Genomic DNA, 138,392 nt, shown 5'->3' with positions numbered 1-138,392 from the left:
ATTTTAAGATTTTGTGTTCTAGTTCTGTGAAAAATACCATTGGTAATTTGATAGGAATTGCATTGAATCTGCAGATTGCTTTGGGTAGTATAGTCATTTTCACAATGTTGATTCTTCCAATCCAAGAACATAGTATATCTCTCCATCTGTTTGTGTCATCTTTGATTTCTTTCATCAGTGTCTTATAGTTTTCTGAGTACAGGTCTTTTACTTCCTTAGGTAAGTTTATTCCTAGGTACTTTATTCTTTATGTTGCAATGGTGAATGGGATTTTTTCCTTAATTTCTCCTTCTGATCTTTCATTATTAGTGTATAGAAGTGCAACAGATTTCTGTGTATTAATTTTGTATCTTGCAACTTTACTGAATTCATTGATGAGCTCTAGTGGTTTTCTGGTAGCATCTTTAGGATTTTCTATGTATAGTATCATGTCATCTGCAAACAGTGACAGTCTTACTTCTTCTTTTCCAATTTGGATTCCTTTTATTTCTTTTTCTTCTCTGATTGCTGTGGCTAGGACTTCCAAAACTATGTTGAATAAAAGTGGTGAGAGTGGGCAACCTTGTCTTTTTCCTGATCTTAACGGAAATGCTTTCACCTTTTCACCATTGAGTATGATGTTAGCTGTAGTGTCATATATGGCCTTTATTATGATGAGGTATGTTCCCTCTGTGCCCACTTTCTGGAGAGTTTTTATCATAAATGGGTGTTATATTTTGTCAAAAGCTTTTTCTGCATCTATTGAGATGATCATAGGGTTTTTAGTCTTCAACTTGTTAATGTGGTGTACTACACTAATTGATTTGCAGATATTGAAATCCTTGCATCCCTGGGATAAATCCCACTTGATCATGGTGTATGATCCTTTTAATGTATTGTTGGATTTGGATTGCTAGTATTTTGTTGAGGATTTTTGTGTCTATGTTCATCAGTGATATTGTCCTGTAATTTTCTCTTCTTGGGGTACCTTTGTCTGGTTTTGGTATAAGGGTAAAGTTGGCCTCATAGAATGAGTTCAGAAGCGTTCCTTCCTCTGCAATTTTTTGGATTAGTTTCAGAAGGACAGGTGTTAACTCTTCTCTAAATGTTTGATAGAATTCGCCTGTGAAGCCATCTGGTCCCAGACTTTTGTTTGTTGGGAGTTTTTAATCACAGTTTCAATTTCAGTACTTGTGATTGGTATGTTTATATTTTCTATTTCTTCCTGGCTCAGTATTGGCAGACTGTACCTTTCTAAGAATTTGTCCATTTCTCCCAGGTTGTCCATGTTATTGGTGTATAGTTGCTCATAGTAGTCTCTTATGATCCTTTGTATTTCTGTGGTGTCCGTTGTAACTTCTCCTTTTTCATTTCTAATTTTATTGGTTTGAGCCCTCTCCCCTTTTTTCTTGATGAGTCCGGCTAAAGGTTTATCAATTTCATTTAGCTTTTCAAAGAACCAGGTTTTAGTTTCATTGATCATTTCTATTGTTTTCTTTGTTTATATTTCATTTAGCTCTGCTCTGATCTTTATGATTTCTTTCCTTCTACTAACTTTGGGTTTTGTGTATTCTTTCTCTAGTTGCTTTAGGTGTAAGTTTAGGTTGTTCATTTGAGATTTTTCTCGTTTCCTGAGGTAAGATTGTATTGCTATAAAATTCCCTCTTAGAACTGCTTTTACCGTGCCCCATAGGTTTTGAATCATCGTGCTTTCATTTTCATTTGTCTCTAGGTATTTTCTGATTTCCTCTTTGATTTCTTCAGTGATCCATTCATTGTTTAGTAGCATATTGTTAAGCCTCCATGTGTTTGTGTTTTTTACAGTTTTTTTCTTGCAATTGATTTCTAATCTCATAGAGTTGTGGTCAGAAAAGATGCTTGGTATGATTTCAATTTTCTTAAATTTACAAAGGCTCTCTTTGTGGCCAGCATGTGGTCAGTCCTGGAGAATGTTCCATGTGCACTTGAGAAAAATGTGTATTCTGCTGCTTTCGGATGGAATTAAGTTTGGTTAATGATTCAGGTCTGGAAACTGGACTAGTCCCTCAACATAAAACAGTCTGACCACTGGATGTCCCTGTTTCTGTCCTGACCTTGGGTTTGAGATCAGCATGGATGACCTCGATGCCAGCTGGGCAGGGGATTTGAAGGAGGACAGTTTAAGCAGAGGACCCTGGTGATAAAGCCTCATGTTCAGAGACGGCCTTGGGACCCACATTAACTTCTGAAAGCGAGGCATCTCCCTGTGCTTCTCACATGTGCAGAGCCAGCGTCAGGGCTGCGGCTCAGCTGTCCCTCTGAGTGGACCCTTCGCTGCCCTGCCTGTGGTCAGCCGTCCCCCATGGCAGAGCACACCGGATGCCTCCTTGCCCGACCCCATGCAGGTGTGTGCTCTCCACCAGGCACTTGCAGGTGCGCCCCTTGGTCTGTTGAACCCCAAGTCCATGTTGAGGAATCAGACATCTCCGGGGCTGTCGTGCATGTCCAGGACTGCCTGTGTGGGTGTGCAGCGCAGGCCCTTGGAGGTGACAATGGACAGAGGCTGGTTTACAGCTCGGGGTCATGGGTCCCAGAGCACATGTGGAGGGCCAATGGCATGTTTGTTCCTGCCTCAAGACTGTCCCTAACCAGTGTTCTGTTTTTACAGTCTGCAAGGGAAGCTCAAACAGGCTAGGCATGGAGCTGTGGGTTTCCGCTGCGCGATGCCAGCTCTGGGTGCCGACGGAGGGTGCTGCCTTTGGGATGCACCACAGTGCATGGACCTTTCAGAGGATTGCTGTGGACACACTTTCTTGCCTGGCCGCACTCAGGGTTTGCTCCCAGGCCCCACATCCCTCACGTGCTACAGAGACCCTTGGTCACCACGGCTGTCCCACTGGTGGGCTAACCCAGGACATCGGGAGGAAGGCCATGTCCTGGGTGAGAGGGTTGCAGCCCCCGTGTGCCTTCTGGGGAGACCGGGGGTAGGGTGGGAGCAGAGCTAAGGAAGACTGGCTGACCCCAGGAGTCCAAGCAAAGTCCCAGCTCATCAAGCTTTACCATGCAGCTAAGGTCAAGACTTCCCTCCCTACTGACTCCCCCCAACACCAGCCATGACTCCCCAGTGCTACAGAACCAGCAAGGATTCCTCAGGCCCTGGCCCTCCCCACCTGGTCCCAAGTGGCATCCCGGGCTGCTCTTCCTACAGGAACATCCTTCAGGCAAACTGGCACCCTGGCTGCACCCAGCAAGGCAAGGTCTCCCTGCATCCTCTCAGCCTGAGGCCCGCCCCTGTCGCAGGCCAACCCCCCTGCAGGCCTGGGCCCAGCGGACCCCGCACCCATGGGTATGGCTCCAGGACACTCTCCTGAAGGAGGGAAGGGCTTGCAGGGAGGGTTTAGTTCCAGGAGGGTCTGAAGGCTACGAAGGAGAAAAGATGTGATGTGAGGGAAGGAAGGAGATAAAAAATGGGGCAAATCGGGAATTGCCAAAAAGGAAAAAAGAGAAACAGGCAGTATGTTCGTGACATTTAAGCGTTATTTTCTCCGAGTGTCCCCCGCCCTTCCTCTCCGTTCAAGTGTCTTCTCAGGGACCCTTCTAATGGGCCTGAAGGATGCAGCCAGGTGGGCTAGGGCTGAGAGCCCCCAGGAGGCAGGGGAGGTCTGGTGCCTGCTACCAGCCCAGGGCGCTCAGAGACAAAGGACGGGGGCCCGCCCTCGCTTCCCTGAACCCTGCTCACCGTGCAGTCACCCCACACCCAGGCTGACCCGTGGCCTGTGGAGCCCAAAGCGGGCCTGCTCGGGCTTGGCTACAAGGGCCCTGCACCCCTGGATGCGCCCGGGAGCCTGGCGGGGATGGGCGTGGGCATGGACCCCCGCAACGCTTCTCAAGGTGAAACCCCCGAGACACCTCTTCTGTGAGGGGACCACGAACCCCCGAGGCTGCCCATTGGTCACCGGTGGTCAGCGAGAAGTTGCACTGGGGGTGGCCTGGTCCTCTGGGGGCTCCGAGAGGCTTCAGTAGAGGAGGGCTGGCCATGAGACTAGGGTGCGTTTGCTAATTTTACTATTTGGTTCTCAGATTCGGCTTGACCTCAGGGCAGAGTGAACTTGTTGGCATAAATCTTGGTTAGAAATGTTCTGCACAAATTCAAACTGACACTGTTAGGGGAGATGGCTGGTTGCCATGGCAACCAGAGAGTGGTTTTCATTCCTCTCTGTGAGCTGCGGATTGAGCGCACGGCTGGGATGGGTCGGGCGTCCGGCCTCCGGGGCCAGGCTGCATGCAGCCTGGAAACGCCACCAACGCCGCCTCTGTCCAGCGCACACAGCCTCCACGAAACGGCCGGAAAGCAAGCAGCCCGAGGATCCCAGCAGTCTCCACGGAAGAGGCAGGTCCGCCGGTCTGAGACTCTGCAGCCCCGGGGCCGTCCTCAGTGAGCACTTGTGCATGAAGCTGCGGCCAGACTCACGCCCAGGGAGGGAAGACGGCACCCCGTCCCCCTGAGCTGACCCCCAGCCCATCATCTGACCTGTGACCCCGTTCACCGTGAGGCTGTCCGGAGGAGCTCAGCACGTCACCAGGCTGTTTCCTGGCCTCGCACAAGCGGCCTGCAGGTTCCCAAATCCCGCCCGACACCCTGGGCATGGGGACCAAGACCCCGGCCCTCCTGCCCGGCCCGATCCTCACCCCGGGGTTTCCCTCCCCCACGAGGCGGGACCCACGCCCACAGCCCCGGCTGCCCCTGAGCGCGTCCTGGCCACACGCCCACCCTGCCCTGGCCCCGCAGAGCCGTGGGTCACCCCTGCTTCAGGAGCGACTCTCCCTCCAAGGGGCTGGATAAAGGGCTGGGGGGCTGCCAAGAGGGGGTCAGGTGGGGGGCACGCAGCATACAGACCCTCGGTGGCGGCGAGTCCTGAACTCACAGAATGTTCCAGAAAGGGGTCTTTCCCGGGGGGAGGCAGAGGCTCAGTGCAGTGAGGGCTGAGAGCCTACCCGCTGAAGGAGGCACCTGTTTTACCACAAAGAAGCCACACAGGTTTCAGGAGTGAGTTCTCGGTGACGGTGAGAGGCCTGTGCCTAGAAGACACATGTTTGGGGCATTAGAGACCATAAAGGGCGGGGATCCACTGAACCTGGCTCTGTGGTCGCTGAAAATTCTAAAAAGCAGGGGCTCCGCTCACGGATGGCAGAGAAGCTCAGGGCACGGGGCAGAAGGTGGCCTAAGGCTCCCCAGCCAAGGGCACCCTGAGGCCCCAGGAGCAAACGAGGGTGCGTCCCCAGCACAAAGCATGGCACCCATGACTTCTGGGACGCAGCCCCGTCCACGCGGGTCCCTCTGGGTCCTCTGAGCGGAGGCCGTCGTGTTAGGGAGCAGGCCTGAGGCTCCAGCAGTGTCCGTGGCCGCGGGCACAGGGCCGGCCGACAGCGCCCTGCTCTCCCCGGCCTGGCTTTGCCCTTCTGACCCGGTGGCCAGCAAAGCAGCCGACAGCCTCGGTTTCCTCATCTCGCAGGTGTGCTGCTCTGCAACGCGTACAGAGCCCGGTCACCGTGTGGGGCTGTGTGAGGGCATCGCCGGGCCCGCGTCCCCTCTGTGGGCAGCTCGGTGCCAGCTCCTGGGCACTGGGTAGCCAAACCCGAGGAAGGGCTGGTGCAGCAGCCCTGAGGGTGGCCCAGCTCCCCGCACCGTCACAAAGCCCAAGGCCCGCAGATGCGGCTCCCAGGACGGCCTCTTCCTGAGAGACGCCCCGCCTCCAACCCTCACCCAGGCTAACACTGGGATTCCGGGGCCAGCACCCACGGGGTCGGGATTTAGCAGCCAGACAGGCCTGTCTGCCCCCTCGGGGGACCTCCCAAAGCACCCAAGAACCTTCTGTGCACCCCACCCAGCCCCCAGTGCCCCCCAGAGCACCCAGGGACCCTCCATGTGCCCCACCTGGACCCCTGGCGAGTCTGGAGCTTGATTAGCCTTTCCCTTTAGAGCCTGTGGGCCCCGGCCCTGGGCATACAGGGTGGGACTAAGGCCTGGGCTAGGAGGGGCTCCTCCAGGCCACCCCAAGCCAGGCCAGTGCCCCCCAGCCCCGCCATCCCTCTGCATTCCTACAGCATCTCCTGTAAGTTCTCCCAGAAGCCACCTCTGGTCCCGGCCCCCACCGGCTCTGAGGCCAGGGCGGGTCACTACTCTCTGGCCAGGGCACAGGGACAGCGCAGGAGGCCGTGCACAGGACGGGGGGACAGCCCCCCACAGGGCCTCTTCCTTGTGCCCTCCTGCCACCTGGGCACCTGGGCCCCGTGATGGGTTGTTCACATCTGCCTTTCTGTCACCTCTGGTCTGGGAGCCCCTGACCCGTGTTCACCTGTGCCCCTTCCCCGGACAGTCTGTGGAGGCAGCTGCAGGTGGGCACAAGCCCCGTGGGGACCACCGCAGCCTGGGGGAGCCTGAGCAAAAGGCCCCCCAATCCTGGGCGGGCCTTCCCACCTCCTCCACTGCCGCACTTGTCCAGGACCATCAACCCGGGCCCCCAGGGAGCTCCACGGCGCCCTCCAGCCCTGAGGAAGCCACCCCAGGACGCCAGGTGGGCCGGGCCTGGGCGTGAGGGTCTCCACTCAGCTCTGACACCAGTCACTGGGTGACTGGAAACTCCCTTCACCCCTTGGGGTTTCCTGTCCCTCAGCTGAAGTTCAGGACCCAGCACAGCATCCCACTGGTGCAACGGGAGAACCGGGAGCGGTGCAGACAGGAATGTTGGGAATATTGGTGGGATGAGGGACAGGAGCGTGGGGAGGCCCCACCCAGAGGCCTGCTGGCCAGGCAGCGGCCCACCCCCCCGCAGGCAGGATCCCGCTGGGTGCCCTCCTCCTGTCCCCTCCCCTCCACACACTTGCCTTCCTTCCCGTGCCCTGTCATTACCAGCTCTAACACCCGGGCTGGGGGCTGGGCCCCCGGGCTGGGCAGGGGGCTGGGGGCCTCTTCCTGCACAGCTGAGGCCTGTCTACACTGGCACGATCACACTGCTGACTCATGCTGGTGCGGACTCGTGGGTTCACCTCGGTGTGGCCATATTTGGATTTGAGAATATTTTAATATGAGGACCGTGAAAATTCCTCCAAAATCAATTTCCTTGGCTGTATTTCTGTTCTCAGAGCCCTAGTGGACAGGGGTTTCCTGTAATAATAAAATAAAATCGGCCAGTCCTCCTTCCGCCTTCTTCAGGGAGATGTTTTGTTGTGCGGTGTCCGATTCTGTTGGAACGGAAGGCGAAACCGCCGGTTGTCTCTTTAAATCGGCTCTGCGGTGTGATGGGGCCGGCGGGCTGGCTGGGAAGAACCATTCCCACCCTGCCGCAGGGAGCTGGCCGCCGCCATCAGCGCCTCCCCCATCCCCATGGTTACGGCTCCTGCTTCCCGACCGTCCCTGGTCCCTGGCTGTCGCCCGCCCGAGGGAGCAGGTGCCGGCCGCCGGCCGCCAGCACTCCTCACCGGAGTCCGGGAGGCCGCCTGCTGAGAACGGCGGTGACTGCCTGCCCCTCCGGCTCTGACACCCTCCCCGGCGCAGAGCCCTGGCCGTCGCCGGGCTGCAGCTTTGCAATCTGTTGATAACTCCACTCACGGGCTCCAGCGCTGCCCCTGGGGTGGAAAACTGCTCCCAGACCCGGGAACTCACCGCCTCTCGCCAACAGGAAGCGCAAGACCGCTGCCACTCCTGCTGTTTTTGCCAAAATAGGTGAGAAGTTGGGCTGCGTTTCTCCGGGGTCCGCGCGGCAGGGGGGCCCCCGGGCGAGGAGGCAGCAGGACGCGGGGGGAGGCGAGGTCGGAGCCCGGTGGCCGCAGCGTACACTGCCCCGGCCGCTTCCTGGGCATCCGTGCCAACCAGGAGTGAGCAGCTCCTGCCCTTCCAAATGCAGATTCTCAACAACTTTGGGTTACACAGACGGCACAGAGCCACCAGATAAACTGGTCTGTGTGGGAGACGCCAGCCCATGAGGTCTGGCCACGTTCGGGCAGCGGAAGCGTCGCCCTCCCAGGTCTGGCTGTCCGTTGGGGGTTACTGGGGTCTCTTGACTTAAACTGACAGACATGCTGTACGTGTCTTCTGCAGCCTGAGGTTGGGCTGAGTGTCTCGCGCTGGGATGGCGAGCGGAGGTTGGTTTTTAAATATGGAGAAGGAAGTGCTCCCCAGGGGCACCGTCCCTCTAAGGCTCTGAGGCCCCAGGTGGTCCCCAGAGCCTCTGCCTGACTCAGATACCCCAAGCCAGTCACTCCGACAGGCTGGCTGGGTCGAGGGGAGAGGAGATGGGGGCAAACTTTGGAAGGAGCTGCTGCCGGCGGCACCCGGGGGGCTGCCCTGTGGGTGGGTGCTAGATGCAGGTGGCAGGGAGAACCCCCACCCGCCCTGACCTGCCCTGTCTTCGCAGATGGGGGCGGCCTCTTCACCCTCACCCGCCCCATCACGGTCGCCCAGGGCTCGACCCCGTGGCCGCTGCCTGGGACCTTGACCTTCTGGACGGCTATGGAGGCCGGCGGGGAGAACGGTGCGACGTAATCGGCTGTGCCGTTGGCACCGCCTCCATCCCCTGCTCGCACTTCAGTAACTTCACTGTGCTCATGGTGAGTGCCCGCGGGGGCCGGGTGGGGGGGGCAGGCCGAGGCTGCCACCGCCACTCGCGGATCCCCAGGCAGGGAGAGCGAGCTGCCCTGTGGTCAGCCGGGGGCGGTGGGCGCATGCTGGCCCTGCGGCCAGGGGCCCTGGGGGCGGGGCCGGGGCGGGAGGGGGGCCGCGGGCTGCCTGCTCCGTTTCTCGTCAGCGGCTGCTCGGCGCAGCTCATACTAATTAGTGGCAGACGTGCTGCAGCGTTGAATCACTGAATCAATGGAAGACACAGTGTCCCACCACCACCCAGGCTCGACCCGTGACCTGTGAAAACCTCTCTGACCCCGGGCCGGGGCCGTCCCTCTCCTGGCCCCAGGCCCCGCACACAGCCCTCCCGCTGCGGCCCTGCCGGCCCCCTTCCCGTCAGAAAGTTGGCTGAATGGCAGGGGATGCGGGTGGGCTTCAGAGGCACGTTCGGCAAGCACAGAGGACGCCTCTCTCCCCAGAAAAGGGGGTGCGGCCGGCTGCGTGGGGCTCGGCCTGCAGGCTCGGGGCGCTTCCCTGTGGATGCCGCTGTCTTGGATTCCGGAAAGGGTGGTGCTGAGTAAATAACGCGTTGTGCGTGCTCGTGAGGGGCAGCGGCCGAGCGCACGCAGGGAACGCCGATGGCCGAGGACAGCGCGGCCACAGTGGCCGAGGCTCGGACACCGACAGTGGGTCGTCAGTGCAGACCCGACTCTTCACAAGCAGGGGTGTGTCTGAGTCACTTGCTCATTTTCTTCCTGTTGGATTAGAAATGTCCAAACAAGAGAGATGCTTTTTGCCAAAGGTCGGCATCATCTCGCAGAGCTGCCGCGCCACCTGCCTCTCAGGCGTCTGAGGGCGTGTGTTCCAGGCGCAGCCCAGCCCGCACCCCAGCTCTGAGCCCCTCACCTGTTGCCTGCAGGCACCACCCCGCAACAAGCCAGGGCCTCCGGGTTGGCCGTGTTTGAAGCTTTGCATCCTCAAATTTAGATCCTCATTTGCAAAATGGGTCCTGTCATTGGCAGATGAAGGGTGAACGGGGGAGGGGGGCAGCACCGCCCCCGGGGGCCCCACCACACGTGATCCAGGTGCCCCAGCGTCAGGCCCCGTCTTCACCTCCGTCTCTGACCCTCCAGCCCTTCTGTGCAAATCTGCAGGGCTGCCCAGGCCGCCAAGCACCCTCCTTCCTCCAAGTCCATCCACACCCTCCCCCCGGCTCCCAGCCCCCTCCACGCCGGCCAGTCTGGGACTCTGGGAACCAGCTGGATTACCCTTGCCTGGAGAGCTTGGAATCTCAGCAGTTTGTTGGGTTTTTATCGCTAACAAATAACATTCACACTGGAGAGAGCTTCTGAGAGGAATAGAGATGCCAACCTCACGTGTGGTGCTGCAGCTCTGCTGCCAGCACTTTCCTGCCTGTGTCTGGGAGCCTGTGGGTGAGACGCCTGCGGCCCCTGGGGGCCGCGGGGAGGAAAGCCAGCGGGGGCAGCTCTGGCCCCATGCCCCAGGCTGCCACGCTCCGGCCACCTGCTCGGGCCTGGCCCTGGAAGTCAGCTGCCCTGACCAGCTCCTGAGTGTAACGGCACCGAGGTGTCCTGGAGGCCACGACCCCGGTTTGAACCGGGCTGAACCCTGAGCGTCTTCGGGCAGGCTTTCTGGCACCTGTGCCTCCTTCTGAGCGAGTTGCCTGTGTGCCCTCAGCACCAACAGGGTGGTGAACACCCAGGCGTTCCGCTGGGGGCTGAGGGGCTGGGGGCCTGCACCCTGCAGCCTGGTCTCCAGCAGGTAACGCCCAGGCCCCAACACCGGCCCAGCGCTGACCCTCATCAGAGTGTAAAACAGGATCTGACTGCACTGCTGCTTCTGCAATGATGCCGTGGATACTCAAGTTCAAGCAGGTCCCAAAATGCGTGTGACTTCGCCCCTCGCGCTCCCCTGTGATCCTCACCGTTAGCGCAGAGGACAGCGCTCTCCAAGGGAACAAAGAGACACGTCTGGAACTGGAGTAAAAACCGTCCAAGCCTGGGCACTCTTTCCTTCCTGAGTGTGGCATCCGGCGGTCCCACGGGCAGTGCTGGCACCGCCGCTGCTCTCCGGCCATACCCGTCGCAGGGGGTTAGCTGGGCGGCAGGAATGGTGTACGTGGCCTCCCCACGCGGCTTCCCCGCAGCCCCTGTGGCCTCAAGTGGGGCCCAGAGGCGGAGCCCACCCGCTCACCGATGCGGTGGCCTGAGTGCCACGGAGACCCGCTCGGCGACGGCGCACCAGTGTGGCCCGGGCCCAGGAGGCGGCCGCGGTGGCAGCCCCGCTGGCTTTGAGTCGGGGTGACCTTCGCCAGGACCTGCAGGGCCCGGAGCCGGGACAGGGTGAGAGGCCAGGCCGCCCCAAGGGCAGACACCACGCAGGACGCCCCGGTCCACACAGAAGCACCCGCGTTCCCACAAGAAGGGTGGAAGTAAAACCCCAGCGAGACCAGGGTGGATGCCGGGCGGGGCCCGGGAAGCCGGTGCCGAGGATCAGCAGGGGGCTGGGGGCCCGCAGGGCATCCGTGGGCTCCCTCTGAGCCAGTGGAACCCGGGCCAAGCCTGTGGGGGGGCTCCCACTCCGACCCGCCCGCTGCCCGCCTGCGAAGCTCCAGCCTCAGCGCTTCCGTGAGTTCCTCCAGTTTGCTGCTTTCTATTCAGTCCAACATTTAGATTTCTAACAACTTATAAAACCTGCCTTCATCTCACAGAGTTTGTCGCCCACCTCAGGCCTCCCCTTACTGTTGACGGTTTTAAGCAAGTAACCCCAGTCCTGAAGGAAAGCCCGTCGTATTTCTCAATGTCTTTTCTCCAAAGTTCTCCATAATTAGACCAGCCCACCCACCCTCAAAGGAAGATGGCTACAAACCACACAAACGTCCAATCGGGGCAGCCTGTGCTCCGAATGAAGCGATGGCTCATCTGCATCTGCCTCTCCCCCGAGACTCCCTCAGGGAAGGCTGACAGGTCAGCAGGATGGCCACCAAAAAGCAGACGAGGGGCCGCGGGCTCCACAGAGTTCAGTCTTGGTTGGGACAAGCCCGGGTGGAAGGACCTGCCCTCCTCCAGACACCCGAAGGCCCAGTCTGGATGCCTGGCCACGCGGGAGGGACGCCCATAGACGGTCTGCACCGCGGCCCAGAGAGGCCAAGTTGCCGCTTTTGATCAGACAAGCGACACCTGACCTGACCTCTTCCCTCCTTTCTTCTTGTCTTTCTTAACATCCCGATTTGTTTGATTGCAGAACATACCACAAAAGACACATCCAACTAAAATCATAATGAGGTGTAAAGGAAAAGGGGAAATTCAAACCAAGCAGCACGGGGACTGCCGCCCTGGGACCGTTGCAGGCTCCACGGGGAAGCAGGAGCCCGGGGTCCCCGCAGGAGACACACCTTGGCTGTAGCTTCTCCCGCAGCCCCGCCGGTCATCCTGCAGGCACAGACGTGAGCGGGAATGGCGGGCTTCAGCCCCACAGCCGGGCAGCACCATGGCTCCCGGCACCTGGTGTGTGGCCTCGTCCGCTGGGCGTTGCCTTCGCCTCCCCTCTTCCTCTGTGGGTTCTCTGGACCTCTCTCCAGCCTCTCTGCCCTGAGGTCAACGCTCCATCCACTGTCGCTGGTCCCCAGAGCACCGCTGGTTCCACAGCCTCTGAGGGACTTGTTCATCCGATGCTGTCTGACCACATACTGGACCATCATAAGGGTTTTGCCTGTGGAACACTTGCAGAGTAGCTTCTTCCAAGAGGAACTTGTACATGTGTGAACTTTAAAATATAAAATACATCGCCATTTTGCATTACTTACTTTGAATTTTAAATGTCACCTCTAAAAATGTAGAAAGCACTGTTGATAACTCTGATTTGGAGAAAGGGAAAAAAATAGGAGGCCAAGTGGAATTAAATCTGTTTCTCCTAAATCATATATTGTGGATGCAGCTGCTGCGGGGTTGGAGACGCCCCTCACCACCGTGAGAAGCCTCAAAACTGGGCCCTCGGACGAGAAGGAAGGGGTACAAAGGCAGGGTGACCTCCGGACTGGTCCAATGACAGGCTGGGCGTCATCCTCAGGAAACGCCTCTGTATCTTGAACGGATGCTCTGAGATGCTTTCCTGCTGCAGGAAAACCAGTTCTGGCTCTTACTAGGCTTAACGTACAGGGGTTTTGCGTGTGTGAATAGAAACTGGCAGATAAGATGCTTTTGGAGGTAAGCTCTCCACCGAAGGTCCGGGCGCTGCGTGGGCTCCCCCATCGTGGGCCAGATGCACCCGTGGCCCTCGGACCCAGGGCGTCAGGCCGTTGCTGTGGACGCTGCATCAGGAAGCAAGGGCTTGCTTTGTTCACCCCCCTCCTCCGCCATCCCTCCCCCAACCCCCGAAAGAGTCAGGGGTCTGACCTCAGTCTTTAGGGGAAGCAGTGCAGGTGACAGCACCCGGAAAAGGTGGGGAAGGGGCTTGTAAGCCCCCCAGAGGGGGTGGACCCACCCCGGGTCCCTCAGCTCCAGGAGAGACACCAGGACATGGGTCCCGATTGAGTCAGTGAGAGAACCGGACGGGCCAGACCCGGAGCGGCTCTCGCGTGTGGACATGAAACCAGTAACAGAGGCCCGGGTGCACCTTTGTGAAGAGTCAGGGGGTCTCAGCCCCGGCTGATGTCACAGGAGGAACACACCATCGTCTCCCATGAAAAGGACGACACGCACAGGCCCAGGGACACCACCAGTGCCCAGTCAGACCTGAATCCAACACTCCCGGCTGATGACTCTCGGAGATATCAGGGCTTGACCAGGAAAACCTGCCTTTCCTCGACGTTTGCAGTGAGTTGCATCTGGCAGGAGGCTGGTGCCCGCGGAGCCTGACAAATGCAGAAACACCCTGGGACTATTGGGCCTCGTGAGCCCCCTTCCCGCCGTCGCCTGACGGCAAATGCTCCAGAATTCGGGATGCGTGAGGGCCCCTGGCAGGCAGGACGCTAGTGGGAGCTGAACGCCCCCGGGAAGTAAGAACGGCAAGCTGCTCTCTCTTTCTTGTGAAACATCTATTCTCCACCAGGAGACCATCCTGCCCCTCGTCACAGAGGCCCATCCTTGCCCAGACGGAGGCTCCTGGTTGCAGGACAGAGGGCCCAGCAGCCTTCGTGCTCCCCTGGGGGTGGTGTGAGCCGGGATTTGACCACAGACCCTCCACTGTGCCGAGGCTTCCCGGGCATCTGGAGTGGGCGGGACCTCCAGGTCTCCCCTGGGGACGTGCAGCCTCCGCGTCCCAGTCACCTTGAGGCTGGCGTCTCTTGGCTGCCTTTCCTCCTGAGCTCGTGACTCCACGGATTTGGGCTGTGAGCGCAGCGTGCATCCTGCTGACACCCTGGGTGTCCGGACGGGAGCCGTTGGGGTTCTGTGCACGTCTACACCTGCGCTTCAGGCTTCCCGGCCCGTGGACGGTCAGGCCTGCAGCACGAGGGCAGCCGCGGCGCCCTTCCCCGACCGCCTGCTTAATCTGGGCAGGGCGCTATTTCTGGCTTCACTGGACAGCGGGGCCCCTGGGCAGCCAGACGCTGAGGCCCCTCGGCGTCCAGGTCACTCGGTGCCTCTTCCCGGTGACCAAATTCAATCAGCTGTTGCCATGACAACAGCGACCTCCTCACCAAAGTGCCTGCGTCGGAGCAAAGTCGGGGTGCGGAGGCCCCAGCTGGGGCCCAGGGTGGCTCCTCTGAGCGTGTCCCCTCGCTGGCTGGGCCTCTAGGAAGGTCCACGAGGAGAGAAGCCACCTGAGCCCGGACGCACTGGCTTCCTGACTCCCACCGTGACAGGCCAAGGCCTTCTCGGGGTGCCTCTCTGCTCCCCACGACTCCATCCTGGAGGAGCCGCTGTCCTCGCAGCCCAGGGAGGCACCAGTTGGAGCTGCTCTGGGCCTGGGGCGGGGGCGTCAGCCGTGGACGCCCCTGCGGTCTGCAGGAATGGGGCCAGCATGACGGCAGACCCCTAGCTCTGACCACCAGCCCCGTGGTCACAGCCGGTGCAGCTCAGATGGTCCCACAGGGGATGCCAGGCAGCCCTCCACAGGCCCAGCTCAGCCTGTGGGCACTGGCCCCCAGCCTGCTCCCCAGAGCCCAGTGTGTCCCCCAGGGCCGTGGGAGCAGAGCAGGGCATTCAGGCTGGGGCATCGAGCAAAGGCTCCACCCTCTGACCCGGGCAGTGGGAACCAGAGCGCCGCTCAGCTTGTCCCCTGGGGCGGCCGTGACAAAGTCCCACAGAGCAGGCGGCTTAAACCAGAGTCCAGGAGGCTGGACGTCCAAGGTCCAGGCACCTGCAGGTTGGCTTCTCCCGAGGCCTCTCCTTGCGGTGTAGACGGCCCCTCCCGCCGTGTGCCGGTGCTGTCCTCTCCTCTGCCGGCCCCTTCTTACAGGGACTCTGGTCCCTTTGGTCAGGGCCACCCGAGGACCCTACCCAACCTGAGCCACGTCCCTAAAAGCCATCCCCTCCGGATGGTGGGGACAACTCAGTCCACAGCGGGCTTCTCGTGTGACTCGACGACTTGTAGCACACGAAGCGTCCAGAGCAGGGCTCGGTGCGGGCAGAGGGTCACAGGTCAGAGGTGGGTGCCACAGGCTCGCGCCCCTGCCTCCCAGCCTCGTGCGCCCCGCGCCCCTCCGGGTCCTCACTGGCCCTGGGGGTGCCCCTGGCGGGTGTGCCCGGCCTCGCCCTGGGAATGCAGCTCCGACGCAGGGCACTTCCGGGGCTGCGTCGGGGGTTGGCCTCTGAACCCCAGCGCCTGACGCAGGGGGCCTCGCTTACCTGATGAATAAAAAGACAGAACCTCCCTCAGCTCTGAATGTCCAGCCCGGGGCATTCTGCCCTCAGTCTTACATCCTCCAGGGAAAATGGATGTCCTTTGAACCCTGACCTTCAGCCCTTTACCTGGGCTGTGACAAACAGTGAAGGTGGTGCACCCGGGGTTCTCAAGCCTGCTCACACCTGCTGCTTTTCCCCCACTGACCTGAGTCACCTCCGGGCAGACTTACTGAAATGACACAAATTCTCCTGGGAGAGCACTAAAAGCAGCATTGCAGTGGGTGTGAGGCCCGGAGTGGACTCGGGGGTAACCTGACACAAGCCTCACGGGGGCAAGTTGTGCCACCGTACAGGGCATTTGACAGAAGCAGGAGCCGGGTGTTCAGGGGGCTGCCCTTGGGGAGCTGGCCGTCAGAGCCCCCAGAGGCGCCCGCAGCTGAGCGGACTGGTGGGGGGCCCACGAGGCCACACGCCACCCGCCCTGGGTGCTCCCCTGATTGGGGGCCCCCCCCGCCCCAGGCCGACCATTTCTGCTGAGACCTGTGAACCTCCACGCGATCCAGGAAATGCCTCCAGCCCGTTGCCGGGCGGAGGCTGGACCTGGGGACAGCCCGGCCACCTTGGTCACACGGGTGTGCTCCATGTCCTTTCCAGGATTTGAGGACTGTCCTGTCCCTGCCCCAGTCCCCAGGGGAGTTCCTGCACCCCGTGGTGTATGCCTGCACGGCCGTCATGCTGCTGTGTCTGCTGGCCTCCGCCATCACCTACGTCGTCCACCAGAGGTAAGGCCCGCTCTGCCCCTCACCTTCAAGGGCAAGCCCTCTCCTGCCCTCACGTAGCAAGGAGTCCCTGGAAGGTACTTCACAGGCAGCCGGCCAGCTTGAGCCTGCCCAGCGCCCAGATGGCTCTGGCGGCCGAGGGTGGCCGAGTGCTGGGGGACAGCCTCGCCTTCCATCCCGGGCCTCCCCGTGCTCATCACATCAGGTGGCAGGCGCTCTTTCTCCAGTGGCGCCGTGTCTGCTCAGGGGCCCCGACAGCCCGTGGCCTGAGGAAGTTAGAGCAGCTGCGGAAGCTTCGAGCAGCCTTGCCCTCTGCTTTTCATCGACAGGGGAGTCACAGAGCTGGTTTCCTGGCCACGTCTGCCTGGAGGGGGTGGGGCATCACCTGAAGACGCGCTGGGTAATGTGAGGAGGGGTCCCGGCCGCCATCACGGTCAAGTCCACAATCAAAGTCATGGGCAAAGCCTAGGCCACGGTCATAACCATGGTCATGGGAAGAAGCTTGGGTATGCCATGGCCATGGTCATAGGTAGAGGCTTGGGCGTGTCCAAGGCCAGGGTCAGGGGAAGAGGCTTGGGCGTGTCCAAGGCCAGGGTCAGGGGAAGAGGCTTGGGCGTGTCCAAGGCCAGGGTCAGGGGAAGAGGCTTGGGCATGTCCAAGGCCATGGTCACAGGTAGAGGCTTGGGCATGTCCAAGGCCATGGTCACAGGTAGAGGCTTGGGCATGTCCAAGGCCATGGTCACAGGTAGAGGCTTGGGCATGTCCAAGGCCATGGTCACAGGTAGAGGCTTGGGCATGTCCAAGGCCATGGTCATAGGTAGAGCCCTGGGTGTGTTCAAGGCCACAGAGAAGCTGTGGTCATAATCACAGCTGCAGGCATCGGCTAAGAAATTTCACTTTGTCCATCGCCAGGGCTGGGGCCTGGTCATAGGTATGTTCACAGCCACAGGCAGCGTCCTATCCAGGTACAGGCCCAGCTACAGGGGATCATGTCAGAGACAGTCAATCACGGCCTCCTCCTAAGGTACAGCCTCTGCTCAGAGAGGGAAGAACTCTGTCTGGGGAACCAGGAGGAGGGACTGGGTTTCCTCCCCATCCTCCCTCTGTGACATTGGACAAATCATAGAGTCCCAGGGCCTCAAGGTCCTCATCTGTCCAATGACCAGAGACCTTCCAGTCACGGCATTCCAGGGCGATTTTCCAACAAACCACCCAAGGCCACATGCTAAGGTGGATTCAGCGTGTCCATCCATCTTTCCCCGACCTGGTCTCTCTGGTGTGCTTTTCCCTGCCCGTCTCCGTCCCACTCCGAGGTCTTCAGCCCATTCCCCGCGTGGACAGGACCTGGCATTTGGAGAAAAGGGTTCACTTCTACGCTCTGCCCTGAGAGGCCAGTTCCTGACCTGAAATCTCCGTTCCTGCAGCGCCATCCGGATCAGCCGGAAAGGCCGGCACGCGCTCCTGAACTTCTGCTTCCACGCGGCCCTGACCTTCTCCGTGTTCGCTGGCGGCATCAACCGCACCAAGTACCCGATCCTGTGCCAGGCGGTGAGTGCTGTTGGGTCTTCATTTTGCTACAAAATCTGAAGTGTTTGTCGACTCTCCTACCAAAGGGGAAGTTCGTGATAACCGTCTTGGGTACGAAACCACATTCGAGTGCTTGTTCAGGCTTCTCGTGAAGGGGACAGTTAAGCATCCCGTGCGTCTACACCTCTCCCGCATGAGTCTGATCGATTTGCTCAGCATTTGATCATGTCATTTAGTTTCTTTTCCAATCGGACCAGTTTTCTCCAAGGCCTATGGTGACATGTTAATGAGACATTCATAGTCCAGGGCTCATCGCAGAAACAGGGACGCGACCTGCCTCTCCTGCAGAGACAGGTGGGGTAGGAGCACAGGGGCGGGACCCCCTGCTCCCTCGGCCCAGGTAAGAGTCCATGGATGTAGGTGCCGCAGCTCCTCGTCAGGGAGAGAGTGCCGTCACTGGCGGGTCGCCAGGGATTCGGGGCCATGGAAGAGACATGAGGGCCCCACCCTCCAAGCGGGACTCGGCGGTCTTGTGCTGGGGAGGTCTGGCCCCCTCAGGTGAAAGGGGAGCATCGAGAAGAAGGCACAGAGGGGTCTTCTTCCCACCCCACAGCCCCGCCTGACCTTCCTTAAAAGGGGGGAAATAGACTTCCCCGGCGGTCCAGTGGTTAAGGCTCCGCGCTTCCACTGCAGGGGGCACAGGTTCGATCCCTGGTCGGGGAACTAAGATCCCACATGCCGCGCAGTGCGGCCAAAAGAAGGTGAGGGTGGGTAGTACGACCTACCCTCCGGTCCTGACAGAGCCCAGAAGAGGCCCTTCTGTCAACTATGAGTCAAGGACAGAAGGCCCAGGTGCCTTTACAACTGGACATCGAGGCCCCTCGTGCTCTCCCCCTCCAGTCTCTCACCAGCCCGCCTACTCCTGGCCTCAGCTCAGCCCAGTGGACAGTCCCCTCCAGGCGGGCAGACCCCTCCAGCACCCAGGCAGGGGCCAGGTGGGGCTTCCCCATGGACCGCAGGGCATCTCACCAAGGACTCATTTGGTGTGTGTCCATCTGCTTGGACCACGTGGAGGGAGCATCTCTGCCAGCACCCACCGGGACGTCACATGCACCCCTCGCAGCCTTGGTTGTGTGAATTTAACAACAGTTTATTGACAGCCGCCGTGAGGGCTGCTGCAGCCCAATTACCTGACCTCCACGCCCCTTGTCCACACAAAAAATGACTTGTCCTCCTGCACAGACGGCAGCAGCTGGGCGACTCCTGGGTATCAGGGGCAAGAGGCTGCTCCCACAGGGGTAGCTTGGGGAGGAATCAGGCTGTGAGCTCCTCCCCCGCTGCCTCCCCCCTGCAAACAAGGTGCCAGACCCATGAGACAGGACCCGGGGGCCCTGTGGCCCAGTCTCCCCAGGCGCCTCTACACAGAAGAGAGGTCGCTTTTCTGCAAATCCATGTTAGGGCCAACCATCCCACTAGGAAGCCGATTCTGCCACCTGTTCCTGGACCCCAGCAGAAAAGTCACCAGCACATCCCTGAAAACCACGCAGAGGGGCAGACACGCTTCCGGAAGCCTCTCGATAGCGTGGAAACACCCCCTGGGAGAGCCCCGGGAAATCCAATTTACCGTCCGCCTGTGAACACCTGCTGAGACGTGGAGCCGTCTGGAAGCAGTGAAATGGATTGTTATCTTTAATCCACACTTTGCCACCAGCGCTCCACATACCGGGACCCTGCAGTGGCAGCCAGCTCCAGGCACCCCCAGCCCCTCAGGTCATCATGGCCCTTACAGGCCTGGGAGCCCCGCCTCCCCCAACCGGGAACTGACCCCAAGACTGCCAGCCCAGACAGAGGCTCCGGGGGCCAGGCGTCCTTGTGGCAGCCGAGGCCTGGCCGGTGCAGCCGGTTGGACCCCGAAGTGTGTGGTGAATGGGGGCGGACAGGCCTGGAGGGTCTGGAGAGGCAGGATCTGCAGAGGTCCTGTTGGTGTGAGACACGCTCGGTCCCCTTGTAGTGACAACCTCATGGCCCTGTCGGGGAGCAGCCTCGGCTCTGGAGTCCGTGCTGGCCTGGCGTCCTGACCACGTTTCCAGAAGGAATCAGGGCCTCGCTCTCTCTCGCAAACCAGCAGCGGGCCAGCTCTGGGGCAGTGAGAACAGGATTCCAGCAGGACGGCCGGCCACACACGGGCTGAACGGCGCCCACCGAGTGCCCAGAGGAGAGATGGGGAGAGAGAGCAGGTGCGGGGCTGGGTGGCCACAGCCGTGGGGCCGCCACTCGCTGGAGGAGAGAGAGCCCAGGGGACACAGCCCAGGACCAGGACGGCTGGAAGGTGTGAAGGTTGACGTCCTGTGTCGAGCCGACCGGTCATGGTGCAAACGTCTTTCTGCGCGTGTCTGTGAGGGTGTTTCAGCGTGAGGTGAACATTCGAGCCGTGGCCTGAGGAGAGCAGACTGTCCTCCCCAACGCCGGCCTCATCCAGTCCCCGCGGGCCTGGACAGAACAGAAGTCTGAGTAAGAGAGACCCCTGTGTGTCCTGGGGCTGGCCTCAGTCTCCCTCCTTTGGATTCGGGCTCAGACCGAAACCGCACCGTCGGCTGTCCCACCAGCTGCAAACTCTGGGTGTCTCAGCCTCCGTGACCACACAAGCCGGTGCATCAATGTAAATGTGGATTTGCTCCAGCCGGCGGCCAGCCTGCCCGCACGGGGACAGTAACGGTTCACCGCCACCCCAGGCCTGGCGCAGACCCCGCAGCCAGCCGTCCTCGTCCAAGTGTCACAGCGAAACGTGTTACAGAGACATGAGGAACGGGAGCGGTCCAGAGCTCAGGATGGCTGGAGAGAACGGACGGTTGTTATGGCGACGAAACCACGGCTGCGCGCCTCACCGAAGGGCTCCTTGACGTCGTGGGCACGGGCGACCGCCGCAGGCCCCGCTAACCCCGGTGTGTCAGCGCCAGCCCTGGGTCCGGGAGCACAGACGGTGGCCGGGATGGTGGAGGGGCTGTCTGTCCGCCAGGGTGACGACCCTGCGACCGCTCCACGTGTCCAGACTGAAGCTGGCGTCTGGCAGACAGTGTCCTGCTCGGTACACCTTCTCATCAGCCACAGACGTGCACAGTCCGGGCGACGCTCGGAGCAGGCGGATGAAGGGCCCAGCCGGCTCCGCCACCTCCCTGTCCCGGCTCTGGGCTCCGGGTCCTCTTCCCGGCCTGGGACCAGCTCCAGAGGCCGAGGGTGGCGTTCCTTCCAAGGACGTGTCTCTGACTGTTTCTACTTACACATGATGAGAGCCACTCTGCTGTCCTTCAGTCGAGGGCCAGGCCCACACGGTCCCCTTTCCTCCTGTTTCTGGTGCAGGGAGTTCTGGCCCCTCAGTTCCTCGTGCCTCCTCCTCTCGGCCAGGCTGGGGTGAGGCTGTGAGCTCAAGGCCCCAGGCACACACGGCCCCATCACGAGGCCCAGGCCAGGCCGAGGGAAAGGCTGGGCTCTCCCACCTGCGGGGAGCCATCTGAAACCGTAAGCACAGCCCGGGGAGTTCCCACCACCCCACAGCGTTCTCACCGATTACTACAGAGCCGTCTCATAAGTAAAAATTGAACCCTGGATTTGATAAATCATTATAATGGTGCGATGTTTTACCTTTATTCACGGAATCTCTGTATTCCTTAAACATTGACATCCTTACAATTACAGCCATATTTTACTTGTCATTGCGAAATGTCAGGTTATTACTTCAAAGGTAACCTCATTTTACAGAATCGGATAGAGATGACGGGGTGTGGAATATGTAATCAGCTAAGGCAGAGCCGCCGCCATGGGCAACTGGGGCTGTTGCCATAGTAATGAGCGACTCCGACTGGCAGGGAGTGAACTTCAGCCTCTGACCCCAAAGCGCTTTATCTCACCCCCGAGCCGCAAACACCGGAATCCAGGGAGACCCCGCTGCGCCATTGCCCCTCCCTTCCTTTGGTGGGCGCCGGTGGGGCTGAGCCATGCCAACCACACGGACGTGTGCACCCGGCCCACACGCGGGAGGATGTGCTTGCCACCAGGACCATGCCCAGGGTGTCGTTCACACACCTCTCTGCAGGACGGCCGTGCTCACCCGTTCAAGGGTCCTGGCAGCCCGCGCGACTCCCTTGGGCTCCAGCCCCTGTGAAGTGTGGCATCTGCCCTGAGGACCCCAGTGCCCCCGCCAGGCCCACTTCCTGTCACTGTTGAGCTGCCCCCTGCGGATGCAAGGGGGAGGGGCTCGGACTTGGGGGAACGTGCGCTGGCGGGGGCAGGGCTGGGGGCGGTCGGCTCACTGGCTCTCTCCCCCCAGGTGGGCATCGTGCTGCACTACTCCACGCTCTCCACCATGCTGTGGATCGGAGTGACTGCCAGGAACATCTACAAGCAGGTGACCAAGAAGGCCCCGCTGTGCCCGGGGGCAGACCAGCCACCGTACCCCAAGCAGCCCTTGCTCAGGTACTGAGTGCGCCTGGCCGCCCCACCACCCGGCTCCAAGAGGTCCCGGCCCTGGACCTCCTTCTGGGGGTCTTGGCCACAAGGGAACTTGGGGCCTGAGGACGATCCGATGGCACAGGTGGCCAGGGGCAGGGTGGGGCCCTGGTGCTGGGCTGACTGTCCTCTGGTGCTGCTGAGTTTCCGCTGGGAGAACCCCAGCACCCACGTTGGGTGGGCATGCGGAGAGATGGCTCTGTGGTGGGTCAATGCCCTGGTCTTGGCTTTGGCTTATTCACGGGCCTCAGTGAGCTAAGAGGGGAACCTGATCTCAGGGTGACCGCGTGGCTTGGGCACGGATTTGGAGGCCCCTGCTCCAGCCAGCTGTCCCTGTTTCTTCCTCGGGCCGGGAGGGTTCGAGGTGGACGTGGTAGGAACAGGATTGGGGCCGAGGGAGCCCCAGACCCCCTTCCAGCATCGGGGCCAGGGAAACGCTGGGGCACCAGCCTGCCAGGGCCACGGCAGGAGTGCATCTCACTTCACGCCAAGGAGCGGTCTCGGCTCCTTTAGACAAGGACATGCCTGCCCCCGTCACTGGGCAGCCATCCATGGCAATCAGTGTTTTGCTGGGCTCTGCCCTTCAATTTTCTGAGCCAAGACTGAACCCAAATCGGCCGTTGGCAAGAGCCAGGCTCAGATCAGCCTACGTGGCCCTGAGCCTGGGCACCAGCTGCCCAAAGCCATCCGGCTGCCACCATCTCCAGGACGTCACCTGAGCTCGGCGAGCATAAGCCTTGGCTGCCCACTGAGCTTCCCCAGGGCGCCCGCTGGTGGTGACGTGCAGCTCGGCCAGAGGCTGCCCTGGACACTGGGGCTGGGGCTGGGGGGGACCCTTGGCGTTTGCGAGCCTTTTGCCTGGGATTCCTGAGACGATCCCAACCAGGTGGTCTCTGGGAAAGGCAGCTGCTGCCGCTGTGAGGTTGTGGCCCATGCGGGGGGCACCAGGGACACCCGGCCCCTCGGACCAATCTCTGTCTGGCTTTGCATTTGGAGGGCCGTGGACCAGCGCTCAGTAAGCCCACAGCCCGGCAGAGCGCCCATTCTGAGGCAGATTAAAAAGCGCCCTGTGTTATTTAAGTGGATAGTGACCCCCCCCCCCAACACCAGCCCGTCCCCATCCCCAGGCTTCCGACACTATTTGATTTTCAGGTGGAGCAGACGCGTTGCCACGTGGCAACCAGGGGCAGTGGCGCTTTCGCAGTGACTTGGGCCAGGGAGGCGGGGTTTCATCATCTCATCTCCTGCCAGGGAGGCCCCAGGTCCCCTGGGTTTAAAAATCACTCTCAAAATGCGTTTGTGGGTCTGAAATTGACGGAAGCGCTGCCTGGTTGCTTGAAGGCTGGGGTGGAGCCGTGGAGCACGTTCTGCTTTCCTCTGACAGCTGCAAAGTGCACGCGACCCGGCGGGCGCCCAGCGCCGCAACCTGGGGCTTGGGGTGGGGACCGCCCCAGCCGCGCTGTCACAGCCGCAGGTCACTCTGGGAAACTGGCCGCTCCTCCTGGTGCTGCCCGGAGGCCACTGCCACCCTCCCCTGCCCCGGCGTCCACTTCCTTTAGTACAAAGGGCCTTGACGCTGGGGCGTCCACGTAGCGCTGTGACCCCAGTAGCTCCCTCGGTTACCGGCCTGCCCATCGCCACCCCGTCCGGGCACGCACACCCCCCACAGGTGCAGACGTCGGGGGTGGGGGGGGTCCGCTTCCGGCTCCACCACGGGCCTGCTCCCCCCATCACCACCACAGTCTGCTCTCTCAGGCCCGGCCTGGCCGGGGGCTGGCGGCGAATGTGATGGGCCTGGGCCTTCTCCAGAGAGACCAGAGGCTGGTCGTGGGGACCCCAAAGGCTGAGGGGAACCATCAGGGACCAGAGACTTTCGTCCCAGGCCCCCGGGGCTCACGTCGTGCCCTCCGCACTCCAGGCCCTGCAGCCTCCGCCCTCAGCCTCCTCACCCCGGAAGCATACTCATCAGTGGGGATCTTCCCACCGGCCCCGCAACAGGCGTCCTTTTACTGCATCCTTGACCCCACTCCCAAGACTGGAAAGTCGCCTGGGCTTTACCAACAGCAACAGGAAGTTAGCTCCTGGGACTTCCTGGGAGGGAAGCGCCCCAAAAGGCCACGTGCTGCCAGGGCGTCGTGCGAAAGCTGTCAGAACAGAGTGCACCAGGTCCTGCTGGACCCTCGGGGAGGGCTGGGCGGCACGGGCAGTGGCCAGAGGCCCTGTGTCCTCCCAGCCCAGCTCTGCAGTTTTCCACTGAGAAATAAAAAGAAAACAGTTGTGAAATCCCACACAAATATTAAAGTAGTTTTCTCCATTTCTGCAAAAATGGCCATTGGACTTTAGATAGAGATTGCATTGAATACGGAGAGCATGTTAAGATGTGTTACCATTTTAACATTATTAACAGTATCCAATCTGTAAACGCAGGATATCTTTCCATTCTTCTTTAATTCCTCCCGGGAATGTTTTACAGTTTTCAGTGCACATATCTTGTGCTCCGTGGTTAAATTTTTTCCTAAGTATTTTTTATGCTATTGTAAATGGGATTGTTTCCTTAGCTTTATATTCAGACTGTTCATTACGTATGTGTAGAAATACAACTGATTCCTTGTGTTGATCTTGTGTCCTGCAACTTGGCTGAAATTGCTTACTAGCTCCAGCAACTTTCTGTGGATCCTTTGGGATCTTATATACATCATGTCATCTGCATGTAGGGAGTATTACTTCTTTGTTTCCAATTTGAATGCTTTTCTTTCTTTTCTTGCCTAATCACTCTGGCTAGGACTTCCAGGACTGTGTTAGTCCTTTCTCTTTTTCTCTTAGTCTAGCTAATAGTTAGCCAATTTTGTCAATCTTTTTGAAGAACCAACTTTGATTTCATCAATTTTCTCTATTTTTTAATTTTTCTTTTTTGAAATAGGCGACATTTACTGAGCACATACTCTATCACGCTCTACGCTAAAGGGCAGGCATGTGTTTTATGATTATTCACAGTTTGTTTAGAACAGAAAATGTGTCTGGCATAAAGTAAGTTTAATAATACCTCATAGTTTACAAAGTACTTTCACACACATTAGAGGGAACATGACTATTTCTATTTTACAAAATAAGGAAACGGAGGCATAAAGAGATTCGAGGGTTGTCCCAGTTCACACATCAGCAGCTAATTAGTGACCGCCTCTGTTGTATCTCTGCTCTAGTGTCTATTACTCCCTTCCTTCTGCTGATTTGAATTGTTTGCTCTCCTTTGTTCCAGTTCCTTACAGTATAAAGTCAGATATCTGATTTGAGATCTTTCTGTTTTGACTCTAGAACTTATGGCTATGAATTTCCTTCTGGGCAATGCTTTCGCTGATCCCAGAGGTTGTGGTGTGTTGTGGGGTTTATTCATTCATCTCAAGGTCTTTTCTGATTGTCCTTGTGATTTTCTCTTCTACCCACTGGCTATTTATGAATGTGTTGTTTATTTTCCACAGATCATTCAGTTTTCAGGGGGTGGGGTGACTCTCTCTAGAATTGTGCTGAAAGTCTTAGAGACAGCTGAGTGAGGGAATTCCAGATTGACTGAAGGGCCACGTGGCTGAAGGGAGAGATCTTGACTCCAATGATGGGAAACATACTATTTCATTCCTTCCGGTGTTTGGAAAGCTCTGAGGTCAGGGTCAGGAGCTGGGGAGGGCCTGGGGTGGAGGCAGGTTACTTTGCAGGTTCTGCTGTGGGGCTGCACGGCCAGGTTAGCTGTCTGCTTTCTCTATGTGAGGAATGGAATGGGCGTGGAGTGTGGGCTCTAGGGGAGCACCTCGATTCAGGCCCCGGGCCAGGGCCAAGGGTCACCGAGCAGAGTCAAGGCCTTTACGGGTCTCTCATGGCTGTGAGTTGAGTGTGAATTGGGTCCCTGGCCCGTCAGTCCTGCCTCAGGGCTTCCTGCTGGGGTATCACCACCTGGAACAAAAGGGTGAACATTTCGACAAGGAGGTGCTACCCCCTCCGCTTTGGGGGTGGGAGTCTGGGCATGGGACAGACTCAGAGCCTCAGCTGGGCCCAGGGTGTCGGCACCAGGACCTTCTGGTTTTCTTGGTGGGGGGTGGGGTAGGCCTTGGGGAACCAGCACATGGACAGCGCAGGAAGCATTGTGAAGGGCTAGGGAGAGAGCAGAGGTGGGAAAGAACAGCAGGAGGCGAGGGAGGACCATGCCCCACAGGAGAGCTGCCCAGTGAGGGGGCAGGACTGGACCATGGACCCGGCCAGGAGCCCAGTCCAGCTCCCAAGGGCCCACCCAGCCCAGCCTCCACTACCAGGCCCCCCGATCCAGGACACAGCGCCACCCACCCATGACAGGGTCCCCTCACACCAAGATGCCTGGAGGGACTCGAGGCAGAGCTCCCCACTCCAGCCACCAATGCCCAGTGTCCATGCAGCCCTGGTCCAGCCTTCGGGCCCCAAGGTGCCAATGCTGTCTCTCAGAGGCCCCAACACAACTAATAGTGTGTCCACGAGGGCCACAAAACCACACCCACACTCCTGTGTGTCCATATGGACCCGAGCGCACGCCCAGCACCCTGGTGTGTCCACGTGGACCCGAGCGCACGCCCAGCACCACCACACACAGCAGGCGGCTCAGTCAGGCACTAGCACCGTCACCCCCACGCCAGTGTCAGGAAGCTGGGCGTTGCTCCACATTGGTCTCGTCCCCTCCCCACGTCAGGAGGAGCCCCCGTGTTCCCAGCCTCCCCTCCTCTGTCAACCCGCCCCCCTCAGCCACTGTACTCCCTTCAGAGCGCTCTCCGTCCCCCAGGCCTCCCGCCCTCAGTGCCCTTCCGTCCAACCCCCATCCCTCCAGAGTCCCCTCCTGACGTGGAAGCACGCAGAGCCCCGACGCCGCTGACGCCGGTCCCCAGCCTGAGCCCCCGCCGTCCCCCGGCAGCCCCTCCTAGGACGCCTGCCTCGACCACGTGGTGACGGCCGCTCCCCACGCCTGCCACTCCCCTTGCTCCTGCAGGACCGTATCCCTGGATCCCACAGAATGCTGCTGGCAGCCACTGCAGTACATCTAACAGGGGCTTTGCTGCGTCCTCCCCCTGGACCGAGGGAAAGGACTGCCTCCGCCCCTTTGTCTCCTCAGAACCAGGCTCACAGCTCCTCCTCGTTAAATGTCGAAACCACATGCAGATGAATGATAGTGATTCAGTAAATATTTTTTAATTTGGCCTTGAATGCATAGCCTCAGTGCTCATCTGAGCTGGGCGCTGGAGGAAAGCAGTCTGAGCAAAACTCTGTTCTGACGTGAGGACCAGAGGCTCAGCTATCATCACGGGACTCTCAGCACGGAGGTGATGGCTGCTTAGCTGCGCTTCCACAGAGGGACCCACACGGGGCCGCAGTGGGGGGAGACGCCTCAGGCTGAGTCTGGGCGAATCCGCACAGGCTCGCACGCTGGGGAGGGGTTTCTAGGCATGTAGACGCTGGGTGAGGGGTGATAAAGCTCAGCTCCGGGAAGAAACGCAGACGAGGCCTCGAAGGGGGCTCGTTGTACTCACAGAGGGGGCCGCGGAGCCATGCCAGGCACACAGGGCACAGCCAGGTGCTCGACCCAGAGGTGCGGACCTTGCTGGGGCCCGGGGTGCAGCTGAGGGCCCTGGCACCAGGGAACTTCACTGGGTGGTCTGAAAGCAAACCAAGCAGCAGGAACAAGCAGAAGACCGAGTCCAGGGCCGGGTCTGCCACGCGGGTTCAGCCGGTCGGGGTGTGAGTTGCAGCGTGGGGCTGAGAAGGTGCTGCAGCTCCGAGCAAGAGCCCAGGTGGAGGGTTCTTCACGCGGGAGCGTCGCCCAGGAGCAGGGCGCACACGGGGTTTCTGCCCAGGGAAGCCGGCTGCGGGCACGTGCGGATCTGCCCTGGGGGCTGGCCACACAGGCGCCCCTGCAGCCCGACCGCCACAGCTGGTGACCTCCAGACCCTGGAGGAAGCAGGCGCCCCCGACCTGCCATTGGCACAAGTGTCCGGGCCGAGCCGGCACACGAACACCCTTATCAGCCAGTGATATGGGCAACCACCGAGACCCAGGTCCCCAGCCGCCAGCCTCGGGGAGCAGAGCCGGCCTGCTGGTCAGCACTTCCGAGTGTCGGGGGGAGGAGAGGGAGAAAGCTGGGGAAGGAGAGCTGGCTGAGAGACACAGAGAAAACGAGGCAGGTGTCCACGCTGAGGGACCAGGAGCCGTGGCTTGGCCACTGCTGAAAGGCCACCACCACGAGGAGGGCTCGGCACCCAAACTTCACGACTGTGTGTCTCTTTAGCCTCATTCAGGCCCTTCTCTGTCCACGTCTCTATCTTCCCTGCCTGTGTCATCCCCGCGGAAGGTGCCGCGTGTAACCTGGTGATCGTGAGTCCACAAGCCCAGCCGCTCGCGGGCCGTTCAGCCAGCGCCGGGGCAGCCACTAGAACAGCTGTGCCGGGCACCGTCCGCAGCCTCTGTGGATGGGCTGGGCCGGCCAAGGCCCCTCAGCCAGGGTCTCTGGGTGGACAGACCTCGCCACCTCTCCCGCTCCCTTAGCCTTAGCCCATTCGGGTGACGAAGACAAAACTCCACAGGCCGCCGGCTTAAACAACAGACACTTGTTTCCCACACTCTGGAGGCCGACCGTCCAGGACAAAGGCACCAGCAGCTTCGGTGTCTGGCGAGGGCCAGCTTCCTGGTTCCGAGAGGTCCGTCTTCTCGCCGCGACCCGACACGGCAGAAGGGGCTGCAAGCTCTCTGCGGTCCCTTACAAGGCGCTAATCCCATTCGTGAGGGCGCCACTCGCATGACCAAGGCCCCTCCCAATACCACCACCTTGGGTTGAGGATTTCAACACGGGAACGGGGGACATTCAGTCCACAGCAGTCGGCCAAAGGGCGTCTACCTCAGGATCAAATGGAGCTTCTTGCTGTGATTTTACCAATGGTCAGGGGCTAATTCCCAATTTAGCTGTGTGTAATTACATCCTAGTTTTGCAATCTGTTCTGCCCTTTCTGATAAAGTGCACCTAGGGAGTTTCCTATTACTTAAGGTCAGCCGGTGGTTTTCTTATCTGGAAACCGCAGTTGGCACTGGTGCCGAGGTGCCTACACCCTGGATGACAGGCGCCTGCGGAGCTGAGGCCCCTGGTTCGTCCTTTAGCCCACGTGCAGCCGGCCCCGACTCTGGACGGCCCTGCCTGGTGGAGGGATAGTCCCCTGGGGCTCTCTCTGCCAGGAACCCCTTCTCGCAGCAGTGATTAAAGACGGCCAGGGGCGTGGGACATGCTCGGCAAGCGCTGGGCCAGGCGGAACCACACAACCCCCCGGCACGGCCACGGGGGCAGAGGGCTCCGGGGCCGTCGGTGAACCGAGCAGGACCCTCCAAGCCTGACCCCCGGGCCCCGTGAGGCCACACCTGGGATCACGTCCTGGCTCACAGACCTGGCCCAGGAACACAGGGCTCCTTCCAGGTGAAAGCAACCGCGCGGCCCCACGTGCTGGCACCTGTGACTGAGACAATCATGGCAATTGGGGTGCGGTTTCATGCTGGTCATCGTAAAGCGCCCTGGCTACATGTTAAACGCAGGGCACACTCTGAACAGGAGATGGTCTTGGAGCATCTGCACGGCATGGTCAGGGCTCGGACAGGCGTCCCTCACTGTGTGGCCCTGAGGCCTTCATCCACCAGCTTTTCTCCAGGCCTCAAATCCTCAGGGGTCATCACCGTCCTCTGTCCACCCGGTCAGTGCAAGCTGGACGTGAGGGTCTGCATCTCAGAGGCATGTCGGTGGCTCTAAAAGCCACATACCTGGGCGGTGGATGTGGACGGCTCTCTCACCTGAGCTGAAATCATCAACCTGATCTCTCGCGTTTCAGAAGTCCTGAGCTACACAAGGAACGCTAACTGCACCAGGAGATGGACACCGGGTCTGAAGGGCGGTGCCTGGGCAGGTTCACAGGTCATCCTCCCTCCAGCCTCCACCGCCCACCCCCGCCGGCATCTCCCCGGCTCAAGGACATGGGGAGGCCTGGCAGTAGTGACCCCCGTGAGAATCGTTCACATCCGCTCTTCATGTCAGCGTGTCTCGTCCAGAGAGACCCAGGCTCCACGAGGGCGCGGACCAGCCAGGGTCTGCCGGCGGACGGTGGTTCCTCGGGCTGTCCTGGGGGAGGGCGCCTTAAGCACGTCTGGCCCCGGACAGTGGACCGACTGTGCAGCGGGGCGAGGGGGACTCATGGCCCCCAGCCCGCGGGCAGGACCCTCATCACAGCCTGACGCGGCTTCTCCTCCCAGGTCCTTTCTGGGGGCTCCTTCACCCACTGGTCCCTTCTGGTGGCCGAGCCGCAGAGGGAGAAAGTGGCCTCTGCTGGCCTCCATCCTCTCTTGTGGCGCTTTGGACTCTCGGGGAAGCATTGCTCCCCCTCGGCCTGGAAAGAGGGTCCCCCGCTCAGCTCAGCTGACACAGGAAAGGCACTGGGGAGGCCACTGGGACTTCAAAGTCAGGTTTCCCTGCGGCCCTGGAGGCTTGCGGATTACTAGCCTAAAAGCGCAAAGAGGGGACTCTTAAACAAAAGCCCGTTTAAAATACTGAAGCTCAAGTAGATGGGACCTGCGCTGCTGGAGCCAGAAACCCCAGTGGCCTGAGCTCACTGTGTGCCCGTCACTGACACCGCACCCTCGAGGGCAGCTGGGCCTGCCTGGGTCTGGGGACAGGCACACGCAGGGGCTCCTCACCCAGCCCCACAGCTGCCCGCCCAGGACCCGAGCAGCTTCGGCAGGGACAGCGCCCTCCATCTGGGCCCTGCGCCGCTGTCCAGCGTTCTCTGTCCCGGGAGCTGGTTTATTCTGACTGCACGCGGGCTCCAGCCAGACGAGCGTGCAGGGCAGGGCCCAGGCCCAGCTCAGAGGACAGGACGGGGGACGGTCAGGTGCCCGGGCAGGCGGGTGGCGGGGTCAGAGCTGCCGGACCCCACACTCTCCAGGCTCTGCGGCACCCCAGGCTCAGGGAGAGGGCTGGTCCTTTCTCTTTCTTTTCCTTTTTTTTTAACTTTTTTTTTTTTTGAGAAATAGAACATTAACACCCCAAATAAGTCTAAAACATCAGCACAGGTTTATGAAATTTTCGTGTGCCCTTCAGGGGAAGAAAGAGGAGCCTCCCCTGCGGAAACCTCAGCCGTGCCCACACCCAGCCCCCTCCCTGTCCTGATTCATGACTTTTATTGCCTTTTTTAATAGTTTTACCACCCAAGTATGCACCCCTAAACACCAGTTTTGTCTGCGCTGACTTTGAGCCGTATCCACATGGAATCACTCATTTCATATTTTTATCTGGTTTCTTTCACTGCACAGAGTGTTTTTCAGACCCGTCTCTGTAACTGTGTCACCATCTGGCCGTGTGACGTGGACAAATGACCAGCTCTCCTGTAGTTACGCTGCTCCTGGTGGCGTCGGAGGGGGGGTGTGACCCCCACCAAACCCCTCAGCCCTTGCCCCTTTCCCCGGGGGGGACCTCTTGGGGGTCCCATCTGCCGTCCCCTGCTGAGCACCCAGCCTCCTCCCATCCTCCCTCTGGGCCGTGCGTCCGTCCGTCCATCTGTCCTTTGCGTAGGACAGCACACACCCCCTGCATCACCTGGGGCTGCTGGTGTTACAAACGGCTGTCCCGACTCCCACCAGCTGGAAGGCCCCTTCTGAAGCAGGAGTCTGGGGCACGAAGGCTGCGTCCGGTTAACAAACCCGTCCTTCTCTCCAGATGCCTCGTGCACTCAGCTCTGTGATTCCACTGCCACTTACACTCCTGACTTCCGCCTGGGACGGAATTTCTGGGTGGTGTAAGCTGGGGGACCGGGTTAGTTTCCTGCTCCTGTTGGAAAAAATCACCACAAATTCAGGGGCTTAAAACTACACAGATTTATCATCACACCGTCCTGGGGTCAGACGTCTAAACCAGCCCCCCTGGGCTAAATGCACGTGTGGACAGGGCTGGCCCTTCCGGACGCTCCAGGTCGAATCCGTTTTCGTGCTTTTGCCCGCTTCTAGCGGCGGCTGCACCCTCGGCTCGCGGCCCCTCCAGCACTGGGGTCACGACCTCACGGAGAGGCTGCGGCTGGACTGGAGTTGGCCGGTCGGGGTGGGGAGTGGAGGCTGCTGCCGGAGGGTCCACGCGGGGGCGGGGGAGCCGGGGCAGGTGGGGGGCGGAGCATCCCCGCCGCGGAGCGCCCAGCGGCCGCAGCGAGAACAGCCGCCCTGGCCGAGGGGTCTGCGGCGGCCTCCAGCGCCCTCTGCTGACCGAGCCTGCACGGCGCCCCGCGACCTTTGCTCGGCATGCCCCCCACCCCCCCAGGGCCAGGGCACAGTCTGGCTCGGGCTGCAGCCTCGCCGTGGGGAGGAGGGCAGTGCCAGCCGCGTGGGCCCCGGACTGTCCACCGCGGGCGGGGCAGAGCCAACCTACTGGCTCCGGGGCCCCAGCTGCCTCTTGGTCTCCAGGGAAGAGAGAGGCGGCGGCAGCACTGAATCGCCCCGGGCTGAGACCCATGGCGGGGTCTCTGGGCAAGCTGTCCTCCAGCTGGCTGTGGCTTAGCCATGTCGCCCGTTTCTCCATCCACCCAGACCCCAGAGAAGAGACCACCCTGGGCACCCCGCTGCAGGGCTTCTCGGGGGCTCTCTGAGCCATGGGGCCGCGGGGGGCAGTGCAGGCTTGAGCAGGGGGGTCCCTTCCATGCGTGTCACATCCCGTGGGGCCGCCTGCCGATGCACCTCACCATGTGCTAAAGGTGTCTCCTGATCAAACCCCGGGTTTCTCTCCAAGCAGCCCCATCAGCAGTGGGAGCAGAGCGGCTGCAACACAGGGGCGTGGAGGCCCGCAGGCCAGACCCCTTTGCTGCGTGGCTGGAGCAGGACCCTCGGGCCGGGTCCCCAAGCACTCGCTCCCCTGGGAAGACTTCCCCAACTCACTGAGGCAGTCGGGCCATCGTCCCCGCAGTTTTATCTGGCCCGGCCGCTGCCCCGCCTCGCGCTGAGCTGGAATCCCAGAGGCTGGCTCGCTGCACCTGCAGGGTCTGCAGACGCTGTTCATTTCCCCCGGCCCCCCCCCACGGAGGCGGAGCGCCCCCAGCCTCTGGCCCTCAGGCTGCCCCTCACTCAGGCCTCGGGCCACACTGGCCTGGAACAGCGTCCTGCGAATCTGCCCAGTTTCTGGGCACGTCGTTTCCCTCTTCCTCCTGCTCTGGGCTGGCCGCGTGGGCCGCGTGCTCACACCCGGAGCCCCAGGGAAGGCACTCAGAGCTCATGGCCCGAGGTGCTGGGACAAGTGCAGGGGCCTGCCCCACTGTGCCCGCTCTCACCTACAAATAGTGAACGTCCTACGAGAACAGAGACTCGGCACCGCTCTTAGAGGAACGTGCTGTGCTGGCAGCAGCTTGAGGGGAACGGGGTGGGCGAGGCCCCCGCCTTCATGGAGAACATGCAGGTGACCCGGGCATGCAGGGAACAAAGCAGACGGTGCGGCAGGCGCAGAGGAGGTGGGCCTGGAGCCGCAGGATGGACAGAGCCGCGGGAGGACCCGGGGTCCCGTTAGAGAGACAGAAAGGGGAGGCGCAGGCAGGAGTGAGCCTGGGCGGGCTGCAGGCAGGGATGGGGGTCTGGCCCACGGAGGTGCTTGCAGGGGCCCCGGTCACCTGTCACTGGTTGTCATCAGGCTGAAAGGGCTGCCTACACAGGCCCCGCCTCCTAGAAAGAGCTCTGACAGCTTCTCTTCAAGTGAGGAGCCCCCAGCCTCACCCCAGGAAGGGAGGCCCCCGGTGGAGGGGCCGTGCTCAGCTGTTCTCTCCATGGGGAGACCCCTAGCCAGCCTGGATGGGACAGAGCCCAGTGTCCCGGTCCACTGTCAGACTTCTTCCCTCCAGGACCACATGGTCCTGATGCTGGGGCTTCGTAGTCTATCCTGCAGTCCGTCTTTTTTTCAGGATGGCCTTCGATTGTCCAGACCCTTTACATTTCCATATAAATTTTAGAATAAATTATCCACTTAAAAAAAAAAGAATCTGCTGGGATTCTGGTTTGATGTCATTGTAAACAGCATTTTTATTTTCCAATGGTTTCCTGCTCACGTACAAAGTATAACTGATTTTTGTGTGATAAGCTCGCAACCGTCTAAAGTCTCTCGTTAGTCCCAGCAGTTGTCTTGGAGACGCCACAGTATTTTTCAGGTAACGAGTCAGGTCACCTGCAACCAGAAATGTACTTACTTCGTTCTCACTGGTGCCTTTACTTCTTTGCTGCCTCATCAGGGTGCCGGGGTGTCCAGGACAGGGTTCGGAGGGACTGGGGGGAGGGGCACCTTTTCCGTCCCTGATCTTGGGGAACCTCTACCATCTCACCGTCAAGGATGACACTGGCTACCAATTTTCATAGACGCCTCCCAGCAGGTTGAAGAGATTCATCGATTCCTAGTTTGCTGAGATTTTTTTACGATGAATGCGTCTTAAATTTTCTCAAATGTTCTTGCTATACCTATTGAACAATCACATCGCTTCTCCTTGCATTTATGTGATGAACTGCATTGATCGATGTTTATGAATAACAGGCTAATTCGCATTTCTGTGATCATTCTTACTTGGTCATGATGTTTTGTCCTTTTCATAAGGTCCTAGATTTCATTTGCTGACACACTGTTGGAGATGTTTGTGTCTGTGTTCGTGAGGGTTGCTGTGTGTAATCAACTCTTTTTTAAATGTCTCCATCTGAGCTGGGTATCAGCTCATGCTGACCTCATAAACTGAGTCAGGAGGTGTTCCCTCTTCCTTTATTTTCCAGAAGAGCCCATATCAGATTGGTGTCCTCTCTTCCTCAGATGTGTGTTCTGATTCACTGGGGACACTCGCAGAGCCTGGAGTTTCTCTGTGAGATGTTTGTGGATATTGATTGAAGTCAGTGTTTTTACTAGAAAGAGAGTATCCAGATTTTCTAATGCTTCTCGTTTCAGTTTTGGTAACTTGTATTTTTCTCAAGGAATTTATCCATTTTACCTAAGTTGCTAAATAGTTAGCATACAGTTGTTTATAGTATACTCATTTTTCCAGTGTCTGTGGGTGGACAACGCTGACCCCTCTTTCCTGATGCTGGCAATTTGTCCTCTCTCTCTTTACCCCTGATCAATCCAGCTATGAGTGTATCCTTTTGTTGACTTTTTTTTTTTTCAGGAAATCAATTTTGGCATGATAATTTTCACTATTTTTTGTTTTCTTTTTTCATTTATTTCTGTCCCTGTTTTCGTCATCTTCTTCCTCCTGGTTACTTTGAGTCTACTTTGCTCTTTTGTTTTGCTGCCCTGTTGAGGTGGAATCGTCAGTCACTGAACTTTAGACCTTTCTTTTTTTCCTCATAGAAATACTCATGGTTATGAGTGTCCCTCTAAGCCCTGTATCCCAGAAATATTATACAGTATTTTTTCTCATTCTGATTAAAATATTTTCTAAATTCCCTTATGATTTCTTCTTTGATCCATGAATTATTTAGAAGTATGTCATTTCATTTTTCAGATATTTGTGGTTTTCCTAGTTAGTTTATTGCTATTAGTTTCTAATTTAATCTCACTTTGATCAAAGAATATACTCCGTATGATTTCGATATTTTTAAACTTATCAACACTTGTTTTATGGGGCATCGCATCATCTGCAATGGTAAATAGTGTGCACTTGAAAAGAATGAGTGCTATGCAATTATTGGGTGTGATGTTCTAGAAAGAGCAATTAGAGAAAAGATTAATGTTATTGTTCAGATCTTCTATTTCTTTACTAATTTTTTGCCTACTTGTTCTATCAATTGCTAAGAGAGGGGAATTCAAAACATCAACTATGATTTTGGAATTGTTGATTTCTCCCTTTAACTTTGCCCATTTTTGCTTCACATATTTTGAATCTTCCCTTTGGCTCCCACACATTTACAGTTTAATGTCTTCCTGTGAACTAACATTGATATCATTATGAAATGCCCCTCTTTCTCTCTTCTCTTAAAAGTTTATTTTGTCTGGTATTAATGCAGTCACTCTGGCCTTCTTGGACTCAGTTAGTGTGGATAGCTTTTTCCATCCATTAATTTTCAACCTCTCTATGTCTTTTTATTTAAAATGTTTCCTCCTATTGTAGACAGTATATAACTGGGTCTTGCTTTTCTGCTGTTGTTAATCTATTCTGATTATCTCTGGCTTTGACTTAGAATGTTTATTCCATTAAAATTTAATGGCAGTTTCGATTTAGTCTCCATTTCATTATTTGTTTTCTGTTTTTGCTTCATTTTTCTCTTTTTTTTTTTCTGTCCTCCCTTTCCTTTTTTATTGCCTTCTTTGGTTATTTTAATATTTTTTAACATTTCATTTTAATTTATCTATTAACTTTTTGCCTAGTAGCTATTCATGGTTGCTTTAGGGATTAAAATCCACAGCCTTTCCACAGTCTTTTTAGTTTGAAACTTACACTATTTCATGTAAAATACATTAGAAACTTTGCAACTGCATGGGACCATCTCTCCTCCCACCCTCTTTATGCTACAGACACTATGGATAGTGCCCCTACCTATATTGTAAACTCAAGGCAGTGTTAAAATTCTTTCTTTAAACACCAATATATATTTTAAAGAAATTAAGAGGAAAGGAAATCTTTTATATTTACCCAGATGTTCAGTATTTCTGATGATCGTCATTCCTCCAAGTTTCTGTCTGGTACAGCATCCTATCATCCTGAAGGATTCTATTTGGCATTTCTTAAGTGCAGGTCATTTGACCACGAATGCTCCCGGTTTTATGTTTGTTAGAATGTGTCTTTCTCCTTCACTCTGGAGGACATGCCCTCTGGATACAGAATTCCGGGAGGCACGGAGTCCCCAGACGTCACTGCGTGTGACCATGTGCAGGGCCATCCACTCCCACCCGTGGACCTGGAATCCGTGTCGTTCCCCTCGCTGGGGACCTGGTGCCCTCCCATCGATTTGGGCATCTGTGGCATCCTGTGAATGACACCCTCTTATGGGGGATCGTCCCCGAGCTGGCCCCTTGCTCTCCCCTCCAGAGGCACCACCCATCGCCGTGTGTGACGACCAGCGTGCTCCATGGCCCGGTGCCCGTGGCACGGGCGCCTGGCAGTCCCCGGCCCTCGCGCTCCCCAGGATCCCGCTCCAACACCCCTGATGGAGCTGTTGCTTGCGGCCCCACAGATGGGACGGGCAGCTCACAGGGGGCAGGCAACTCCCTTCCAGGCGAATCCCTGTCCTCCCAGGGAGGGGTCAAACCCAGAACTTGCCCCCAAGCAGCTGAGAAACTGGGCTGCCAGGCAGCACACAAAGGCACAAGGAACGGCCCCTGTGAGTTTCTCACCCTGAGGTTATCAGGCCAGTTTCAGGCCTGAGCATGCGTGGCTAGTCACTGACGCCAGCCACCTGCTGGCACAGGCGCTACCTGGGCTCCAGCTGAGAGGCCCCGGCGCCGGCGGCATGAGCAGCTCCGCCTGAAGGGGGCCAGGCGGCTGGCTACAGTGTCTGCCACAGCCCCGTACTGTCCCCCGTGGAGCACGCAGCCCCCTCCACCCTGTCCGCTGTGGTCCCCCCTCCACTCAGGAGCTTCACGTCGTCCCCGTTATTTCTGCCGCGTGAACCAGGGCACCACATGCCCCCAGACGCACGTGCTGGGCCCGGCCAGGGTCACCTCTGCACAGGCGTAGCAGCGGGGTGGGGGGGGCGGGACACCTGGAGGAGACGTGGGGTGACCCAGGGGGTGGGGGGACGTGGGGGAACACGGGGGGCAATGCAGGGGGTGGGGAATGTGGGGTGCAGGGCTCTGGGGGAGGGGGCGCGGGGGAGACCAGGTTGGGTGGGGGGCTGGCAGCGGCTACGCCACCAGGGTGGGCCGGTGCCGCCCTGACAGCTGCTCGGCCTGGAGGCCTGGGCCTCGCCTCCCCCGCTCTGCCCCGAGGAAGGCGAAGGGGGGCTGCCCCGGGGCTACAGGGGGACTTGGAGCGCAGTGAGCGGCCCCTTCCCGCAGGTTCTACCTCATCAGCGGAGGGGCCCCTTTCATCATCTGCGGCATCACGGCCGCCACGAACATCGGGAACTACGGGATGGAGGACGAGGACTCCGCGTAGTGAGTACCCGGTGCCGCGCGGTGGGGGGCGGCGTGGCCCCGCCCAGGAGCGCCGTCCTCCCCGCACGAGGGCTTGCCCGCCTCCCATCCCCCACCCCCCGTCCCCCACCCCCCCCCCCCCGGCACCGTGGGCTGGCAGGAGGGGTGGGGGGGTGCCCGTGGCAACAGGGCGGCCCCGCCCAGGACGGCCGAGTGTGGACCCGGCCTTGCGTAGGAGCCGAGACAGACCCCGCCCCGTCGGCGCCCCGCCCACCGGCCCCCCTCGCTCTCGGCGCCCCCGCCCCAGCTCTGCCGCCTCCAGCGCCCCCCGCGGCCGGCGGGTGGGCTGGGGCCCTCGGCCTCGCTGGCCCTGCCCAGGCCAGTCCCGCCGGTCGGCTGCACCTGGCAGTGGCTTCTGTGGGCTTCTCAGGGTCCCCCCTGGGCTCTCCCCGAAGCCGCCCCCCCTGCCCTTCACCGTAGAGCCTCCTGGGGAGGCCGGTCTGGCCCCTTCGCTCACAGGAGCAGCGCCAGCCCCGGGTGCAGCACGGCCCCCAGCCGACCCCTGGCGCTGGAGCCATGCCCGCACCCTCACACTCCTCCCCCAGTTGCCCCCCCAGGGCAAAGCCCCGCAGGACACGCAGGCCCTGTTCCCCCGGGGCTCACCCCTTCCTGGGCCCGGCACTGCGGCCCCACCCGGTCCGGCTGAAGCTGGGAGGAAAGGCAGCCGCCCAAGGAAAGCAGCAGCGCCAGAGAGGCAGCCCGAGGCTCGGAACCCAGGCCTGGCTGCCGCCTGCAGGCCACCGCCACCGCCGGCGCCCCCAAACTCCCACCACGCTGGCTGGTGGCGGCCCCGTCCCGATTTCGTGTGTCTCCTTCTCTCACGAGGACCCTCCCGCGAGCTCAGGGAAGCGGTGACCCCTAGTCCCAGCCGGTGCCCTGCCTGGTGCGACCCCCTCGCTGACTTGCTCTCCTCCCACAGCTGCTGGATGGCCTGGGAGCCCAGCCTGGGCGCCTTCTACGGGCCGGCGACCTTCATCTCCCTGGTCACCTGCGTGTACTTCCTCGGCACCTACGTCCAGCTGCGGCGCCACCCAGAGCGCAGGTACGAGCTCCGGGAGCGGACGGAAGAACAGCAGCGGCTGGCGGGGCCCGAGGCCGGCGAGAGCCCCGGGGCCCCGGCGGCCACGCCGCCCGCCCACGATGCCCCGGTCACCTCACTGCTGCAGAACGAGCACTCGTTCAAGGCCCAGCTGCGGGCCGCCGCCTTCACGCTGTTCCTGTTCGTGGCCACGTGGACCTTCGGGGCGCTGGCCGTGTCCCAGGGCCACTTCCTGGACATGATCTTCAGCTGCCTGTACGGCGCCTTCTGCGTGACCCTGGGGCTGTTCGTGCTCATCCACCACTGCGCCAAGCGGGAAGATGTGTGGCACTGCTGGTGGTCCTGCTGCCCCTCCCGTGGGGACCCCCACGCCGCGAAGCTTGGCGCCCGCCCCACGCTCGATGCCAACGGGGATGTGCTGAGCCACGCGGCCTGCCTGCAGGACTCACCGTGTCCCGGCAAGACGCTGGGCTTCGGCCACCCGCCAGCCAGCCACTGCAAGATGACCAACCTGCAGGCCACCCAAAGCCATGTCAGCTGCCTGTCACCAGCCACACCCTGCTGTGCCCAGATGCCCTGCGAGCAGTTGATGGAGGACGCAGCCCACGTCCACGTGCACGAGGAGGACGCCTTCGGGCATGACCCGCACCTGCACAGGTGCATCCAGGGCAGAGCTGAGCCTCACTACTTCAGCCGGCACCGGGTGGCCGCGGCCGAGCAGGAGTACGCCTACCACATCCCGTCCAGCCTGGACGGCAGCCCCCGTAGCTCGCGCACGGACAGCCCCCCCAGCTCGCTCGAGGGCCCAATGGGGCCACACTCGCTGGCCTGCTGTGCCCAGGGTGACCCCTTCCCCTTGGTCAGCCAGCCCGAGGGCGGCGACGCCAGCCCCGTGCTCTATGGCTGTCCCCCACGGCCCGGCAGGGAGGCAGCCCACGGCCCGGCCCGCTTGGAGGTGCTCCGGAGGACACAGTCGCTGCCCTTTGGCGGCCCCGGCCAGGACGGGCTGGTCAAGGGTGATGCACGGGGCACTGCGCCCTTTGGCTCTGACAGCACGGGCAGCATCCGCACGGGGCCCTGGAGGAACGAGACGACCGTGTAGCAGGCGGGGCTCTGTCCCCTTCGCCCACACGGCCTGGACGTGCTTCAGAGCAGAGCCAGGCCCTCGGCCACGTGAGGTGGGCAGGGGGTCACCACGTGACCCAGCCTTGGCAGCACCGCCACTGACCCCTTCGTTGGACGACCTGAGCGGGAAGACGCTTTGGGCTACGTCGGCCTCCAAGAGCCCCGAGGGCAGCCGAGCGGTCCACGTCCACAGTCACCTGCTTTCGTCCCGTAGTGCCCAGTCCCCGGCAGCCCAGGGCAGAAACCCACCCTCAGCGCCCGGCGTGTATCCCGTCTGTCCCGCCACCTGCCTTGCTGGGCCTGGCCGCGGCAGGTGGCTCCCCCGGTGTTTCCTAGTGTTTAATGTGTGTTTTCTGTTTAGGTTTGTTCCTCGGGGCAGGCAGGCAGCCTGCCTGTCGGTCCAGAGCGCTCTGGGCAGCTGCCCCAGGCCCCTCCACTCTCAGGGGCACTCGAGTCAGCACCTCTGCCCAGTGCCGGCTCCGCCTTCACCCCCGCCCCACAGGCCTCAGAGCACCACAGACGCTGGGGCAGCAGCCGTACTCTGGGAGCACAAGGGCAGAGGGAGTGTCGGCGACCCTAGGCCTTCCAAGGGCCGGTGGGGTCTCTGAGGGGCCTGGGCTTTTGGAAATGCCCACACACCCTTTAATGTAAACTCGACTTCCGAAGCCAGGCGCCATCAGGGCTGGGTCCCGCCCGCACCATGAGCGTTTGGGAACAATAAAGTCCCCTGCCACAAAAAGAGAGGGTCTGGCATTTCCGTGAACATCCGGGCACAAAGCCGTGACTCAGAGGACAGACATCGGTGACAGCGATCCTTCTGTGACAGCAAGTGGCATGTCTCAAGGGAAGGGGTCCACGGGTCCCCGTGGAGACAGAAGCTGAGACACCCAAAGGGATGTGTGTGTGAGCCTGTCCAGTCTTTGCTCCCTCCCTCCATGCCCCGGGGTCTGTAACACATGTGCAGACATGTGCACCCCACACACGTGTTGGTGCATGTACCACATACAGGTGTGAATGCGCCACATGCACATGTGCATCACATGCACACTCCCCACACGTGCACAGTACACCATACATGCACAAGAGTGCACACACATGCACTGCACACAGCATACATCACACATGCCGCCCGTGCACACACGTCTACTGCGCACAGACGTGCACACGGCACGGCACGCACACACAGGATAGAGTGTTTTCCAGCCGTCCGAGCGCCACGCTCTCCTTGCCCTGTGCAGCCTCATCACCGGGACTTGTCAGCGTCTGTGTCTTGGGCGGGGACTCCAGCAGGAGCAGATCCTTCCTCACACCCACCTGGGTTGGGGCCGTGTCCGGTGTCCCAGGCGAGATGCCCCATGTCTGAGCACAGGAGCCCCGCTTCCTGGAATTCCTGTAAACTTAATAGTGACGTTGTAACAGACCAAGGTGTCCGGTACCTGCCCCGAGCCCCATGTGTCCTCACGTGTCGACCAGACAGGCAACCGATGACCGCTGGGTGGCTCCTGTCTCCACCGCCGACCAGCCTGCTTGCCTGCTCCTGCGACTGACCCGACCAGCGCCCCGGGGCTGTGCTGGGCACACGCTGCAGACGGAGAACCGTCGACGAAATACAGTGTTGTCCTTGTTGGCACTTTGGGAGGCTGGTTCATAGCATCCGCAAGCGTCTCTCTCCCTATAGGGGGGCAGGCCCGCCGTGGTGCCCGGGGCTGGCAGAGGCCGGGGAGCCACGAGGCTGCCCTTTCCGGCCCCTCCAGAGGGCGCCCCCCATCCTTCCTGCCCCGGTGCCCCGACAGACCAGGGAGAGGAGCTCATCATTCAGACCAAAGAGATTCGACGTTAAATGTTAAACATTGTGTGTTTCAATATTGGTTCAGCCTCCTGAGTCCACGTGGAGACAGGGTTGTGACACCTTCCGTTTGCAGGTAATGTTTTCCAGGAATAAAAATCCACGACACGACCACATCTGGGAGCGCCCCACACGGACGATGCCTCCAAAGGGATGCGGGGCGGGAGGTCAGAGCCACAGCCCATCGTCTGAGGTCTAACGCTGTGTGTCACCCCTTCCTTTCTGCTATGTGTGTGCATACACGCGGGGTGTGTGAGTGTGCTTCCTCTGTGTGTGGGGGGGGAGTGTGCATGAGTGTGCCCATGTGCTGAGTGCATTGTGCATTCTGTGCTCAAGTTGGTTTGTGCACATGCGTCAGTGTGTGCATGTCACACATAAGTCTGCCACGTGTGTGTGCATTGTGAGTGCACGTGCAAGGGTGGAACTGTGCTGTGTTGAGTTGGGTGGGTGGGTGCCCGTGCATGCGTGTGTGTAGTGTGAGAGCACGTGTATAAAGATGACTGTGTGAGCACATGATAGCATGTGCGGATGTGCATGTGTGAAAGCATGTGCACGGGCGGGTGAAAGCATGTGCATGTGTGAGTGCATGCATGTGTGTGTGCTTACATGTGCATGTGCGTTGTGTTTGGATCATATGGTTGCGTAGAGGTGTGAGTGTGGGGATGAGTGGGCGTGTGTGAGCGTGTGGGTGCCTGAGTTGTACGTGTGAGTGCAGGAAGAGCACACGTGTGTGTGTGGGAATGTGCGTGCGTGCGTGTACAGGCCCTTCACAGAGAGCCCCCTGGCCTTGCTGTGCGCTCCTGTCTGACGACCAGGGTGCAGGCCTGGCGGCCTCACAGGGTCACCGTGACAACCTCAATCAGCCCAGAGGACTCGGGGAACTTGGCAGGTCTGAGCAGCCCTCTCCTGAGTGGTTCAGCCGGGGACGCGTCACGGTCCATCCTGAGCGCTGGTGTGGCGTCATCCGCTGGGGACCTGGAAAGCACTCGCCCACGGGTCCGGCCAGCACTGCCGTCCGCGGGGAGCGTTGGTGCTCAGTTAAGGGCACCTCCACCGACCCCTTCCCCGATTTCTCCAAGAAGCCCCTTGAGCCACCTCTGAACAAGCCACCCCTGGGAGCCCCTCCGGGTCTGTGGCAATGCCACAGCTGGGTCTGCAGGAAGGGGCTGGACCGGGATTCGGGGGGGCACCCACTCTGTCTCTCATCCTGCTGGCCCGCTGGGCTCTATAAGACGCAGACAGTCGAGGAGAGCCTTGGGGCCCAGGAGCAGCCTCTGGGGGGTGGGGTCCCAGGGCATGAATCGCGTCTGCAAAGGCAGCTGTCCGGGGGCTGGTGCGTCGTGCTGGGCCCCCTGTGGGGTCTGGGGTGGCAGTAGCAGTGTTCGCCGCTTTGGGAGGCCTGTCCTCTGCCAGGCTGGGGACGTTGGCAGGAGCACCACGCCCTCAGCTCTCGGGGCCCTGGGCAGGGGCACGGCCAGCCACGTGAACGGCCACACACAGACGCGGTGGCTGCAGCAGGGCCACATCTGCCCTGCGGGCACCCAGGTTGCCCCTGTAGTCCTGCCACCCGCCCCGAGACCCTCGGTGTTTCCCAGGTGGGGAGGGGTACTGGCGGGCCTCAGGCATTGGTGTCACCGGCAGCTGGACACAGGCTGACCGGCCAAGATTGGCCTGAATCCAGGGCAGCAGGTGTGCGTGTGCTGCCTCTGAGGGTGGCCGCCAACCCCGCCCTGGCCTGCACACCCCCGGGTTCGTCTCTGAGCCGAGGCTTCAGCAGCAGCTTTTACTACATGATTGATTATCAGGCCCCTTGGGGCATGAAGTTGCCTGTTGGATCCCGCATCAAAGAACGTTCTGGGGCCTGCAAGCTGGGGAGGGGGCACCTCTGGTCCTGATGGAGGCCAGCTCTGCATCCCCCAGAAGGTGGGACAGAGGGACAGGGCAGGAGCCCTGTGGGGACACGGAGAGCAGTGCTGCGGAAGCCACGCCAGCTGCAGGGTGGAGGGCGTGGCCCTGGTGGGCGCCTGGGGAGGCCGGTGGGGGAGGGGAACAGAAAGGCCACGTTGGGGGGTCTTGAGGACCAAATCGGAGAGCTTCGGCCATTCAGGAGGGCAGGCGTGGCAGGAAGGGGCACACGGGAGACCCCTTGGCACGGGTGAGAAGGGCTCCCCCAGACGTGACCCAGGGCCCCGTGTGGCCACTTCTGGGAGGTGGGCCTCCACCTCGCGGCGGGCGGCTCAGCCTGCAGGCGTGGGGCTGGTGGCAGGACGTCTCCGCGTGCCCCACTCCGGTGGGCTGGGAGGCAGGGGGTGTTGGTTGGGGCCGGAGTGCACGTGGCCAAGTCCCATGGCCCACCGGCCACCTACCCGGGCCTCCCATGAGCCGCGGAGCCGGCGCCCTGAGCACAGACTTGCCACCCCAGGGACAGTCCTCTAAGGGCGCCGGACAGCAGATCCAAAGGCGCTGGCCTGGCGTCGGAGGTGGACCAGAAACCCTGGCGCCCAGGAGGGAGGGTGGCTGGGAGGCGTGGGGGGCAGGGCTCTCTGGATCCCCCCCACCGGGTCACAGCTCCACCGTCCTCTCCGCTGCCCTCACATCCAGCCTCCCGGGCACCACACGCCAGCGGCCTCGGCTCTGCTCTGTCCTGCTCGGAGGCCCAGGCGGGCACTGGCCACGGACGGCCTCCCCCTCGCCCAGGGGGTCCCAGGCCCTCCCGCCGCCCTGGGTGGATGCACTGAGAGTGACACTAGTTTATATCCACTCTCTGTGTGCAGACGTCAAGGCTCCCCTGTCCCTGGCAGCAGGTTACTTCTCACACACACAGCTCTGGCGACACCCCCAGGTGGCCCCTTTCAGGGACAGCCCAGCAACTCAGGCGCGTGTGACCGGGGTCCTGGAACGCAGGTCCCTCCCACGAGCCGGTATCCGTGGCCTGGTCCCAGGGTCGAGTCTCAGTCACTCAGATCCAGGAGAAATGTGTCTGTGTTGGGGCAAGTCTGGGGCCGAGGACAGACGATCCGCATCTCTTACGAAAGCCCGTGAGACTGAAACGCCGTCTCTGGGGTGCACGGACCTGCGTGGCACCCGCACCAGGGAGGCCTTGCCCCACCGAGGGCGGAGAGGGGGCCGCAGGGCTGAGCTCGGGGCCGGGGGAGCAGGTGGGCGGCACAGGACGGACATGGCGGGAGCAAGGGGTTGGGGCCGCAGTAGATCCAGGAAATAAGATTCGGGAAGGAGGTCCCACGTCATGGGGGCCGACTGGACGTGGAGTTGGGGTCTCAGGTGGGAGACCAGGGGCGTGTGGTCAGTCAGGGCGGGGCAGGCACAGGCCTCAGAAGTGATCCGGCGGAGAAGCCGGGGGGCAGAACAGCCCAAGAGCCAGGAGCTCAGCAGCCCTGGGGACAGTGGGCGGGGTCCCTGCACAGGCCACAGCCTCAGAGGGCAGGGGAGGCCGCAGACACACAGGTACATGGGTGCACTCGGGCGCACACACAAGCTCTGCTCAGGGACGCACCCGGATAAGCACACGCGTGTCCCCACACACACACACAGGAAGCACATGAGAGACATGCCGGCCTGTGTACACACACACGTGCACACTCAGGCTTCTTTCACCCCAGGCTTCTCCCCCCAGAAGCAGGTCCTGTTACCGACCAGGGTTCTTGGCCTTCCCCAGTCAATTGAAATCGATCAGAGGCCAGACAAGAAATTCGGGGAAGGCTGTATTGGGGCCCCTGCTGCAGCAAGGGGGAGTGAGGACAAACAACAGGCCCCCTTGCTTGCTCGCTCCCTGGCGGGGCGGGGAAGAGAGGGGGCGAGCTGGTTCCTTATATGGGGTGAGGGTAGGGGCGTGTCCAAGGGTCGGGCCGGAAGGGTGGCGTCGGTGGTCTGTCCACCCCTTAGGTGATGTTGTGTGCAGGGGGCAGGGGCAGTTCCCTGCTTTTGCTCCAGGCTCTTCAAAAGTGGAAGTTGGGATTTTTGGCCTCTTTGTACCTTTTGGGTCCAGAATTTGCCCCAACTGCGCATGCACACAGTTATTTTAATTTTTTTTAATTTTATTTATTTATGTATTTTTAAAATATTTATTTATGTAATTTATTTTGGCTGCTCCGGGTCTTAGTTGCGACACGCAGGATCTTTTTTTAGTTGAGGCATGCGGGCTTCTTTTTTGTGGCATGCAGACTCTTAGTTGCAGCATATATGCGGGATCTAGTTCCTCGACCAGGGATCGAACCCAGGCTCCCTGCATTGGGAGTGCAGAGTCTTACCCACTAGGCCCCCAGGGAAGTCCCCACGCAGGTCTTTTTAGTCCCGCACAGTTTCTTTGTATTTTGTTGCTCCAGGAGACGTGTGTCCAGGTGCAGGCACTGCAGCACTGCCGCAAACGGTCCCAGGTCCCAGCCTTTCTCAGTCCCACTGAGGCTCTGACCTCCCTCCCATCTGGCCTGGCAGCCCCTGTCTGCTGTGAGCCCTTCCTCTCTGGGAAAGGAGCCCAGGTCCCTCCAGGGGGTCCCCAGCCGTGCCTCCAGGGGCCCCAATGTCTCAGAGGCTGAGTGGAAAGTATGTGGCAGGGTCTTTTCGTGCCCCCACGGGGAGGCAATGGGACACCAAGAACTTCCCTCCATGGAACCCGGGCTGCTGGGGAGCCGATGCACGTCCTACAGACCCTCCAGTCTGCAGGGACTGGTCCCTGGAGACCCAGCAGAGAAGACAGTCCGGGAGCTGAGCCCTGCCCTGGGGGGCTGACACCCCAGCTGCCCACACGGGCTATGAGATGGGTGATCACAAATAAGGAACAGACTGTTGCCAGCCCCAGGAGCCGGCAACAGACCCTCGGGGCCCCTGTGTGGGAGGTTCCCGAGGAAACACATGTGCGTGAGGGGTACCAGGGCCCCAAAGACAGCTGGTACCATGCAGCTTCTACACACGTCACCCCGTTGCCAGCGTCTCCAAACGCGGGGGGTGGTGGAGGCAGGCCTCCTGCTGTTTACAGACCGCCCCCACCGCCAGGGGGTCGCAGCGCGGCTGGGACTCGGCTGACGAACAGCGGGCTCCACGTGGCCTGCGGGCAGCCTGTCTGTGCCATCGCCGCTGCGTGGATGGATCCTGGACAAATGTTGGGGGGCCCGCAAAGGCAGGAGGACCCCCGTGGCTGGTCAGACGCTGAGACCGCCTCTCAGGAGCGTCGGCAGAGGATGGGGAGGCCTGGGGACCAGGGCAGAGGGCACAGGGCTTGAAGGGTCTGGGTGGGGGCCGGGAGCCCAGAGCCCCCGGGGGTGAGACTGCGGGGTCCGGCGGGAAGCCCCTCGAGGGGCCGGGCGGGTGAGATGCTCAGAGCAAGATTTAAGGGGCCCCAAAACTCAGTAATAAAGCAAGAAATGTTGTGACACAATATTTTAAAAAACCAAAATTGATACCAAAAACTCCACGGTGACCGGCATCAAAATCTTAAATGGAGACAGAATCAGTGTTACTGGTGGCCCCCCAGTGGCCCCAGTGTGGGTGTCGGGGATGCTGAGCTGACACACAAGTCAGAGGACAGTCCACGCCCAGCATCTGCCGGGTCCTCACCAGAGCCAGCGACCAAGGCCGTTACAGGGCGCAGGGACAGGACAGCCCAAAACCAGGTGAAGAAATGACCCCAAGCCGGGCGAAGCGGGCAGAGGGGCGCTGGACCTGCCAGAATCAGTTTGCAGATAGATCAGCAGCCACCTTCTCTCTCGTGCTGGAGACACACAAGCTATAAAACTGGAAACGCTGAAGCTTGAGATGGGGCCGCCGAAGTGCCCGTCATCCTTGCCCCACGGCTGGGCCAAGAGGTCCAGGAGTGTGCACCGCACTTCACAGTTTACAAAGAGCTGCCACATCTGAGCTGGGGCAGGGGGCGAGGCCCTGGGGGAGGAGGGGACCCACGGCGGGTGTACAGTCCCTTCGGCCCCGCGGCGCTGGGTCCAGGAACCCTTGCAGGGTGCAGGGCAGTCGGGGTTCACAGCAGACAGCGGCCCTACCCGTGGCAGCGTTCCTGCCCACAACCTGCAACCAGCTCACAGCGACAGGATGTGGTCCGGACCCCCACCTTCCCTCCTCTTGTCCTCCCCCCACTCCCGACTCAGCGCCAACCGGGGAAAGCGAGCTCCCAGCCTCCTTCAGGGCACGGCCGGGAGCCTCCTCCACCCACAGTCTCCGCTCCCGCCTGCCCTCCGCTCGCAGCCAAACCCAAGTGACCAAGCGGGCCCAGCCAGGTGCTTTTCACGCGTCACCTGTCAAATGCTCACATCCAGCCTCGTGAGCAGGCTCAGAGAGGTTGAGCAAATTGCCCAGCGTCACACAGTCAGGAAGGGCAGAGCCACAGCTTCCGTGACCAGCTCCCCCGGCGGCTCCAGGGGAGCAGCGCAGAGGCCACGCTCACCAGGCCCCAGCCTGCATCCGCCACCGCACCAGACGAGGGGCAGATTGGGGTCGTCCATCAGCCAGGGACCCTCCGTCTTCACACGACAAGCCAGTGGCAGGCTCGGCTGTCTGTCTGCAGCCCACCACCCACGTCTCTTCCCCACTTGGTCCACGTCCTCACAGCTTGAGAGCAGTTGGGAAGCTCTGGGGACGCTGGTGGCCTCCGTGTGGGCTGGGAACCCGGAGGGGGTGGGGAGGGGCCCTTCGGAGCCACCTTCGCAGGAGGATGTGGAGGGGCCCCTCCTGAACCAGGGAAGTGGCATCGACGGATGGATGGAGCTCTCCAGGTGAAGCCTCCTTCAAGGCCTCAGACTGAGCTCATAGGATAAAGATGACGGACAAGCAAAGAAACAATTCTCTCATTTCCTACAAATGCTCCAAAAACTGTGGCAGGTAAGTACAAACGCCTGGGAGGAGCACCTTCTGGAATGTCCGTGAACACGCAGAGTTCGCTCCATGAGCTGCGTGGAAACATCCTGCACAGAAAGTGTTGGCCTCGGGCTCCAGGGGAGAGAAAGCCCCCGCCCACAGAGATGCATCATAAGAGGAGGGTCACGGCCAGCAGGGCTTGCGAACCCCACCCAGGGAGGAGCCAACCTCCCTGGGGATGAATGATAGAACTGACCTCCTGGTAAAAAAAGAAAAAGCCCATTCACGAGTCAGATGGTGGGAAGCGCTGACGGGCGGTGGCCGAGGGACCCCTGAGAAGGCCTAGGAGCTCAGCCCGTGTCCCCAGCTCCGTGGAAAAGTCTCCAAAGCTGTGTCCTGCAGAGACTTTGGGAAGAGGACGCTGGGAATAGGCAGGGCATCCCCAAAGGGAAGAAACCTCAGGGAGTTTGGAGCAAAGGGGAGACAGAGACCCAGGACAACAGGGAATTCCTGTGCCCTGTTCCCCCTGTGGCCCAAGGGTCCTTGTGTTCAGTATGTCAAGAAACAGATAAAAGAAGAAAAATATAACTGTGTATCTGAGTCTCAAATCTTTTCACCTTTTTCTGAGAAATGTACCCCATTGAAGTGAATGAAATGGAGTTTCTGCTATTTTTCAAGAAACGTAAGACATCACCATCCAGGAAAGATGGTGGCATTTCAGCGTTTTGCTTACAGGGACCCATGGTATTAAACCAATTCTGCTTTTCGCACATAGGGGTAATAGCCAATAAGCTCCAAGTCTTGGCAATGTCTTGTTTAAACTGGGTTTAATTGAATTTATTCTGGAGTTTTGTTTTTAAAGATCAACATTTGCTTTATGAAGGATCAGTGCCAGTCTAGGGGCCAAGAAAGTCTCAGCCGGCCCTGCCTGTCAAATGAACGGACCCCCTTCACATTACAAAGGGACTGTTGCCCCTCCGCTGGGGGCAGGGGTACCAATCACAGCAAAAACCCTTTTTGAAATTGGTTCCATGAACAGAAACAAAGAAAAAGAATGCTAGTCCCCGTGAGAGGTGTTGCTATACTTAAAGACCCAGGACGGGCGTGCCCACCGCAGGGAAGGGCTAAGCCTTGCCGGGACCCTCTGAACTTACCCGAAATCCACGCCAAGCTTTTCATTACAGAGAATCCAGAGCAGTGGAGGGAGCGGAAGAGATGCCTCAGGCGCCCTGCCCCCGGCACCATGGGCGGCAGTCCAGCAGGACCGAGATCTGCAGGAGACGATGTGTCACAGTTGGGTGGATTTGCTCCCAGAGAACAAAATTAGTCTACCTTAGACATTAGCACACTCACGGAATAAAGGAGAGGATCAAACCATCACCTTAATAGACACAGAAAAAGCATTTGATAAAATTCAACATCTATTTGTGATTTTAAAAGAACATTTGGCAAATTAGCAATAGAAGGGAACTTCATTAACCTACAAAAACCAACAGCAAAATTATCCTTGACGGTGAAGAAGCGAAGCCCAGCTGCTCACCTTGGGAACTCAGCCAAGAGGACCGTCTCACCACGTCTGCTCGGCGCTGCGCTAGGGTCCCATCGGGGCAGTGAGGGCAGGGAGAGGCGTGGTGAGGATGAGAAACGGAGAAGCGGAGCTTATTCCCAGGGAGTGTGACCGCTCTCACAGGAAATCTAAGTCAGTCTCCAGATCAGAACCACTCAGTAGGCTTAGCACATTGCTGGACACAAGGTCATCGGACAAAAGCCAATTTGAAACTGATTCACTTTGCTATACAGCAGAAACTAACACAACATTGTAAACCAACTATACTGCAATAAAAATTAATTTTTTAAAAAGAGCCCATTTGACTCCCGTAGGCCAGCACTAAACAGGAAACAAAATTTTTACAAAGATACAGTTTTACAATAGTACCAAAATACGCCCAATATTCATGATAAATACAATAAAAGAAATGCAAGTCCTCCTCACAGAAAACCACAAAATATTATCAAGAGACAGGAAGGGAGCCGGATTCTAAGGGGAAAGACCCACATTCGGGGCTAGAATACTTGCCGCTCCTCAGGCTTGTGGCATGCACACGCCACACAATCCCGCTCACATCCAGCAGGATCAGGAAGGCCCACAGCAGGCAGGCTCTCACGGGGCCCAGAAGAGCCGAGACATCCTTGGAGGAAAAGCAGGAGGAGGGGGGCGGGGTCGCGGGGAGACTCGGAGCATGGGGACTTCTGCGAGGCTGACCACAGGCCAATGGACAGACTCACACATGTGCGCCCTCGGTGTCTTTCCAGCAGACTGAGGCTGGGCAACTGCACACATGCGTGGACTTGGACACGAGCATCACCTCTGACCCGGCAAGAAGATGTGCAGGTGCACGACGCGAGCAAAATACGTGCCAGATGACACCCCAGGCCTAGAATATGTCTGGATGCCCAGACATCTGTCAGCGGCGGATTCGCGTATCTAACACAATTCAGTAACAACAATGAGCAGATGTCCGCTCCCAGGACAGCTCTGAGTGAGAGAAGCCAGACAAAAAAAGAAAACGCACACAGTGTGATTCCATTTATACAAATTACCAAAAAAGAAAAAAATGAGCAAAACTAAATTATTTCTTTAACGACACATGCTTAGTGGTAAAACTATATGAAAAAAGAGAGTAGAGAAGTCTCTTCTGCAAGGGTAGGGCAGTGACTGCCCTCGGGGTGCAGGGGGTGGATTGGGGGGGCGTTGCCTGCTATCCTGTCTGATAGATCAGGAGGGTGCCCCTCTCTCCCTGGATGTCCTGATTTGCAATTTACAGTAAGTTTCCCAGCGGCCCTTCTCTGGCACCCCCAGGCCCTGCCCTCCACGGGCTGTGACTCCCCCTTGCTTGGGGCTGGCTCCCCCAGGTGCTGGCAGCTTTATCTGTGTCCCAACAGAAGGCAGGCTCACTGCCGTCACCTGATGCCGGACAGGTGTCCACACCGGAGCCAAGGAGCTCCGAGGTGGAGCCCTAGACCTCCGGCCCAGCTCTGAGCTCTGGGGCCAAGACGTCACCTGGGTGTTCACAGGGGCAGCAAAGACCAGCAGTGTGGTGGGGGCATGGGACACCCACGGTCAGGGTTAGAGAGACGGGTGGTTTAGCCCAGGGAGCTCGCATGTGACGGCATCAGAATCACAGTGTTGGGGGGAAGGGTTAGAGACGCAGCTTCCTGACCAGGGTCCCCCCGTCACTCTGCCCACCTCTGATGGGGGCCCTGCCAGCTCCATCCACGAGGGGACCCCAGTCTCTCTCAAGCTCCCCAGGTGTGAGAAATTGCATCTGGGGTCTTTGAATGCTCCCAGTTGGGCATGCTCCCTAGCAGGACAGCTGGACTGGCGACCTTTGTGGGTAGCGACCTCACCCCATCCGCCACACTGTGAAGCACTGCAGCGCGCGTCGAGAGGCGAGGAACTTGGTCCGGGGGTGTGGGCAGCGCGTGCCGGGAGATACGAACCCTGGAGCCCGGTCTGCGCCCCCTCCTGGGAGCCGTGAGCTCCCTCACGCGCTGAGCCCGTGACTCATGACTCAGCTGCACGTTTGCGTGACTGTGAGGACGTGGAGGCGGCCGACGCACACGACACCCGTGAGTGCAAGGACCTGGTCTGGACCTGTGGGCGGTGCAGCCGCGCCAGTCACTTCCACAGAGAGCATGTGCACGGGAAGCAGGTGCTAGAAGGCAAGAGGGGCATGAGGGTCCTTGGGGACAGTACCTTCAGGAGCACGCCTGGGGGCAGGGCTGTTAGAGCCCGGGGCCCAGACCTCTGGGGAGGGTGCCCCATGGGTGCTGGGGTCCCTGGGGTATGATGAGGCTGGTTCTGGGGGGCTGGAAACAGGACCCAGCTGCCCGCCCTGGGAAGAACAGCGGGGAAGGGGCTCCTCCTGCCCTCACCCGCTCAGGGAGGCCGGCAGCACAGGGGCGAGCCAGAGTGTGCAGAGACCAAGTGACAGACGCGGAGTGGCGGCCACCAAGTGACAGGACGGCACAGCCTCCCCCAGCAGAAGCAGGTCAGCGGTCTACGTCCTACCGCCAGGAGAAACATGGTCAGAATATTTCGATACTGTAAAATGAGTCTCATGGTCACTGGAAACAAAAATGTTTAAAATTTTTACTTAATAAATATTTAATTTATTAAAACTTACATGCATTTTTGTTGCAAAGTATTATGGAGAATCTACAGAAATTTTCAAGCATAAAAATATATCACAGTAGGATAAAATTCTGGCTGAAGTTAGATAACAATAATGAGTTTAAGGAAAATGTTATGATGAAGATTTCCGACTATGAAAAAAAACATGTTTATGTGTTTTTTTCTAAATGATTGATAATGGGTATCAAAACCACTTTGGTTTTTAGGTCCTTGGATATATTTACAGGAGTGACTAACAGCTTTATTTCAAAATGTCAATAATTATCCCACGCCAGAATTACATTTTTTGCAATTACTTACATTTCTTATTTTTTCAAAAATGTAGAGTCGACTTCAAAATGTACAAGTGGTGTGACAGCTTCTCAAAATTCTTTCAGGGAAAACAAGAGCTTTGAAAACCCATCCTGCACCACTCCCTCCCACCCCACATTCGGCCTGATCTACTGAAAGCCGCTGACTGCACGGCGGAAGCCAGGAGAGAGCGCGCCTGGGGTCACGTGTGGCGAGGGCCCAGCCTAGCGTGGAGTACAGCCTCCCTGGTCACTGAGGGCGGCGGGGGAGGGCTGAGGTCTGAGGCTCGGCGGTGGGCAGGGAGGGTGCTCGGGCCAGGACCTGCTTGGAGACAGACGGAGGGTCTTGGAGGAGATGGAGGTGGAGCAGAGTGAGTCGACGGGTCAGGGAAGAGCAGTGAGGAGACGGGACTCTGCCAGGCCGTGGCCTTGGCCGTGGAGCTGACCGTGCGTCCAGAAAGCCTCTGCAGGATTCCGGCAGCACCTAAGAGTCCCAGGAAGCAGACTTGCTCACTGGGCATGTGCTGGACATGCGGGTGGTGGGGAGAGGTTGGCGCAGAGGCTGGGGCGAGCGGGCCCTCGCGGCAGGCTGCTCGTGAGGGCTCTCGGCCTGTTTGGAGCTGAGCTTGAAATTAACTTTGAGTGGGCGCCCAGGACTGCCTGGACGTCCTTGTCCCATTGGCTCTGGGAAGGTTGGGAGCGCCCCATCTGGACTTGGTCTATCTCGAAAGTAATGTCACAGTCGTGTACCAACATTGACGAGCACCCAGCATGCCCGAGGCACCAGGACACAGGGTGCCACGCCCTTCCAGGGAGCAGAGCTGGCCATAAACGCGGGCAAGTGTGCAAACACACAGTGAGACTCACAAAACACCCAGCAGAAGCTTCCGGTCACTCCACTGAACAACGAAGACCAGTGACCACAAACACTTTGGGGAAGCAGGCGGGTAGAAGAAGGAAGGGCAATGCAGCCCCTACCAGGTGCCTCCCGAGGGCTCCCGCCGGCCCCTCCCCGCTGGCCCAGGCGCCCTGGTCCCTGCTTGACCGAGGAGATGGGAAATGCCCACTAAGTGCTTTTAGGCTGCAGCAGCCAAAGCTGACTCAGCTGGCGTCTACAGCCCATTTGTTCTGTATTTTACCCAAATTGGATGCACCTTTTCCCGAAGTAGACAATGCCATCAGGCCCAGAAGCACTGGCGATGACACTGCTCCTTCAGTTAAGGGGTTTGCACCCCGCCCCCCAGTTCAGCCCTCAGCCCAGAGCCCGGGCCCGGTTGCAGGGAGACCTGAGAACCAGGTGACAACCTCGGCACCCTCCCTTTGGGCCCACAACAGCTGAGACCCCCGGAGGGTGTTCAGGCTGGATGGCGGGGGAGGGGTGTCAAGGCCACACGCAGGCTTCAACAGCCTTCGACGCCAGCCTGGGACAGAGGGAAGGGGCAGCCCCCCGCCCCTGCAGCACAGGGTCCCTGAAGGCAGGGCGCTCGGCTCCGTGGACCCAGGGTCCGAGCACAGGATGCAGCTGGAGCCCCGGGGCTCTGGAGCAGGGCCTGCCTCCCTCTGAGACCGGGTGGTGCCCACCGACAGCCCAGGCACTCATCCTGAGATGGATCTTCTCCAACCGCTGCTGCCCTCACCCACCCACCCACCCGCCCTGGCTGCCGCTCCCAGCTCCCAGCCAGCCAGACCCACTTCTCTCAGGTGCCTTGGGTGGGCTGCACAAGGTGGGGCTGCCGGCACCCCGGCCGCCAGCCTGAGGCCTTGCTGCCCACCTGTTTCTCCCCTGACCGGGTGCTCCTCGCCCGCCTGGGGTCATATCGCGGGGCCCCTGGGGCCACGAGACCCGAGCCGGGATGGAATTAGTGCCCTGCAGCCTCGGACCTGGCAGGGCCCGCGGCGAGTCAGCTTCCTTCACGAGGAGCGTTTACGGAGTGGCTGCTGTGAGCCTGGCCGCAGTGCCCACCGTCTTGTGGGAGCTCCGACCCCCTGCTCTGCGCCGGGGGAGGGCGCCCACCCGGGAGGGCGCCCACCCGTCACCCTCCTGTGGAAGACGTGGAGGCTGTGCTGTCCGGCTCTCTGCTTCACTGTGAGGGGGCACCCCGGATCTCTGCCAGGCTGGAGTAGGGGTGTCTTGCTCTCTGCCCAGCCACAGGCCCCGGCTTGGCACAAGGCTCGTCCCCGTGCCGAGGAAACCCAGCCAGCAGACGCTAACGGGGCGGTGAAGGGGTTAGTCACGAACCAACAGGAATGCCAAACTGAGGGAGAGCTTGTCAGTTCTTTTGGTTTCCTTTCCACACCGAGGAGGCAGGCTGGCAAGGTGTGGATGAAGCTCTAATTATTGGTCCCCCATCCATGGGACCCTAACTCAAGAAGGGGGCAGGCCAGACCCCAACCGCTCAGACGGGTCTTCTCCCTGGTCTCTACCCCACCCCGCCCCCTGCCCGGCCCCCCCAGCCCTGCCTGGCCCTCCTGGGCACCTCTGCAGCCGCCCCTCCCCCCCTCCCCGCGTGGACTGCGGCAGCCCCGCCCTCTGCCGGCGGGGGCAGGGAGCGAGGGGGACCGGGTGGAGGGTGGACCACCCGCCCGGCACTCTTCGCGGGCTGGGCCGCGGCCCTCCATCCGTGTGCCCACAGACCCTGCGGCTGCCTGCGACGCGCCGCTCAGGAACACCGGCCACAAGGCTGGCCCCGCCCCCAAATGGTGCCAACCGCGCACAGGCCTCCACCCCGCCCCCCCCCCCGTGCATCCCCCAGGAAAGCGGCCAACGTCCCCGAGGGACAAAGTCCCCAGAACGCCCTCGGAGGCCCCAGTCGCCCCCAGTTGCCCGGCAAAGTGAGCACGGCCTTCCGACTGCCCCGACCCCCAGTTCTGCACCCAGGTGTCCCCACGCCCCTCCCCGCTCTGGTGACACTGCGGCAGCGCGCGGGCGGGGCGCGGCGGGGGCGGGGCCGGCGGGGGCCGCGGTGGGCGGTGCGGGGGGCGTTGCCATGGCGGCCGTGCGCGCGTAGCCATCCCGGCTCGCAGAGCCCGAGCCTGTGCGCGGAGCCGGAGGCCGGGGCGCCAAGGCCGCTGGAGGGGCGAGGCCAGGCGGGGGGCGCCGGCCCCGCGTAGATCTCGGGCGGCGGGTGCGTCTCCGGCCGGAGCGCGGCGGCTCAGGCAGTGACCGAGAGTGCGGCGCCGCCGGCGGCGCGCGGAGGATGCAGGCCATGGACCCGGCTGCGGCGGATTTTTACGAGGAGGACGGCAAAGACTTAGACTTCTACGACTTCGAGCCGCTCCCCACTCTGCCGGAGGACGAGGTGAGCCCCGACGCGCGCTGGGACCCCCACCGTTCCCCACGGAGGGGTTCGCGGAGAGTCCCCAGGCCCCCTGCCCCGGGCCAGGTCCTGGCAGCAGGGGAATCCTAAAGCCGTTCTCACCACCAGCACCAGCCTTTAACGTTTCCCCCAGAGGGGACAGGACCGTGGGATGCCACCTGGGACAGCAGCGGGTGGGCTGTCCCTGAAGAAGTTGGCGCCCTGCGGGGGTGGGCTCCGGATTACAGATGCGGGCGGGGGGGGGGCGATGAGCGTGGGGGGCGCTTAGCGGCAGGGCCCGAGCACTGTCTGTGTTCCTCCTTGCGGAGGCCCTAGGAGGTCAATGGAAGGCTTCGGGCAGCAGAGCCCAGTCAGGCCAGACTGTTCAGGAGCTGGGGGCCCCCATGACTGAGGGCTGATTCCTGCTCATAGAGGACAAAAGTGGCCTTCAGTCAGGAGCCCAAGTCCTGAGCCCCCAGCCAGGGTGCAGAGGTGCCAGGGTCTCTGTCACATGGGGCTCTGGCCATTAACTGGGCCAGTTTGCCCGCGACTCTGTCAGAGACGCCTCCCCACCCGCCTGGGTTTGTCCCTGTAGCCCTGGCTTCCCCGTAGTGCCCCACAGACTGTGGGTTGGGGTCAAATGAATAAACTCCGTGGCCCTTGAACAAGCCAGTCCCCGCCACACGAGAGGTGGCCCCCAGAGGACACAGCTGCTCCCAAGAAGACCCTCTAGTCTCCCAAGGCTGGGGGTCTGTGCAGAGGCCCTCCCAGTCCCTGGCAGGTACAGGCGCCCGTCCGTGGGGTCTGCTGGCGCTGTGCGCCCTTAACAGAGCGCTGTTGCAATGCTGCCCTCTAAATGACAAGACCCTCCACGTGCCCATCTGGCCAGGCCCGCCAGCGAAGCAGACCTGGCCAGCCCCTCCTGGGCTAGAGGGGGTTCATAACAGCTGAAGCTGCGGTCCCCAGGTCCCTCGCCCTCAGCTGGACCCTGCCCACTTCCCCAGCAGAGCTGGTTCTAAGGACAGAGGGGCTCATGCCCTAGAAGCAGTCCTTCTGGAGGCAGAGTCTGTTGAGGAGGCTGCTGAGGCAGTGCCCGGGGGGTGGTGCTGCCTCTCCTCCCCCCCCCCCACCCCCCCACCGTGGCCTGGATTCGGCGAGAGAGAAGGCTGCGGAGAGGAGAGGCAAGGGAATAAATAACCCTGTGGATATCTCCATGGCTGTGATGGAGCAAGAAAGGGTGCTCCCAGCCCTCAGCCTTCGAACACTCCCCCCGGAAGGATGCATTTCTAGAGTGTCTGTTGGAAGACTCACTTCCCCCCGAATCACTCTCCAAGGCAGGCGCAGAATGTGGTTCTCCACGTGGGGCCTTTCTGCACTGGCTGCCCCACACTTCCAGGGCCTCTCCGTGCCTGGCACACTGAGCCGGTGACTGATGCCAAATGAACAGGAGAGGCAGAGCCGGGATTTGGACGCAAAGCCTCAATCCCGAGCCCATCGTCCGTCCTGCGGCCGTGCCCTGAGGCCTGCTCCTGGTAACAGTGTCCCCAGCGCCCCTCGGGGTTGGAGCAGCCCCCAGCTGTGCACAGTGCGTGGGGCCGGGGGTCCCCGTCATCGTGTGGCCGTCACCTCCAGGTGAAGCGGGATGCCACCTTTGTAGTAGCAGCCAGCCGGGAAGTTCGGGGCTCCTCAGACTTCTCGCACCCTCCCTGGAGAGAGAGGCACTGCCTTCGGGTGTGTTCTCGTGAAACAGGAGGAATGTCCCTGCTTCCTGCACGCACTGGGTGTGGTTGGTGTTGAAGGTTTTAAGTCCCCGCCAGGGACGTGTGGCTGCCTGGCACAGCGTCGTGTAGTCAGGTTGTACCCGAAAAGCCATCCTGCGTGAGAGGAAGGAGGGCCGTGCTGGAGGAGCCCCCGGAGGGAACCGTGGCCAAGGACAGCGGGCAGCTTCCAGGGAGGGACGGTGGGTGCCAGACCCAGGACTGTACAAGCCACATGAGACACAGGCATTTGCTGGTTATACAGCTAATTATATCAACTGACCACAGTGAGCTCAGGAAATAGAACCCTGTGGACCCCACCCCGCAGGAGCCCCTGGAACGTCCGTGCCCTGTTGTGACCCCAGAGAAAATCCAAATTGCTGGTGGACATATGAGAAAATGTTTGACTTCACTATAATCAGGCAACACAAAATACACCCACTGCGAAAACCTTCCCACAAGCGCCAGGTTGGCGAGAACCAGAAAGCTGGACAGTGGCCCGAGTTGGCGGGGAGCGGGTGGTAGCGGCCCTGCCTCTCTGCCAGGGTGTAGGGGGGATGGAGTGGACCAGCCTCTTTGGAAAACAGTTTGGCATCCAATAGTGGAGTGGGGATGCCTGCACTTGTGTCCCAGCAACTTCAGTCCGGGCACCTGCCCCAGAGACACATGACCCACGGGCGACGCATGAGCTCGAGAACTCGGGGCCGGAGACCACCCGGGGGGCGTGCTGAGGGGACCGGCACCGCCCAGCGAGGTCCTGGAGGTCACAGCCCGCCCGGTCCCTGGCCACCTGCAGGCAGCACCACTGCATCGGTACAAGCGAAGGCCGGGGTGCGGATCAGGCAGAGCAGCTGCAGATCAGGCAGACCCCAGGCCATCGGGAGGCAGGCAGTGCCACTGGCCTTCAGGGGCCTTCGGGGGGCAGGGCGTCTCCCAGTCCCCAGACTCCCCCAAGGGGTAAGGAGTGTTCTTATCCCTCCTGAGTCCAGCGGGGCATCTCCCCAGCGTCTGTGGGCCGGGAGCTGGGCTGGGCCTGGGGATCTGAAAGCAGATGGGGAGCATTTGAAATATGCAGAATGTCCCATGGGTCCTGTGGCCCCCACGTGGCCCTGGCTCGCAGTCTGCGTCTGCGGGGCAGAAGCTCCTGCACGGCCGGCGTGTTGCCGTCACTGGACAGCGGCCCGCGGCAGGAAGCCAGCACTGCCCTCTAGGACCCAGACTGGTGACGGGCTGCCCTGGGAAGCCGCGTCCTCTTGCCTCCCAAGCCCCCTTCCCAGCCAGGATGGGGGTTGAGTCTATGCCCACACAATTGCAAGGGGGGCCCTCTTTCCTGCCCTGGGTGGTCTCCCCCTCAGATCTCCCCCCCAGAGCCCACCCAGGCAGCACCTTGCTGGGCAGTAGTGAGGGGTGAGGGGTGAGCTCCAGTAGGCTTTCTGGGTCTGCCCGGAAGGCTGGCTCTGTACTCAGGAGATGGAGCTGGCCGGCAATGACCAGCTCAGGCCATGTGGGCAGTGGCAGGAGGGAAGTCTCCCCGTGCCTGCAGCAGCCCCTGGTGGGTGCCCGGAGGCGAGGCTGGAGCACAGGCATCTGGAGGAGCCTCGCTGGCTCTTCTGTTCGTAGCACGTCACCCCGCGCGCACATACACACACACACACAAACGTCTGTCTCGGCCCGTGAAGCCCCTGCCGGCCTCCAGGCACCGTCCCCTTGAGTGCGGATCGGGGCCTCATGGCGTGAGGCTCAGGGCCCATGGGGTAATGAGCTGCCCCTCTGGGAAGAGCACAGGCTCCCATCTATCAGGGCTGGAATTTGGGGGCGGGTGGTGGACTGAGGGGCCCTAAATGGCCAACACCTGCTTCCCGGTCTCTCCCTGTCCTTGTCTTTGGCCCATCAGCCGAGGCGGCCCAGCACCCCCGCCTGCCCTACTTGGGCCGTGGATTCAGGCAAGGAAGGGTCATTCTTGCTGCCTGGGCCAGAGCAGGATGGACCAGAGGGGCGGGCTGCGGGTCCCAGAGGGAGGTGACCGTGGGCGCAGTGTCCGGGATCCCTCGTCACGTGGCAAGACCTGCCCTGGGTGTGTCGGGGGCCTGCAGCGTCCCTCGGTGCTGTCCTGGAACTTGCGTCAGCTGAATCCCGCCTTCCCGTTGTAACAGTGGGGTTTCGGAGGGGCTAAGACCAGTGAGTGGAGGCCTCAGCCCCACGGAAGCAGTGACTCAGGACCCATGGAAGTCACCCCACAGAGTCGCGCAGAGAATCCCCCCAGCAGGTGCTCCCCCAGTAGGTGCTCGCCATGAATGGGTGCAGGTCTCCAGCTTCCCCGAGGAGTTTCCACCTCACCAGGGCATCTTTCCGCGGGGCAGGGGCAGCAGAGGCCTGGGCTCCCATCTCCTGGCAGCACATCTGTCACAGCTGCGTGCCAACAGGCAGTGGAGAGTCAGCGAGGCCACTGTAGTGGGACTGGCTCACACTCACCCTCCTAAATAACCAAGCCCACGGGGTCCTTGGGCTGTTGACGGTGCAGGCCTGTGTGTGTACGCGTGCATGTGTGTGCGTGTGTGCACACAGTGCCCAGGTGTCTCTCTAACCAGGCCTCGCGGGCATCCTGGGGGGCCTCGGGCTCTCCTGAGTCGTGAGGGGTCCTGGGTGTGGCAGAGAGGCCCCCAGGTGGAGCCAAATCAGCAAGACCTTTGATCAGCGAACCCGGGGAACACAGCCGGGAGGCCTGGAAGCTGAGATTTCTGGTCCACGAGCCTCTCTGCCGCCCCAGTCTAATCGCGTGCTCTGCTTTTTGCTATGCCCCGTCCACCCCCCTCCCAGGGTCAGTACAATAAGGGAGCCCAGCAAGGGGCTCTCTGCTCTCAGAGCTGCCTTTTCCTCCTCCATCTTAACCACCACCCCCCAACAGGAAGAGCTGGGAGGGCCCAGGAGGATGTCATTGAGCCCCTCCCTGAACTGAGAAGGAACAGGCGTGGGATGAGCCCAGTCACACGGGCAGACCTGCCGCGTCCCTCTCCTGCAGCCCCCCCCGCCGCCCTGCACACCGCACGCTGCTTGGCCAGACACACACGCAGCGGCTGCTTGTGCTGCTGCTTGCTTTCTTGGTTTAAACCCTTCATCTTTGCTGTGGTCAAGGGACCCCGTGCAGTACAGGAGGGAGAAGTTCAAGGGCAGGAGATGGTAGGCTCCTTTTAGGACCCGGCAGCTTAGCTACACGTGAGAACATCCTGTGTGCTGGGAGGATGGAGCAAGGAGGCTGGAGGGAGAGCTAGGTGGGGGGGCGGAAGCCGGGGCACCTCTCTTCTGTACCACCCCCAACTCACCCCGACCCTCCACCCCCAACTCACCCTGACTCTCCACCCTGCCCTCTGAGTCTGGGTGTCCAGGACCTTTCCTGACCCTCCGGCCTGCTCCCCCAGGCCCCAGCTCCCAGCCTGGCTCCCTCAGTCCCCCTCCTCTCCTTAGGCTGGTGGTGCGTGAACACACAAATACACGGAGCTAACCAGGGCGTCAAACAATGGGCCAGAAAAGGGCTGTGAGGTACAGGGTGTCTGATGTGTGAGCCTGTGTATTGTGTGCACCCGTTGATGAATGTGTGTGTGCATGTGTGACTTGAGTGAACACATGTGGGCACGTGTGTGGATGTGTGGGTTTTGCGTGCCTGTGCATCGAAGTTAGTAAGTAAATGTGTGAGAGCTGTGTGCCTGTTGGCGTGGGTCCGTCTGTGCACACACGCAGGACAGATTGTGTTAGCACGCCCTGTGCGCACTCGTGTGTGTGTGTGTGAGTGTGGGTGGCACGACCACAGCTGAGTCAGACCTGGAGGCGGAGCCCGCTGGGTGGGCGGCCTCGGAGTCTAGCTGTGCGGGGGCCACGTGACGCTGTCCGGCAGCTCTGCAGCCGGGGGGTCGTGGGCGTGTTCTCGCGTGCCCCGTGACTGTCGTGGGCTCACGTCGCGTTTGCCGGGCTGGCGGCTCCCCGCGCACGGCTGTGCCTTCGTGGCGAAGCTCCGTCTTCCCTCACTCCTGCGTCCGCTCACCTGCTCACGGCCTGAAAAGGTGAGGCTTCCCGCGTGCCCCCCGAGGTCTGTGTGCTGAGCCCGTGGGCCGGGGGCCGCACGGTCCGGGACGAAGGGCAGACTGGGCAAACGCCTCTACAGCAGCAGCTGACGGTGCAGCAAACGCTCTGCGGCTCTGACGTCCGGGAACCGTGCGATGTCGTCTGGTTGCCGAAAACCTCGTTCCCGACATAGAACGAACCGTCGCGGCGTGGCATCTGCTTCCGGGAGTCGTCTGGACGTTGGGGGCCGCGGGGCCCTGTCCCCAGACGCGCCGCCACTTGCAGGCGCCCGCAGCTCAGCGCAGGCCTTCTTGCAGGAGAACGTGTCCCTGGCCGACATCCTCTCCCTGCGGGACCGCGGCCTCAGCGAGCAGGAGGCCTGGGCCGTGTGCCTGGAGTGCAGCCGGTCCATGAGGAGCGTCGCCCACTCGGCCCTCTTCCAGACCCTGTGCATCACGCCCGACACCCTGGCCTTCAACACCAGCGGCAACGTGTGCTTCATGGAGCAACTCAGCGGTGAGGCCTGGGCCGGCGCCCGCGGGGAACGGGAGCGCAGAGCGGCCCAAGGGGACGCGGGCCTGCCCTGGGCCGATGGTCCCGGAGCCGGGTTTCCGTGGTCACCTGCTGGTACCTCTGCCCCCCCCCACCGTTGTGGGGCTCGGGACGCACTGGTGCTCACAGCTCCCCGTCCCGGGAGAGCCTGGAAGCCTGTCTTCCCCAGTGACCCAGGTCGGGGGTAGTGGGAAGGGAGGGTCGCCGTGTGACCCGGCGCCTTCTCTTCCCTTCCCAGACGACCCCGAGGGAGCCTTTGTCCCCCCGGAGTTCGACGTGACTGGGAACACCTTTGAGGTAAGTGGCAGCAGGTGGCCAGTGCCCGGCACCCCCGACCGTCACCTGGCGGCAGTGAGCGCCTGCGGTCGGCACCCCGGGGGCTTCGGGGGGCACTCCCACCTCTGTGCCCTCGGGTCCCCAGCGACTTGGCTGCAGCGACAGCCTGTGTCTGGCCGCGTGCTCCTCGCTACAGCGCGTAGCGTGTTGCCCGAGTGCGATTTACTATGTTTAAGGTGTGAAAAGCGCCTGAAATTACCGAGGGCGACTGACGGGGGTCGCAGCCCTCTGAGGGACGGGCAGGGGCGGCTCGCGGCCCCGGAGAATCACCCACGAGAGTGAGGGACAGCCACGCCCAGGACACAGGCAGCGGAGGCCACCGAGGCCTCCGGGGCCCCCCGGGCGCCCCCAGTGCAGCGAGGTGGGCAGGGGACCTAGAGGAGGGAGGGGCCCCCTCGTGCTGCTTCCACTTTCTAGAAAGAGTCTCCTGCCGCGTCTTAGCTTCTGGAACTTCCTTTTATGTGGTTTCCCGAGACTCCTCCGCACCGGGTGTCGTGTCCTTCGTGGGGGGAGGCCTGGTGGGGTCCGTGCTGCGCCGCGTGGCCTCCGTGTGTCCAGCGAGAGCTCCCAGCGGGGCGGCGGGGTCGCTTGCAGAGCAGGGCAGCGCTTTCCTACGGGGCTGCCTGAGGTGCGCTCCCACCAGCGCCCAGGGACCCCTCACCCGCTCCCGCGGGATCGGTTCCGCCGGGATCGCCAGGGGTTGCGTTCCTGTCGGTCAGGACAGTGGGCTTGCAGGTGGTGGGGTGGGGACCCCCTCTGTGGGAGAGCCCATTTCTATCCAGTTGCTCAGCTTTTCTCCCTGTATTTTCGTCCATTTTGTCAGGGCTGCAAATGCCATGTCCACCGTGTGTCTCACTTCCTTGAAGGCAGCGGTTCTCAAACTTTTTGGTTCTTGGAACCCTTTACACTCCTAAAAATCACTGGGTGCCCAAAGAGCTTTGTTTGTGTGGGTTATATCTGCCAGTACTCACTGTATTACAGGTTAAAACGGAGAAATGCGTAAAAAGTCTACCTATTAATTCATTCAATGACAACCGTAAACCCGTTGCATGTTAGCACATATAACATATTTTCATGAGAAATAACAATATTCCCCTCCAAAAAAAACAGTGAGGAGAGTGGCATCGCTTTACACGTTTGTAAATCTCTTGAATGCCCGGCTCAGCGGAGGCCTGGGTTCTCACGGCCGCCTCTGCGTCCAGTCTGCTGTGACAGCACAGGCCCGCGGCCCCGGCAGCCTCCGCGGCCTGTTGCTGGGACATTGTTTAGCCTCTGGAACCACGCTTTGAGAAAAGCTGCCTGAAGGCATCCTCTGATGGAAAAAGAAGTTTCTCATTTCTAATATAGTCAGATTATTGTTTTCTTTCACTGTGTTCTTTTGTGCCTTAAGAAACCTTGCCAGCCTCAAGATCCAACAGATATTTACTGACATTTTCTACCAAGAGTTCTAAAGTTTTATTCTTCACATTTAGTCCGCCTGAGGCTGACTTTTTAAAAATATTTATTTATTTATTTGGCTGTGCCAGGTCTTTAGTTGCGGCAGGTCTTTTAGTTGCAGAATCTTTAGTTGCAGCATGTGGGATCTAGTTCCCTAACCAGGGATCGAATCAAACCCGGGCCCCCGGCGTTGGGAGCGTGGAGTCTTAACCACTGGGCCTGCAGGGCAGTCCCGAGGTTGATTTGTTATGTATGTGAGTCAAGGATCCAAGTTCATTTTTTTTATATGGATAACCGTTGCTCCCAGCTGTTTGTTGGCTGGCCCCGGTACACGCCACCTAAGCCATGTACACCCCAGTTCCGGACAAAGATGGGTCTGCTTCCCGGGCCTCTGCCCTGGTCCATGGGGGTCTGCCCACCCCTGCACTAGAGCTGCATTTATTGGCCCCAGCTCCGCCACGAGCCCAGCATCTCACAGCGAACGTGCCCGGTCCCTGTTCTTTTCAGAAGCGTTGTGACTATTCTTAACTCTTTATTCTTCCACATAAATTTTAGAATTAGTATCAAGTTCCAGGAAAAGCTCTGTTGGCACTTTGACTAGAATGGCTCTGAATGTATAGATAAGTTTGGGGAGAATTCTTACCCCTATAGTATGTTATACATGTTATACCTCTCCATTTATTTAGCTCTAATTTACTGTCTCAGTAACATTTTAAAACCTTTATTGTAAGTTTTACTTGGATATCCTTTACTAGTTTATTCTCAGGAATGAGATATTTTCTGATTCTATTCTAAATGGGTGGTCATCTTTCTAATCACATTTTTTTGCTCTTTGGGGCAAGTCTACAGAAATGCAGTTCGCTTTAACATCTTCCTCTCACATCAGCCATCTTGGTAAATTCTTTTATTATTTCTGATAACTTATAGAGTCTTTTAGTTTTTCTGTTTAACTGATCAAATCACCAGCAGAAGGCGGCAGGCAGTGTTGATCCCGCCGTCCAAAGGCTTGGTGCCAGGTTGCCCTTCCAAGTGTCCTGAGTGGGCCTGGAGCAGCGGTGTGACGGGGTCAGTGATTTCTCCACGATCCTAAGAGAGCTCTTCCTGCCTCCCCACCCTGGATGACATTTGCAGCGGCCCCCTGAGGTCCCCACTGTGCCAGAGGGATGGAGTTGTATCAGGAAATGCTTCTGCATGCTTTGAAATGATCATTAAGATGTTAATATCTCCCTTTTTTATTTTCTAGCATTAAATCAACCTTTCCTACTTAGAGAAACCTAAACTGGCTGTGTCCTATTTTTTCTTTACACCGTTGCATTTGATTGACTGATGCCTGCTTTGGGTCTCTGTGTGTTTTTCTCGCGTGAACTGGTAGTTTTCCATTCTGCTGATGTTTTTGACTCGTGTGAGGCATCAGGACTATCCTGGCTCTATGTAAATGCCCCCACTTCTTTTGCCGTGTAATAGTTTATGTAAGAATGGGATGGTCTGTTCCTTCAAAGTCTGGTCAAACTTACTTATGAAGCCATCTGTTTCCTTGGAGCAAAGATTTTTAATTGCTGCTCTATTTTTAATAATTACAGGATTTATCTGTTTTGTATTTCTTATTGAGTCAGCTTCTTGGTAAACCATATGTTTCTAAAAATTTACCCACTGTTACCTGTGTTTTTAAAGTTGCAGGTGAGGTCCTTTCTGAATCACTGCATCATCGTAGGTGCCCTCTTCCACTCCTTGGATAATTTATTTGTACTTTCTCTTGCCAGCCTTGCCGAGTGGGGGGCGGGTTATATATTTTCTTAGTTTTGTCGACAGAAATAATCAATAACAATTCATAATAGGAAAGGAAAGAGTGTTATGTGAGCCAAACTGAGGACTATAGCCTGAGAGACACAGATTCAAGAAGCACTTGAATCATGTTCCCCAGGCTACAAAATGGGGAAGGCTTATAAAGGCAAAATCCACAAAATTCCTTAAGTTGTTTGTCAGGAATTAGGATTGGAGCTGCAAGAAGTAAGGGTGCTGGTTAAGCATGATTGGTCGGGGTCTGAAATGGTAGCATAGTTACAAGGAGAGACTTGAGACCGAAGGTTGTGGGTGGCAGCTGCTGGCAGATACTGTTTTGAGAACGGCCGGTGGTGTCATTGAGTCCGGTAGAGGGCTGAATTCAAGTTCTCAGGGATGCAGGAATGTGTCTGAAACCACACCCACAGCAGCCACCCGGCTCCATCCTGGATGCCTGAACCACAGTTACTCCGTTTTGATTTTTAAATGCATCCTTTTCTTTAATGGTTAAAGCAGTTGTACCGTGTGTGTTCAGCAGGCCTTAAGACAGGCTGCTCTAGATGAATGGATAAAGAAGATGTGATACATATGCATATGTGATATATAGCCTTAAGACAGGCTGCTCTAGATGAATGGATAAAGAAGATGTGATACATATGCATATGTGATATATATATATATGTGATACACACACACACACACACACACATACATACACATAAAATGGAATACTACTCAGCCATAAAAAAGAATAAAGTAATGTCCTTTGCAGCAACATGGATGGACCTAGAGATGATCATGCTAAATGAAGTACACCAGAAAGAGAAAGAAAATACTATATGATATCACTTATATGTGGAATCTAAAACATGACACGAATGGACTTTACAAAACAGAAACAGACACACAGACATAGAAAACAGACTTGTGGTTGCCAAGGGGGAGGCGGGTGAGGGAGGGGTGAGGGAGGGGTGGGTTGGGTTTGGGATTAACAGATGCAAACTATTATATACAGGATGGATAAACAACAAGGTCCTGCTGTAGAGCACAGGGAACTATATGCAATATCCTGTGATAAACCATCATGAAAAGAATATGAAAGAGAAGATACATATGTATAACTGAGTCCCTTTGCTGTACAGCAGAAATTAACACAACACTGTAAATCAGCTGTACTTCAATAAAATAAAATTTTTTAAAAAGACAGGCTGCATGTGAGTGCAGCTAACATGGCAGCAGTGAGTGCACAATGATTTGCCCCCAGAAGGACTTGCCGGGTCTCCTCTCTGCACCCGTCAAGTCCACCACCTTCCAGAAGCCTTCCCTACCACTGGATCCCGTGGGGATTTCTCACCTCTCTGATGTCCTGTAGCCCTGATCTCCTTAGCAGCCCTTCGTGTAGTGAGTGCTGAGTGAATGTCAGTAATGAGTGTAATTATTGTTATTAATATTATTAAATGACTGTTATTCCCTTTGCCCTCCTGGAGCTCAGGGACAGGTATCTTAAAAAAAAAAAAAAAAAAAAAAAAAAGACGGGCTGTTCTGACCAGCACAAAGTTCAAGCCAAATCACATACGAGCCAGAGTGACTTCCCCAAACCTCCATACATGAAAGTTTCTTCCATCAGCTTTTCACAGAGCCCACCTTGTATGGTGTGAGGTCTCCTGTCCCGTCTTGGTTTCTTCTTCTCCATCAATTCTGCTCTTATGTTTCAGTCTCTTTCTTCTTGTCTCTTTCTTCTTGTACTTGTTTCGAGTTTAGTGAGTTTTCCTAACTTGAGTTGGACACGGAGTTCATCAGTCTGAGCTTTTCTTCTTTCCTAATATTAGGGTCAACACCTAAAGCTAAGAATTTTCCTCCGAACACGAGTTTTGCCACACGGCATATGCGGTATCATTCACTTCTAGGTGTTTCTTTATTCTGTTAAAAAAAGACTTTTTGATGTGGACCATTTTTAAAGTCTTTATTGAATTTGTTACAATATTGCTTCTGTTTTATGTTTTGGTTTTTTGGCTGCGAGGCATGTGGGATCTTAGCTCCCAACCAGGGATCAAACCCGTACCTGCTGTGTTGAAAGGCGAAGTCTTAACCACTGGACCGCCGGGGAAGTCCCTCTAGGTGTTTCTTTATTTCCATTGGGATTTCTTCTGAAAGAATGGGTTGGGTTTTTCTTATTTTTTATTGTGATACAGGCAGACCTCACTTTACTGCACTTCACTTTATTGTGCTTTGCAGATACTGCATTTTTTACAAACTGAAGGTTTGTGGCCTCCCTGCACTGAGCAGCTCTGTCGGTGCTATTTTCCCAGCTGCATTTGTCCACTTTGTGTCTCTGTCACATTTGGGGAATTTTCACAATATTTCAAGCTTTATAATTACTATTATTAGATTCGTTGTGGTTATCTGTGATCAGTGATCGTTACCGTTGCTATTGTAATTGTTCCCCGGCACAGTTTACCGACAGATGCAGCGTGTGTTCTGACTTCTCCACTGACCGCCCTTCCCGGTCCCTCTCCTTGGCCTCTCTGATCCTTGAGACACAACAGTATTGAAGTTAGGCCAGTTAATAACCCTGGAATGGCCTCTAAGTGTTCAGGTGAAAGGCAGAGCCACAGGTCCCTCCCCGCGCGTTGGGCCATTCGGGTCTTCTGTCGCTTTGTCGCTTTTCCTTTTTTGCCGAGTTGTCTGCTCCGTACTCTGAGGTGTAGACGGCGCTGTACCCCTCCCTTTGCAGAGAAAGCGAGCCCAGCAACGGAAGGGAGCCGCCATCCGCTCTCCAAGTGACAGAGCTCCCTGGGTGGAGGGGCTTTCCCGGGGCAGGGACCCCACCTGCTGCAGGGTGTAGGGTCAGGCAGGCCCACGACAGGGAGGGAGGAGTGATGCGGGCCACGCTCGGGGAAGGGAGAGACTTCCTTTTCAAGGCTTCCTGTCCCCGGAATCTTCCTATCATGACAAGTTTTCTTCTCTGAGTCGCCGTAATTCCCAGCGGGTGGTTGGTGACTTTCCCTGTTGCTCCTCCCATGGGGCAAGCAGGTCCTTCTCGCCTCACACCTGTGTCAGCGTGGGCGCCGGTGCCCCGATCCCGGTGTTGGCACCGCCCATGATCCTGGGTCCCCGCTCTGTGCTCAGATGGCAGCAGAGCAGGTGGGATCCTGCCTCATGGGCCGTGGTCCACAGGGGGACGGACTTGATGCGAGTAGGGTTCGCGGGATCACCACTAGGGGGGCTTCCAAGACAGGAATTAGAGGTGGAAAGATCTCGAGGGCCAAAGACGCTGGTGTTGGCCAGTGTGTAGTGGACAGTGTCATCTGACAGCCGATGAGAAGTTTGTTTGCTGAGTTATTTTCAGACTAAAAGAGATGGATGGATGGATGAAGGTGGACAGAGGCAGAAAGATATAGATACGGATACAAAGAAAAGCAGGAAGGAAGGGAGGGAGGGAGGAAAAATAAATGTGGGTGGCGGATGGAGAGGGGGTGGACAGATGGATGGATGGATGCATGTGTGGGAGGGTAGACGGGTACCAGTGTCCCTGGAGGGGACAACAGGGTGTGGAGGGCAGGAGCAGATACCCTGGTGCAGAGCCAGGTCTCACCCTCAGGGCTGTGACTTGCTGGGGGCCTCACTGCTGCGGCCTGGCCTGCAGGTCGGGGCTCGTAGGGTCTGCCTTTCCTTCCACCCCCAGCACCCAGCAGGGCTCCCAAACCAAGGCGTCTGCCTGAGTCTGTGCAGCAGCTTGACCTACGTTTGGCCCCTTCAGGAAGCCCTGGGTGCTGGCTCTGCGGGGACCCAGGTGGAGGCCCTGGGTGCGGAGGGCGAGGTCAGCGTGTGAGGTGGGGACCAGGGCGGGGGTGCCAGTGTCTCCCGTGAGAGGAGGCCCGGCCTCGTGCACAGGGAGAGCGGACAGGCTCTGGGCCGTCAGGGTGGACACCAGCCGTGTTCACAGGGCCCCGAGCGGGCAGCTGGACACCCTCCTCAGCAGGCTGGCGTTGTCTGTAGGTGACGAGGTTGTGGGCCTGAGAGCTCAGGGGCTTCAGTGGAAAACGATAGAATAAAAGACTGCAGAGGTCAGCGGAAGGCAAGATACATCCCCCAAAGTACGTAGCTTTCCTTTGTGTTGGTAGTTACCAGTTCGAGAGGAAATGGAAAAAGTCCCACTTATAATAGCCACGACCACAGAAAGCCCGGGCGTGAACATGGCAGGAAGGGTTGAAAGTGCACAGCAAACCACTTTTCTAAAGATGAAAAAACAAGGCACGAGAAAATGAGGACACGGACCCTGTCCCTACACGAAGTATTTTTTCCAGCTTTACTGCGACAAAGCTGACATTTAATGTTGTGTAAGGTCAAGGCCTACGGCCTAATGATTTGATACACTTAACATATTTCAAAGCTATTTCCCCATAGGGTTAGTTAACACCTAACACCTCCACCACTAATTACCGTTCTTTTTGTGGTGAGAACATTTAAGGTCCACTCTCTTAGGAACTCTGAAGTGTACAGCACAGTATTGTTGACTGTAGCCACCATGCTGTGCATTAGACGCCAAGAACCTGTTCGTCTTACAACTGGAAGTTTGTGCCCTTCGACCAGTGTCTCCTCATTCCCCGCCCCCCACAGGCCCCTGGCAACCTCCATTCTACTCTCTGTTTCTATGAGTTCAATTTTTTAGATTCTACATATAAGTGAGATCATACAGTATGTCTTTCTCTGTCTGACTTGTTTCACTTAGCATAATGCCCTCAACGACCATCTTTCTTTCCTGCGGCAGAATAATATTCCATTGTGTATATAGACCACATTTTCTTTATCCATTCACCCAAAGACACTTAGATTGTTTCCATGTCTTGGCTTTTGTGAATAATGCTGCAGTGAACATGGGGGTGCAGATATCTCTTGGAGAGCCTGATTTCATTTCCTTTGGATATACACACAGAAGTGGGATTGCTGGATCATATGGAGGTTCTATTTTTAATTTTTTGAGGAACCTCCACGTTGTTTTCCACAGTGACTGCAACAATTTACATTCCCACCAACAGTGCACAAGGGTCCCCTTTTCTCCACATTCTCACCAACACTTGTTATCTCTTGTCTTTTTGATAACAACCATTCTAACAGGTGTGAGATGATATCTCATTTTGATTTTGATTTGCATTTCCCTGATGATTAGTGATGTTGAGCATCTTTTCATGTACCAGTTAGTTATTTGTATGTCTTCCTGGGAAAATGTCTATTCAGTTCCTCTGCCCATTTTTTTAAAATAGCATCTTTTTTAAAAAAATTATTTATTTATTTATTTGGCTGTGCTGGGTCTTAGTTGCGGCACGCGGGATCTTTAGTTGCAGCATGCGGGATCTTTTAGTTGTGGCATGCGAACTCTTAGTTGCGGCACGTAGGATCTAGTTCCCTACCATTGGGAGCATGGAGTCTTAGCCACTGGGCCACCAGGGAAATCTCCCTCTGCCCATTTTTTAATCAGATTATTTTGTTGCTCTTGAGTTGTGTGAGTTCTTTATCTACTTCGGGTATTAACCCCCTATGAGGTAAATGGTTTGCAAATATTTTCTCCCATAGGTTACCTTTTCATGTTGTTAATTGTTTCTTTTGCTATGCAGAAGCTTTTTTTTTTTTTAAAGGATTTTCTTATTTATTTATTTATTTATTTACTTATTTTTGGCTGTGTTGGGTCTTCGGTTCGTGCGAGGGCTTTCTCCAGTTGCGGCAAGCGGGGGCCACTCTTCATCGCGGTGCGGGGACCACTCTTCATCGCGGTGCGCGGGCCTTTCTCTATCGCGGCCCCTCCCGTCGCGGGGCACAGGCTCCAGACGCGCAGGCTCAGCAATTGTGGCTCACGGGCCCAGCTGCTCCGTGGCATGTGGGATCTTCCCAGACCAGGGCTCGAACCCGTGTCCCCTGCATTAGCAGGCAGATTCTCAACCACTGCGCCACCAGGGAAGCCCCTGCAGAAGCTTTTTAGTTTGATGTAGTTCCATTTATTTGTTTTTTCTTTTGGTGCTTGTGCTTGTGGTGTTATATCCAAAAAAATCATTGCCAAGACCAATGTCAGGGAGCTTTCCCCCTATGTTTTCTTCTATGATTTCTATGGTTTTCAGGTCTTATGTTTAATTCTTTAATCCATTATGAGTTAGTTTTTGTGTGCGGTGTAAGATACAGGTCCAGTTTCATTCTTTTGCATGTGGCTGTCCAGTTTTCCCAATATCACTTATTGTAGAGACTGCCCTTTCCCAGTAAGGGTTCTTTGCTCCCTTGTCAAATACTAGTTGACTGTATATGCGTGGTTTTATTTCTGGGCTCTCTATTCTGTTCCATGTGATGGTTTTTATGCCAGTACCATACTGGTTTGATTACTAGAGCTGTGTAATACACACACCAGGAAGTGTGATGCCTCCATCTTTGTTCTTTCTCAGGATTGCTTTGGCTATTTGCAGCCTTTTGTGGTTCCATGCAAACTTTTGGGGTTTTTTTTTCTATTTCTATGAAAATGCCATAGGAATATTGATAGAAATTGCATTCAGTCTATAGATGGCTTTGGGTAGGATGGACATTTTAACAATATTAATTCTTCTGATCCATGAACACAGGATATCATTCCATTTATTTGTGTCTTCAACTTCTTTCATCAAAGTCTTATTCTTTGCAATGTACAGATCTTTAACCTGCTTGGTTATATTTATTCCAAAATATTTTATTGTTTTTTCTAAATATTCTATTGTTTTTGATGCTATTGCAAGTGTGATTACTTTCTTTATTTCTTTTTTAGATATTTCATTGTTAGTATATAGAAATGTAACTGATTTATGCATGCTGATTTTGTATCTTGAAATTTTACTGAATTTGTTGTTACTAAAAGATTTTTGGTGGCATCTAAGATTTTCTATATATAAGATCATATCATGTGCAAATAGAGACAATTTTATTTCTTCCCTTCTAGTTTGGTTGCCTTTTATTTCTTTTTCTTGCCTAATTGCTCTGGCTAGAACTTCCAGTGTGTTGGAAAGGAATGATGAGAGTGGGCATCCTTGTCTTGTTCTGAACTTAAAGGAAAAGATTTCAACCTTTCACCATTGAGTATGATGTTAGCTGTGAGCTTGTAATATGTAGCCTTTGTTATGTTGAGGTACATCCCTTCTATACCCAGTTCATTGAGAGTTTTTACCATGAAAGGATGCTGAATTTTGCCAAGTGCTTTTTTCTGCTTCTATTGAGATGATCATATGATTTTTGTGTTTTATTCTATTAATATGGTGATTCACATTTACTGATTTGTGTATATTGACCCATTTTTGCATCTTAGGGACAAATCCCCCTTGACCATGGTATATGATCCTTTTAATGTACTTTTGAATTTAGTTTGCTAATATTTTGTTGAGGATTTTTACATCTATATTCATCAGGGATATTGTCTATAGTTTTCTTGTACTGTTCTTAGCTGGCTTTGATGTCAGGGTAATGCTGGCCTCATAAAATGAGTTTGGGAGTGTTCCGTCTTCTTCAATTTTTTGGAAGAATTTGAGAAGGATTGGTATTAATTCTTTAAATACATGTTAGTAGAATTCACCAGTGAAATCATCTAGTCCTGGGCTTTTCCTTGTTGGGAGGTTTTTGATTACTGATTCGATCTCCTTACTAGTAATAGTTTGTTCAGATTATCTATTTCTTCGTGATTCAGTCTTGGTAGGTTGTAGGTTTCTAGGAATTCATCCATTTTTTTCTAGGCTATCCAATTTGTTGGCATGTAAATAGTGGTCTCTTATGATCCTTTGTGTTTCTGTGGTATCAGGTGTAATGTCTCATCCCTCATTTCTGATTTTATTTATTTGAGTCCTCTCTTTTTTTCCCTAGTTAGTCTAGCTAAAGGGTCCACAGCCAGGACAGAGGTTTGTCTGCCTCTCACCTGATACACAGCTGGGCAAGACTCCTGCCAGGTCCCTTGGCATATGTTGCTGGATCCCACAGCTCCCACAAAGGAAATTTTGTCCACAGATGGATGCCAAATTGTTGTTGAGGGGGATACAATCTAGGGACAGCCATCTTGCTGACATCCAAGTATTTCATCTTGTATGACGTTGGTCCTTCCCAAATACTGCAATGTCAGTGGTGTTACAATAAAATTCCAGTGTTTTGGGGTTTTTTTTTTTAATGGGAATGGGGGAACCTATATATATATTTTTTAAACCTGACAAATGTGAAAATAGTCAAACATTTTTGGGGAAAAAATGGAGGGCAATTTGTCCACCAGGTATGAAAATGCACTCTGGGGAATTCCCTGGCAATCCAGTGGTTAGGACTTGGCACTTTCACTTCGATCCCAAGTTGGGGAACTAAGATCCCACAAGCCACATGGCTGAGCAAAAAAAAAAAAAAAGAAAGAAAGAAAATGCACTCTGAAGCTACCATAATTAAAATAGCGCAGTAGCGTAGTCTGGACAGAGGGAGAGACACAGAGTGAGAGGAGGGGAGGCCAGCCAGAGCCTGGAGCCCTGGGGAGCTGAGGGCAGCAGGACGAGGGTTCAGGGCAGACAGAGGGTGGGCTCTTCTTTAACAGTGTGGGAGGTGGAGGTGGCTCTCCATCAGGAAGGAGACAAAACTGGATCCCTGCAGCATGCCAGCTCAAAGATACAACCCACAGGGATTAGAGCTAGATGCTTTAAAATTATAAAAGTATTGGAAAAAGCAGAAGTAAGCTGTTTTTATTGTCTTGGGCTAGGGAAGGTCCTCTTAAGAAGCCAATAAAAAAATTATCCAATTTCACAAATTAAACATTAGAATTTTTGAATGTCAAAAGACACATGAAAAAGTTGAAACATAAGTGACAACATACGTGTGACAGACCAGGGATCAGCCCCTTCATGTGCCACGGGTGCACTCAAAACAGGCAACAGCTCGGCGGACAAATTAGCAAAGTCCATGAATGGGCAGAAAGAGGAAAATTTAAAACAGCGAATAGAGATGAACAGATGCTTGGTCTCGTTCACGGTCACAGAAATGCAGGTTAGCACGAGACACTGAGCTTGGGGAAGCTGCAGAGGCCGCGAGCTGGAAGGGGGAGGGGTTTGACCCCCCCCCCCACGCGCACAGACACACGCACAGACACACGCACACGGCTGGGCCGGTCACTCACGAGGGGAGCTCCTCAGCAGCTCCGAAAACTGCCAATGGAACGGACGTCGCCCAGGTTGGTCCCCCACTCGCGGGGCCTGAGCCTTCCTGGACATACTGTGGATGCACAAAGACGTTCACGTGAGGATGGCCGCTGCAGCGCTGGTCACAACAGCAAAACGCGGGAACTGCCCTGAGTGGCGAGGGGTGGACCCCCACGTGCCCAGCTCCTGAGAGAGACGCTGGCAGGGAGGTGGGTCAGGAGGGCGCGTCTCAGCCAGGTGGCCAGTGGAAACCAGACGGCCCAAGAACAGCAGCAAGAGCCGGTGGTCCCAGACCTCCCCACAGACTGGGAAGGTGGGGTCTGAGGGTCATGTGAGGAGGCCAGGCAAGACGTCCCTGACAGGTCACGAGGCTGCCCAGGGAGAGGGCCAGGACCCCACCACTCAGCCATGCTGAGTCTGGCCCTGGCTAGGTGTTGACCCCGGACCGGCGTGGGCCCGGGGCTGGAGGTGGGGGACTCACTGTTTGGGGTGGGGGGAGCACTGGGGCAGGGAGGTGGGGAGAGCCGGCCTCTGGGGGCCCGGCCTCTACTCCGGAGCTGTGTGACCCACCTCTCTCGAGCCACACAGCCCAGGGCCCTCACAGCTCCTCCTGGCCCAGCTGTGTGGCCCCGGGCAGGTTCCTGAACCTCTCTGGTCTCAGCGTCCTGGCAGTGAAGCGGGGATGATGAGGCCCCATGTGCGCGGTCCTGGGACGAGGCGAGAAGGCCAGGTGGTGCTGGAGGACACCTGGCCACGGGGATCGGCAGGGTCCGAGGGCCGAGGCCTTCCCTGTGAGCCTGCCCCAGTGGGCATGGGGAGAAGAGCCCCACGCACACAGGGGAAAACCCTGACTGCCAGACTGCAAGAAACCTGCCTTTCCTCCTCCTCAAATCGGTTTTTGAAGCATACACCTGAAAAAGAAAAGGCTGGCCCTTTGAAGACAGGGCAGGTGCCAGGCGAGGGCCTGTGCGGGGAGGTGGGCTGGGGCTGGTGCGGCGGGGCCGGCACAGACCGCAGGCCCGAGAGCACAGGGGCGGCTCGGGGCCGCGGGGATCGCCGCGCTGGGGGCAGGGGAGGCGGCCCTGTAAGGAGCAGGTGCTCCTGGCCCCGAGGGGCGGCGGCCGCCTGGGGACGTGCCGCCTCGGGAGGCCGCGAGGCCCTGCCCCGCGCCCAGCCGGCTCTCTGGTGCCGCCGCAGGCTCACATCTACTCCCTGGGGGCCACGCTGAAGGCAGCCCTCGACTATGTGACGGAGCCCGAGCCCCAGCCCAGGCTGAGCCGGGAGCTGGAAGCGCTGCTGGGCCAGATGCAGGCCGAGGACCCCGGGGACCGGCCCGACCTGCAGGTAAGCGCGAAGGCAGCCCCCGCTTCCCACGGGCGCGGCCCGGAGCCCCACGCGCCCCCGGCCAGCGCGCACGCACAGCCGGCACGCACACGCGGGCCCCCGCCCGCCCGTCCCCCGGGCTCCCGACTTCTTTACATTTTTGCGACGAACGGCGTGCATTATGACTGTCACGGGCAGGACAGAATCCGCTGGTTTCACGAGGCAGATTCTGCCCCGCGGGGATCACGAAGCCCAGGACGCCCCGCTTCGCGATCCCGGCGCCTAGAGCGGCGGGGGGGCGGCGGGGGCCGGGGGGCGGGGCTGAGCGCTGGCTCCGGTCACAGACCATCATCGCGCTGTGCGAGGAGAAGATGCAGCTCGCGTCCTCCTGCCGCCTGTGCCAGAGCCTCTCGGCCGCCGGGAGGAGGGTGCTTTCCATCGAGTCCTTCGCGGCGTTTCAAGGTAAGCGCACAGGTGGGCGAGCCGCACACGCGCCCAGGCATGTGCGCGCCCTCACACATGCACACATGGGTGTGCACAAGCATTAACACGCTCACGTACACACATGTTCGTGCCGGCGTACTCACCGTGCAGGCCACCCACGCTGACATGCACGCGGATGCAGACAGGTCACATGTGCTCCCACAGCACACATGGAAACATACACGCATGTGCAAACTTGGACACACCTAGACTATTAACTCACACAGCAAGCACACCCCCGTGCACACGCAGCACACGCCCAGTTTCCCACACGCACAAACACATCTGCACACGTGCACACACTCACCCGCTCTGACCCACAATTGGAGGTGAGAGGCAGGTCATGTGGGAAGTGCCTGCCCTCAGGACTGGTCACCTCTGTCCTCTTCTGTGGGCGTTGGGGACATGGACGCAGCACCGCCTGTCTGGTGGCCACTTACTTCCCGGCCACACAAGCTGTTGCTGAAGCATCTGGATTTTCATGGCTCACAAGGCATAATCTCGGGTGGCACTTTGAACAAATGCCAGCGTCTGCTCTGCGCTGTGCTCGCAGCAGGGAGCCTGGAGGGTCCTGAGGGGAGGTGTGGAGCCTCTGGGGGCGGCAGGGCCCCTCCCCCAGCCAAGCGAGCGGCATTTCCCACCAAGTTGGCATTTGTGACACTGCAGCACCAGGCCCGCTGGCGGCTCTAACATCAGGGAGGGCATTAACACTGAGAGAGGCTCCGTCGAGGGGGCTGCAGGCCACGGGGAGGGGAGGGCGTGTGTCTCTAGAGGGGTTCACACAGACACGTGTGTGTGGAAGATTGTACGTCAGGACGAGCTGGGGCTGCTGCCGGATTTAATTTATTCCTTTGGGGAGTATCACTTGTGTAATTGTAATAGCAAAACGATGTGCTCTTTGGATGAGCTAATTAGGCCTCAGGAAACCCCTTCTGGAAGCTCATCCTGGGCTGGGCGGCGGGGGCCCGGGGAGCCTTCGGAGACTCGTTACTTAGCCAAGATGGTGTGATTAAGGAAGCAGATGAGGACGTTTCTGGGCCAGTCCTGAGGCAAGGGGTGGGGGGCCTGGGAGGCCCCGTGCTCTCTGTGATGGGTGGGGTCCAGGGGTCCTGCAGGAGTGGGTGCCTTGGTGGCCGTGAGCGCGGGGATTGCAGGGGGAGGCCCATCCTGGCCGTGGCCCTCGGCTGTAATCACGTCTTGCTTTTGCCCAGATGTCAGTGAGATCACCTGGAGGGAGAGACTAGCTCCAAAAAGCGTGGGGCCCAGGAGGCAGCCAGGGGACTGCTCCGTGGACCCAGCGGCCCTGCCTGCCCTGGAGAGCCGGCCCCCGAGCCCTGCCGGAGAAGGCCTGGAGCACCCAGGGACCCCGCCCTCCAAGGCTCCGCTGTCAGCCCCTGTGAAAAACGGAGAAAGCCCGGGCCAGGAGGGGCTGGTCCCCGAGAGGCTGGCCTGCCTCCTCCTGGACGCCCAGCGGCCCCTGGGGGACCCGGACAGAGGCTTCCTGGAGAGGAGCCGCCTGAGGAAGGTGCAGACGCTGCCCCGGCTGCCGCCCTGCGGCCCCGAGGCCGGCGCCCTCTGCCTGTCGCTGACCAGCACGAAAACCCAGCCGCCGGCACCAGAATTCTTCCCTCCAGACCCCAGGAAGCCCTTTCCGGAGGGGAAAAATGGCCTTACCAGCTTCCAGGCACAGCCCGAATCCAGACTGTGGCCGGAGCGAGACGCCGAGCTCCGGCGCGGCGGGGACAGGGGGGCGCATGGCCGGGGCCCCACGGAAGAAAGCCCCCCGCCTGGTTCCAAGGGCCCTCGCGATGCCGGCAGAGACCCAGGGACTCCCGAGCCTGATGACGGGACTGCGGACAGAGCCGGGGAGCCGGGCGGAGCAGCCCTGGAGCAGGTGGGTGACCGTGTCCCGCGGGGCCCGGGAGGGGCCTGCGTGCACATGCACCCGCGTGCAGACGCACCCACGCACGCGCGCCCTCCGCAGGCTTGGGTTCTTGAGTAAGAAGTAAGTCGCTCCCCTAAGGTGGGTCCCTGTGAGCGTCTTGGGATGAAGTCACCTGGTGTTGGGTGGCCCCGACACACGTGCGTCTGTGGGGCAGTGCCGACTCCACCAGCTTCATTCCCACTATGCTTTGCTGACCCAGAGGTCAAAGGGGAGGGCAGACTCTGAGTTACATTTTTATTTATATCCTGATAAGCAAGCACCTGAGGGTAATTTACTTGAAAAATATGGTTACTTTAAAATGAAAGTCCATCCTGGAGACCCCAGCGCGCTGACACGTGCTCGATGCCCACGTGCTGTCCGCTCAGCCCACACCATCTCCACTGGCCTCCCCATGTCCACCCACACGACCACACTCGTGTACACAGAGCGCCCAGACACCGAGGTAAAAACCTCAGGCCTGAGCCCAGGGCTCTGCTCGCCTTCAAATGCCCACCAGCCTCACAGACAGCCCACCTCCCGGATGGGTAAACTGAGGCTTGGGGCCGCCATGAGGAGGGTGGGCGGTCGCTGAAGGGCACAGCTGATTGGGAGCCCAGCCATGGTCTTAACCACCAGGCTTCCTTGCCCCAAAGGCTCAAGGGATCAGGGCCCACCAGACCTCGGCCCCCACACAGGTCACAACCCGTCAGGTGTCAGGGCTGGTCCAGAGTCGGGGACCCAGATCTCCTCTGGAGAGCACGTCCTGGGTGCAAAGCTGGCTGCTGCAACCCCACAGGCAGCAGGAGGCTTGGGGGGCCCTGTGCCCCAGAACCTGGGCCGCTGGCCAGGCACAGGCTGGATGAGGCAGGGAGGGAAGTCTCCGGACCGAGGCAGCTACACCCTGGGCGCGGAGGGGGGTCCAGGAGGGGTGAAGACACTGCCTCTGGAACCTTCCTCTGAGCATCGACTTCTGTGTCCAAGCGGGCGGTTGTACTCCCAGCTCTTCCCGTGGCCGCAAAGCAGAGAACTCCCTTCCAGCTGAACTCATTCTTCTGACTCTGGGACTTTAATGGCGGGGGGGCGGGCGGTGCGAGGGAAGGGGGACCCATAACATAAAATTTACCATCTTAACCATTTCAAGTGTACAGGACAGTGGCATTAGGTACATTCACACTGTTGTGCAACCATGACCATCATCCATCCCTGGAACTTTCTCATCATCCCAGACTGAAACTATGTCCCCATTAAACACCCCATCCCCTCCCCCCCGGCCCTGATAACCTCTAATCTATTTTCTGTCTCTATGGGTGTGACTACTCTCAGTCTTTGATAGAAGAGGAATCATACAGTGTTTGTCCCTTTGTGACTAGCTTATCTCACTGACCACAGTGTCCTCAGGCTTCATCTATGTTGTAGCTGTGTCAGAATTCCCTTCCTTTTTAAGGCTGAATAACATCCATCGTATGGATGGACCACGTAATGCTTATCCATCCATCCACCGATGGCACTTGGGTTGCTTGCACGTGTTAGCGCTCGTGAATCATGCTGCTTTGAACATGGGTGTGCAAATGCGTCTTCAAGACCCTGCTTTTAAGGGGAATTGCTGGGTCAGATGGTAATCCTGCGTCTGATTCTTTGAGGAGCCTCTGTGCTGTTTTCCACGTCGTTGCACCGTTTTATGCTCCCACCGGCCGTGCACAGGTGCTGGTTTCTCCACGTGCACCGCCAGCACCTGCAGTGCTGACGTGGGGACTCTCCCAGCCCGTCCTGCCAGGAGTGCACTGCGTGGGGCAGACCCCGCGTGTCTGAGGTGGTCCTTGCCCTGTCGCCTTCCTCCGTGCATCCCTCTGAGGTGCCCACACGCTGAATGTGGCTCCTCCCCCCGCCCCCCCCCACAGGGCGTCTCCCTGCAGGACCTCCTGTCTAAGCTGGGCCGGCCCTTCAAGGAGTATGAGCTCTGGGCTCTGTCCCACGCGTGCCTCAGCACCCTGCGGACGCACGGCCAGCACCCAGGTGACGCCCTCCCATGGGTCCTCATCCAGCCCGCCAACCCCCAGCATGTCCGGGCCAGGACCCGGGGCCACACGGGGCCTCTGTCGCCCGTGCGGGCTGTGTGGACAGCCTGGGGCCGGGTGGCAGTGTCCACCCTGTGAGCCGGGGGCGGCCTGGGGTATCCACTCTGGTCCCAGGACCAAGGGGGTCAGAGGGCAGCTTAAAACGTGGGCCTCCTCCTGCTGAGGAGGGGCAGGAGCTGTGTGGTGGCCCTGGCCCACACCGTCTCAGCAGGGGCGACGCTGTCCCCAAGGAGACGAAGATTGGCTGGAGCGGGGGGGGCGGGCAGGTCCTCGGACGCTAGACTGGTTTGTGGCCCCTGAAGCTCAGCCCTACCAGGCAGAGTGACCGGTCTCCGGCCCCACGGTGGTTCTACCAGGGCAGGGGCGCTGCTCTCTGGCCTCCCTCGGGTCCTGTGAGCCTCAGACCTGTGGGTACAAACGCTGGCACCCAGCCTCCCCCGGGACCCCTCCCAGGGCCGCGCTCAGCGGGTGGGTCACGTCCCTCTGTCCCCCTCCTCTTCCCGCAGCTCCTGTGCCCCAGGGCTGGCTCAGATGGCCCTTCTGTGGCCTGTCGCCCCGGGCCTCTGGGAAAGGGAACCAGCACTTGGCCCCTGTGCTGTGTCCAGTGAGGGCCCCAGCGTCCCCGCACTCCCTGGGTGGCTTGGGAGCCCGTGGGGTGGCTGAGAGAGGGGGCTGCCCCACGACCGTGGCTCTGCCGGCCCTGAGGGGGACCAGGTCCCCCAGTGAGTCTACAGCCGCCCTGACCCTCGCCTTCCCTTGCAGCCTACCTGTGTCTGGACTCCGTGCTGGTGGCCGAGGATGGAGCTGTGCTTTTCGGGCCACCTCCCGCCAGCGGTGCGTAAGTGGGCCCCCCCCGGGGGCTGTGCTCTTGTTCCGACAGCCAAGGCTGAAGGAAAGCTCAGTGGGTTTGGGGTTTTCTCTCTCAGGTGCTTACAACTCGTTCTTTCTGGCTCCCGAGGTCGCAGAGCAAAAGCTGATGACTGAAAAGGTACCTGGGCCCTCCCCACCCCTTCCCGTGGCCCCCTACCCCACTCCGTGGTGCCCACGCCCTCCGTCCAGAGAGCCTGAGAGGGGGAGGGGGTGGGGAGAGGATGGGCCCAGCATCAGGACTCAGCGGAGTCAAGGCGACCCCCCCAACGCAGCCCCCGCGTCCAGAGCCCGGCTCTGCAGGGGCCTCCCAGAGGGTGACAGGGGTGACATCTGAGCCTGGACTTCAGCTCCAGGCAGCACTCACAAGACCCCACGGCTGAACTTTCAGGGATGTGTGCCAGATGCTTGTCAAACACAGCTTCAATTGTACAGACTTAAAATCAGGTAAATTATATGCAGAACCAAGGTAGAACTTCTGCTTTCGGGGACATGGGGGAGACGTAAGTTCCCTGCCCCCCAACAAAGCACGCCGTTCTGAAAGCTGGCATGTGAGGACAGGAAGGCCAGGGCCCTGGGCCCGGGGAGTGACGGTCCTAAGAGTCCCGGGTATCCTTCCTGCCTCACACGTGAAGGATGAGGAAGCACATCTGGGAAACACCAGCGGACACAGCAGAAGCCCAGTGGAAGCCCGCATGCTGGAGCCAGAGCACCAGGACAAAGGGAGGGCGGCTCACCCAGGCCAGGTGCTGTCGGAAAAGGCTGAGCATCCAGCCTGTGACGAGGACCCCTGCCCATCAGTGAGACGTGCCCCTCCCGGGGTGGGAGTGTCAGTCAGAGGAGGCCTCAGGAGGAGTTGGGACTTTCACCATCACCCAGCAGTGACAAGGCAACCTCCCCTCAAAAAAAAAAAAAAAATCACTAAAAATGAAATACTTAGATGTAAGTCTAACAAAGCATGTACAGGACTCATATGCTGAAAACTAAAAAAGAGGTAAAGTCTCAACTCAGTAATCTAAGCACCCACCTCAAGAACCAAGAAAAAGAAGAGTGAAATAGACCCAAAGCAGAAAGAAGGAAACAGTGAAGCTGAGAGCAGGACTCAATGAAACGAAAACAGAAAAACAGTAGAGAAAACCAATGAAATGAAGGGCTGGTTCTTGGAAGAGACCAGTAATATTAACAAACTTCTAGCAAAACTGACAAAGCAAAAAGAAGGAAGACACAAATTACCAATGTCAGGAATGACTCAGGGGACATCCCTGCAGACCCTGCAGACATCAAAAGGATAATGGAATACCACAAACAACTCCCTGCGCATAAATTCAATGACTTAGATGAAATGGACCAAATCTTCAAAAAACATAAACTACAACTCACCCAAGATGAAACAGACCTTTGAATAGCTCCATAACTGTTGAGGAGATTGAATTTGTAATTTTTAAACTCTCAAAAATAAATCTCTAGGCCAAGATGTTTTCACTGGGGTGGTATACCAAATGTTTAAAGAAGAATTAATACCAATTCTACACAGTCTTTTCCAGAAAACAGAAGTGAACACTTCCCAATCCATTTGATGAAGCCTAATATTACCCTGATACCAAAACCAGATAAAGATAGTACAAAAAATATGTATATAGGTCAATATCCCTCATGAATATAAAGGCAAAAATCCTTAACAAAATATATGCAAATAGAATTCACTAAGATATAAAAACAATTATACACCATAAACAACTGGGGGTTATTCCAGGGACATAAGGCTGGTTCAGTATTTGAAAACCAATCAGTGTAGTCCAACATATTAACCAGCTAAAGAAGAAAAATCCCATGATCACATTAATTGATGCAGAAAAAGCATTTGACAAAATTTAACACCCATTTATTAAAAAAAAAAAACTCAGAAAAATAGAAATAGAAGAAACTTCCTCAACTTAATAAAGATCATCTACCAAAAAAACTGTACAGTTAACATCATACTTAGTGGAAAGACTAAATGCTTTCCCCCTAAGATAAAGAACAAAGCAAGGATGCCCACTCTCACCACCCTATTCAACATTGTACTGGAAGTTCTAGCCACTACAATAAGGCAAGAAAAGCAGGTAAAAAGCATAAAGACCAGGAAGGAAGAAATAATACTGTTTGCAGACGACATAACTGTCGACATAGAAAATTCCAAGGAATTCCAAAGAATCTACCAAAAAAAGCCTCCCAGAACTTAGAATTGAGTTTTGAAAGGTCACAGGATATAAGATAAACATTCAAAAATCAATTGTATTTCTATATACTAGCAATGACCATGTGGACACCAAAATTAAAAACACAGTACATTTACAATCACTCCCAAAAAAATGAAATACTTAGATGTGAATCTAACAAAGCATGTACAGAACTTATATGCTAAAGACTACAAAAGGCTGATGAAAAAAATATATCAAAGAAAATCTTTGGAATGGAGGGCTAGGCAAAAAGCTTTTATACTTGACACCAAAAGCACTATCCATAAAGTTTTCCACAAAAGGAAAAGTGGATAAATTGAACTTCATCAAAATTTAAAACTGGCCAAGTGGCATTTATTCCATGTATGGATTGCTGACTTAACAATTGAAAGTCAATGTAATACATCACATGGACTAAAGAAGAAAAATCATAACAATAGGTGCTAAGCTTTTGACAAAATTTAGCACCCATTCATAATAAAAACTCTCAGCAAACTTGGAATAGAGGGAAATTTCCTCAACTTGAATATCTACAAAAAAGCCAACAGGTAGCATAAGTAATGGTGAGAAATTAGATGCTTTCCCCCTAAGATTGGGAAAAAGGCAAGAATGTCCCCTCTCATCACTCCTATTCAACATCGTATTGGAAGTCCTAGCTAATGCAGTAAGACAAGAAAAGAAAAGAAAATGGATGTAGATTGAGAAGGAAGAAATAAGACTGTCTTTGTTCACAGGTGACATGATTGTCTAAGTAGGAAATCCCAAAGAATCAACAAATCTCCTGGAACTAATAAGCAGTTGTAGCAAGACTGTAGATAGAAGATTAAAATACAAATGTCAATTGCTTTCCTGTTTACCAGCAATGAACAATTGGAATGTGAAATTAAAAATACAATACCAGGGCTTCCCTGGTGGCGCAGTGGTTAAGAATCCGCCTGCCAGTGCAGGGGATATGGGTTCGAGCCCTGGTCCGGGAAGATCCCACATGCCGTGGAGCAACTAAGCCTGTGTGCCACAACTACTGAGCCCGCATGCTATAACTACTGAAGCCCACGCACCTAGAGCCCGTGCTCTGCAACAAGAGAAGCCACCACAATGAGAAGCCCACGCACCGCAATGAAGAGTAGCCCCCACTCACCGCAACTAGAGAAAGCCCGCGCACAGCAATGAAGACCCAATGCGGCCATAAATAAATAAATAAATAAATTTAAAAAAATAATAATAAAAAGTAAAAAAAAAAAAAATACAATACCAGGGACTTCCCTGCTGGTCCAGTGATAAAGAATCCACCTTCCAACGCAGGGGACACAAGTTCGATCCCTGGTCGGGGAACTAAGATCCCACATACCCCGGGGCAACAAATCCTGCACTCCACAACTACTAAGCTTGCACGCCTCAGCTAGAGCCTGCATGCTGCAAACTACAGAGCCCACGTGCCCTGGAGCCTGCGCGCCACAACTAGAGAGAAAAAACCCACACACCACAACTAGCAAGAAGCCCACGCACAGAAATGAAAGATCCCGCATGCCACAACTAAGACCAGACACAGCCATTTTAAAAATAATTAATTAATTAATTATTTTTTGAAAATACCATTTATGTTAGCACCAAAAAAATTACTTATGTATAAAATTTAATAAAATGTGTATAAGATTCATATGAGGAAAACTGTAAAATTCTGATGAGAGAAACCGAAAAAGATCTAAATAAATGGAGAGATAGTCCATGTTCATGGATTGGAAGACTCAATATTATTAAGATGTCAGTTCTTCCCAATTTGATCTATAGATTCAATGCAATTTCAATGAAAATCCCAGCAAGTTATTTTGTTGATGTCAACAAACTGATTCTTAGGTTTTTATGTAGAGGCAAAAGACGCAGCATAGCCAACACAATATTGAAGGAGAAGAACAAAGTCAGAGGACTGACACTACCCAGTTCTAAAACTTACTGTAAGCCACAGTAATCAAGTGTGGTTTCCGCAAAAGAAAAGACAAAAAAATAAATGGAACAAAGTAGCCCAGAAATAAACCCACACAAATACAGTTAACTGGTCTTTGACAGAGGAGCAAAGGCAATCGTTGGAGAAAAGACGGTCTGCTCAACAAGTGGTGCTGTAACAACAGGACATCCACAGGCCAAAGAAAACCTTTACACAGACCTTGTTGCACTTTTCACAAAAATTAACTCAAAATGGAACATAGGCCTAAAAGTAAATTCAAAGCTATAAAACTTCTAGAAAATAACATAGGAGAAAATCTAGGCAACGAGTTTTCAGATACCACACCAAAAGCATGATCTATGAAAGAAACAATCGATGTTAAGATTTCATTAAAATTAAATGCTTAATTTTAATGCTGTGCTCTGTAAAAGACACAGTTAAGAGAATGAGAAGACAAGCCACAGATGGGAGAACTATTTGCAAAACACATATCTGATAAAGGACTTGTATCCCAAATATGCCAAAAGCTCTTAGAAGTGAAGAGTAAGAAAACAAATAACCCAATTAAAAAGTGGGCAAAAGATCTGAACAGACACCTCACCAAAGAAGGTATCAGATGGCAAATAAGCACGTGAAAGGTATTCCATTTCATGTGGCATTCGGGAAATGCAAATTAAAACCATGAGCTACCACTACACACTTATTAGAAAGGCTAAAATCCAAAACACTGACAATACCAAATGCTAGCGAGGATGTGGAGCGACAGGAACCCTCATCCACTGCTGAGGGGGATGCAAGATGGTGCAGCCCTTAGGAAGACAGTTTGCTGGTTTCCTGCAAAACTAAACATGCAACGACCATACAACCCAGAAATTGCACGCATAAGACATTCTTCCTAGAGAAATGAAACTTATGTTCACACAAAGTCCTGGACACGAATGTTTATGGCAATTCTATTTGCAGTAGCTACAACCTGGAAACAGCTCAGATGTCTTTCAGTGGGTGGTACGTCCACACCGCAGAGCAGCAGTGGGAGGCACGGAGTGTTGATGAGACGACCACCGCATGCTGGGGCCGCGAGAAGAAGGCAGCTCCGGAAGGTTGCCTATCGTGTGATTCCATTTAGATGAAATGATGAAATTAAGAAATGGAGAACAGATGAGTAGTTGCCAGCGACTAAGTTGGGAGGGGACAGGCCGGATCCTGGTGATGGAAATGTCCTGCATCTCCCAGCGTCCACGCCAGGGAGCAGGTTGTGATGCCACACTACAGCCTTGTAAGACGTCACTGTGGTGGGGAGCTGGGTGAAAGGTACGTGGGGTCCCTCTGGATTATTTCCTACAACTGTGTGTGAATCTACAATTACCTCAAAGTAAAAAGCTTAATTTTTTTAAAGGTTGATAAATACTCAAAACTGAGAATTTCCTAATGATTTGCTATAGTTGACTGTTATCTGTGCTCTTGGGCGGGAGCCCTGTAGGAAGGGGGCCCCCCCATCCCTCCCCCTCCCCGGCTCACTGGCACCAACTTGGCAGCTTGGAGCTGGCCACGCGGGAGTCTTCACACCGTGGAAATCAGCAAATGCTGAACTCAGGGCTTGATTCGTTGTTTTGTCAATTGACTAGACTTGACGTAACGGAGGAAACATGAACAACACAATTAAACTGAAAAGTGTGTCAGGTCTGTACAAAAGCTCTGGGAAATACTCCTTTGGCGATTCAGCCACTGTTACCGGACTCAACACAGATGTCAGCTGTGTCTCTGGTTTCACTTTCTTTCACTTTTCGAGAGAAACAAAGGTATCAGCCACGTGTACGTCGGAACCACGTGTTGGTCACAGGTCGATTGCAGATACAAGAGTAGGGTAAAAATCAGGGAAAGCATTCGGGGAGAAGCCGTTGACTCCATGGAACTTACAGGGAAGAGCATCGCCCTTTTCGTGATTATTTTCAAGCGCGTGCGACACATCCTTTTTATCAGCAAATTTTAGAATAAACCTCTCTGTGTACCAAGAGGCCTGGGTTTTTGTTCAGAGAGCCTGTCCGTAGCCATTTAGCAGCACAGCACGGTTTCTGGGGGACTCCTGGCCTCAGGCTCCCTGAGATGCCACCTTCACCCTCGTGGAGAGAGAGCTGGGAAGGTCCAGCCGGGGCCCCAGGTCGTCCTGGTCACACTGAGACTGAAAGGCCTGTGGGTACTTGTTAACCATGCAGATTCCCAGGCCAGGCCCCCGGGTTCCGGCTCAGGGTCTGCGGTGGGGCCTCCAGGTTCTGCGGAAGCTCCCAGCCCTGGGGGACGGTGCCCGGGCGCGCCCCTGGCGGGGCCCGAGCGGGGGCAGGTCTGCTGAGCCAGCCGGCCGTCCGCCCTCCTCCACCCAGGCGTCTGTGTACTGCGTGGCCGCGGTCCTGTGGACAGCAGCCAAGTTCAGCGTCCCCCGAGACCACAAGCTGGCCCTGCCACGCAGGCTCAAGACCCTCCTCCTGCACATGGCCAGACGCAGCGCCCAGGAGCGGCCATCCGCGGCCGAGGCCATCGAGGTAACTGCGCCGCGGGGGGGGCCCAGCTCAAGATCCAGGGCCCGGGACACGGGTTCTTGTTTCTGGGCAGGTCAGTGCTGTTGGACGGGGAAGGACATGGCTTCATTTGTGGATGGGCGGCGGGGGGTCTCTGCTGCTCAGCGCCGGCCTTGCCCCCAGATGGTCCTGTGTCTCCGGTGCATCCACTGGCCGGAGAGTGGCTGGGGATGTCCTGGACCCGAGCGCTGACCCCTGACCCCCTGAAGCGCGTCCCCCACATGCCCGACTTGCCCGCACTCCTCTGCGGGTCCCCCAGGCTGGTCAGGGGCAGCCCCGTCGTTCCGTGGCTTCCCAGCTCAGGACAGCCAGGAAGGACAGCTAGAGACTCTGAATTTCATCCCAGGCCCCCGAGGCTGGGGTGCACGTGGCTCTCCCCAAGAAGGGGGGCCGTGGGGTCCTCCTGGAGAGAAGCCCCCGGGCCGCCGGGCTGCCACCGCACACTCCATCGGGCTCCGCTGCGGGAGTGAAGCGGGCCGGCGCCCCAGGCGTGCTGGACGCTGGCCCGTGCTTGCTTTCAGACCTGCAGCGGTTACCTCCTGCACAGAGGCATGGACAGCAGAAAGATCCTAGCCCACCTGAGGGCATCGACCTGCACGGTAAGCTGGGCACCGCGGAGACCCCGCAGGCCCTTTATCCGCCCCTGGGGCCGCGGAGGTGAGGCCCCTTGCTCTTCCCTGTTTACTGAATAGATGCGTGGAGACTCTAGGGCGGAAGGCAAAGCACTCTTCATCCTCCTGACGTAACTTTCCTTGGCTTGTTCCACCGCGAACGAGCTCACAGAGCAGCCCCTCCCGCAGGCCCACACCCTGGTCTCTGTTGACCCCTGGCAGGTGCGGGCGGGGGCGCACCCTGGGGGTCCCGCCGAGGGACCCGCAGCGCCTGTCGGCGTCCTGCCGTGCTGACCGGCCGGGGCCCCGTCGGGCAATGACAGGGTCTCTCGGATGTAGACAGGAGCACACAGCAACTTTGGGGAGTGTGGGTTCTGGCGGTCTTCCCACGCCCCGGAAACCCACCGTAACCCTGCTGCACTGGGAAGCCCCGCGCCCCAGGGGCTCCCGCTCCAGAGAAACAGGCCTGCGCGTCAGCACAGGTGGGGGGCTCGCGCCACGGGGGTCTCTCTGCACCCCCGGGGCCTTGCGCCCGTCCCGACCGGGAGCTGTCATGTCCTTCTGCCCCAGGTTTGCCAGGAGGAAGAGACCATCGGTCTGCAAAACGCGTTCTCGGTGGTTGAACTGAGCCCCAGCACAGCAGCTGCGCCCAGGCCCGGCTCAGGTGGGCCCCGGGACCGGCCCGTCCCCCCCGCCCCTGCCCTGCAGGCCCCTCGCCCCTCACTACCCCCCTGCTGCCGTCCCCCCAGAGGCTGCCTCCGGGAATCCAGCCCCGAGTGGACGCCACCTCTGGACGTGGCCGGGACCTCAGGCAGCGTGCCCGCAGCTGGCCCCCGGCCGCCCTGCTCTGGGCTCCCGCCGGCCCCTCTGGCCCCGGCCTCTCAGGCCTCGCTCGGGTCAGCCCTCCCGTCTCACCAGCAGCCAGAGCAGGCGACTCGCCTCCACTCCCGCGCCCCACAGATGACCCAGCTCTTGTCTTGCCCTGTCTGCGCCTCAGTGGCACCCACCCGCCCCCTGCTGCCTACGAAGACCCTTCCCCACAGGCCCGTCCAAGCCTCCGGTCTGTGGCTGGGTTTTCTGGCCTCTTCCATCACTCCAGCCCCCCACCGAGCACCGCACCCCCTCCCTCCCTGCTCAGGGCAGCCCTGGACTCCAGGCCCCTCCCTCAGGCCTCTCCCTGGAGTCTCCCTTCCTCCCAGAGCCCCTGAGGCTTCCTGGGCCCTTCAAGTCAGCACCCCACTAAGGCCAGCATCCACCAAGGCCTGTGCCCCACTAAGGCCAGTACCAACTAAGGCCAGTACACAGCTAAAGCCAGTACCCACTAAGGCCAGTACCCACTAAGGCCAGTACCCGCTAAGGCCGGCACCCACCCTGCTCACCCCGTGTTTGTCTCCAGGCTTCATGCAGGTCAGCAGTGACAGCATGCTGGTGGCCGTGCAGGGGCCGGTGCCCGGTCAACCCTCCTGCCTCCAAGGGGCCACGTTGCTGCCAGAGGCGTTCTCCTCCCCGGCCACTCACTTCAGGCCCATCGTCCTCGCTGCCAATGCCAGTGTCGCCAGGTGAGTGTCCCCACCCAGGGGCTGGCGGGCTGCCGGGCCCCCTGAACTCTCTCTCCTCTCTGCTCGCAGGGACGCGCTCGCCCTGACCTCGGGGCCGGCTGAGAGGCCTGAGGAGAGGCGAGGCCAGCTGGCCGGGGAGGGTGATGGGAAGCGGGCTCCCGAGGCCCGTGGAGCGGCCACCGGCCTGAAGACGCCCGGCCAGCCAGCACCCGGTTCCCCAGAGCCCCCCAGAGAGTCAGCGCCGAGAGACTCAGCCCAGGGCTGCCCCAGCCCCCCAGCCCCTGCCCCGGCCAGCCCGCTGGAAGGGGCTTCACTGGTGATGCCCAAATCTCCGGCCCCAGCCCCGCCCATGGCAACACAGATGCCACCCCCGGAGCGAGGGCCGAAGGAACCCATCCCAACTGCAGCTGCTTGTGGAGGCCTCGGGCCCCACCCCCCTGGGCCCACCGCAGCCCCCTACAGTCCTTGCCACCCAGCCAAGCCGCCCAGGAGCAGGGCCACCCAGGGCCCAGGCCAGGAGCCCGAGGGCCCCCCGTCGGCCACAGGGAGTCCCGACGGCCCCGGGGGAGCCCCTGTCAGGGAGTGGGGTGACCGGGCCCCAGAAGGTCACCCGGAGTGGCCGTGCCCAGCGGACCACAAGCTCTGTCCGTCCAGCGTGGACGCCTCGCCCCTCCCACAGGGGACAGCCTGCCCATCGCTGCAGGAGGCCACGCGCCTCATCCAGGAAGAGTTTGCCTTTGATGGCTACCTGGACCACGGCCTGGAGGCTCTGATCATGGGTACCACGGGGTCACGGGGGCCCAAGGACCAGGGACAGGCCCGGGGGGAGCCGTGCGCTGGGGGAGGTCACCACAGGAGGGCCCCCCACCCTCCCGTCTCTGCACAAAGGGCAGAGCCCCCAGGGGCCGGCCAGCAGAGGAAGCCAGCTGCACCCCGCCCCCCCGCTGTGCTCTCCGCCCCCGCCAGCTCCCGGGACCAGGGGAACCCAGAAAAGCGCTCATACCTTTTAACTCACCCCCGTGGTTTTTTTGCAAACTCAGGGGAGTATATTTACGCCTTGAAAGACCTCACCTATGCCACTTTCTGTGGGGCCATATCGGAGAAGTTCTGTGACCTCTACTGGGGGGAGAGGTTGCTGCAGAGTCTTTTCAGAGTGGTGAACGGGAGGACGTCGCCCTCCGAGAAGTGAGAGCCCCTCCTCGCGGCCTCCCCACCCCCGCTGTGCCCCGAGGGCCCTCCTCCTGCCCCCGCAGCCCGCTATCGCCCTCCCCAGAGCGGCCGCCTGCTGGGCCCCTCTTTCCTGGTGCGAGGCCCGCTCTGCTTCCAAAGCCCTCCTGTCAGGCGAGCGCTCCTCTTGGCAGGAAGGGGGCTTGTGGGGTCACATCACTGGGGGAGCCATCGAAGGACCCCAAGAGACGGACGCCCAGAAAGTCCTCTGCTAAAGGGCCCGTGTCTGTGACGTCTGTGGCCTGTGGCCAGGCCGTCCTGGAGGTCTGGGGCGGGGGGAGCCTCGGTCCCCGACACCCCCGCTTCGCTCCCGGGGGAAGCCTGAGGGAGGGTCCCGGGGGTGCCTGCAGTGTCCTCCGTTCTGATGGCAGCACTTCCGAGGAGGCTGGGTCACAGCCCGAGGGCGGCGGTGGGACCAGCGCTCCGAGCACCTGCTCACCGTCCGGCCAAAGGCCCTCACATCTCGGAGCGGGTGAGACAGAGGGCTGTGGCTTGAGACCCTCCACAGCTGGATCTTCTCCACCCTTGGGGCCAGGTTACCCGGTGTCTCTCCAGGGTCCCAAGGGCAGGGCCCGTCCTCCTCTGGGGGGTCTGTCCTGCGAAGGGGGGCACCCTCCCCAGGCCGCCAGGCGGGCAGCAAGGGCAGGGGCTGGGGCCAGCAGCTTGGTGACGGGCGGCCTGCGTCTTTCTTGGAAGCGTGCCCCTTACAGACCTGGGGCGCGTCTTCCCAGACCCACAGCCAGCACTCCCTGATAACTGACATCTGTGTAATTTCCCCAAACCCGGTCTGGGTGGGACGTGGCTGTGGGGACCGTGTCCTTTAGGTTGTGTGACTACAGTCACACACAGGACGGCAGTGAGAGCCCCCCGTACCGTGTGCACGCTTGGGAAGTTGGAAAGCAAAATGGAGAGGCCCAGAGAGCAGCTCATGGCCAGCTGGGACCCTTGGTTCCTGGGGGACTCTCTGCTTTGTCTGTTTACGGACAGTTCAAAGGTCCCTCGGGTCTCTGCCACAACTCTGCCCTGCATGGCAGCCCATCTGGGAGGGGACCGAGGGACCCCGACCCTGAGGACCCTTCGCGGCTCCTCTAGAGCGGAGGGCCGAGGGGGCTCGTGCCCCCTACTCGGGACCTGTCGCCTGTCTGTAATCAGGGGCGGACTCTCCCCCCGGGAACCCCTGTTGCCGCGTGTGACCCGCCCCCCCTTCCTCTGTCCAGGGAAGGAGAAGCCGGGCGTGGGCTCAGACGAGCTCTCACGGAGCAACTTTGAGGTGGGGTTTCGGCCTCAGAAGTCGGTAAAAGCTGGGAGAGAGCAGCAGCCCCAGGCAGGAGAGGCCCGGCAGCAGGGCGGGGGCCTGGCTGGGGGCTCCGAGGCAGCGGCCCGGCTAGCCCGGCCCCTGGAGGGCGGCCCGTCCGTGAGCGCGGGCCCCGGCTGGTGCAGCGCCTTCTACGAGGCCGACTGCTTCAGCGCCGACGTGCACCGCTACGTGAAGGAGCTGGCGAGGCAGAAGGCCGCCGGGGGCGCCGCCGCCGCCAACGCCCAGGGCCCGGTGAGTCCCGGGCTCCTGTCCACCGCTGGAGGGGAGGGTGCTCGGCCCCAGGGCGCCGTGGGGCGTGAGGACGGGTTCACGCTGGAGCTCCCGGGCTCCTCGGGGGACAGAAGGGCCCCCGTGTCTCCCACCCCTGGTGCCGTCGGTCACCAGCAGCCACCGCGCTGGTCTGGGCCCCTCCCTGCGTGTCCTCCCAGGGGGTTTGTGCTCATCTGCATGCGTCCCCCACATCTGGGAAAGGAAATGGCTTTTCTCTCTTCCGGCTCTTGGCCACCAGGGGACATTTGGCAGGAGGTTACCTCACCCTGGGGACCACAGTCGGGTTTGGGCATCAAGGTCAGCCCTCAGGCAGCACCACGAGATGAAAAGCAGCACAGAAGCACCTGGCCCGTGGCGGTCAGCTCGGGGCAGGCCCCAGGGGGCGTCTCTGGTGGGCAGCGCACTCTGCGCGCCGCCCCAGCTCAGGGGCAGCCTGGGCTCCTCCCGGGTCAGCAGGGCGAGGGGACGCCCTAGGCTGGAGAGTGTCCAGGCCTGGCCAGCCCGTGTGCAGGGCAGCCCCACAGAGTTCTGCACCCACGGTTGCTGCCTGTGCCGTTGGGGGTCTGCCCCCCAGTGACCAGGAGCCCTGACCTGGACTGCAGCCCCACTCCTGAGTGGCCAAGAACTCAGGCCTGACCTGGGCTGCATCCTTCCCCCCGTGACCAGGGGCTCCCGCTTGGGCCACAGCCACATGGGGCCCAGGCCCCAGGGTAGCATACAGGAGGGAGCTGTCTGTGGCCTGGCGTCCCACTCCTGCCCCCGCCCTCACCATCTGCAGCCTCCGAGCCGTGAGCCCCAGGAGCTGCATCTCCACTCGTTTCAGCACCGTCCGAACCTTCTCGCTTGGTTACTCAGTCCCGAGCTAGAAGGAGACCTGCGTGCCTCGGGCCTGGAGCACCGGGCACAGTCCTGTGCTCTGGGGAATCGCGCTGCTCCCTCCGGGCTTCCTTGAAGCCGGGCCCCGAATGTGCTTGGCGTCGTGCACTGGGGGAGTGGGGGGCTGCAAGGGCTCAGGCCTCCCGTGGGCACTGGTGAGGAGGCCAGCTGGCACGGCAGACGTCCACCAAACGCCCACCCGTGCGGCATCCAGGTTGGGGAAGCCCGATGTCTCCGTGTCAGAGCCCAGAGCTGTGACCAGGAGAGGGTGGCCCCCGGCCGCCATACCGACCCATGAGCCCCGGTCTCCTTCCTCCCACTCCAGTGCCCTTTCTTCGTTGTGCGTTTGTGCACAGCGCAGCTCACTCGGAGGTACTAAGTGTCCCGGTCCCCGTCCCCAGCAGCGAGTGCCAGCGCGGCGGGGCGCCACTGCTCCGCCCGCTGTCACAGAAGAGGAGGCTGGGGAGGTTGGGGGGGGCAATTAAGGGACTCGCAGGCCGACGAGAGGCCAGAGTGCAGCATCAGTGATGGGGCAGCGCTCACGACGACCCCAAAACGAGCGCAGGCCTCGCAAGCGAGTACGGAGCAGGTCCTGCCAAATGGAGCCGTGCTGACACTGAAGGGTCACGAGGAGCCTGGGGTCTCGGCCAGCAGGAGGGGGCCCGTGGACACAGCGTTTGCTGTGAGGTGGTTACAAGAGGCGGTGGAGAACCCAGTGTGCACCCACAGAGCTCCTAGTTGTCAGCTGAGAGGGCCTGGAAGCAGTGAGCACACCTAGTGCCCGCTTCTTGGTTTCTAATGCCATTCTCAATCAAAGGAACCAGGGCTCCTTGGAGAAATGGCTGATCTTGGGACCGGGACAAAAAAGAATAGGAGCCGGGAACATCTCTGGTGCCCGAAAGTAAGGAAATGATCAAGAAGACCATGAAGAGGGTGTGTCAGAGGTCACAGGAACCAGCTGGAGCGGTGGGAGCTATAAAAGAAGTAACACAGCATTGGGCTCTGACCCAGAGTGTGGAATATCCGCGCATCCACACTGACACGGACGGCTGAACTAAACAGGGAGAGACGCCCCTTTTTACAGAGAGAAAATCCCATCTAAAAATTCATACGGGATCCCAAGTGGACCCCAACAGCCAAAATAATCGTGAAAAGGAACAAAGCTGGAGGATTCACACTTCTGATTTCAAAACTTACTGCAAAGCTACTGTAACCAAAGCAGTGTGGGACAGGCACAGAGACAGACGTATAGACCAATGAAATAGAATAGAGAGCCCAGGAATAAACTATCACACATATAAGGGTGCCGTGACCGTTCAACAAGGAAGGACAGTCTTTTCAATAAATGAAGCTGGGAAAGCCGGATAACCCATGCAAAAAACCAAACCAGGACCTGTACCTTACGCCATATACAAAAATTAACTAGAAAGCCAAAGACCCAAACATGAGAGCTAAAACTATAAAACTCTTAGAAGAAAACATAAGGGAAAGCTTTATGACGGATTTAGCAGTGCTTTCTTGGATATGATGCCAAAAGCACAGGCAACAAAAGTAAAAAACAAATTGGACTTCAAAGTTAAAACCTTTTATGCATCAAAGGACACCATCAACAGAGTGAAAAGGCAACCTATGGAATGGAAGAAAATATTTGTAAACCATCTATCTGATAAGAGGTTAATATCAAGAATATTTGAAGAACTGATGAACTCAACAATAACAAAACAAACAACTTGATTAAAACACGAGTGAAGGACTTGAATAGATTTGTACAAAGAAAATATACGAATGGCCAAAAAGCACATGAAAAGATGCGCAATGCCATTGGTCATCAGGGAAAAGCAAATCAGAACCACAATGAGCTACCACTTTACACCCATTAGGATGGCTATTATAAATAAAAGATTTTTTTAAAAGGCAGAAAACAAAAGCCATCGTGAGGATGTGGAGAAATCAGAATCTTTGTGCACGTTGGTGGGAATGTAAAATAGTGCAGCCACTGTGGGAAACAGTTTGGCAATGCCTCAAAAAATTTAAACATATAATTCCCACGTAAGCCAGCAGTTCAGCGTCTGAATATACACCCAAAAGAATTGAAAGCAGGGACTCAAATAGATATTTGTGCACCTGGTTCATAGCAGTGTTACAACAGCCAAAAGGTGGAAACACCCCAAGTGTGCATGAATGGAAGAATGGATTAGCAACATGCAGTCTATCCACACAAAGGATATTATTCAGCCTTAAAGCAGAAGGAAATTCTGGCACTTGCTGCAACATCAACAAACCTTAAGGACATTATTCTAAGGGAAATAAGCCAGTTCAAAAAGACATATACTATATGATTCCACTTATAGGAGGTCCCTGGAATAGTCAAAGTCAACAAGACAGGAAACAGAATGGTGGTTACCAGGGTCTGGGGAGCTGGTGCTTAACGGGGACAGAGTTTCCGTTTGGGAAGATGAAAAACGTCTGGAGATGGTGGTGGTGATGGCTGCACAACGGTGTGAATGAATGTACCTAATGCCACTGAGCTGCACAATGAGAAATGGTTAAAATGGTAAATTTTATGTTATGTATATTTTGTCACGATTAAGAAATTTCAAAATAAAAAAATTTTGAATGAGTCGGGAACAAAAAAGTAGGGAGGGGTAAGCCCTGGGGACTTGAGGGTTGAAACGAACTTGAAGAAGTCACTGTAGCTGAATCTAAATAGAGAAGGGACTCTGGGGGTCCCTGATCCCTGCTGGGCTTCCTGCGCCCCCCCCTCAACTCCGAGCCCAGGTGTCCACGGTGTCCCACCAGCAGCACTGTGGTGTCACCCTGACCTCAGCTGGACCACAGGACGGGACCCCTGCTGACCAGGGCTGGCGAGTGGCAGGGCTGGGAGCCCACGTCCCCCGGGAGCAGCCGCCAGCCCCAGGGAGGACGGGGCCCCTTCAGAGGCAGCTCCACACGGACTTGCCCACAGCCTCCTCTCGACAGTGCTGGGCAGGGTGGGGGGCTGGTGCCCATGTGTCCTCTGAAGGCACGGGTCACGTCCTCTGACATCACAGGTCACGTCCTCTGACATCAAAAGTTACATCCGCTGGCGTCACAGGTCACAGCCTCTGATGTCACAGGTCACGCTCGCGGGCAGCATCACGTCCTCGTGGACCCCTGTGGGCAGGCAGCCCCGTCGTCAGCCTGTGTCGTGTTCCGGGCCCTGGAGGCTGGTGCCAGTGGGTCCACTGTGCAGGTGCCTGGTTAGGGCCGAGGGGCCTGTCCTCGATCCCATGCTGTCCTGGGGTGGCTGCGTCCTGGAGGGAGACATGCCCACGGGTGAGCCCCGGGTGCCCCCCCGCATCGCACGTCGCTGGTCCTTGAAGGTGGACGCTGAGACCAGCCCAGGTCCCAGATCTGCTGGGCCAGCATCCGTTCTTACTTGCTCGTGATCCCGTGGTGGGGACGAGGCTCCCACACGGGGTCCCACCGTCGCTCTGTGGGCGGCTCACGTGGGGGACAATCCGCAGGGGGTGAGGTGGGCTGGGAAACGCCGGAGGCTGACCAGTGACCATGTTTCTCCCTTTCTCCTGCTCACCTGGGAAGGCGTGTCTCCTGGAACCTGAGTACATGCAGGTGAGTGCCCTGTGCCCTCCTCTGCCTCGCGGGCGGGCTGGGCAACCCCGGTCACAGTTCCACACTCTCTTTGAGACCCACTGTGTCTCTTTCAAACAGGGGCCTCAGGAAAACACAAAAGGCATAAAACAGCTAGTGGACATGTTTCACGTTTGCTGCCCAAAAAGAGAGTGCGCGTACAACAGGCCAGGCGCTGGGGTGGGCGGGGCCGCTGGAGGGCAAGCGGGCGGCTCCTCCCATCGCTGACCACGCGGCAGCGTCTCTCCACCCGGCGCCGCCGTGGGGGTGGGCGCAGCCGTGGCCCTGGCCGTGCTTTCGTGTGTCCAGCACTGCGGGCATCCCCCAGGCCAAGGGAGCCAGCCTGAGCACCCGCTCAGCTTGCAGCCAACACAGGCTTTGCTCCCAGCGTTTAGGTGGATGGCACTGATTTCGGTTCATCCCTCCTTTCTCTCTGTCTCTGATGTCTGGTCTTCCAACTTCCTTCTGGCTATTGTTTTATTTGTTCACTTCTTCATATTTGTCCGCCTCAGGGCCACGTAAGTCCAGTAGCCGCTGGGCCCAAACTGCCTCAGATCATCCTCATTTATCTGTCCAGTGAACTGATGCTCTTTTAATTCTCTGAGAACCACCCTTGGTCGGGCTAGGCCGGGAGGAAATACCTAAACTCAGCTGATCCTGAGTTTCCTTTAGACCCGCCAGTCTGACTCAGCCTGGGGGCCGCGCTTGCCTGTGCGCCTGCCGGGCTGTGGCCACGCGGGTGACACCAGCTCACACCAACCGCCCTGTGAATCTTGGTTCGTGTAGATTTATCCTTAAAATCAGTCAAAACGGTCCTTTTCTAAGAGTCAGTCTGCAGTTTAGTGATGAGAGAAGTGCTGCTGACAGACTTCACGCTTTATAAGCCAAGGTGATGGAGGCACTGAGGGCGGCCCCCGCCATGCCCGCAAGCCCCTGCTGGGGAGTTTTCTCAAGTCAGCATCTGGGCAGCGGCCCGAGGGTGAAGGGCTGGACCTGAGCTGTGCCCTGGAACGCAGGCCGGGGTCCCCGCCACCGTCCTCGGGAAGCCAGGGCCACCACGAAGCAGGCATGGGGGAGGGGGTGCCGTGCAGACCCCTGGGCCTCGCCGAGACGATGCCGGGCAGCAGAGGCCGATGGCACGGGGCCACCTCGCCTACTGCCGAGCCCCGACCAGCACCATCCAAGAGGACGTGCTCCGCGATGGGACGTTCCAGACCCGCGCGGTCCATGGGGCTGCACCGGCCCGTGTGGCCACTGAGCGCTTGAGGTGTGGCCCACGTGGCGGAGGAATTAGCTTTTCATTCAACACTCGAACCACCGTGATGCCCTCCTGTCCCAGCTTCCCCCCACTCCCACTCCCACGACCATGCCCGCGGCCGGCCAGCTGTCACGTGGGGACTGGATGGGACCCAGGCTGTGTGACGAGCCCGAGCTCTCCTCTGAGGCACGTCCAGGAAAGTGACGTCTCGCCAGCTGTGGGGCAGCTCCTGGCGACCTCCCGCAGGGCCTCCCGCCGTGAGACATCCACCCCACAGGCTGCACACGGCTGAGCTGGAGGAGGAGCCAGAGGTCTTGAGGGACCTGGCTTAACAGCTGAGATTCCGCAGAGGGACGAGGTGTTGTGCTCAGGCCGCAACACCTCCCCCGCCCCAGGCACAGCCCCTGCTCCCCAGCTGCCCTGGTGGAGGTCCCAGCCCCGTGGGGCTGTCTACGACCGTCGTTAAAACACTTGCACGTGGAAAACGACAGCCACGTGAACCACCAGTTTTCAGTGAAACCACCAGATAGAAGGGATTCGGGTGTGAAGAAAAGTGCCACCTGCACCTTTTATTCCACAGACCTGTTCAGAAATAGATGCTCTCGGCAAAGCTAAGTCCATTGCTGTAGGACGATGAGACGGGGGAACGTTGTCTGGACTGGGTGTGGTCAGACTCCCCACAGTGAATGCCCAGGTGCTCGGCTGTCAGGGTAGAGCTCCTGCAAGTACGCCCGACTCAGGACCTGGGGGCCACCTTGACCCTCTTGTTAACAGCAAGTGGTTTCCCCAGGGGTCTGAGCGGTGCCCTGGCCTCTGCCCCCAGCCCAGCCCCTCTCTGTGGCCTGTCCTCACAGTCCCAGCGGAAGACCCACCAGAACCCAAGGGCCAGCTCACAGGGACCCCCAAGCCTTCCCAGAGCCCACTCCTGCCCCAGAATCATGGGCTCCCTCCCCCCCCTTGAAGGGGACAGTCCAGCCCCCAGGGCTTCCCTCCCCCCTTGTGAGAGGAGAACATGCAGATCCTGCAGGAAGGGGCTGGGACCCGTCGTGGTGCTGGGCACACGAAGCAGAACTGGGGGGCCCTTGGCTCCCCTGCAGCCTGCGAGTCTTGGTCTCGCTTCCCTCGCGGAGACCTGGCCTGGCTGAAGCCCCCGCTGTCTTTGGGTTTCTGGACGGAAGCACCAAGTGGGCAGCGGGGGCTCAAGGGGACCTACCCGCTGGGCTCGGCGGTGGGACAGTCTTGACGGGTCAAATGGGGTCTGCGACGCTGGGCGTGTCCAAACCTCATGTTCAAAGCAGGGTGGCCGAGCGCACAGGGGGCTCGGGAGGCCCCCTGGCCCACAGGGGGGAGGCTCGGGCTGCACCGCAACGGGGGTCCTGAGGGGCAGAGGCCAAGCGCGGGGTGGGGGCCTCAGGGGGTGTGCCTGGGGCCACAGAGAGGCCTCTCGGGACCACACGTGCCCGTGAAGACAGCCACTGCCTGCTGCGTGGACCTGCCCTGAACACCCCACCGGAGGCCAGTCCCCAGGACCAGAGAAAGCACAGGAGGCGTGCACCCAGGTCCCCCCGGCCCCCAGCAGTGGGCGTGCTGCCTGGATATCCCACTGGAAGGCAGGCCCTCCGTGGCCCGGACCCAGCGGCAGCAGACGTGCCCCCCCCCCCCCCCGCTCTGCCCACCTTTCCTCCTGGGCGGCTGGTGGGGGCAGGCCACCTGGGGGCGGTAGGAGAGGCTGACGCTCACCGCTGCCTCACACATTTGGCGAGTCCATCGCATCTGCTTCTTTCCAGTTAGTTTACTGAGACATTTGCTAACCCGTCTGGATGTCCTGTTTCATTGACCAGACGCGGACGTCCCTTCTCTCGCCTGAAGGCCAGCCTCGGGGTCCTGCGTGCAAACCTGCTTCCCCTGAACTGCCGAGGGGTGGGCGCCTGGGGCTCACGGCTCTTTCCTCTCCAGGAGCTGGAGCAGCAGCTCATGATAGAGAAGAGAAACTTCCAGAAAACCCTCAAGTTCTACCAGAAGCTCTTACAGAAGGAGAAGCGGAACAAAGGTAGCCTTGCTGGACGTGGGCCGGGGCCGGGGTTGGGGGCCGCTTTGGGCTGACTCTGCCCGCCCTCAGGCTCCGAGGTGAAGACCATGTTGTCCAAACTGAAAGGGCAGCTGGAAGAGATGCGGTCCAAGGTGCAGTTCCTCGGGCTGGTCAAGAAGTACCTACAGGCAAGGCCCCCGCTCCCCCCCACTCCAGAGGCCTGGCGCCTGCAGGGCTCCTCCCGCTAAAACCTTGGAAATCGGTCCCTGTGAAAACATACCCACCCCTGAGAGGCCACCCCCTCCCCGCCCCCGGGTCAGAGGCAGGGTGACCCGGCAGCAGGTCAACCCGACAGTGGTGACTCGCGCCCCAGGTCATGTACGCGGAGCGGTGGGGCCTGGAGCCCTGCGCCCTGCCCGTGCTCGTGAACATCGCGGCCGCCCACTGCGACACGCTGGACTTCAGCCCCCTGGACGAGTCCTCTTCCCTCATCTTCTACAACGCCAGCAAGCACCCGCGTGACGGCCGGCAGAGGAAGGCCCGCGTCCTGCAGGCCGGCACGCCGCTGGGGCTCATGGCCTACCTCTACTCCAGGTGCAGCGGGGAGGAAGGGTGTCTCTGTGCCCCCCAGGCCTTCGGAGACAGAAGCAGAGAGGAAACAAATAGGCCCCGCAGTGGGGGGCAGGGGGTGAAAGAGGTGGGAACTCTCGCCTGCCCTCATCTGAGACGGGTTTGCACTTTTTATTTAGAAAGTTCCCTTTAAGTTGCTTTGTGTTGGCTCCCACTGGCCTCCAGGTCCTTGGCTGAGTGGCCTCAGAGCCACGGGCCCTGCTGGACCCGCACCTGTGGACCTGGGCGTCTGGGTCAGGTGTGCAGGGGGCGCTTTGAAGGAGAGCCCAGGAATGCGGCCGCCGTGACTAACAGCCCGGCGGGCTTCTGAGTCTGAATGTAGCCGGGAGCCTCAGGGGCACCTGGACCCCATCCACCTTCCTAAGTCAGACACCCCATAATTAACGTTGGGCTCCCCGGGGCTGTGGTGAGGTTGGCCCCAGCCAGCTCTCTGCAGCATTTCTGGGCATCAGCGGGGCTCAGGCTCGCGGGATCCCCTAATAATGCAGGTGCGCGGGCTCACCTACCGCGGGAAGGGCCAGGCTCCTCCGTCCAGGGTCACAGGGGCCCCCGGGCCACACCCGACCCTGCCATCCCTCCGTCCGCCCCGCCAGCTCCACCTGGCTCTCAGGCACAGGGCGGCCCCCTCCCGGGCCCCATCAGGGTTGGGGACAGACCTCCTCCCAGACGAGGGTGGAGGCCTCACCCCAGTGTTGACTTTTAGGGACTCATGACACCACTTCGGAGCCCCTGGGGTCTTCTTTGGGCTGGAGGCTGTGGTGACCCCAGACTGCCGGCTCTTGGCAGCCAGTGGGGAGCAGGGGCCCTCCCGGGGCAGCTGCCTCTCCCCGCTCCCCGGCCCGTTCCCCCGAGGTGGGCTGACTGGGGCTCCTGCTGGCGGGGCTCCAGGCTGCCCTCAGACTCGGGCCTCCTCTGCAACGTGGGACGTCACACGCCGCCACAGGCACTGTGCTTTCCAGCAGACGCGCGCGCATGCGTGCCGGTATCTCAGGGCGTGCTGTGCGTTCTGTGTGACACAGCATCTCCGAGGGGGCACGGGCTTATCCCTGCAGACCCTGCGGTGTCCCCTCTGCGGGGTGCTGAACCCGGGCTGCCTAGTCCCCGGCCTGAGCCAGGCCGCAACGTCCCGGGCAGAGGCTCCCTCATTCCCGGACCCCCACCTCTTTCTCGCTCCCCTGGCTCCCTGGGCACCCCGAGGTGGGGGACCCTCCCCGAGGGGCGAGGACCCTCGCGCCCTCAGCTGCCTGTTTCCTAACACAGTGATTTCCGGCTGGGGCTGGGCCACTGCTCTGGCTCAGCTTTCTGAATCGTTTCTGAAAGAAGACACAGTGAGAGCCTTAAAAACGGACGTTACAACAGTCCTCAGACCCGCAACATTCAGGAATTTCTCACGTGATCAGTGCTCCCCCCACTTATTTCTGAGCGGCGCTCCTGCTGGCCTCCCTCCTGGCGAGGGGCTCAGGCGCACACGCGCCCACGCCGGGACCTCGGGGCTGGGGGCGCCGGGCCACGTGCTGGCGGCTGACTGCCCCTTCCCCGCAGCGACGCCTTCCTGGAAGGCTACGTGCAGCAGTTCCTGTACACCTTCCGGTACTTCTGCAGCCCCCACGACTTCCTGCACTTCCTGCTGGACCGTATCAGCAGCACCTTGTCCAGGTACCCGCCGACCCTGACGAGGACGAGGCCAGAGCCGCCGGGAAGGCCCAGGCGAGGGCAGAGGAGGGGAGCGGGGGCCGCCGCTGCCCGTGGTGGGGGGAGGAGGAGGGGGAGGCGGAGGGCGGGGGCTGGGACAGGTGGGAAGACGGTGAGCGCCAGGCCCCCCCGTGGGCTGGGGGAGGGCAGCTGAGGGGCAGGGAGGGTCCCGCGGGCCTCAGCCGGCAGGTGAGGTCAACAAGGTAAGGGGAAGGGGTGGTGGGCAGTGCTGGACGTGCTCTGACCCTCTGAGCTGACCTGTCCTCGCCCCCCAGACTCCGCACAAGCCCAGGCCGGGAGCCCCGGGAGGGGAGGGACTCACAGGAGACCCCAGCCCCCTGCTTCCCCACACGCAGAGCCGGGCTCCCACCCTGCCTCTCGGGACACCTTCCAGCCCCTGGGTGCCGGCTGTGAGGGTGGCAGGGGCACCAGGTTGGGGGGGGGGGCGCCGCTGCCCCACCCCCGTCACCAGGTGGGCGGGCTCGGTGGGGCTGAAGTGCTGTGAAGACAGAGCTGCGCTCAGACCCCACGCACCCGCTGGCTTGGGTGTGATGCCAGGCGGGCGCAGGGGGGACCTGCGTGGCTCAGGCCTCCATCTGCCCCCAGGGCCCACCAGGATCCCACCTCCACCTCCTCCAAGATCTACAGGCGCAGCTTCTGCCTCCTGCAGGCCTGGCTGGAGGACTGCTACGCCGTGGACTTCAGGAGGGACGCCGGGCTCCTGGGGAGGCTCCAGGACTACCTCGCCTCCCAGGTGAGGGCGCGACTCGGGGAGCGGGGCCACCGCCCCTCTGGGGCAGCGGGCGACCCCGCGTGCTTCTGCCCAGATCCTGCCCCTGGACGGCTCCACAGAGCCCCTGCTGGGCCTCCTGGAGGTGGGCACCGAGCGGCGGGCTGAGGGCGCCCCACGCAGCACAGACCTGCAGGACCCCAAGGACACGGAGGACGCTGCCAGGCCCCTCAACGCCCTGTGGAAGAGGCTCTCGGAGGAGGGCGTCTCCCGGAAGGTGCGGCCTTTCCCGGGGAGCCGGCGTGGGGACACCGCCTACGCAGGCACACACACGCACACGCTTGTGCTCATGTGCACACACACGTGTGCCCTGGTACACACGCACACGGACAGGCACACGTGCACAAACGTGCACGCGCCCCCCGTGTTGCCAGTCCTGGGCACCAGGCCTCTGGGCCTGGCACTTCCTGCCCCCTGGCCCTGGACAAGGACAGCAGAGGGCCGGCCAGGGGCTCAGAACACCCCGCCTCCCTGACTCTGGGGCCAAGGCGGGGCCGGGAAATGGCCCGGGACGGGAGCAGGGTTGAGGGGACCTCACCGTGATACGTGCAGACAGCCCCATCCACGAAATGACCAGGACAGGCGTCCTCGAGCCAGCGTGGCCGCGGGCGGGAGGGATTTGCCCTGTGGCTCTAGCTGAGCCAGGCTGCGAGGTCCTGGGCCTGGGCCCTCCCCACCCCGTCCTAACCTGGAGGGGACCCTCCGGGGCTTGGCCTTCCTGCCCTGCAGAGCTTCCCCTGGCGGCTGTCCCGGGGCAACGGGCTGGCGCTGCACCACCACAAGGGGCGCCAGTACAGCATCGCATCCGCCCTGCCCAAGCCCTGCTTCTTCGAGGACTTCTACGGCCCCTACGCCAGGGCCGGCGAGAAGGGGCCCTACTTCCTGACCGAGTACAGCACCCATCAGCTCTTCAGCCAGCTGACACTGTTGCAGCAGGTGAGGGCAGGGGCTGACGCTGCGGCAGCGGGTAAGGGGGTGGGCGCTGAAGGCCCTCAGCAAGAGGGCGCCAGGTGCACAGGCCCCGCGAGGTCCCACAGGGCGCACACCCCCACCCCCGCGTGCTGGAGTGCGCCCTGCCCTGCGGGCCGGGCGGGGGGCCGTGTGTGCTAGGCCCTCCCTCCTGGAACTGGGCGCCCAGCCCCCAGGTGCCCCTTCCCAGGCCCCCCGGCATCCTGGGCCCCCATTACTTGGCAGGTGACAGCAGGGACAGGGACCCAGCGACCCCTTCCCCCCACCACTGTTGTCTGGGTGGATGTGCAGAGTCCCTGGGGGCCCAGCCCTGTGACTGCAGATGCCCCCCCATGCCGGCCCTGGTGCTGCCTGACCTCTGCGTCCTTGTCCCCGGCAGGAGTTGTTTCAGAAGTGCCACCCCGTCCACTTCTTAAACTCTCGGGCCCTGGGCGTCACGGACAAAAGTGTGGCCGTCCCCAAGTGAGTGTCCGGCGTGGGTGTCAGAGAAGCCTGGGATGCGGGGTTGGCCGGAGGGTCTTGGGGCCTCACCCATGTGTCTCCTGGACACTCCCAGCGGAAGGGCAATGCCCGTGGTGCTCAGCTGCACCGCCGCCTCGCAGGGCCGGTCCCGCCAGCCCCCTGGGCCCTGAGCGCCACCCCCCGGGCCCTGAGCGCCACCCCCCGGGCCCTGAGCGCCACCCCGGGTCCTGAGCGCCACCCTGGGTCCTGAGCGCCAACCGGGTCCTGGCTGGGACGTGCGCCCGCATCTCTTGCAGAGCCAGCTCCTCCGAGTCTCTGTCGGCCAAAACCTGCAGCTTATTTCTGCCCAGTTACGTCCAGGACAAGTACCTGTTACAGCTTTTAAGAAGCGCAGACGACGTCAGCACCTGGGTGGCCGCCGAAATCGTGACCAGCCACACCTCCAAGGTCGGTGCCCTCAGGTCTGGCCCCAGCGCAGAGTCGGGGCTACTGGCAGCGAGGGCACCTCCCTGGGAGACCCCCTCTGCTGGGGGTGCACGGAGGCTCCAGGCCCACCCAGGCCTGTCCCCGCGGCGCGGACACGCAGACCTCACACGGGCGCACCCCCTCTCACAGCTGGACGCAGCGCCACACACATGCCGACACGCACGGTGTCCTTCCCGCCCTCACACCCACAGCCCCCGCGTGCTCCCACACTCCTCCTGCCTCGGTCGCGACCCAGGGCTGGGAACTGACCCGCTGGCCTGAGCTCTCGTGGCCACTGTCACAACAGCACGGGTGCACGTGTGTCCTCGGCCAGTTTGTGGAACAAATGAAACACTGGTCAGTGGTCCCATCAAGGTGAGGCTCCTCTGGGTCCCACAGGCCTCGGCCTGGACCGACCCACCTGCTTCAGGGCCAGCACCTCCCTCAGGTCCCACCCAGCCAGGAGGGGCAGCGGGTGGGCCTAGTGCCCCAGAGTCCGCCCAGCGAGCACCCCGCTGCCAAGGCCTCCGACGTCCTTCCACCTGAGGCCAGACGCAGGTGGGGGTCACAAGGTCCTGCCCGTGGGACGTGGCCACGTGGAGGAACCGGCGGGCACCACGGGGCTCCTGCTGTGTCACACAGCTCCTTCCCGCGGGTGCACGCCCACCGCCTCCCAGGCCCAAAGAATCAGCTCCCCAGGCATGAGCCCCTGGAGCGGGCTGAGCACGAAGGGGGAGCTCGGCACGGGGGACCCTGTTCTGTCCCAGGAGCTGCCCCAGAGCCCACCGCGGCCACCACCTCCCCGTGAGACGGTGAAGCCCGGACGTGCCCGTTCCGGCATTAAGAGCCTCTGCAATGTGTCTTTCCTTTCCCAGTATTCCTCTGTGTCCCCCAAGCCCCTAGGGGCAACCCCAAGGCCCATGAACAAACGCCGAGTTTTCCACTCTTTCCCCTTTTCGGGAGAATTTTCTTTAAGGGTTTATCAGCTGACAGATTGACCCGTCCTCACTTCTGCCAGGATGTGGCCTGGTCCCCCTCCCCCACCAGTTTGTTCCAATCCACGATGTTATCATGAGTGACGTCAAAGTGCAGCTTCCCCTGATCAGGGACATCACACGGGGCCTGGGTGCTCGGGCTTCCCAGGGGACCTCGGCTACCAGGGAGTCCTCAACCCAGAGCCTCTGCAGCTGCCCCGCCCACAGGTCACCACAAAGGGGCGCCGGCGTCCCCAGGCCGCAGGACTGAACGGTCTTCAGACCCACCTGAGACTCACCCGGGGTCAGCGCCTGGCGGGAAGGAACTGCTGTTGCAGTGACCAAACTCTCCCCATTGCGTGAACGGCTCCCCAGTCCCTGTGAGCAGAGGTTGGAGGGAGGACTGTTCACGGGGCAGTGCCGCCTCAGCAGGGACAGGACAGCGCAGGGACCGAGGGGAGAAAGTGCCAGGGGTTCTCAGGAAGCCGTGTGGGCACCTTCGGCAAACATGCTGATCAAGTTCTGAAATACACGTCGTTCCACATATTGGGTGTCACTCACTATGCTGTCAAAACAACCCGGGAGACTGACTTCTACATTCATAAACTCTGGTCTCAGAAAAATTTGTCAGAACTCAAATTTTGAGCCGGAGAATGTAACGGAAGGCTAATAAAAGCCCTCAGTGGTAACAGTGCATTCCTTCCAGATCACATCCCGGGGTGGGGCGGGGGGGGGGGGCGGTGAGACAGTGGAAACACAAGGTCAAGAAGAAAAGGAAACAGTGTAAAGTTTCTCACCTTCAAGAAAAGCTTCCCTTTTTGTAGATGAATAATGGTGGGACTGAAAGCAAACCAGGACTCTGGCTTCATCAGGCAGGTGTAAAAGTGACGGAACACGACAGCCAAGAGAAGGAAGCAACCTAATATCCGTTGATGGACCAATGGATGAACAACGTGGTCCACCATCCACCCTGTGAAAATATTCAGCCCTATGAGGGAACCAGATGGTGACACAGGCCACGACGGCTGAGCCTGGAGGGCGGGATGCCGGTCACAAGAGCAGACCCACTGTGTGACTTGATTGGTACGAGGTTCAACAGTGAGGGGACAGAGCTCTGCCTGGACGGGCTGAAAATCGCCTACTTTGCATCCATCTGAACCTATGGAGAAAATAATGAGGTGTCAACGAAAGAAGCAGGAGTGGGTAGATGTTTTTCAAGATCCTTTAAGAGGCACTCAAGCCAGACAGCTGGGAGGCGATGGTGCTGAGTGACCCCCAGGACCCGTCCTGTGACCAAGACGGGTGTCTGGTTGGGACCCGCAGGCGATGTTCCCACCTGAAGGGTGTCCTTGGCGTGGCGACAGTCCACAGGGTGAGGTAGCTCTGAAATGAGGGGTCAGCTGAATTCTCCAGAATCTTCTGGAAGTTGCTGGAACTGTGTAAAATCCACACGCTAACTGTGGGGCTGTGAGCCAGGCCCCTCAGGTCTGCTCGGAGAGGAGAATCCCACTGGGGCAGCAGGGGCTGCCGTGGGGTGTTCCCATCAAATCTGGTGAATCTGCCCTGCCGACCAGCGACCCCTGAGGCGCTGCAACCCCATCCCGCCGTGGACTCGGCCGGGCGGACGAGAAGCTGAAATCAGCTCCCCGTTTGCCTCTGGACACCTCGGCTCCATCTCCCCAAGTGGGGGTGCCCTTCCTGCTCCCCCCATTTGTCCCGAGCAGAGATTTGTCCCAGGAGAGAAGTGAGATGGACTTTGCACACCTTTGTGCCTTTGTTTTCTGGGCCCCCGACCCCCTCCCCTGCACGGAGGTGGGCGCAACGCCCTGCGCCCCGACGCTGGCCCCTGTGCCCCGGTCCCTCGTCTGAGACGGAGGACGCTGAGTGTCTTGTTCTCTGGTTCCAGCTGCAGGTGAACCTGCTCTCCAAATTTCTGCTGATTGCGAAGTCTTGCTACGAGCAGAGGAACTTCGCGACAGCTATGCAGATCCTGGGCGGCCTGGAGCACCCGGCCGTGCGACAGTCCCCCGTGAGTCCCCCGGGGGGGCCGGCTGCAGCCACGCCGTGGGCACAGGCAGGGCTGTAGGAGCTTCACCTGTGCTTTTATTTTAGGCCTGGAGAATTCTACCTGCAAAGATAGCAGAGGTCATGGAGGAGCTGAAAGCCGTGGAGGTACCCCTTTGCGTGAGCTCCCAGCAGCTCCCGTCCTGGGGGAGGGGGGGATCGCCCGGCAGATCCTGCATCGTGACGCCCACCTCATGGCCCCCTCAGAATCGTGTGTGGCACCCCCACCTCCCCCGGGGCCTCGGCCACTCATCTGGGCAGATGTGGCAGGGTTGCTCCAGGGCCGTGATTCCAGCCTGGGGTGCAGGTACCCTGAGGCCCTGCCTGAGCTTGGCCGACCTACCTGCCTCCTGGCCGCCCCTCATGAGATCCTAAACGGGGACACGCCCTCTGGATGAGGGGCATTTCCCAGAGTGAGGAGGCGGGAGCGGCCTGCAGCCGGCCCCAGACGCAGCGCTCTGCCGGTGGGGGGACTGCTGTGTGTCCTCGGTTGCCACCACACCCAGGGGTCCCTGCGGCCGGCCAGCCCGGCCCTCAGTCTAATTTGGGCAGTGGGGTCACCTGGCTCTTTTCTGGAAAGGAATTTGCCAGCAGCAGCAGGAAGCGCACGGCTTTCTGGGGGGGGGGGGGTCAGTGTTCCTTTTGTGTCTGCAAGCTTTAGACATCTGGACTTTCCGCAACCCAAGAGCCAAGGGACATTTTGGACTGGCTGATAAATCGGGGTGCTGTAGCCCCCATGCAGCAGGAATACAGGCGCCAGCTGGGATTGGCCGGGCTGAGCCGGCCCCTGCTGGGCACCTGGGCTGACCTCTCACCTGTCGTCCCCCCCGCCCACGCCCCTGGCTGGGCCCCAGGTCTTTCTGAAGAGCGACAGCCTGTGTCTGATGGAAGGACGGCGCTTCAGGGCCCAGCCCACCCTGCCCTCAGCCCATCTCCTGGCCATGCACATCCAGCAGCTGGAGACAGGGGGCTTCACCATGACCAACGGGGCCCACAGGTGGAGCAAGCTCAGGTGAGGGATCCACAGGTGAGCAAGCCAGGTGGGGGACCCACAGGTGAGACAAACCAGGTGAGGGGCCCACAGGTGAATAAGCCAGGTGGGGGACCCACAGGTGAGCAAGCCAGGTGCGGGGTCCACAGGTGAATAAGCCAGGTGAGGGGCCCACAGGTGAAAGGAACCAGGTGAGGGGCCACCCCCATCTCTCCTGTTCCTCTGAGACCTGGGCCGCCTTGCCCCTCACCCAGCCCTCACCCCAGCCCAGGCCTCCACACCCTCTCCCCTGGGTGACCTCCAGCCACCTCCTTCTCCACAAACAAGGAGTAAACAATTCGCACAGTCCAGCGTCCACGGCCCCAAACACTGCCCCAAGGTTGCCGTGACCTCCCTTCCTATTGGGAGATCCAGGCGCACCCAGAACGCCACCTCTGTGCAACCACCCTCCCTGACCCCCCGAGCCACACCTCCGCTCTCTCCCTGCCTCTGCTGTCCCCCTTGGGGCCCCTCCGTGGAGCTGTCCGGGGGACTCAGTCAGTCCCCACCGTTCAACTGCCCAGCACACCTGCGGACCCACCTGGGAGGAGCAGACTGGGGGGCTGCTGGTGCCGACCACCACCATGACCCTGCCAGGGACTCAGACACTCCCAGCCAAAGGCGATCGTTGCTCCTTTTGGCCTCGGAAGGTGCAGGGGTGCCCTTGGAAGCCCACCCTGGGGCCAGCCGCTCCTTAGGAGCTCCAGGCCCACGTCCCTCCGCAGCACCCCAGGCCCGCAGTGCCTCTCAGGACAGTGCCAGCCTGTCTCCAGGGAGACCCTCCCCCCACGACCTTTCACCCCACTCCATCCTCTCCCCCCTTCATCGTCCACATGGCGGTCAGGTGGAGGCCGGTCAGGCCTCCTCAGGGTCAAGGGCGGACCGGTCCCTCGGAGTCTGGACTTCGATGCGGCCTGGTTGGGACAGTGCCTGACAGCAGGCTGGGAACCCACTGGCTGCAGACGCTGCCCCCGTGACTTGTGCAAACTCACATTTCGTTTCTTCCCCCAACACAGAAACATCGCCAAAGTGGCGAGCCAGGTCCACGCGTTCCAGGAGAACCCCTACACGTTCGCCCCCGACCCCAAGCTGCAGTCCCACCTCAAGCAGAGAATCGCCCGATTCAGCGGGGCCGACATCTCCATTCTGGCCGAGGACAGCAGGGCTGGCTCCCACCAGGTGGCCAGCGAGAAGCACTCCAAGAAGATTCAGGACAAGCTGCGGAGAATGAAAGCCACGTTCCAATAGCACAGGACAGCGGGTCTGGGTGTGGAGTCCACACCGAGGACAGGCCTGGGGTGGAAGGGGCCGTGCCTGCTGTGTCAGACAGGGACCCCCACGGCCCAGGAGGGGCACCGGGGCGGGAGCACGGGCTCAGACCCAGACCCGAGAGAGACGGCGCCCGGAGAGGCTGAGGGGGGTTTCTAAGAGAATTCTAAAATTAAATTTAAAGATTAAAAATTTAAACCAAAATAGGGTAAGTAAGCTCCCCAGGAGCCGAATACCCATTTATATTTCTCAAAGATAAACAGCTTTCACCCAATTGTCTGGCCATTCTGCCCCCAGAAACCCCCCACCACAGCACCCAGCTCAGGCTTTAAACCCAGGTGCCCACTGAGCAGTGTTCCCGCGACTCTGGTCTATGTCTGCCCAAAAATGAAGGGCCAAGACTGACCTCTGACCCCCCTGCCAACCACAGATTCCAGGGGGTTCTGAAACCCTCCCTTTGGGCCCGAGGCTTCCCGGGGGGCCCAAGCCCCACCCTGGGCTCACAGTTCCTCCCTGCCGGGCCTCCCCCTCCTACAGCCCCAACCCCTGGATGCTCACCCAGTCCCAGGTGCGGGTGCCAGAGCCTCGCAGCCCTTCCCGCCAAGAGGCCCGGCCTCGCCTCCGTCCCAGCCCGGCCTCCTGCTGCCGCAGAGTGCCTCATGGCTCCACACTGGCAGCCCCCAAGTGCCCCGTGGCCCCTGTGCCCACCGCCCCACCACTGAGAGCACTTCCTGGTGGGGCAGGCACACCTGGGCCGAGGCTCTGCTTCCAAAGCATGCAGGTGTCAGACAGCAGCTCCAAAGCAGAGACACAGCCTCCCTCTGCCCTACCTGGGGGCCTGGGGGCTGTAGGGCCATGGCCAGGTCCCCCCCCCTTCTTCAGCAGCCATGCATGTGATTCACACACCCACGCCTAGCTCCCGAGGCTGGCTGTCACCAGCGCGTTCTGACGAGGAAACGAGGTCTGCGGCCTCGGTGGTACCAAGCTCTCCCCCAGGGCTGTTTCCAAACCGCGCTCGGCCAGGGGCACGGGCCCAGGACAGCACGCCACACCTCCAGAGCCCTGGCACCATCCCAGGCACCAACGTTTTTACGTTGCAAACCGCTGCAAGACCAAGACTGTTCTCTTAAGTTTTAGAATTAGTGATTCTTTAGCGCAGCTGCTCGTGGTATTTCCAGGAAAACCATTACCTGTGATAAAACGCTGAATTTCTATTGTCAAGATGTGTTTTCCCACATATATTCGTTCGCGACATCTACGTCCCGCTTTCGTGCAACATGAGAGGCACTCCTGGCCCTGCAAACGTGGCTTTTATATGAGAATTTGGTCCTGCAGATCAACTCCTACATTTTCAGGATTTGAATTCAACAAAGATAGCGCCACAAAGCCTGAAATGAAGTTAGCACCCAGCGCAAATAAACATTCCAACTGTAACGGTTTATCTGGGGGAGCGGCCAGGCTTCGGCTCCAGCACGACTGTCTGCATGTCGCCCTCACGCGCGGTTTAGGTTTCTAAATAAAGTCATTTCTAAGATGGCCTCCGCGGGCTCCTGGTGTTTATCTGCTCCGTGGGTCAGGGCGGCTCCTTCGAGCCAGACGAAGACGTCTTCAGGGCTGCTCGTGAAGGCGGGAGGGGACGAGGGGACGAGGAGGCTCAGGCTCACGCCGCTGCCCGGGACGTGCCTGCCGCTGGAGCAGGAGACAGCCAGCCTCCCACGGTCGCTGACCTGCCGAGGCCTCCGGGCACCACGGCCCGCGCCCCTCTGCCACAAGCCCTGCCCATCCTGGCGTCCGGCCACCCAGACCTCGTCCGCAGCCCACAGGCCAGACAGCCGGCTCGTCCTCGCCGGGGACAGGCTGGGGCGTGCCCGGGGCGTGGTCACCGCCGGGAAGGGTCCCAGTGGAAGAGCTGAGGGTCGGTGGGCACCAACAAAGACGGGGCGATAGTGGGGTCGTGTCACTGTGGCCAGCAGCTGCCGTGGTCACGTGGCTCTGGAGTCTGGGCCGGGGCGGGGGGTCCTCAGCCACCTTAGAACCACTAGACCCTGGGCCCTCTTCCCCCCGAGACACGAGTAAAGCACCAGGAAGACCGGCTCTCCCTTCACTGCACCGGCTCTGATCACATCAACACGTTTTTCTGAGAACTGACAACCAGCACCCCAGCCAGCACCCCCCAACCCTGTGCAGCCCCTCCTACGCTGAATGGAGCCCAGCCCTGCGCACCCAGGCTCTGGGGAGTCCCCCTGCCACAAACGGGGTCCCACTCCCCCGCGCCCGGCAGGCTGGGATCAAGCCCAAGGCAGCCCCTGGGCCAGCACCAGCACCCGCCACCTGGAGAAGGCCGGTGGGACCCCGGCAGCCAGGCCATCGCCTGGGACACGGGCTTGGAGTGGCCGGTGGCGCTGGGCTAAGTGGCCGAGGGGCCGGCTGGGTGCTGGCCACACCCCTCCCTGCGGCTTGTGTCCTTCCGGCTGCTGTCTGATACCTGCTGCAAGGACAGCGGGACTTCTCCTGGGACGGGACGGGACGGGACGGGACGGGACGGGACGGGACGGGCTCGAGCCGCCACCTTCCTGCAGCGCATCTCCTCACTGCCTCTCCCGCTCCCCAGGGGGTGGACCTCAGTGACCGTGGGAAACGCTGTTCTGAAGGGAATCTGAGCTGAAGACAAGAGAACTGCAGTGAGGCCCGCACCCCGGTTGGGAGCAGCTTCTCGGGCACCAGGCCAGCCCTCTGAGGCTCCTCTGCGCACTCGCTGGGGGGTGGGACGCGAGTAGACAGTGGGAGACGAAGGCACCAAGCCTCCTACCATCGGAGAAAGGATCTCACGGAGCCCAAGGTGCGCGGCGGTCAGGGACCCGAGGCACAGGTTGTGCGCGGTCCACTTGCCAGCTGCCACCGCAGGACCTCAGTCACAGCTTCGCTGACGTGTCGGGGGGTGGCTCTCTGCTGTGGGGCTGTCTTGAGCCTGCAGGATGTTTCGCAGCATCTCTGATCTCTACCCTCTAGATGCCAGCAGCACCGCCCGCTGCCCCCAGCTGTGACAACCAACAACTCTCCAGACATCGCCAAATGTCCCCTGGGGAGCAAAACTGCCCCCAGAACCACAGACCCAGAAGCAGTGACACCCCAACAGCAGCAGCTGCATCCTGTACCCAAATCTTGGTTTCCAGATACCATTCAATTCTCCAAGAAAAGGAAATGGCTGATTCCAGGGCTTGAGTGGGGAAAGTACCAGATGAGCCAGGAGCTAGGAAGTGCTAAAAGCAGGGCTTGGGGGTGGGAGGGTAGATCACATCAAAAGGACACAGGACAAGAGGGAAAGAGCTGTGAAGGCTCCCCACAGCCAGAGCTGGGCTGTCTGAGCCCCCACGTACGACAGTGATGGGCTGTGACCCAGGAATAGGACAAACGTCCATGAGTCCACACTGGAGTAAACGGACAACTGAATGAAAAAATAAACGGGAAGAACTGGGAGAAACCCAAACAGTACACGTGGTTGCCCCGGGAGGTGTGGCTTGTTACCCCCTCGAGTGTGGGCGGCAGGGGACCTGGTGACTGGCCCCCACTGCAGGGCAGGACAGGAAGAGGGTGACCTGACAGTGGGGAGAAGCAGGCACCACCTTAGCCGGAGATGGGGATCAGCATCCTGGCCCCAAGTCAGCCGACGTCATGCATCCTAACACAAACTAATAAGATAGCACATCACCTCTGGGGTCTCGTCCCAGAACCCAGAACCCCACTCTAATCATGAGAAGACAGCAGACAATCCCAAATTGAGGGACACACCACAAAACACCTGACCCGTCTCCTCAAACTGTCAAGGATGTGGAAAACAAGATTTAGAAACGGCCACGGCCCAGGGGAGACTGAAGGGACAGGATGACTAAATGCAGCTCAGCACAGGGATGGGATCCTGGGACAGAAAAGGGACATCAGCAGAAAACCTGGCACAACCCAGTAAGTCTGCAGTTTAGTCAACGCTAACTTCCTAACTCTGCCAAAGTTCCACGGACAAGTAAGATGTTAGGGACTCTGTGCTGTCTGTGCAACTCGGACACAGAATTATCCCAAACTAAGGAGTTTTATAAAACTACTGTAGCTAGTATACAGAAATACAATTGACTTTTGTTTATTTTTGTATTCAATGACCTTGCTAAGCTCATTTATTAATTCTAATAATGTGCTTGTAGATTTTGTACTTTCCATGTATACAACCATCTCATTTGCAAGTGGCGGCTGTTTTACTTCTTCCTTTGCTATCTCTATACTTCCTACTCCTTTTTCTTGTCTTATTGCTCTGGCTAGGACTTCTAGAATAAGGTTGAGCAGAAGCCATAATGTTGGGCCTCGTTGTCTTATTCCTAATCTCTCAGGGGGGGTAGAGGCTCACTACTCTGTATTAACCACGATGTTAGCTGTAGCCATTCTTTATCAGAATAAAGAAGTTTCTTTCTGTTAAGTGTGCGTGTGAATTATGACACTACGTCCGACCACTGGCCTGGCTCTTTATCAGATCCAGCAGAAAGCTGCCAGCAGGCAGTGATGAACGCTACCTCCTGCACAGCCTAAGACCACACGAGGAAGACGGGGCGGGAAGCAGACCCAGAACACAATTACGTTTACAAACAACATCTAGGGCGCACCAAAGGAAAAAGGAGGAGGCGTGAGGGAGCCTCTGGGACTGGAATGTTCCATGGCTTCATCTGCGCAGCAGTGAAAGGTCATGGCACATGCGTAAAGACGAATCGAACCTTGCGCGCCTAATGCACGTAGCCATATTTGTTTGTACCGCAACTGAGTAGTTTAAGAGGTACACACGGCGGTGGCGAGAGTTCTTCCCCGCTGGGCGGGCGGGGGCAGAACTTTGCTCCAGGCGCTCAGGGCCTAGGGGCCCAAAGACTGGCCGGGAGACCCAGGCGCCGGAGCAGCCAAGTTGAACTTGGCGCGCGCAGAGGCGGGGCGGGGCGGGGCGGAGCGGTGGGAGGGCCGCCTAGACCCGGCTGGGCTCCGGCGCCCGCTCCGACCGAGGGCGAACGCGCAGGGCCCACCGAGCGTGTGTGGGCGGCTTCTCCCGGGCCTCGGCCCCGACCCCCGCGCGCCCGCCGGCCCCGGGATGCTGCTCCGGCCCCGGCGGCCGCCCCCGCCCGCGCCGCCGTCGCCCGCCAGCCCGGACTCCGAGCCGCGGCTGGCGGGGGGCGTCCCCGGGACCCCGCCCGCGAGGCCCGCCTCGCCCGGCGCGCTGGCGGCGCCCGCGCCCCCCGGGTCGCCCGCATCCCCCGGGTCACCCGTATCCCCGGGCTCGGCGCAGCGCACGCCCTGGAGCGCGCGCGAGACGGAGCTGCTGCTAGGCACGCTGCTGCAGCCGGCCGTGTGGCGAGCGCTGCTGCTGGACCGCCGCCAGGCGCTGCCCACCTACCGCCGCGTGTCGGCCGCGCTGGCCCGCCAGCAGGTGAGGCGCACGCCCGCGCAGTGCCGCCGCCGCTACAAGTTTCTCAAGGACAAGGTCCGCGACGCGCACGGTCAGCCGCCCGGGCCCTTCGACGCGCAAATCCGCCAGCTCATGGGGCTGCTGGGCGACAACGGGCGCAGACGCGGCCGCCGCCGCTCCCCCGGGCCCGGGCGCCCCCCGCGCGGCCGCCGGCCGGCCCCCGCGGCGCCCGCTGAGCCGGGTAGGTGGGCTGGGGTAGGGGCGGGGCGGGGGGGCCTCGGACTGGGGGAAGTGGGCTGCGGGCCGGGGGGAGGGGCGGGCGCGCCTCACGCGACCACCCGCTCTGCGTTCCAGGCGCCCCACCGCTGCTCGCCGCCCGAGACCCGGACGCGGACCCCGCCTGGACGCTCCGGTTCAGCCCGTCCCCGCCCAAGTCTGTGGACGCGCCCCGCGCCCCCGGCTCCCCGACGGCCGTTTCCACATTCACCCCCGCGCCCGGCCGCCCCGAGGACCCCGAGCCCTTCCGCGGCCCCGGCTCGCCGCCGCCGCCGTCGCCCCCCGGCCCCACCCGGGAAGATCCCGACTCGCCGCCTGGTCGCCCGGAGGACCCCGTTCCCCCGCAGTCCGCGCCGCCGTCGCTGAACGCCGCCCTTCTGCAGACCCTGGGGCACCTGGGCGACATCGTGTCCGTCCTGGGCCCGCTGCGTGACCAGCTGCTGACCCTGAACCAGCACGTGGAGCAGCTGCGCGGCTCCTTCGACCAGACCGTGTCCCTGGCCGTGGGCTTCATCCTGGGCAGCGCCGCCGCCGAGCGAGGCGTCCTGGCCGACCCGCGCCAGTGAGGCCCGGCCGCCGCGGTCCTCTCTGCAGGGCCGCCCCTCGGCCCTGACTCCTCCTGCAGCCCTCCCCCACCCCTAACTTAGGTATAGGTTAAATAAAAAGATTGCTTTTTCCGACTTAATCCTGTGAGTGTGTGCGGGCCCCGCACTGGGTAGGAACGTAGGGCTGGAGGTCAGGGCGAGGTTAAAATGGCCTCGGGATCCCGGGGAGGGGCCAGGAGGGCTGGGGTGGGCTGGGGCCGCGTTGGGATGCTGCCCGGTCCTACCTACCTACCCTGCCAGGCCAGTCTCCAGTGGGGAGGGGGCTGTAGGCACGTGGAACCCGAGGTCGGGGCCCTCACTGCACGCCAGCTTCTGCAGGTCTCCTGCCCCTGCCCCCGGGACTTCCCACCAGGCAGAGCAGCCATGGTGAGTGAGCCCGGCCGAGCAGGGAGGAGGAGGAGGGAGGGTCCAGGGAAATGGCGACGGCCTGGCTCAGCGGAGCCGGTTGGGGGAGGTATGATCAGTCTCCAGCGCCCACCGCCTGCCGCCCAGGGAAGTCTCAGGGTCTTGGCTAAGTTGGGTCAGGGAAAGAGGGGCGAGGGGCGGGGGGTGGGGGTGGGGGGCAGGAGAGCTAACGCACGCCCAGGGAAGGTGCTCCTTTCGTCCCCAGGGAGGTGGCTGGGCCGGGGGCAGCTGGGGCTGGGGGTCTGAGATCTTCGACCTTGGCTGAGGCCAGGGTCCCTGCAGTTTCAAGAGGACTTTATCAAAATCGCCCCAGGAGCATTTTCCAAATAGTAACTGAGGGCCCCACCCCGGGCCGGTGGATCAGACCCAGTGGGGACAGGGCGGGGCCGGAGGTGCTCACAGCCGGGTGGGAAGGAGGAAGTAGCCCGAGGAGCTGGCCAGCATAACAATGCAGGCTCCGGCTGAATGCGGCGCAGCTTCTCACCGACTAGGGGCTCATTCAGAGACTTAAGTGATTGCTCTGGGCCACAAAGGTAAAAGAGGGAAGGGTGTCCCCACGGGCCCTACGGTCCTTGCCCTCTGGGCCGGCAGTGGCATCAGCCCCTCCCCCAGCCCTTTCCTGGAGCCGTCTTCCCGGAGGCCCCAGTTGGGCCCTCTGCCTGCAGGGACCCTGGGCAGACCGAGGGTGTGCCTGTCCTTCAGCCGCGTACTGATGGCAGGGCCTGGGGGCTCCGTGTGAAAATCCCAAATCTTCATTTAAGACACAATGGCCTCTGCTCCACGAGGCTGTTTGTGCCCTGGTCCCTGTGAGTCCGAAAGCCACCAAAAACCTGGGGTGGGCTGGTTCGAGCTTGTAAACACCTCTCCCCACCCCCACACGCCCCCGGAAGGCAAGAGCCACGGGCTGGGGGGGGGGGGGGTCTGAGACAGCCTTGGAACACATCCCAGCAAATCCGCCAATCCCCCAGGGGTGGGGACGATGTCACCCGGGACCTTCTGCTCTGGAGAAAGGCTGTTCGGGGGCTTGAAATCTGTGTAAGTCTCCGAGTCTGAGATATTTGGGGGCACCAAGGAGAACCCATCTGCCTTACTGCCCACGTTGCCTGGGGCCCCGGACGCCACATCCCATGGCTTTCTCCTTGGGGCCCTATGTTGCAGTAATGACTCTGAACACCCCTTCCCCCCAGCATCGCTAACGTTTTCTGACCTGGTGAGGGGAGAGAGCCTGTCTCACCCCAGCTCCTTGGCTAGTGGCTTTAGTTTTAAACTTCAGTCATTCCTGATGCGTGGAAATTCTCAAATCCCTTCTTCTGGCCCTGCCGTGACTCCCTTTGGCTGTGGCTCTCTCGCGGGCCTGTGTCCCTGTCCCGCTCTGTGACACGTGTATCTTATGCCGGGCATCCTGGGTTTGGCTCTGCACGTGTGCTGTGGACACACCCTGGTGGGATGGTGTCCCGGCCATGAGAACACCTCTCCCTTTGCCAGACCCCGAGTGCAGGGCAGTGACCCAGCAGGGTCTCCTAGGACCAGTCCTCAGGTTAGTGCCATCTCGTCTCATCAGTGGCCCCTTGGCCAGCAGATTCACACTTATTATTTTATTGTGGTAAAATACACATAACATAAAGTTTACCATCTTACCCATTTCAAGAGTGCAGCTCAGTGGCATTAGGTATATTCACATTTTTTGTGCAGCCGTCACCACCGTCAGCTCCAGAACTTCATCTTCCCGAACTGAATCATTAAACACTAACTCTGCGGCCCCCTCTCCCAGCCCCTGGCACCCAGCACCTACTTTCTGTCTCTGGATTTGACTGCCGTAGGAACCTCATGTAAGTGGGATCAGACATTATTTGTCTCTCTGTGTCTGGCTTATTTCACCTAGAATAATGTCCACCAGTTTCATCCAAGTCACAGCATATTGCATAATTTCCTTCCTTTTTAAGATTGAATGATCTTCCATTGTCTGGATGGACCACAGTTTGCTTCTCCACTGATCCGTTGGTGGACACTTAGGTTGCTTCCACGTTTTAGCTATTGTGAATAATGCTGCCATGAACAGGGGTGTGCAAATATCTCTTCAAGACCCTGCTTTCAATTCTTTTGGGTGTATATCCAAAAGTGGAATTAATGGATCACATGGTAGTTCCATCTTTAATTTGGGGGGGGAAACCTCCATACTATTTTCCAGCCGCTGCCCCATTTTACATTCCCACCAACAGTGCACAAGGGTTCCAATTTCTCCACATCCTCGTCCACACTTATGTTCTGTTTTGATGTTGTTTTTTTATCTCGGCCATCCTAGCGAGTGTGTTACAGCATGTGGAATCATAGCAATGCTGCAACTGACCAGCTGATGCTCGCCTGTCCAGCTGCTTGGTGGACCCATCTAGCTGGTATTTCCACCAGCTGCTCCCTGTGTTCGTACCACGTGAATTCAACTGCACGCCCGTTCTGTCCTGCGGTGCACTGAGCCCCGTGAACAGGGTACCTGTGCCCCCACTAGCTCGGATGACCTCCAGCAGTGACCGTGGGTCCTCCGCTCCCTGCCATGGGGCCCTGCCCCCCATAGCTTCAGGGCCCTGGGGCTGGCTTTGCTTTTTCCCTTTACCCCATGTCCTCTTGGTGCTGCCGTGTTGTGTGTGCAGGACCGCCCTGGACCCTCATCCTTGTCCGCCCCCATAACTCTGAGTGGTAGCCAAGGCTCGCTCCTGGGGCCGGTTTTGTTTCCGTGTGGGCAGCCAGTAGGCTGGAATCCAGCTCCCGCCTCATTCAGCGCCCTCATCCTTCCACCCAAATTCCGTTTCCTCCCAGGCTGGGGCCAGAGAGAATTCGTTTTCACAGCATGTTCATCCATTAAGAATCAGTGCTGTAGGGCCCTAGAAAAGCAGCTATTTCCAATGAGCGATACATTGGTCATAAGGGAACACCTAATGTTAGATGTATTTTCCCCAAAGAGGCATTTAACCCTCTCAACTTGGGGGCTTCTTTACCCCTGGATAGGGCTACACTCTTTCTCTCTAATTAGTTCTGCTACCTGTGCTCCCTCCCATGTCCAGACTGTCCCTAAAAACTTAACTGAAGTAAGTTTCCTGTACAACCTTATGTTTCAGAATTGCCCGGCTTCTTGATTCTCGTTGTTCATCTTCCAAATTAGTCTCTTCTGTACCTGTTCCTCTAGTCACACCATCTATACAATGCTCCACTGTCAAAGAGCTTGGTATTCGGAACAATCTCAAACCAGGGAGTCTGTGGGGTCCTTGGGCTAGGGGGCAGGCTCTGAATCCACATCATTTTTCAAGTCAGTGCAGATGGGGCCTGAGGATATCGATCTACTGTTTTTGCAAAGAAGAAATCCCTAAGATTTGGTAAATGTGCGTTTCTGTGATTTATAGTGAGATAAGGATGGCTCCCTCTAGTATTTTCTCCATGCTTCTGGTCTGCCTAATCATCCCCTTCTCTTACAGGACATCAACCCTGTGATTTCTTCCCCACTTTTGTGCCCCCGTGGGGGTGGGGGGCAACTGTGCCAACAGGCACAATAGCAATGTTTCCCTCTCATCCTGGTTCTGCTGCTAAACTTATTTGTCTGCCAAAAAACACACTGCTGTGTTATGGACTGAATGTGTCCCCAAATTCCTATGTTGAAATCAACCCCCAGTGTGGAGGTGTTGGTGGGGCGGGGGGATGGGGGGGTGTTGGGAGGTGATTATGTCATGAGGGTGGGGCCTCATAGTTGGGATTAGTGCCTTTGTAAGAAACGAAATGAGAGAGCTTGCTTTCGGTCCTGCTCCCTGCCAGGCGAGGCCACAGCAAGAAAGCAGCCAGCATTTGCTGCTGAAGCCCCCAGTCTGTGGTGTTCTGTCATAGCAGCAAGAGCAGACGGGACACCACTGCCAGTCTACACACGTGCATTCAGGGTTCAGTGCTGCGTCTGCTCCAACATGCTGCAATCTGCCCAGCCCTCCTGCCCACATGCTGGTTGGCCTCTCCCAGAACTGTGCTCACTTACAATCTGCAGTTTTTAAACAGAAAACGGCTACTCCAGGTGGGGCTTTCCTCCCCCTCACCTGGCCCAGATCCAGGCCCCGCGGAGTCCCCGGCATGGACCCTGTGTGTGACCCATCCTGGTCCTCTTCCCGGGCCTCACAGTGGGATCAGCCCCTGCCCAGCCTCCATCAGCGGTCAGTGGGGAGTCTCTGGGGCCCATCTCTGTTGGCCGTTCATCCATGTGAGTGCCACTGTCATTTCTGGTCCAGTTTCTCTGCCCATCGTGGGTCTAACCCAGTTCCTTCCCCTTCAGGACCCCCGTGGGCATCCCCTTCCTGCCTTCATTTTCTGAGTGCTTGGCTCTGATCTGTTCCTTCAGGGGCCCTCCTGGCCTCCAAGAAAGGTCAGATCCCTGGCTGATGGGTGGTAAGTCTTACTCTTCACTGTGTCAACTGGGCCATGATTAATCCGCCTGCATTTTATGGTTCTATCTTCTACCAGATGTTTCACTAACGTTTGTCACCACACCCACACAGTTCTCTCCCGAAAGCCTGCCTTTGTCAACAGAGCAGAAGGTCCCATGTCCCTCGCCAGGCTGCCACCTGCCCTCTCTACCGTGTCAGAGTCACCACGGCTTTTAGAGTGCCGCACTACTTCTCCCCGTCCTGTCTGTGACCCCTGACCCCATGTGACACAGCTCTGCTCATGCGCAGCTCTGTGAGTCAGCCTGTCCCGTTTCGTGTCATCACAGGTCACATTAGTCACCGTGGCTGCCGCCATCTGCAATGCCTGTCATCTTTGTCACCAGAATCTCCCATAAGGGGGTCCCTTCCTGAAGACCCCAGGGGTCTTTGTCCTCATCATGTTTATAAGCAGGTGCTTGTCTGACTTGTCTTGGTTCATTGCTGTTTCTAATAACAGCACCAAGCAAAAGAACTCTCTGGGGTGATGGGAATGTTCTAGAACAACACCGTCCAATTCGACAGCCACCAGCCACATGTGGTCACTGAGCTCCTGAAACATGGCCAGCGCAACAGAGGAACTGAATTTTTTTAATAGGTATTTATTTATTTATTTTTCTTTATTTTGGTTGTGCCAGGTCTTAGTTGCAGCATGCAGGATCTTTAGTTGCAGCATGCATGTGGGATCAAGTTCCCCGACCAGGGATCGAACCCAGGCCCCCTGCATTGAGAGCACAGAGTCTTACCCACTGGACCACCAGGGAAGTCCTGGAACTTAATTTTTTAATCTAAGTTAATTTACGTCGCCACATATGCCTCAGAGTTCCACATTCAGTCCTTATGTAAAATTCTGTTTTATTCTAGTGCCATTGGTTTCAGCTTCCTATCTTCAGAATCTCACCTTGAAATTTACATTTATCAGCAACAAAATCCCATTCCTTTCACCAAAGACAAAGCCCTGGAGTCAACAGGGTCACCACAGGCCCCTTTCTGAGTCTCAGACTTACAGGCGACTTACCAAATGCAGCCTGAACCCGCCCCCGTACCACTCACCCTGTGTCTCTGGGGGACAGGTGCAAGACCACAGGGCCTGGCTGCGGGCAGTGACATTCAGTCTGTCTTCTTTCGGAGGACCTTGCCCGCACGAGGCCACACCCCAGCGCAGCCCAGCGCCTCCTGCCAGAGGCACGAGGCCACACCCCAGCGCGGCCCAGCGCCTCCTGCCAGAGGCCCTCCGGGGACTAGAGGATGGCAGAGCCCCCACCTGCCAAGGGAGACGTGATGGGAATCAGCCGGTGCTGGGATCGCTTCTGAGGCAGCCGACCAGAGCAGGGAAGGCGAGGCCTGGCGAGGGATGGGGGGTGGTGAGCAGAGGGGGCTGCAGGGGGGGAGGGTGTGAGCAGAGGGGGCTGCAGGGGGGGAGGGTGTGAGCAGAGGGGCTGCAGGGGGGCAGGGTGTGAGCACAGGGGGCTGCAGGGGGGTAGGGTGTGAGCACAGGGGGCTGCAGGGGGGAGGGTGTGAGCAGAGGGGCGAGTGGGGGAGGGTGTGAGCAGAGGGGCTGCAGCCCCCGTACACTCTGCAGCACCAGCCTCAGGGCGGTGGTTTTGAGGACGGGAGGTGAGGGCTGGCGGGTGGGAGGTGCCCCCTGCCTCCGCCTGTCCACTCGGCCTGCCCTGCTGCAGCCTCTGAGGGCAGGATGGAGGGGGACAGTGGGAGGCAGGGTCCAGGGCTGCGGTTCCTTGGGCAGCAGCAGGAAGCTCTCCTACCTGGCCCCCTAGGAAGGAAGGGGCATAGGGGAGGCGCCCACCCGCCCGACAGGGAGACCCAGACAGATGTGATGGGGTCCCCATGAGCAGCCCCTTCCCAAACTAGGGGAGGGCGTGCAGGGCTCTACCTCATCACACCTGCAACCTGGGAATCGGACACCACCCACCCACCGGGTGCTCTCCCAGACTATCGTCCTGCTAGAGGTAGGGTCATGCCCACCACGGCCCCACACTCACACCTCTGTTCTCGCCACCGGGAGCACAAACTCGCCCTCTTGGCTACAGCGAGGGAGGTTAGATGAGGGGCGTGGCGACAGGGGAGGGGCCGACCTGCGAGGGAGGGGGAGGGGGGAGAGCCGTGGCCCTGGCTCTCTGGGATCGTCGCGAGACCACGGGGCGTTGGAGAGAGATGGGACAGAGGAGCAGTGTTGCGGTCACACAAGACCAGCCTCACCTCTTGGTGGGGGTGGGCGTGGACAAAGGGTCTTGGGAGGGGCGGGGCCTCCCTCGGCGCAGTCGTCCCCGCTGTCGATGGAGGTGGCCTGGACTAGTCGAGGCCGTGATGGCGAGAACCCTGCGGGTCGAAGGATTTAGGCAACTGGACCCCGAGGACCAGGTGCCAGGACGCAGGGCTGGGGCTGCTGGAAGAGCCCGTTTGCAAGGGGGGGAGTTGACTTCGGTCGCGGGTTGGGTCGGGCCGCAGGGCCTCCGAGTGTAGACGGGACTCGAGAACGCGGGGCGGCCGCTCACCGCTCGCCTCCACCGGCCCGCACCGCCCGGCGCAGGAGGGACGCGGCTCTCCGCGGCGCGCATGCGCGGGATTCGGCGCGAGGTCGGCTGCCGCGCGCACTGGGAGGCCAGCTGCCGAGAGCCGAGGCCACGCCTGCGCCTCATCACCGGGTCTCCGAGGAAGCCAGCAGCGAGGTTGCAGAGGGGCAGCAAACCCGGGGGGTGGGTCCCAGAGCCAGGAGAGGGGCAGGGCCTACCTAGGACGCTGCTCCCAAGCCAAGTGAGGAAGCTGAGGCCAGACGTGGGTGACACAGCTGTCACTGGAGCAGCCAGGGTTAGAGGGAGGGGAGACCCCAGGGGACACGAGCCAGCCAGGTCGGGAGAGAGCGGGCCTGCGCCCGTGGCAGTGCTGAAGGACGAGAGGGGACCACCCCAGGCAGCAGCCGGGAGCTGGCGGGGAGGACTCGGGGTGGGGGCCGTCTGACCTGCGGAGGTGAGGTCACCTTAGGACTCAGGAAGGGCAGCTTCAGGTAGGGGCTGGGAAAGTCAAGGTGGGAGGGCCATTAGAGGAGGGTCCCGGATTAGGGAGGGGGTCGCCCAGCAGAACTGGGGTGGTGGGTGCGGAGGATGGTGCCCGTGTGGGGACAAAAGACCGAGGGGCCGGCCCTGAAAGATTAGGAAGGAAGAGATGCTAAAACTGGGGTTTGAAAGACGTGGTACATGTTAATGCCTGACATTTCCTAAATCACCGCTTTTGAGCACACAGTGCAGTGATTCCCAACAAATGTTCCCTGTTACCTAGAGGGTGCCTGTCCCGCCCGTTCTGTGCAGCTGCAGCAGTCGTGGGGCTGGGGTTTACTTCTCTTTGCCGCGCTGGGGAGGCACCGCCCCGCCTCCACCCGGAGGGGATCCGCGTACCCGTCCCCCCGTCCCCCCAGCTCGGCCGCTGTCGCAGGTAGCGGAACAGACACTCTCGCGGCGGCATTTAGAAGCCTGCCCCGGGCGTCCTTGGAACAGCCCTGGGGACACGCGACTTCCAGGACACCGTGCAGTAATCTCACAAGACACCCCACGCGACACAGGGCGAGTGAGTTAAATCCCCCGCCTCACCCCTCAGGGTCCAGTGACCGAACTGGGCTGGCCCAGGGGCGGGAGGAAGACGCGGGGTCCGCGACCCCGGCTCCTCCCCGGTGTGCCCGGCTCCCACCTCACCGGCCCCTCCCCAGCCCGAGCGGCTCGAGGGCGGGGTTGGGGTGTTAATCCCAAGGCGAGGCCCGTGGGGCCTTTGATGTCCGCGGGGCGGGCGCGGGGGCGGCCTAGGTGTCCCGCCAAACTGGCGCCGGCGCCCCTGGGAGTCCAGGTTGTGGGCTCGACCCGACCGCTCGGAAGCCCTGCGGCGGGCTGGGGGCCGAGTTCGGCCGCCGGCGGCGCCGCGCCGACTCAGAGCCCGCGCTCCGGGGGGCGCAGCTCCCTCCGGCGGGTCCCCGCAGCAGCGCCCTGCGGTCGTCCAGAACGCACCACGTGTCCGCCTGCCTGGCGGCGGGGAGGAGACAGACGCGGTCCGGCCAAGGTTGGAGGAGAGGTCCTGCTGACCCCGCCGCCAGCCCACGGAGCACGGGCGCCCCAGACCTCGCCGCCCCCTTCCCCGAGGCCAGCTTGGCGCCAGGGACGCAGACGGGGCCAGTGAGTAGTGAGGCGCTGGCGGCACAGGGCACTGCACAGGGTGACTCTCCCTAGGCTCGCCCGTGCGGCCCGGGCTGCTCAGTCCGCAGGAGCCCTGCGCCCTCCTGGCCACCGCGAGGCGGAGCCAGGCAGCAGCACAGCAGAGCCCGAAGCGGTCGGGGACCCACAGCGGAGCACGGTCCCGCTCGGTTCCTCCTGGGAGCCGGACGCGGACTCATCCCCGTCCTGAGCCCGCAGACCCCGGTTCTTCCTGTCACCCGAATCTGGAGACAGCTCCTATGGTACCAGAGCGAAACCCAGCAGAGGGTCCGGGCAGGGGCTGGGGGGTGGAGAGAGAGAAGGGCCGGCAGAGCCCGAGGGACCCTCTGTGACCAGCCCCTCCCCACCCTGTCTGGCTAGTTGCCCGCCCACATTCCTACCCAGCAGGCCAGCAGGCTGCAGGAGACACGCCCTGTCCAAGCCCTCCCTGTGCTGGGAGTAGTGATGCGGACCCCTCACCCCCTCGGGTGTGCACACCTGTCACCTCTGGCACTGCAGACCCACGGGGGCAAGTTGGACAGAGGAGACAGCTCGGCACTCCACAGGACAGGCTCCCAGCCGGGGTGCTGGGTGGGAAGGGGCCGTCCTCACCTTCCTGCAGCCCAGGCCAGCCGGGTGGGGGTGGGGGGGAGATGAAAGGCTGTAACAAGTCCTCAGTTACCACCTCTCCCTTCACAGGCCACACAGGCCCGCCCCTCCCCCAGACATCTTGGAGCCGGGGGAGGTGTGAATGGCCTCCTTTGTGCCTCTGAATTGAAGGCAATTAGGTGCTACTTGTTTGTGGGGGGCATTTGGGTCCTCTTTGCAAACCCACCTCCCACCCACCCCGCTCCTCTTGAGCTTATAAGTGCAGCCCAGCCCTACCAGACCTGAGGCGGACCCTGTGCTCATCCTGGCCCTCCTGCCCGGCCGGGGCACCCCATTCCCAGCCCTCACCGTCTGTCCGGAGGCAGATCCTGAGTGCGGCCGCACCGTCCAACAATGCCTCCCTCCTCCGCCTTTCCTGGTGCCTGCGAGCCTGCCTCCAGCCTTGGCTCGGTGGACCGGCTCTCCCAGAGAAGCTGCGCGGGGCCAGCGCACACCACCAGGCCCGCCGAAGTCTCCCGGGGGAGCCTGTCTGCCCCAGCCCGGGTGTGCAGCGGAGGGGACCACCCCCAGGCCGTGGGCAAGGAGGAGGTGAAGCCCTCAGGGGTGTCTGCACCGGGGTCGCCCACACCTGGTAGGTGCGGGGATGGGGGGGCCTTCCTTCCCAGGTTGGGAAGGGAGCTGGGGAGGGTTCAGGAGCAGGGTCACACATTTGTGTACTCCGGCCGCAGGTGGGGCATTCTTTGCAGGGCTGGGGCTTGCGGGTTGCGCCGGACCCGGCCGGCCGGTGAACCCTTCCCCTTGGAAGCAGAAACCACAGTGGTGGTCTTCCCTGCTCAGACCCCTTGGAACTTCTCTTCCCCCCCGCCCTGGAGGGGCTGCCCCCAGCCTCTCTGAGCCAGGATGCCCACCTTAGCACTCGGTACACGTGGCCTTCAAGCTCGAAGTCCTTGGGGCCCGCTTCTGCAAGAGGGTCGCAGGTAAGTGCGTCTTGCAGCTCACGAATCTGCTCCGTTCGCGGGCTCACCGTGGCTCCTCCTGCAAAGCCGGGCGCCTTCTTTCGGCATCCAGACTGTGGCCTGCTCGCCGGCCGCCGGGAGTCCTGCAGGGTTGCTTGCGGGCAGCCGCGACCCGGAGCCCGTTGTGGTTCTGTCCTCGTGAGCTTCCCGTGGTTTCCAAACTTGATGGAACGCTTTGTCGTTGGCGGACGGGGCTTTCTTAGTCCGTCTTTTAGTCTTTGTGACTTAATGACCGCTCTTAGGTGTCAACTCCTACATGGCCAAAAGTGGGGCTGGTGTTATCTGTAAATTTGCATGTTTTAAAAAGTTTAAATAATGACCATGGAGACATCTTCACCTCATGGGGCTTCTTAGTGCTGCCCCCATCTCAAAATTAGAAATCAGAGGACAGACCTGCAGGAGACAGGGCCTGGGTACACGGGGAGTCCATGGGAGGGCTTCCCCAGACCGCAGGCCTTTGCCGAGGGTGGGCTCCGCCAGCCCGCATTGCACCACCCCCCCCCCCCCCCGCCGTGAGTCGGAGTTACTTGTCTGCGGGTGAAAGAAACTGGTTTCTGGAAGGGAGCACGGGGCAGCGGGTGAGGGGCCGGTGTCAGGACTGCTGTCCACTCCGTCGTCCTCTTCGACATCCACGCCTCTGGACCCCCTCCACACTCAAGCTGAAGGCGAGGAGGGGTGTCGCCTTGGCCCAGCGGGAGGCTGGAGGGCGGGCTGCTCTCCTGAGGCCCCGCCGCCAGCACCCTCTGCGGTCACAGCTGGTGGCACCTCCCGGGGGGTGCCCTGTCCCCCCAGGCAGCACTTCCAGCCGCACGGACTGGGTGCCCTCCCGCCCTCCCCCAGGGCTGAGCCACGAGGCAGAGGGCGCTCGGGCTCCCCGCGTGCGCACAGCCTCCACGGCGGAGCAGGTCAGCGCCCTGGAGCGCTCCTCCCGGCACCGCCGCTGCCTGGGCCCGCTGGAGCACCGGAGGCTGGCCCGGGAGATGCAGTTCCCCGAAGTTCAGGTGAGGGGGCTGGCCGGGCAGGGGGGTGGCCCGTCGTCGCCCTGCTCTGATCTCGTTTTCCCCACAGATCAAAACCTGGTTTCAGAATCGCCACGTGAAACACAAACGCCACCTGCAGGGCTCCCAGCTGAGCGCGCCCTTCCCCACAGCACTCCGTGCGCCCCTGGCGCTCTGCCCCCCCACCCTCTGCCCTGGGCTGCGGCCTGCAGCTGCTGTGCCCATGGGCATCCTTGCCTGGGCCCCCGGCTCTGGCCCAGCCTCTGGGCTCCTTCTGGGGTCCCTGCCGAGCGGAACCAGCCTCCCTGGCTTCCATGTGGGCCTTGTACGGCAGACAGCCCCCCAGACGCCGGGAGCCCGGTGCACACGCTGAGCCCAGCTTTGCCCTGGGGAGCCTGGCGCCTGTGCGCCCTGCCAGAGACCCGGGATGCCTTTTTTTTTTTTTTTTTAATTTGTTTATTTATTTATTTATGGCTGTGTTGGGTCTTCGTTTCTGTGCGAGGGCTTTCTCTAGTTGCGGCGAGCGGGGGCCACTCTTCATCGCGCCGCGTGGGCCTCTCACTATCGCGGCCTCTCTTGTTGCGGAGCACAGGCTCCAGACGCGCAGGCTCAGTAGTTGTGGCTCACGGGTCCAGTTGCTCCGCGGCATGTGGGAGCTTCCCGGACCAGGGCTCGAACCCGTGTCCCATGCATTGGCAGGCGGATTCTCAACCACTGCGCCACCAGGGAAGCCCCCGGGATGCCTTTTAAGGACGCGTGGCTGCCCAGAAGCCCGCAGCTGAGGCCGGTCAGACGCTGGGCCTCCATGCAGAGCTGTGTCTGGCGTCCCTGCAGAGGCACGGTGATCCCCTGTGTGGGCACCTGGAACCTTCCGGCCTTAGGGCTGCGGAGGGTTTACAGTCGGCCACTTCATACCTGAAAATTGCCAAAGGGTTGGTTTAGGAAGTGATGGGTCAGCAAACGGTCAAAGGCCAAGGTCAAAGGCCAAAGTGTACTGCGCTGCCCGGGCCCTCACACATTGGTAACAAAGTTACTCTTCGTTAAGGGTAACTTATTCAACAGAAGGTTTCCAGTTAGGATAAATGAAGTCGGATTCTTATGCTATATGCTTCCAAGCTTTGCGCATGAACATGGAAACTGGCAGAATTAGGGGGAAGTGAAGGTGCTTCTCACCTTGGGGTTTGAATTCCACGTTAACAATGACCCCAAAGCTGGAAGCGGGAAAGGAACTGAGGTGACTGATTTCCGCGGTGGTGATGGTAGCTTCCAGAGCGCGTGTGAGCCAGGGACTGCTCGCCGTGCTGCCCTGCTCCTTCCTTTGCTGAGGAAGGACCCACGCAGCGTCTGGCCTGCTCCCCCTGAGCTCTCCTCTGTCCTCGCCTGCAGGGCTGTGCGCCCGGAGCAGGAGAGAGAGGGCCCCTCCCTGCCGGAGGCGCGCCTGGAAGCCGCCTCACCGCTGGAGGAAAGAGCCAGGGGTGCAAACTTTCCGGAGGGTTCCGACACGGCACTCAAAGGGTGTCTGCGCCACATGGGTGACAGCGGGCGAGCCTGGGCGTGGGGATGACTCCGCGGTGAAGGGCCAGTTCAGAGGGGACCTGGGTGTTCATTACAGGATCACTTCGTATTCATTACAGGAGTGCTTTGGGGGAGAGTGGGAGGGATTGAGGAAGAGGCAGGTGATCGGGGTGGGTTCTGAGCAGAAAGTCTCCACGCAAGAAACAGAAGCCTGGGTGCTGGAGGATAGAGCCGGGCCAGGGTGGGAGCCGCTGCTGAAGGCCAGTTGGAGCCTTTGGGATTTTGGCCAAGTTCGCAGCAGCACCGTGTGGGCCTTGTTACTGCATCGCGATTGTGGCTTACTTTACAGAGGTGGGGCTTTTACAGCTGTGTGCAGCCGTTTATTCAAGATTTCTTGTGGGATCGGGATTTGCTTAAACGTGTACAGGTTTGTGTGGTTTCAGCTGTTTGAACCTTTGGTTCAAAAACGCCTGCCTGGATTCTCTCTCAACCCTAAAATCTTAGCCAGTGTCTAGCTTGTCTCGTTACTTCTAAGCTACCCAGTGGTTCAGGGGAAGCTGAGTGATGCTCAGTGTCAGTGTGCCGTGATGTGTGTGTGTGTGTGTGTGTGTGTGCGCGCGTCTGTGTGTGTGTGCGCCTCTGTGTGTGTGTGTCTGTGTGTGTGCGCGCCTCTGTGTGTGTGCGCCTCTGTGTGTGTGTGTGTGTGTGTGCAGGCCTCTGTGTGTGTGTCTGTGTGCGCCTCTGTGTGTGTGTGTCTGTGTGTGTGCGCCTCTGTGTGTGTGTCTGTGTGTGCGCCTCTGTGTGTGTGTGTGTGCGCGCCTCTGTGTGTGTGTGTGTGTGTGCACGCCTCTGTGTGTGTGTCTGTGTGCGCACCTCTGTGTGTGTGCGCCTCTGTGTGTGTGCGCCTCTGTGTGTGTGTCTGTGTGTGTGCACGCCTCTGTGTGTCTGTGTGTGTGTGCGCCTCTGTGTGTGTGCGTCTGTGTGTGTGCGTGTCTCTGTGTGTGTGCGCGCCTCTGTGTGTGTGTGTCTCTGTGTCTCTGTGTGTGTCTCTGTGTCTGTGTGTGTGTCTCTGTGTCTGTGTGTCTTTTGCCTGAGTGCTGTCGCCCCCGCTCCCAGGGCTTTGGGTGTCACTTGTCTGCAACCTCCGCCCACTTCTGGGCAGCGGTGCCCCCTTACCTGGTCCTCTCTAACCCACGGTTGTCATGACCAGCAGTGACTGGTGGGGCCGCGCTTCCCAAGCCCGCCTTCCCTCCTGCTGCTCAGACAGGCGCGTTAGAGCCTCACCCGCTGGCAGGGACTGGGCAGAACAGTCTAAATCCCAGTTTAGGGAAACAGGGACTTTGCAGTGGACACTGGCTGAGGCAGCTGGCCTTGAGCAGGAACCGGGTGAACACGGGAGAGCCCACGGCTCTGCCAGGTCCGCCGCCTCTGGTTTGGGAGCAAGACCTGGTGACAGTCTGCAGGGCCTCGTGCCTGAAACTTATATGCAGAAGGTTCCAAATCCATACGGTAAGATACATAGGCCAAATGTTTACAGCGGAACCAGCTGGTGGGGTCTACGGGCTGTCTGTCTTGCTTTATTCTCTCTGCAGTTGTCACAGGAGGTGCTGGGCGGGGCTGCTTGGGTGTAGGCCCCTCCCCTTCCCAGGACCAAGCGCGTCCCTCCGCCCCGCCCCGCCCCCCCCCCCCCCAGTTCTGAGCCACCCAGTTCTTGGCGCCTGGTTGTGGGTCACGAATGGGTGCTCTCAGCCAGGCCACCCGCACAGGCCCCGTAGCCGAGTGGAAGGAGCGGGCCTGCAGAACAGATGCGGCACTGCCAAGCTCCCTTAAGGGTGTGGGAGCACCTCCCCCCCCACGACCGCACAGATTCTCGGTCCTCCTCCCACTTCAGTGGCCCCTGGTGGCAGAGGACCTGCCATATCCAAGACCATCGCTGTCCAGGGGTCAGGACCACCAGGGCCACAGGGCAGGGCTCCTGGCCACCAGGTGGGAGCACAAGCCTCCCGGGGCGGCAGGTAGGCGCCAGCACCCAGGCCTCTGCGGCTGGAGGGCTCCGGGTTGCCCCCTCCCCAGGCCGGTAAGATCCTCATTCCCAGCTGTGGTGGTAATTGCAAGAGACAAGGGGGCAGGTGGAGGGAAACCCCTCCCCAGGGAAGCCATTCACCCAGCGCCTCTGATCTCCACCCCACCATTTACCGGGACAGGGTCCCCCTGAGACTGGCGGCCTGTAGGGGCGTCACCTGGCTTTTCCGAGGGCTGCCTGGCCCCAGGCTGTTCTCTGTGCTCCTCAGCTGAACCAGAGCTGATACAGGACACACTGGCCTGCTCTGCTCGACCTCCTGGTGGGGACTCCTGGCCTATCTCCCTGTCAAGGGAGCCGCCCACAAGGGACCCCACCCTGCGGCTGGGGCAAGTCCGGGACCAAGGGGAGGGTATGCCCAGCCAGCTGCAGTGACTCTGAAGGGTTTCCCTCCCTGGGCCCAGGAGCCATACCCTGCAGCTGCTGACAGGAGGATAATGGTAGAGAGCAAGGCAGCGCCACTGGCTGCCTGGATCCAGCCATGCCTGCAACCCACCTCTCTCCCCATCACAGGAAACACAGGTGTCTGGATCAGGCCACTGTTCCTCATGCACTCAGGGTATTGTATATACCTGCTTCCCTTCAATACTCTCAGTGGCCCAGGGGGAGCCTCACCAGCAGAGCCAGCCCCCAGCCCCCTGGTGAGGATGGACCGGACGGAGAGTGGCACTGTGGGGGTGGGCGGCTGCCTGAGCAGGGAGGGCCCCGGGGGCTGCGCACCCTGCCTTCCCTGCTGCGGCCCGTGCTCTTCCCACTGCCGAGCCTGGGGCGACCACTGGTAAAGGGAGCCTGGTGTCTATGAGCTCCCTTCACTGGGCTGATTAGCTGATAAGATAAGCCTGCTCGTCGCTGTTGAAGCTCTCAGTTCACTGGGCTCCCTCTGTCCCTTTTCCTGCTGCAGGATGTTAAGGCCAATAGGCTCCAGGGCCAGGGAGTTCCCACCTGGACCAGCGGGGCCGGTGCCCCAGGCAGCGCTGGGGGGCGGGCTGTGCTCACTCCAGCCCTGGGAGTCCTGGCCTGCCCGCCTGGCGCCCGCCAGCGCCCTGGGAGTGTCCTGCCCCATGACCCTGGTTATCAGAAAGCCCCCCACCCCACTGCCCCCCCCCAACTGATGTGTCTGGGAGTCGTTTCATTCCCTCACGTTGATGTATTTTTTATTAAGTTCCCTCAAGACCACTCACTCTTACTGGCGTGCCCCCCCAGTGCCCCCACCAGCACGGACGAGAGGAAAGCACACGACGGAGGCAGCTTTGCTTTCAGCGCTTCAACGGTCAAAGCTTTTCCACACTGAACTTTACATGAAGTCACCTTTATTGACATTTTCGAAGAGAAAATCCACTCACACTCGTTACAAGTATGATGAAGGTGGGGGGAGCAGCCCTATGGCAACCCCCGCTGACACCCTCCCCCCGCCCCGCTTCTCCGCACGTCCGAGCCCCCTGGTCCCAGACCCAGACCCCGCAGTGGTCCCAAACGGGCTGCCGCCGCTCCTGTTCCAGCACCTTCTGTAACTTTTCAGGGCAGCCCCAGTGACAGTCACCGTGGAGCCAGGGCCTGCTCCGCCCCTCTCCCACGCTCCTGCAGGGGCAGGGCCTGGACCGCGCCGTCCACAGCTCTAGGGCACGCACGGAGGCGAAGTTTACCCGATCTTCTTGTCCTACTTACCCGATCTTCTTGTCCTACGACGGGCGACCCCTCCCTCTCCCTGCCCCCACCCCCTGATCCATCATCCTGATGGAGGAGGGCAAGGACCCCCTGGCCCCATCATCCTGATCCATCCCCGAGCCGGCGTGCGGGACGTGGAAGCAGGTCCAGAGGCAGGTGCGTGGCGGGGAATGGGCTCTGCGGCGCAGCAGGACCTCGGCGCCCCATTTTCCCATGCCCTACACCTCTTTAGGCCAGACCCTCAAAGAAGTATATGCATAGGAAAAAGGAACAGCGAGCGGCGTGTCCGGCACAGGCGCGGGTCCGGGAGGGTCCGTGCTGGGTCGGGTGAGGCGCAGGGACAAGCTGCGGGCTCGGCTGGGCGGCTGCAGGCGTCCTGTGGGTGCAAGCGAGCGGGACGGGCTGGTGGGCTGAGGAGGAGGCAGGGAGGCCAGCCGGGCCTTACCTGGTTAGCCTTGGGTCCGGGGTCTGCGGGCGAGCGGGGCCGGGAGCGAGGAGGAGAGCCGCTTGCTGACTGCGGGCTCTGCTGCTGCGGCTGCCGGGCGCCCCTTTATGCGAGGCGGAGACCTTGGCGGGCGGCGCCCAGAGCAGCGGCCGTCATGTGCGGTCACGGGCTGCTCTGTGCCAAGGACCCCACCCGCCCCCGCACCTGCGAGATTGGGGCACAAAGACCCGCTCTGAGCAGAGCGCCCAGCCTTGGCAGGCGGGCGGCAAGGCCCACGGGCCCGGGGGCTGCTGGCCAGGACCTGGGACCGGGCCAGCCCTGGCCGGCAGCCTCCTCCGGACCTTATCTCCCCACGAGCCTCTGCTTGCGTCACGGCCCAGAACACACAGGGGAGAGAGAGCCTCCAGGGAGGTGGCACCTCTCCCCTCCCCTCCCGGCCTCCCGGCCTCCCGGCCTCCCAGCCTCCTGCCCCGGCCACGGAGCCCCAGGACCCCTGCCTCAGGAGGCCGCCTGGGACTGGGGCTGCCAGGAGCCCAGAGGATCCGGTGGGGGAGCTCTGCCTGGCCGCACACCCGCCCACCGTGTGCTCAGCTCTGTCCCAGGGCCCCAGGCTGTCTGGAGAAGGGCAGGGGCTCTGAAGTCTTGGGGGGACACTAGGGACAGGAGAGGGGGCAGCACCCAGGGGACAGCTGATCGAAGACCCAAGGCTTCCCACACAGAGACACACAGGCGCGCCACCCCTCTCCCAGGCTCAGGGGCCCCAGGAGGGCAGCTCAGCCTCCCGCCATGTGTGGGCGTGGGCGCAGTCACTACCCGCTGGAGGGGCAGCTGGCTCCACATGGGCGAGGGTCCCCACTCTGCTCACGAACATTTCTGACCTGTGGGGAACGGCAGAGGTGGTGGCCTGAGTCTGAAACTGACCGGCCATCACATCCCCCACCTGTCCCCTGGGTCCCAGGGGCCCCTCCCATGCAGCACCCACAGCCTCTGCTCCCCCTCCGCCCCTGGGGTGGTCCGCGCCTCCAGGACCAGGGACGGTCCCCCTCCCTGCCTGAGGGTCCAGAGAGGCGACCCCACCCTGCCCGCCCTTTGCCCTGAGACTGGCCCTGGTGTGTCTGTGTGTCTGCTGCGTGTGTGGGGTGTGCAGCAGCCCCTCGGGTGCTCAGCCAACCAGTGGGGCCTCGGGACTGTTGCTGAAACCCCAACTGAGGGGTGGGCTCCTGGATGGACCAAGGCAGGCGGAGGGCACAGGTGGACGTGTGAGGGGAGCCAGGTGAGAGAGCGACCACCCTTGCCCGTGGACATGCCAGGCCCTCCTGACACACGCCCGCCGTGGCCTGGGCCCGTCCCGGCTGAGCAGTGGCTGAGAAGCTGCAGGCCCTGGGCTGGGTGGAGGGGGCGGGTACCCCTGGGCTGGGTGGAGGAGGCGGGTACCCCTGCTGGGAGGCCGTCCGCAGTCCAGGGCCTCTGGGGGCCTGCAGCCTGGCAGTGGGCACAGGGTCAGAAGACGCCAGTGGGCAGTTGCTTAGGGCTCTCCTGGGTGGGTGGGAGGGGCCGGGCCGACCTCTGGGCTGCATGGGGCCACAAAGGGGGTGTCAGACCTTGACCTCTGCTGGGCAGGGGAGGGGCCCTTGGTGGAGGAAGACCCCCCCACCCTGCTCCGGAGCTCAGAGGCCCGAGGGGGGCTGCCTGCTGAGTCTCAGGCTGATGGGTGAAGCCCCAACTCAAGTGGTGGCTCTGGGACCATCTGCTCAGGCCCCTGTTCTCTGGAGAACCACTCGGGGTCCTGCTCCCCCCACCCCGGGGCCTCCCCGTCCTGAGCCTCCATCGCCCTTGACCCTCCCCCTCGAAGCTGCCTCCCTTGGCTCTTGGGAAACACACTTGCACCCTTGACCTTGGGCTCAGGTGGGTGGGCGATGGGCCTGCAGGAGAGGAGGCAAGAGGCAGATGGATAGAGACAGAGAGACGGAGAAACAGAGACAAAGAGAGAGACACAGAGAGACAGAGACAGGGAGTTGGAGGGTTGATGGGTGCAGGAGGCCCTGCTGCTCTAAAGCACCTCGGAGGCCTTCCCTTGTCTTCGTAATCTTACCGTCCTGATTATAAAATCAACACCTGCTAGTTACAA

The 138,392-nt window shown here is 59.4% G+C and overlaps 3 protein-coding genes across 5 annotated transcripts; all 3 read left to right on the top strand.

Moving 5' to 3' along the window:
- The first annotated feature begins 7,159 nt into the window (after positions 1 to 7,159).
- ADGRA1 (adhesion G protein-coupled receptor A1) lies at positions 7,160 to 42,045 on the top strand. The gene is made up of 7 exons (XM_057531327.1): positions 7,160 to 7,681; positions 8,373 to 8,565; positions 16,036 to 16,163; positions 17,585 to 17,708; positions 22,012 to 22,157; positions 38,218 to 38,316; positions 39,275 to 42,045. Exons 2-7 carry the CDS (start codon positions 8,563 to 8,565, stop codon positions 40,494 to 40,496), a joined length of 1,722 nt encoding a protein of 573 aa, XP_057387310.1. The 5' UTR covers positions 7,160 to 7,681; positions 8,373 to 8,562; the 3' UTR covers positions 40,497 to 42,045.
- A 14,656-nt stretch (positions 42,046 to 56,701) lies between these two features.
- On the top strand, positions 56,702 to 114,072 carry KNDC1 (kinase non-catalytic C-lobe domain containing 1). Of its 3 annotated transcripts, XM_057531603.1 has the most exons (31): positions 56,702 to 56,968; positions 63,096 to 63,294; positions 63,569 to 63,627; positions 77,244 to 77,390; positions 77,714 to 77,831; positions 79,064 to 79,746; positions 81,675 to 81,789; positions 82,614 to 82,685; positions 82,778 to 82,839; positions 89,258 to 89,416; positions 89,974 to 90,051; positions 90,634 to 90,727; positions 91,460 to 91,622; positions 91,692 to 92,401; positions 92,663 to 92,807; positions 93,221 to 93,321; positions 94,067 to 94,398; positions 98,896 to 98,925; positions 102,158 to 102,251; positions 102,321 to 102,418; positions 102,604 to 102,824; positions 104,403 to 104,516; positions 105,159 to 105,306; positions 105,380 to 105,559; positions 106,072 to 106,278; positions 106,691 to 106,773; positions 107,070 to 107,220; positions 110,119 to 110,241; positions 110,325 to 110,384; positions 111,131 to 111,288; positions 112,323 to 112,642. In XM_057531603.1, the coding sequence occupies exons 1-31, from the start codon at positions 56,867 to 56,869 to the stop codon at positions 112,552 to 112,554; spliced, it is 5,238 nt and encodes a 1,745-aa protein (XP_057387586.1). In that variant the 5' UTR covers positions 56,702 to 56,866; the 3' UTR covers positions 112,555 to 112,642. The 3 variants fall into 3 exon arrangements, with proteins under 3 accessions (XP_057387586.1, XP_057387585.1, XP_057387587.1); XM_057531602.1 differs by lacking the exon at positions 106,691 to 106,773 and having other exon boundaries at positions 112,323 to 114,072; XM_057531604.1 differs by lacking the exons at positions 104,403 to 104,516; positions 105,159 to 105,306; positions 105,380 to 105,559; ... (5 more) ...; positions 111,131 to 111,288; positions 112,323 to 112,642 and adding an exon at positions 104,121 to 104,377.
- Positions 114,073 to 117,691: 3,619 nt separating this feature from the next.
- On the top strand, positions 117,692 to 118,848 carry UTF1 (undifferentiated embryonic cell transcription factor 1). Its single transcript, XM_057530463.1, has 2 exons — positions 117,692 to 118,247; positions 118,361 to 118,848. Exons 1-2 carry the CDS (start codon positions 117,692 to 117,694, stop codon positions 118,846 to 118,848), a joined length of 1,044 nt encoding a protein of 347 aa, XP_057386446.1.
- The last annotated feature ends 19,544 nt before the right edge of the window (positions 118,849 to 138,392 follow it).

Source organism: Balaenoptera acutorostrata, chromosome 16 (genome assembly GCF_949987535.1).
Source record: "Balaenoptera acutorostrata chromosome 16, mBalAcu1.1, whole genome shotgun sequence".
Taxonomy (NCBI): Eukaryota; Metazoa; Chordata; class Mammalia; order Artiodactyla; family Balaenopteridae; genus Balaenoptera; species Balaenoptera acutorostrata.
The sequence above is the reverse complement of the archived record's forward strand: the minus strand, read 5'-3'. Positions and strand labels throughout refer to the sequence as shown.

Coding starts and splice junctions, on each gene's coding strand:
- ADGRA1 (XM_057531327.1), top strand. Junction 17,709..22,011: donor ACCCGATCCTGTGCCAGGCG/GTGAGTGCTGTT, acceptor CTCTCCCCCCAG/GTGGGCATCGTGCTGCACTA. Junction 22,158..38,217: donor CCCAAGCAGCCCTTGCTCAG/GTACTGAGTGCG, acceptor CCCTTCCCGCAG/GTTCTACCTCATCAGCGGAG.
- KNDC1 (XM_057531602.1), top strand. CDS start 56,867: ATGCAGGCCATGGACCCGGCTGCGGCGGATTTTTACGAGGAGGACGGC. Junction 63,628..77,243: donor TGACTGGGAACACCTTTGAG/GTAAGTGGCAGC, acceptor GTGCCGCCGCAG/GCTCACATCTACTCCCTGGG. Junction 77,832..79,063: donor GTCCTTCGCGGCGTTTCAAG/GTAAGCGCACAG, acceptor GCTTTTGCCCAG/ATGTCAGTGAGATCACCTGG.
- UTF1 (XM_057530463.1), top strand. CDS start 117,692: ATGCTGCTCCGGCCCCGGCGGCCGCCCCCGCCCGCGCCGCCGTCGCCC. Junction 118,248..118,360: donor CGCGGCGCCCGCTGAGCCGG/GTAGGTGGGCTG, acceptor TCTGCGTTCCAG/GCGCCCCACCGCTGCTCGCC.